Raw genomic sequence first — 107,854 nt, forward strand, 5'->3', positions numbered from 1 at the left:
GACCCAGACTATGGTGCCCAGCTTCTCCCCCTAGAGGAAAGATGTGGCATTCCATGAACCCCAGGCCCTCAACCACCCACTCTAGTGGGTGCAGAGCTGCAGACCAATGGGCAAATGGCCACTACAATGCCACCACCTCCCCCCTGCCCTCATGGCTAGGACCAGCTCCATCCACCTGGAAGTGATGGCAAGGTGGGGAGGCTGTCCTGTCCTTCCTGGGAAGGGGGTCCCTGTATGGCAGAGGAGTGGGAATCAGGAGAGGATGGAGGGAGGTGGTGGAGACTGGTTTGGGGCACAAGGAGGAGTGGCCCACAGGAGAAGGGAGATGGCTCCCATATCCTCATACCCTGTGTGGGGACTTACCAGGCTGTGTTGACAGGCAGGCACCTTGGCCAAGAGACTAGTTCCTGGGCCCTGTGCTGGCAGGGGAGCCAGAGCTGGACCTTGCCACAGACTGGGGTGCGGCCTGGTGGCAAGGTCACCGAGGTGTGGCCTCCACCAACATGTGGGACACCCCAGCCTGCTCCTCAGCCTCCTCCCCTCTCCCACTGGTGTCACACAGGAGCCAGGAGACCTGCTGCTCTGGCATCACCTCAGGCCTGGCTATGGCAGCAGGCATGAATGACTGGTGCCTCCCGTGACTGGGGGGGGGAGGGGGACACACAACATGGCACTGAGTGGCGAGCAGGGACTACCCACAGCTGCCACCAGCAGTGTCGGTGGTGGGGCGGGGGGGGTGGCGAGTGGCAATCGGGGACTGCCCACAGCCGCTGCTGGCCATGTTGGCAGTGGTCAATCTCAGGGGGGCACGTGCCTATGGTACGAGTCCCTCCTCACTATCACTCCTGGCATGGCTGGGTGGTGATGGTAGTGCTGTTGCAGGCATGGAGGAGGGCCCTGCCTCTGGGGACTCTGGCTGGGTCACAAGGCTGGTTGCTATAGACTGTGCTTCTCTCCTGGTGGCAAAGAACTAGCTGGTGGGGGAGGGGCACATGGCTGTAGGGCCAATGATTCTCACCAGCTCTTCAAAGTGGGCCATAGTGGATTGCCCCACCCCCAAACATTGGTTGGCATCACTCACCACATGAAATTGCCTGGGTAATGCCTTGGCCTTGCTCCTGCACTGCTGGCTCCACTTGGCCATCTGTGCAGCAATCACCTGCTAAATATGTTCATTCTGCTGTCCCTGAGGGAATTGCTGCAATGTAGCCTCCTGGCCCTAAATGGCCAGGAGGTCAGTAACCTCCCCAGGCCATCAGCTGGATCCCCGATGTCTGGCCTAGGCAGACTCCTGAGGCTGGGTCCCCCCACCTGCCTCACCACAGTTGCTTATATTACCCACAGCAGACTCCATTGCCTCTTGCCGTTCAGTGACACCTGCAGCTGTGGCCTGCGTGGCCCTCAAGCAGAGGTCCTGGGACTGCTTGCCAGGGTCCAGGCCTCAGTGGCTGGGCCTCTGGTGCAGTGGTATGGCTGCCCCATGTGCCCGGTTCTAAGGCAGCCAAACTGGTCCTAGGGGTCTCTGTGGGGCCAGGACAGGCCCTGGTTGCCTGGCAGACTCAGCAGCAGGCAGCCATGAGCCTTGCCATGCTTTTGGTTGCTCCCAGCATACCACACAGTGTGCTGAAGCAGCAGGAGTACAAACAGAGCACTAGAGACACATGGTCAGAAGCCAGAATGTTGCCTGGAGGACCAGACCTCTGTGGCCACGTCCACATGAGCGTGGCTGTGTGGTATATGGTGTGGCAGACATCTGCAGCACCACATACCACATGTTCAGCTCCCTGTGCTGCAAGGGAGCAGTGAGGAGGGTTTATTTGACCCCTGGATATCCAGGGGTGAAAAAAACCCGCAGAAAAAAAAAGTGGTGTGGCGCAGCGCATGCACAGGCAGCACACGCCACTCAAGAAGTGGAGCCTGGCCATTCAGACCCGCACTACGGCTGCCAGCCAGGCTCCTCATGGCAGAATCACTACTGCTGCAGCCTTGGGAGGCCCCCAGGACCCCAGGTAAGGCTGCTGGGGCCAGAGCTGTTCTGGCCATTGCCTCCCCTACTGCCCCCAGGTAACTTGCCGCATGCCAGAGTGTGCGTGGCATGGTCATTCCCCTGGGACAACTAGCAGTGGTACAAGACACACAGCTACTAGTTGTCCCCCGGGAACCAAACATCCCCACCACATGTGGATGTGGCCTGTTTGTCCAGGTGCACACTTTTTTCGCATGCTTTGTGTCACTTTATTCTGGTGCTTTTTTTTTTGCTCCCAGGAAATCCTTACAAATGAACACTGAACTATATCACATCATCTTCCAGGTGTAGACTAACTGAGAAGTAATTACAACCAATCTAAATTATGGCCCAGAAAATGGTTCTTTTATATGCAGTTGGCTGCTGATTTCAACAATTTTCAACCAACACAAATGGCAGTTATTTAAATGTTCCAAACCATGTGGAATATTTTCAGTTCTAAATGTGGCTTTTATTTTAGAGTCTAATTGATAGCTCAGGTGGTCATATTTGGGTTTTAATTTCACACTTCCTTGCTCATCATAGTTTGGTTTTGCAAAACTAAATCCAAAAAATGGCTTTAGAATCTAGGTTCCACTTTATCTGAAATAAAAGGATTCAAATACTTTGGTTTCTTTACTTGTTTGGAAAACCCGAATCCCCTCACCCCACCCATCCACACAGAAAAAGAGAGTCAACCATGGACTCTCACTTACAGGTCCTAATTAGGAATCGAAATGTTATAATAGTAATCATATTACACACCTGTGATTAAAGTACTGTTCTTGGAGGGTTTTTTCAGAGACAGGATGAGTCTATACATGACACTTTAATGCACATTAACCTAAGTTAATGGACATTAAGGGCATATGTCTACACATGTGCACCCTTAGGGTGCATCCACACATGCAAGCATATGCGCTTGCAGCAGCTTAAATAGAAGCAGTGCAAGTTTGATCCGGGGCTTTTTGCTTCAGCATATGTGCCCAGACATGCACTTTGTTGTGGAGCAAATTGTGCCACTTACGGCAAAATAAAACCTGCCCGATTCCTCCCGGATCTGCAGCCAGGGGGGGATAGAGCCGAGGGCCAGCACCTGTGCTGTCCCCAGCAATATAAAAAGCTGCCCTGTCCTGGCCCTATCAGTACAAAAAGTTGTCCTGGCAAGTAGCTCAAGGCTACTCGCTGTCAGGAGGTTCTGGGGCCCAGCCAACTGGTACCTGGTGGGGAAGGGATGGGGGGCCTGAGGAAGTGAGCGGGACCAGTGGGGTCCCTCTCATAGTCCACTCCCACCTCCTCCAGCCCCCCTGGCCCCTTACTTACTGGCACTGGAGCCCTGCTGCTGGCACACTTCCTGTCCTGCATGGACAGAAAGCGTGCATCAGCACGAGGGCAAGGGCCAACCACAGAGACACTCTGGCAGCCGGAGCATCTCTGTGGAGGACCCAGCCTCTGGATGCCTCAGGGCACAGTCCAGGACCATGCCCTGCCCCACTTTTTTTGCTCCATTATTTTTTACCTTTGGATATCCAAGGGTCTAATTTTGCCCCCGCGCTGCAAACTTGCAGGAACAAGAAAAGGTTCCTCCTGCTGCATGTGCCTCTTGCAGCACCTCAAAAGGGTTTGAGGCGCTGCAAGAGGCACGTGCGGGCTTGTCTGGACATGCCCTTTATGTGCATTAAAAATGGTGAATTTAAGCTATTTGTGCCTAAATTTGATACCTGCAAATACAGACATCAAAATACTGGTATCAAATGTAGGCGTGAATATTTAAAGCGCATTAATGAATGTGTAAATGCATTAAAGTGTATTAACACTGTGTGTCAACTAACTTGGGACTAACTTTAGTTCCAAATCAGCCCACACACAGCATTAATGTGCTTTAATGCCTACACAAATACCTGCCTAAACCTGTTTAATACGCATTAAGCTAATAACATTAAATTTTGATGCACTTAAATGCACGTGTAGATATGCCCAGAATGTCCTGATAACAAGAAGAAATCTACTGGACCTTTTTCCATTAAAGAAAATTGAGATTCTCAGTATTTACCATCCCTAGTATCCAGCCAATACATGATTTTTTTCCCACGTGACTGTAACAAAAGTTTAGACTTTCTGCATCCACTCCAGTAAATATGAAGGATAGGTTAATAGGCATTCTTTATCTTACAAGGCATTGGTACAGATAAAGAGCTGGTTAAAATAACTATCTATATCACTCCTCCTATTTATTAATTAGAATTAAAAAAGAGCATCAAATATTAACTTCTCTGAAAAATCATGGTCAAGAATATAAAAGATTGACTATGAGGTTAACTTTACCCTCTCTTATGTAAGAAAGGATTTTCACTTGGCCTCCTCTCTTGTTTTGTGGTTATGGATGTTGCTAGTAGTCCAGCCTTGTTCATATATTCTTGCCTTTTAAGGGTTTGGGGTTTTTTTGGACAGAGCTACATATATGTGTTTTATGTATTTTATCTAAAAGTTCCACATTCATACTCTTCCCTAAGTAGAAGTATCTGCCATTTCTCTTTTAAAAAATCCTTTCATCATTTGAAAAATCTGAAGTTCTTTACTAGCACTTAATTTAAGATGAGGTTAGGTACAGCCCTGATTCTGTGGGGGGAGGGGGGGAACCAACAGTGGCTCAAAATAGCTTGAAACTTTCACAAAACATTTTTCTTTCCCCAGAGTGCCCACACTGACATGTGTCTCTCCATTTTAATTCTGTCTTTTCTTACCCCATTCCTTCACACCTTTTTTTCCTTTTAACATTCGTGATAGGTTGTATTGGCTAAATGTTGTGTTGTGCTACTCCTGATGTACAAAAAGGATTAAAACTGCATTAAGGAATTGGTCAGTGATTCTCAATCTTTTTAGCCTCATGCCAGCTTGGTTAGACTGAAGGCAACCTTCAGAAAATGCGAGCTATTAGCTTTCACTCATTTTTTGACTATGAAAAAGTAATAGGGCAATATTTCATTTGCATAGAACTCAGAAGACCACAACAGCACAGAATGCTTTTAATGTTATGGATTTCTATTTGAAATCTCTGGGTTATCTAATGAATCGTGTTTGCACACCTAAGAGGAAAGCCAAGGCTGCAACTGAACTCCAACTAGCTTTTGTCATAACCCAATGATTTTAGTGCCTCGGCACAGTGGAATTTTCCTGCCACATTAGAGCTTCTTTACACGGTAAAATTTCCTGCTGCAAAGAGGAAACTCCAATGCAAAAAGGTTCCCGCCATTTGTATGTAAATTCGCACCCCATTATTGGCTGATACTAAATTATTCCTACTTGACGGCTAGTAACTGGCTCACTAGCCGTATAAAAATCCACGCGACTTCCGCCCAAGTCGGAGAACTTTGAGCACGCTGCAGAGTGACTTAAAAGAATTCCTGACTCATGGCAGAGCGAATCGATAGCCTGATCAACTATCGATTTTTCTCCCCATCGCCGAACGCTTATCCCCGACGTACCCTTTCCCTGCATGCCTGGTTCGTTTGTGGACTCACTGGCTCGGGTTTTTGCCAGTTGGAGCAACTCATTGCAACTACGCAAACAGCCTTTACAGCCTGCGTCGTGGCCACCAGCGGCGTAAGTAAAAGCTATTTTTTCCAACCAATACGCTGTCTTGCCTCTCCATCCACCAGCCCGCCTGACGTTCGCTTAATTAACCAGCATTTCCCTCGGTCGGTTCTTCCCAGCTGAGACAGCTTTGAGCATCAAGGACAATAAAAAGTCCTTTTTCAGATATGTGGGGAGCCGGAGGAAAAGCAGGGGCAATGTTGGACCCCTGCTGAACCAGATGGGGCAACTGACAACTGACGCTCAGGAAAAAGCCAACCTATTAAATAGGTACTTTGTGTCGGTCTTTCATCAGTCCCATGGGACGCCCATGCCCGCTACAGAGCCGGGAAGTCCGGGTGAGGGTGATCCCCTGCCCTCCATTAATGCTGACTTCGTGAAGGAACATCTTGAGAAGCTGGATACCTTCAAGTCAGCCGGCCCTGACAATCTTCACCCCAGGGTACTCAAGGAGCTGGCGAGCATCATAGCCCAGCCTCTAGCACGGATCTTTGAAAACTCTTGGCGCTCTGGTGTAGTGCCCGAAGACTGGAAGAAGGCCAATGTGGTGCCTATCTTCAAGAAAGGGAGGAAAGTGGATCCGACTAACTATAGGCCCATTAGCCTGACTTCTATCCCGGGGAAGATCTTAGAAATTTTATTAAAGAGGCCATCCTTAATGGACTGGCCGATGCCAACATCTTAAGGGATAGCCAGCACGGGTTTGTTGCGGGTAGGTCTTGCTTGACTAATCTCATTTCCTTCTACAACTAGGTGACCTATCACCTGGACAAAGGAGAAGAGATTGATGTCATATATCTTGACTTCAAAAAAGCCTTCGATCTGGTATCCCACGATCGCCTCTTGGAGAAACTGGCCAATTGTCGCCTTGGGTCCTCCACAATCCTCTGGCTGGAAAATTGGCTCCGGGGTTGGACCCAGAGGGTAGTAATTGATGGAAGTCACTCATCGTGGTGTCCTGTGACCAGTGGGGTCCCCCAAGGCTCTGTCCTCGGACCCATACTGTTCAACATCTTCATTAATGATGTGGACACTGGAGTCAGAAGCGGACTGGCCAAGTTCACCGATGACACCAAACTTTGGGGCAAAGCATCCACACCAGAAGACAGGCGGATGATCCAGGCTGACCTGGACAGGCTCAGCAAGTGGGCGGATGAGAATCTGATGGTGTTCAATGCCAATAAATGCAAGGTTCTCCACCTTGGGAAGAAAAACCCACAGCATCCTTATAGGCTCGGCAGTGCTATGTTGGCTAGCACTATGGAAGAAAGAGACTTGGGGGTCATCATTGACCACAAGATGAACATGAGCCTGCAGTGCGATGCTGCGGCTAGTAAAGCGACCAAAATGCTGGCTTGCATCCATAGATGCTTCTCAAGCAAATCCCGGGACGTCATTCTCCCCTTGTACTCGGCCTTGGTGAGGCCGCAGCTGGAGTACTGAGTCCAGTTTTGGGCTCCACAATTCAAAAAGGATGTGGAGAAGCTTGAGAGAGTCCAGAGAAGAGCCACGCGCATGATCAGAGGTCAGGGAAGCAGACCTTACGATGACAGGCTGAGAGCCCTGGGGCTCTTTAGCCTGGAAAAGCGCAGGCTCAGGGGTGATCTGGTGGCCACGTATAAGTTTATTAGTGGTGACCTCCAGTATCTGGGGGAACGTTTGTTCACCAGAGTGCCCCAAGGGATGATGACTAGGTTGAATGGTCATAAACTACTACAAGACCGTTTCAGGCTGGACATAAGGAAGAATTTCTTTACTGTCCAAGCCCCCAAGGTCTGGAACAGCCTGCCACCGAAGGTGGTTCAAGCGCCTACATTGAACACCTTCAAGAGCAAACTGGATGCTTATCTTGCTGGGATCCTATGACCCCACCTGACTTCCTGCCCTTTGGGAAGGGGGCTGGACTCAATGATCTTCTGAGGTCCCTTCCAGCCCTAATGTCTATGAAATCTATGAGTCTAAAAAGGTTGAGAACCACAGGTCTACACTGTGCAAGGCAGCACCATACTGAGACTGCAGTGCCTGAAAATTACACTTTGTATTTACTTTACACTTGCTAGCTTCTGAACTTAAAGTATCATGTTTATATAATATTGTATGAATGCTAGCTGATAAGTTCTACCTCTCTGCTCCAGATTTCTTTCATATGGTTTCATGGGAAATTTCAGCCTAAATTTTTCTTTGTGCTGAGTTAGACCATTCTTTTTCCTCTCAAGAAACTGATTGAAAATTTGCACTAAAGCTGTTTCATGACTGAATGTCTCTTGCACTATGCTGTCATATTAAAATCTTCTTTTCTATCTTCCTTCACATCCCAGCTGACACCAAATCCTACGCAAGATTTCTAAAACACTTTTCATTCCCTCCCCAATGCTCACTCATTTGTTTTTGAATATTCCTTCTCTACTGCAACACCCTTCTCCCTGGACTTCTTGCCTTTCATTTCATACTTTCCCAGGAATTCCCAAAGTCTTCCTCCCCTCCTGTAATTAGACATTTTACTCCCCCCTTTAAATCCTTTTTCTAGTTTCTTGTCTCTTTCTATATTTAATTTAAGCTTTAACTTAGCCTTTAAAATTCTCCATAAAACTTACCAATCTTACTATTTTCCTACATAAATCCTGTAGTTTACCACATACATTTCCTTCATTCAATTTTCCCAGTAATTCCTTTGTTCAGTTTCCTTTGCTTGAGACACTATTAATCATGAAAAGTGACTTCATTCTTCTCTTCCAAATCCTTCCTCAAAAATCCAGAGCAAGAAGTGTGGATCAACAGCTGGATCAAGTCAGCTAAGGCAAGGTAATTTACTCCAGCTGAGAATCTAACCTGTTGTCGAATTTTCCATTACTCAGCTCTGCTCAAGACTAAAACTCTGTGTTTTGGTTCTCCTCCATACCCCCCGCCCCGCCAAAAAAAAAAAAAAAAAAAAAAGAATATATTTTCGGACAGCAAGGACTATTAGCCAAATGCTATAGCCCCCTGTCCCTCCAAGCCCCGCCCCCCCCAAACTAGACACTTTGACATTTCTGAAAGGTGCTTTATTTTTCCAAAAATGGCATATGTTTATTTTTCAGCCTAGATTAAAAATGGGACTAGACACTAGTTACAAACTGTGAAGGGAAGAAAGTAGTGATTCCCTTTACCCACCAGTCCAATAGTATTCTCTGCCCAATCCACCAGAGTAGGGAGAGGCTAGAACCCAGGTGTCACTCCTCCCTGGTAAGCACTTGGAGTTCCAGGCTTAGAGGCTGTCAGTCATTTAGTCTCTCTTCCCATCCAGTAAGTGTTTGCTGTAAGTACTATGTTAGCAAATATACATATTTATATTTACAAAGTGTACCAGCTTCAACAGAAAGAGATCAAGAAAACCCCACCTTTGAATACATTAGAAACACTGTTTAGAAAGGTAGTTAGCTCTGTTGTTCTGAAGTCAGAAGGCCAGGCAGGGTGGCACCTTAGAGACTAACTGGTCCAAAGAGACATACACTTTCTTAGGTGACAGCTTACTTCATTTTATAGGCTGTTACCTATGAAAAATTATACCTCTGTGAAGTAAACAGTGTTTAAGGTACTTTGGTTGGAAATGAAGGATGAAATTTAAAGCCTTCATTTGCTTTCATTTAAAAAAAAAATCAAGCTGACCTGGTTTTTAGTTTTGTGGTTAATCTGATGAACTTTTTTTTACATTTATTACTCACACAGCTCTCCTCAAAAGAGTTCCCTTATCACTCTGACACTTCACCATGATTGGCTGATCACAACTGTAAATAAAAAACCCAGCTTTGCAAGCTTAATGGTCTTTCCCCCAGTACTTTCCTCTGTTTTGCAGACTGTTACACATTCTGTTTTTCATCATGGAATCCTTTTCAAGTACTGCTTCCAGGCTCCCATCTGCCATAATTGCAGATTGCATTCATTTTGTACTGTGGTAACCAAAGCACTATAGATAATGTAGTATGACAGGGGGCAGCTCTTGGGGCCAGGTCTCATGCCGATCCGCCCACCTGTCTATGGGGCAGTCCACCCAGTCTCGCCTGCCATGACTTTGCTGTTCTATAAACTGTTGGTATAATGCAGGAGACTGCTCCAATGCCAGGGGGAGCTATCTGTGGCTCCGAACCTTCCCTACAGCACAGCCCATGCCTCACAGGTGGCATCCAGATTAGTACTGCTCCCTGGTCTGAGACTAGAGTAAACCCAGTCTAAAGTTGGGCTCCTCTCACCCACACATTCACACCACCTCCCCTTTCACAGGAGACCTCTTAAACTCTGTCCCCCTATCACCAGGGCCTCTGGCATACCTCCCATTACTGGGCCACACTCCACTGACCTTGCTCTTCCTTGAGCAGCCCCTCTTGGGCCATCAGGCTTTGCTACTCACATAGTGGTCTCACCATGCAGTCCTTCGATTCCTGCGAGTTCCCCTACTCTACATGGTCCAGCCTTGTGCCAAATCCTGGGCTAATTCTGCCCCAAGTCCCTCACCGGGCAACTCTACACTCTGACCCTCCCTGGGGTCTCTGTCTTAAGCTTACAACCAACTTCTCATGGGGGGGCTGGCCTTTGTGTTGGCCTTCAGGCTTACTCCCATTTGGCCCTACTCAGCATGCCCCTGGGATTGTCCTTCAGGCCTACTTGCACTTCAGCCCTACTCTGTGCAAGGCCTCTCAACGCTCCACTCACTACCCCGCTTCAGGTGTCTGGGATCTGCATCCCTGCTGGGCTCAGGCACCTGCACGTGGGCATACCTGGCCCCAACTACTGCCCCAGCTCTCAAAATTACCCACCAGATAGTGGGGGCTAGTGTTAAGGCACTCCTACCCACCTTTCACCTGGGAGGTAACTGGCCTGGCATTTCCTGGGGGTTTCCATGCTACCAGGAGCCCTACCAGGCCACACATCCCTGGCAGGGTGCAGTTTTAGGTCATTCCCAGGACCAAGAGCCTCCTACTCTCACCTATGGATGTTCCATGCTGCTCAGCCAGGCAATGTTTCTGCCTGGGCTGGCATCAGCAAACTACAGCCTTTATATCCATTGTTCTAAAAATGGCTGCTGCCATCAGGCACCAGGTAGCTGCTGGACTCCACCGTTAAAGTGGCAGGCACCCAAAGGTGCCCTGCCACAGTAGTAATTCAGTTGATGCCTAGATAAGAATCTCCATGATTTGGGTGTTCCAAGCACCTTTTTCTAGCTGCTAAAAGCATCTTCCCCACTACAGCTATGAGCAATGGTAGACCCATGTAGGGAAGCCTCAGGAGGCTAACATGATACTGGTTTTGGTAAAACACATGGAGGAAATTCAGTTAGGATACAACATGTACTATGAGTGCTCCTGAGATCAGTGCTGAACCAGCACGCACTACATTTTACCTTAAAAGAGTCATTGGCAAAAATACATAAACAGTACTGGGAGTAAGTCTAGAAGTATTAGGCATGCTCCAAGAATACCTACTGGATCAGGCCACTCAAACTAGGACAGGCCCCTTTTAGATGAAGATGTCTAATACTGGATCCTGTTCTCACTTAGGCAGGATATAGGTTCTAAGCTACTCAGATGGGTTAGCTCTGAGCATGTACAGGACTAGATCACAAAGCAAAAGCACTTGGAGAATTTAAAGTCAAACAGGAAGGTGCCTCCAGGGCCTGGTGGCAACTGAACAATCATTTTTCTAAATTGGTGTCACAGGGACACAGGGTCAGGCAAGGGGGAAGCCTCAGTCAGAGGCAGATCCCAGATCAAAGAAAAAAAACCAAACACCATATCTGCTGCAGGGGCCTGGGGCAATGAGGAGGTGCACCACGGAAAACTGCCCAAGCGGTTTATCGGCCGCGCCCATCTCCAGCTGGGGCTGGGTGACACAATGAGGAGGCATCACCCAGTCAAGATAAAAATCAGCCTGGAAAGCGCGGGAGAGGGGACGCTGAGGGCCAGAGGACCGGTGGGGGACCGCTGGATGGAGAGTGTCTAGCCGCTGCAGTTGGCAGTGGCAGCAGCTGCAGAAGCTGTAAAGGATCCCCGAGCCAGGGAAGACTGATGGGGATTGAAGACACCAGCAGGGAGGCCAGCAGCAGCAGTGGCAGCTGCAGTGACAGAGGCAGCAGGAGCTGCAAGGGATCCCCGAGCTGGGGAAGACAAGTGGGGTTTGAAGACGCCGGCAGGGAAGCCAGCAGTAGCTGCAGCAGTGGCGGCGGCAGGAGCTGCGGGGAATCCCTGTGCTGGAGAAACTCGGTGGGGATCAAAAGAGCTGACAGGGAGAGCTGGCGTGCGAGTGCTTACGAGAGGCAAGGGGGCTATAGCCACAAGGCAGAGGCGGGTCCCGAAGGGGAAGAAGGATACCCCAGCTGGGGTGGAGGCATGGACTCCAACCCTGAGCGTGTGCTTGCTTAGGGGTGTTAGGAGACTAAGGGAGTATGGGACACTTCCTGTGATTCCCCTTGTCTGTTTTGTCCTTCCCTGTCTCGTTGTTCTTGTAGTCGGGGTATCAGTTTTGTTTTTCATGTCAGGTTGCTCCTGGGGCCCAGGGCTTTATGTTGGTGAAGGTATTCAATTGTGGTTTCCTTTTTCAGGCTGTTCTATTTTAGTTTCCTGTCTAGTGCAGGTTAGTGTAGCCCTCTGTCCCAGGCTGGGGTAGCAGTGACCCTGGTCAAAGGTGGGGAAGAGACCACGAGAGAGCACATAGAAGAACAGCGGCATCTCCCGTAGATAGCGCGGGGCATCGGAAGGGACATCTCCAAAGGCTGTGTGTCACCAGACCCTCTGGGTCCAGTCAGAGCCCAAGGCGCCCATTAGCGAGGAAGGACATGGGGACCAGAAAGATATCAATGGGGAATAGCTGCTAAAGATCGTGAGGTTCATCTAGAAGGTTGGCATATGGCTGGGGTGTAGGGGAGGTTGGAGCCCCAGAGACATCCGCCAGGATGTGTGACCACTCTGGAGGCATCCTCAAAGGGGACCCCCTTCACTGAAAGACCATCCAAAGTTGTGGCAGGAAAGTTTGGGGGACACCCCGAAGGTAATTGAGGTACCCTCTGGGGTCTACACAAGGTTCCCTAGTGAACAAGGTCAGCTGCCCGGGCAAAGGCAGCTCGAGAGCAAGCCTTCAAGCAGAGACAGGCACAATTGGAAATTTGGACTCAATATCACCCGAGTTCTCTCTAAGTCCTACTTTAAGTATATAAGACTATTATTAGACTAAGTCCTTGACTTCCTCCAGGCTAGGTGACTTCCAACTTTACAAATATTTTCAATCATGTTAAAGGAACTGGGTCTAACCAACATCCTCAATAACAGATCTCTTTTATCCTGTCCAAGAGGACCATGTCTTCTTAAGGTTTAGTATGTGAGCATGAGCACATAGGAGCAGCGCCTGAGATTCTAAGCTCTTCAGCACAATGAACATCTTTCTGTGAAGTATCAGGTATACTTTGGCACCCCAAAATTATTAATAGTTATCACTTTCCATAGCATCCAGACAAGTATCTCTTACAAATATTAAACTGACACATCATTTGGGGGAGATATAAAACCATTGCTAATGGCTTTGTTTCTAATGAAGAGCTTCAGAGACAGCAAATGATTCAGCAGTGCTATCCATCTTGCCAGAAAAGTAGGTTCAGACCCAGACTTAGGGTAACCCAAATAGATTGGTTAAGGATTTTAGAACAGTGGCACTTCACTGAAGGCAAAAAGTTTGATGTTGATGAAGTTCCACTGATAGTGGAGCTACATGGGACTGCAGGGATTGATTAGGCAGGATTAACAACACATGTCATTCACCTCCTAATTCTCCCTAGAGATGAGGTGTACTGGATATATTCCGTGTAGTAATCTAGCATTCCTAACTCTCATAATAGAAGTCACAGATTTCTTAATATTTGTTCTGCCTTTTAAAATCTCCTGCTCCTGAGATCATGGTATTATGTAAGGATCTCAGCTTCTATTAAAAGGAGTAACTTTCTCCTGTCAGTGAAATCCCTGAATACACCATCTCCAAAGACTCATGAAAATAGCAGATGGAAATTTTAAAAATCCTAAATTTGTTGGTTTAAAGAATGTGATTTTAAATAAACTGCATTTTTGGGGAGGACTGGCTCATGGATTTCCAAAAGTAAAAGCAAGAACCAGTTTTCCTACCTTCAACCTGTCCCCATCCTAGGATTCTGTAAGATTATGGAAGGAATTATAATATGTTAATAGTAGCCTGAAACCATACTTGTCTAAGCTTAGACTTTGTGCTGCAGCATCAAAGCATTAAGGATTTATTAAGCCCCCACAAATATCACAGGGACTTTTGAAGCATGAAAGAAATGAAATAATCCAGAATGATGGCAAACAATGACATTCTAAAATTCATGAGCTACATTATTGTCAAATAATATACAATTAAAGAAAGTGACCGTTTTCTTAATACTCAAAATTTTGCAAATTTGTCTTCCTTCCTGCCCAAATATCAGAAAAACAAATCCAGGAATGCTGGTGAGGGGAGGGGAGGAAACTGATGGTCGATTAACAGAAAGAAAAAAAAAAACTTAGGGGAGGGAAAATAATCTGTTATGCTTTTATTTTTCTTTAATACTCTTTTCTAGGTAGTTGCAGCCAACACTAAGGCACAGTATCACAGTTGGCAAGTGAGGTATTAATTCCCTGCTGGAAGGGCCTCTCCCTATGCTCTGCAAGTAAAAAGTAAAATTAATTACACAATTTTACAAAATTTTCAGGGGGTTGTAACTGAAAAAGGTATTCATTTAAATGCAAATAATTGAGGGCTAATTATTATTCACATAGAACAGGCCTCCTTGCTTTCTGTATCATATGATGAGAGAGAGAGAGAGACTGGGGAAAAGATTCTGATAGGTGATAGAAAAGTTCTGACTATACTTAAAACAAACTAAAAAAAATTGAAATCTAGGACATCACTTTTTTTCAAAAATACCCATGAGCCTCAGTTAGCAGACAGAGTTGCAATCAATAAACCAAAATCTAGTCATGACTTGTTTTTGAAAAAAACCCTTTTGGTATTTTACTTTTAAGGTATATCTTTTCATAAGGAGAATAAGCAAAGTGGAATGGGTTCTTTGGGACCACATTGGCTTCCTTGTATTTCATTTGTCTGGCACTAGTTAACCATGATCCTTTACTACCTTTCAGACTTAATACTATTTCAGGAGGGTTTTGTTGGGTTTTTTTGTTTTCCTTAGGGAACAAATGCATAGCTAGCACTGCTCTCAGAGATGGAACAGTAATGGCTCTGAAACAGTGTTTTCCGAGGTTGCTGTCTTCCTGTCTTTGAAGCAAGTCAATTTGTCAGATTTTACATGTTAAGGCTAAGTACAAACACTCAGGGAGGTTAGATCACATTAAAAATAGCCACCCAAGCTAACTTAGTTCACCCAAGTGCACACCTTACACTAGTGAGGTTGATCTAAATGCAAACTGTACTGAAGTTCCAGGAAGGTTAGATCAGTCTAAATATGGCCGACCCAATCTAAGTTAACTCTGCCTCTAAGGTTCACTTAACTTAGATTGGGTTGGCCATTTTTAGATTAATCTAACTGTCCCAAACTTCAGTACAGTTCTTAGTGAAGCCTGAGGGCTGGGAAAGCCAAGCCATTGGTCCCAGCCCTGGAGCTGCGCTGTTCCTGCCCCCTCCCTTGTGCCGGGCCATTTTTAGCCCCCCTAGCCTCTCCTCCAATCCTCAGATGGACAATGCCCTCCCTCCAAACCCCCCCATCCTGCAAGCCAATCCTGGTGCCATTTTTACTAGTATGTACCAGGAGCAAAGGAAGTAAGTCAGGGTGGGGAAGGGGAAGGTGGGCTGGGGTGGGGGGGGGGGGGTGATTCGTTGTGCCTTCATAGATGTAACTATGAAAATGTAAGCTATAATGCACACTTTAATTATGGTTTGTAAACTTTCATCACACAGTTATAGCACCTCATTAAAATATTCTCAATTATATAAACAAACACATGTAAACACACTTTATAAAACTCTTTAGTTAAATAGATGGCCAAGATCTAAAACTTCGTATGTACTTAAGCAAGAACCCCTTCTTTATAAGCTCCATCTATAAGATACAGCCTTTACAAAGTCATGAAGTATTAACAGTTTGGATGAAGCTAAAACAATGAGTACAGCTACAAAGAAAGGATGATTAAAAGAAAAATGTGATGCATCTGTTAAGTTTGCAGAAAAAAATTAGCAAGCTTCTATTTTAGAGGCTCAATATGAACTTTGGGCTGGTACATGTTAGTGTATAACCGATTCTGTATTCAAGAATGCATTTTCTTTAGTACCCACTTTTAAATCTACTTTATGGTTTTATCAACAGTAGTGACATAAAAAACATTGGGTGATTTTATCTAACTACCTTGCTACAGAAATAGATCTTCTAATCCCCAAAGAAAAATTAAGCTGTAAAATTCAGAAACTTGCATCTGGAAACATATGTAGTTTCATGCTTTTCATAATTCTTTGAAATTTTGCTTACATTTAAATGTACTGTTGCATTTTGCAGGTTCTCATTCAGCTAAGCATCTTTTAAATTCAGGCAATACACACAAGCTCAAAAGAAAGGCAGAATCTCTGGTGATCAATTAATATTGGAAGTTTATATGTAAAGAAAGATAATTATAAAATTACAGACAAATAAAAATAAATCCCTTACGACTACATGGATCCTAAGCATTTTGAGAGGCAAAGGATAAGACATCTGTGTTGCATCCATTAGAATACAAACTTATGACTAGCAGTAGCTCCCTCAGACATGGCACACTGCTCCATGAAGAGCTCCCTCTGAACCAGAAGTAGGGTAGCTGCTTTTGCACAATTGGGTAATTAGCATTGATATTGTCACTCAGCAGTTCTAATTAGATCATGTGTAGCATTGTGGGAAGCAGAAACATTGTTTCCAGGATAGAAGTCAGTCGGCCTGGAGCAGCACTATATATTTGATGCTGTTGAAGCTAATTTTACAACCTCTCTTGCAATAAAAATAACATTTGTGCGAGTGTAAGTATAACTGATGTCCAGTAGAAGGCTGTGTTACAGTGCTGGAGTCAATACCATGGCAAGGAAGTTTGGTGCCCAGGGCAAAACCTGCAGCAGCAGCCTGCCCTCATCCCATGCACAGATCCAGGGGGCAAACACCCTCCCCCCTGCGCTTGCCCAGGAGTGGACGCAGCGGCAGGAGCTGCCCTACCCCTGTCGCTGCACCACCCCCAATGAGCTGCTCGGGCTCCTTCCTGTGCTCTGCCCCGGCTGGGCAGTGCCTGTTGGCACCTCTTCGCTTTGACACCCAGGGCAGTCACTCCACTCGCCCCTCCCTCTCCCTCTCCCCCTTGCTATGGCACTGGGTGGAATAGTATAAAGAAAACATGGTGTAAAGGAATTATCAGGCCCTATGTATCAACTATTCATATTTTTGTAATCCATGGGACTTTTGATTAAATTTAATAAACTAGAACTTTTCTTTAACTGCATGGGCCACTGCACACAAATCTGAAATGCAGCTAATCCTCCTAGTGGAAAGGCAGTAGCAGCCACTCAGTTCCTAATCATATTTCCTAGCCACTTTTCAGATAAGAAGGAAAGAAAAACTTCTCCAAATGAAGCTGAAAGAAGAATGTAAATGAGGAGAAAGTGATTTCTGTCCAGGGAGAAATATGGCCAGGAATCTTGTGTTAACACTTGGAGAAAGAGTCACAGTAATTGTAAATGGTCAGGACCTTGATTTTGCCTTATCTGGATTTGGCACCTTTATCAACACAGTGCTCTTCAACTCAATTACCTGTTACTTTCCTTCAGTTACAGCCTGGGCTATGTACTGCTAAGGACTTGGGAAAATTGTGCACTTTGTACTTTCTCTTAGTTTACTGTTCTCCCTGAGGGATCTTATTGACCAGTTTAACTCCAGAAATTGGCAGTTTCTTTTTTTCCTTTCTTCTGTATTTTCTGCCTGTGGTCTGAGAAGGCTAAAATATACTCAGTCCTTTCAGACTTTCCTTTTTCCTGTTTCTTACCAATACTTGTTGTATTCAAAAATAACTCTTCCTTTCTGTAACATACTTTAATCTTTCATCCAGGTTTAAATGGCATTGGAATGACAAGTCTCTCCATCTGCAGTGGTAAACACATTCATCTCCTCCATCTCGTCTCTATCTACTTCCCTGTAGGATCAAACAGAACTCCTTCCCACTTACTTTGAACAAATGACACCTTCTGGCATCCACTTAGTCCTGCCACACATTTCTGGACTGTGCTTTTTCACTTTGATTGTAAGCTAATTGATAGGGAAAGTTGCTTAGTTTGTGTCATAAAGTACCATATACATTTATGAGAATATAAAAATTATTGATAAATGTGGAATGCTATGACCCAAGGGTAAAAGAGAGCCATCAAAAAGATTTTGAAGTTCTTTAAGCATCCAGGTTTGTATCCTCAGACCTATTTGCAATAAAGACCAAACAATCAGAATCTGTCAGGGGCACACAGGTTCATGGATATTACTCACCAAGGGGCCTGATTGTTAGAGGAATGGAACCCCTGCACCTCCCATTGACTTACGTTATTTTTTTCCAAACCACTCGTGTTCACAGCATCTGTATGTTCTTTCCTGACCTACATCTAGTTTGCTCCACATGCCAGAATGGTGCGAATGAGGCAGAAAATACATCCACTATTTAGTCGTTTTATGAATTATACTTAATTTTGGAACTAGGATCCTCTGAGAACCTCAGCTGGATGATTGCTGGTGGCTGCTTTTATCTGCTGCTTTAACACCAACGTAAGAAATAAAATCAGACCATTTAATCTGATAGGAACCTAGGACAGGATCTAAATCATTCTTATAAGTCCCTATCAAGACTTGGTGGAATTTGTGCCACCAAAAATACCCAGTTTTGACCATATTTCAGTTAGGCACCTCTGGTTTGACTGAAAAGGATCCATTGACATCTCTTTTTAAGCTTCTAAAACAAATCTTAAAATAATCAGAAATAATGTTGTGTGCCAATTCACGGCATACCAAACTGTAGTAAATACAGTACATGCAAATGTTCAGGCATTCAGAACAGTTCTAGCCAAACAAATCAAGAAACATCATGTACATTCTTATTTATTTTTCACAAGAATCCCCCATGACATCAATGCCTTTGGTCCAGCAGAGCTTCAGCTTAGCCAGGCCCATCTTTCAAAAACCTTTTCCTGCATGTCCAGAGGTTCTTCAACCTCTGCAATCACCTTATTAGCATTACTGAAGCTTCTCACATGAAAATCTTCCTTTAGCTTGGGGAACAGGTAGAAAGGGAAATTTGGCTGGATAGGGAATCCCTACGAAGTCATATTTGGTTACTGGAACCTGGAATATATGGTGTGATGCTTTGTCCTAGAAAAGCAGCACTTGGCTGTTTATACGCATGCTCCAGGAGTGTGTTTGTGTGGGGGGTAGGGTGGGGAGGGGGTTGCACTTTAATAAGAGTAGCTCTGAGAGCCATTCTTATTAAAGCACCTGGAGTGTCTCATGTATCAGCATCCCTGTGCTTAAAAACAGTGGCAGGAGTGCTTTTAACTAAAGCTCATTCAATGAGCTTTAGTTAAACTGCCCCCACTGCCATTTTTAAGTGCGGAGATACTGATACATGAGACGCTGGAGTTTGCTAGAGCATGGTAATTACCATGCTCTAGCAGACTCAGGTAATCAAGTGTGCTTTGACATGCTGTAATTACAGTGTTGGAGCAGTCCTGCTGCTTGTACAGAGGTGCCCTTTGTGACTTAGCTTGGCAGAGCATTTGTTCTTTATGTCTTCTAATAAACCAAGGCCCAGCTGGAGCTGTCCAGGCTCCTGCTAGAGGAAATCAGACAATCAGGCTGAATTATCCTTCAGGGAAAGGCCCCAGCCACAGAAGAGATGTCTGTGCCTCTGCTTGGAACTCCTGACTCTGTGCCCTGAACCTCTGGTTTAGACCCTCATGTTTATTCCTGATTGCTTCTGTTCCCGATTGTTTCTGTTCTCCTCTCAAACCTCCTGACCTGGATCAAGTACTTGCCCTGACAATGACTGTGTCTCCAACCTTCAGCTTGATATCTTGGACTGATACCTGCTTGACCTTGTCTTACATTTTGGTATCTTCCCAATTTAGTATGCTCCATCTATGACTTGGACACCGCTTCATGTTTCTTGCAAGCTTAACAGTTCACGAAGCATAGTACTTGCCACTGAGGTTCTTTCTTGATGAGTAGTCAATCGTGCCCACCCTTCATTATCCCAAAAAATTGTTGGTATGACCTTACCAACTGATGCCACCTTCTAGAATTCTTAAGAGGTGGAAACTGGATGTATTTCAATTGTAAGTTCCACTGTTTGACCTTAGGTTCAAAATGATAAACTCAGCTGTCATCCTGAGTCATAATTCTGATCATGAATTTGTTCTGAGTTTGCTTGAAACCACCCCAAAATTTCCCTGAAAATATTAAGATACACTTTCTTCTGATCAATACCAAGACATCGTTATTAAATTTGGTGCCCTGGGCAAAACGCCCCTGCAGGGGATGGGGGTGGAGGGGTAGGACAAGCATCAAAGAGCAGGGGGAAGAGGAGAGGGAAGAAGCATGGTCATTCTCGCCTTCCTTGGGAACTTAACGACCTCCACTGTTCCAGCCATATTCCTGAACTCAATTCCAGCAGCCAGGTGGCACAAGGCTTCCCCTGTTGTGTCTCTGCACCCAGCTTCTACTGTGAAGTGGCATGGGGTTTTTCCTGCTGTAGTAAAGTTTCTGAGGGAGGACACCGTTCCAGTGGCCCCTCTAAGTCAACACCTCGGTCTAGTGCAGGGGTGGGCAATTATTTTGGGCAGAGGGCCGCTTACTAAGTTTTGGCAAGCCATTGAGGGCTGCATGACAGGCAGCCAGGGGCAGATAAATATTACTTTTCTAAATTTTTTAGGGGCCCCACGAGGTGGATAGAATGGCCTGGCGGGCCGCATCTGGCCCCCAAGCTGCATTTTGTCCACCCCTGGTCTAGTGCCTCTCACACAACTCCATCTCCTGGTTTCTCTACTGGATCAATGTCCAGCATTCTGGCTACCCATCTTACTGATGGTTGGTCTTCTGTCATTCAGCAGTTTGTGGACTGCATCAACACCCTGACCTTGGTTCTTCTTCATTGCTGATTCTCTCTTGCTTAAACTCAACAGTGCCATTTTTTTATTGTGGCATATCATCCCTCATTATTTCTACCATGTCCTCATGAATTTCCTGTGAAGTCAAATCTCTCTTATGAGGGCATTTGCTCACTGCTCTGATTTCATTCTCTATTTTTCAAACTTTCAGTGACCAACTCACATTGGCATGTTCTAGCACAAGTCCTGCCCTGAGCAATAAGCAGCTGCTAAGAAAGACATCATACTATCAGATCTGAGAAATTTGTTGGGCCTTGGCATACCACTGAATAGGTCAATCTATATACTTTGTGAAAGCTTCTAGTACTCAGTAACAGGATTTGCTAATTTTCATTAGATACATTTACAAATTAGACTTAAAGTATCAAAAACTCCATTTTCTCTTTAGGTCTGTTTACTTCCTACACTGATATAGTAACAGCTAAATCATAATAGCTTAAGCAGTTGTGGTATCTCATCTAGGAAAACTGTCATGTACACTAATATGACTAATTTTATTCTATGTTCTTTGTTTCAGTCTAGATTTCTTAAATGTTTTTTCTTTGCCCTTTTTAAATATACAAGTAAATTTGACTGACATTCTTCTGAAGTAAAATTGATTCACAGCTGCTATAAAATCTTCAGGATAACGTTTATTCTACAAATTGCCCCTAATCTGCTCTACTATGTCTGTAATTCTATTTGGAACAACTTTTGATTCCATTTTGAATACCTTGTGCAATACAAATCAACATCATGTAAAATGGAATGATCCCAAAAGCTCAGAAATTTCTGACGACTGCCCGTTAGGAAGATTGTCCGACAGCAACTTTCTAAAAAATGTAAAAGCCATTACTTATACAACTGACTTTATCTTTTCAGACACACAGCTAGAATTTATTTAGGAATTACTCTATTATTCTTCATCAGTGTCTCAGTTGCTGATTGTAACATTGATTAGTTACAACTCAAAAACCCGTCTATTTTCTGAAAAAGTGACTTCCAATTAACTTATGCTGACATTAATGTATACCATCTATTTATTTCAGTCCATACAGCATGCATCTATAATTCCCTTCTTAAATATTATACAGTGAGGAAGGTAGGGCAGGGTGGCACCTTAGGGGCAAGCATTCAAATTGACCAGCTGAAATTTGGCAACCTAGTTTCAGCCACTTGAAACCCAACCAGATGAAAGCTGCACAAGCATGCAAAGAGCTGTCTACATGCTCTGCAGACCACTGAAAGCATCCAAGCAGAGGGTCCCAGACCATGCACCCCATCATGCTTTGAAGGGTCCCCAGTCTGCCTGGAAACAGATAACAGTAGCCCAGAGCACCAGTTCTTTTAGATTTCCAAAAAAGATTTTCTCTTTCTTTCCTCAAACTTCGTACTGCATATTCTGGGAATCTGATTGCAATCAATCCAAATAGATTGCTATATGGAAGGCATGTTACGAAACTACCTTTTTGACTTTTCAGATATTTTACCAAATAGTCTGGCCATATGCCAAAAGCAGCTCCTGATAACAAGACTAAACAAGCAGCTGGTTGAAAATTAATGTTTAATTTTTGAATCCCAATCATCCAAAAAACATACATCAGGTTTGTTATAAAAGTTATTAAATTAGTTTTAAAATCATAAGATTTTTTAAGATATAAATGTGGACTCTTTTTTCATCTACTTATGTCTGAGCCTTTTGGGTACGTCAGCCATGTTTTTTAAGCTTTGTCTGCAACCATGAGGGATAGAAATTTCCTTTTTATTTTATTTTTTAAATACAAGGAGTGACTCCAACCTAATCCTACAAATCCAGCAACCTAGGCTTTAACAAAAACATCAACTATAATAAATTTCAAGTAAGATTGAGTTACTTATGCTGTCTACATATACTGGAAAACAATATAAACTATGTTACATTACCATTTGATAGACATATATCACTGAAGATGCAGATTTACATACAAAAGATGAGGCACACTATGTGCATGTATGAGATGAGTGTGTCCATTAAACAGTTTGAAAACTGAGTCATTTCTTCTTTGTTTTTTTAATTTATGTATTATGATAGTTCACAGGCACTAACTGAGTGCACAGTAGGCTATGAAGTCTTTTCTTTTGGCTGTTCTCTTCATGACTGACAGTACAAAAACCATCTTGAGATGGTTTTCTGTCTTCTGCTTGGATGCCTCAGTCCCCAACGTGAATCTGTTATTCAGACACTCATCTACATGCATATATCACATTTAACCTGAATCCTTCCTTTCTACCATTCATTTCCTTTGTTCATTCTCTTTTGGTTATTTGCCTTCTTCACTGTTTAACATTGAATGGAATTTAAAATTGAATTGAATTTTTAAACAAACAAAATTAAAAAATGGCAAGTGTGTCCAAATATACAATGCTGCTGGCTAAAACAAGTCAACAAAATGAATAAGCTAAGGAATGACTACTAAAAAAGTGAAGTTTCCTTGTACTGATGATACTTCAAGTTTGAATAGTGATGTATATCTAAGCTTGGCAGAATTCATTTATTATTTCTTTCATAATTTTGATGGATAAAATCAATGTTTATTTTAAGCATGTATTTTGCTATTTATCAATTTAAAATTTGCAGGATTGCATAAAATTAGGGGTGTGGGTGGCAGAGGATTTTTTAATGACAAATGTAACTACTGTAGGACTGCCACCAGCAGAGTGGCAGAGCTGCCATCAGTCCTGGCTCCACTTGTCTATAGCTCCCCTCATCTGCATTCTCACTTCCTCTTCCTTTGTTCCCAGTCCCTTGGGGGTTTGGGGAGTAGTAATCCATACTACTGCTCCCCCTGTCATCACACACGCTCTATCAGCCATTATTTTTTTTACATCCCTTTTCTAAAATTTCTATTGTTAATGATGGAAATATTTTTAATTGGTCTGAGTGTGACGTAAAACTGACATTTATCAATGTTTAGTGATAAAAATCAAATCATGTCAAACCTACTTATATTTAAAGTAAAATATACTTATATCATATATCTTTGTTATCTATCTTTTATCTATCATATTATTGATGTTCATATTACAAGCAGTCTTCAACTTCTGACTATTTGACTTATGACCAACAGCACTCACAACCTTTGTAAATTACAACAACTATTTCAAGGTTCTGATGGAGCTTCAAAGCTGGACACAGCTGCCTCCAGCTGGTAAGTCTGTTGTGGTGATCAATGCCCCCACAGTGAGGGAGGGATTGGAGCTGGTTCTAGGAGAGGGGCTGCCCAGCGGGTGGGGGAGTGCAGGGAGGGGGTGGGGCAGCTTCTGCTGCTGTACACTGCTGGTCCAGGAAGGCATGGGGGGGGCATGTGCCCCCAGATCTGTGGGAGGTGGGTGGGGCCAGGGCTGCACCAAGCTGCACTTTGGGCCGGTGGCAGAAGGTGCTGGGAACATGGGCTATGCCCTCCTGTCACTTGCCCAGCCGCCCCAGCCTCCCCATGCCTCCTGGCCCCACCCCACCCTGGTTGGGTGAGCAGCAGCAGGGCATGTGGGGTGGGGGGTGTGCTCCCAGATTTGCATGGGGCAGGTGGGGCCAGGACTGCACTGGAGTGCACTGTGGGTGGGCAGCAGGGGCTGCAGTGAATTTTGGGTGGTTGCAGCCCCCTATAACCCCTGCTTTGCCGCCGACCCCAATCAAGAGTCACACTCCCCCCCCATGCCCTGCTGCTGCTGCTGCTCACCCAGCCAGGGTGTGGTGGGGCCACAGTTCATCTGAGAGGTGCAGGGAGGCTGGGGCAGCTCTGGCCTCTGCGTGCCACTTGTCTGTAGGAAACACAGTGGCTCCACCCTGCCCTGGCTAGGCAAGCAGCAGGAGGACACAGCCCCCATTTCCAGTGCCTTTTGCTGCCCACCCAAAGTGCAGCCTGGTGCAGCCCCAACCCCACCTGCCTCATGCAGATCCAGGGGTACATGCCCCCCCCCTTCCAGACTGGTGGCAGGAGCAGCAGTGAGAGCTGCTGGACAAGCTGCCAGACGAGCAGCCCTCAGTGGTGGGAGCTGCCCAACCCCCACCCCCACACCTTTCCACCCTGGCTAGGCAGCCCCTGCTCCTGTCCTAGCCCCAGCCCCAATCCCTCCCTCACTGTGGGGGTATTGATCTGCCAGCCCTTCCCAGACTTATCAGCTGGAGGCAGCTATGTCAAGCATGGTAAAGGAACCAATCCTCCATTTATAACATTGTTCCTATGGGAAAAGTGATTCTGAGTGACACCATTTGGACTTAAGATGTGGTTTTCAGGAATCAATTGCATCATAAGCCTGAGGACTGCAGGTACTGAAAAAGTTATCCTACTGTTTGAATCATCTACTTCATCAGTCCACAAATTCCTACTAAAATTTTTCAGCATCTGCTCTGAATGTTACCAACCACACTGAGTGCACCTCTATTTTGAAACACTGAGGTATCAGGAGGATCATAGAATCATAGAAAATTAGCGTTGGGAGGAACCTCAGGAGGTCATCTCATCCAATCTCTTGCTCAAGGCAGGACCACCCGCAACTAGATCATCCCAGCCAAGGCTTTGTTTAGCCAGGTCTTAAAAACCTCCAAGAATGGAGATTCTACAAGCTGTCTGTTCCAGTGCTTTCCTACCCTCCTAGTGAAAAAGCTTTTCTTCATATCTAACCTAACATTCCTTTGCTGTAACTTGAGACCATTGTTCTTTGTTCTATCATCTGCTACCACTGAGAACAGTTTAGCTTCATACACTTTGGAACCACCCTTCAGGTAGTTGAAGGCTACTATTAAGAGTTGCAACATATTTAGCTTCTCAACATGGAGCAGGGAAATGACAGAAAGAACGTTATTCTTGTGGTGTTTTCAAACTTTTTCAAATTTGTATTGTGATGTTATTTTTGATTCTGACTAGGACTAATTCCAATTAGTTTCATGTCTAATACACATAGAATCATAAATAGGACGTTATACAAAATGTTTACCAGGTAAAGAAGCTCCATCTCAAATATTCTTCTGCTTCCTAAATGTTAGTAACGTGGAGTGAACTGGAGTGTTTATCATTACAGCTACCAAAACAAAGAAGAGACTTATGATGTAATCAGGTTTCTAACACAGAGGTTTGTTTTTTCTTTAAGTTTTATATGCATATGTCACTGGCTGTAATGTTTCAGCAACAGGAAGGAAATAAGAAAGCTAAATAAATTTGTTTCAGTTGAAAGATTTAAAGAATTTTACTTGCCATTAGGGATATAGAAGAACTACTTTTATCAGGCTACCCAACTACTTCCTCCAGCTCCAGATAATCGTTACTGTTATTATATAATGAATTGAATTGGCAATATTCAAACTTCCCGATTTGTGCTTTAAAAAACTTTCTATAAAACAGGTCTAAAGATACTTTAAGCCTATTCACAGTATTCACATAGCTAATTGTTTCTGCAGATATCTACTGTTTAATTATATATTCCAAATTTTAATAATTTTACTACAAACAATACTTGCAACATTAACAATTCCTAGATTCCCATGCTTGCAGAAAAACAGATTTTTAATTGTTATACTGTATGTAAATTATAGTTAATCCAGTTAGTTATTTAATGGAAATAGTGATAAATCCCTAGAGGGATCCAGCAGTCTTCATGGTGTTGCAGCTCAACTTCACAGCGTATCAGTGCTAGGTACAGACAATCAAAAAGCCTGAGTCTGAATCAATTCAGCCTTTGCAGGTTAGTCTAAGGTGCACAAATTAAATTGACACAGAAGTGACAGACATTTACCTTTGATTCAGGAAATGCAGCCACATGCCTGCAGTGGCTCAGACCAGAAGCCATGAGGTGCTAGAGCACAGCTCTCTGGCTGTGCTCACTTCCTCTTCCTGCTGCCCCCAAGGTCTCTGGGATTTGCAGTCCAGAATCACAGCAGCAAGACCGCAGGGTTCCTCATCACTTCCTCTTCCTGCTTCCAGGTGCCTCTGGGATTTGTAGTTCACAGTTGCAGCCAGCAGTAAGTTTGAGTGGGGGAAGGGGTTTTTAACCCCCTCCCTGGCCCCAGACTCCAGCTGGGGTTTGCCTGGGGGGCATTCCCACCCCCCACCCTGCATACTAGGCTGCATCCCCAGCTGGGCTTGCCAGCCCCCACCTCCTTGTCAGCCAGCCCTCACTGCTCCAGCTAGGGAGCAGAGGGGCGGGGCCAGCCCTACTCTCTGGAGCAGACAGCACTGCCTAGGGCTGCAAAGCATGCTGTGGGGGCTGTGATGTAACTTGAACCAGGAAGGGGTCTGGGACAGAAGTTTCATTAACCAGTTTGACCCAAGTCAGTTAAGTCTGATACTACATTCAACCAGGTTTATCTTAAATCAGTTTCAGCTTATTTTGAAACTGGTTTATGTGCACTGAACTTCTGTTCTGTTACAGATTTAAACCACTTTCTGATCACTTAAACCAGTTCATGTGTAACTTCTGTCCCTAGCCCAAGGAGTAGGGAGGTCTACCCCTCTGAAGGGCAGCCTAAGATGGCTGCTGAAGCTGCCCCTGCCCCTTAAGAAAAGGATGCCTGCTGTACAGCCCTGCGTCCCATTGGCATCAAGGGGCAGGGCCACATGATGGACAGCCCTTGCAACCAGTTATCAGTGAGAGGTAGGGGCATATGACAGACACCCCACAGAGCCAATCAGCACCTAGGGGCAGGACCACTAGGGCCCCTTGGCCAATCAGAAGTGTGGTGGTGGGTCCTGACACAATCAGCCCATGAATATGGCAGCCAGCCCCACAATCTCCCTGTGAAATCAGCTGGCCAGCTCCTTGACTTAGGTCGACCTCTATTTATAAGGCACAAAGCAAATTAATTCAGTTTCACAGAAATATGATGTTTTTATTTTTTGTTGATGAAAACAAGGCAAATACCAGTACGCATGCATCTTCTAGACCAGTGCTTCTCAAACTGTGGTTCATGGATCACTGGTGGTCCACATGACCCTAGTAGGATGTCATCTGATTACATTGCACTCCCCTCCTACCACCCACGAATAAAAATGTTATTTACCAATAAAAATGTTAAGTATTATCAATTACTGTTATTTCTCTATTATAGATATAGGTATGAAAATGTCATCTTTTCAAATCTATGCAGGATGTTTACTATTATCATTTGCTAAAACTGCATATAGCCCCAGAAGAAGGTGAAAATAACTTACACATTTTCTCACTGCATTTGTTAAATGCAAGAGAAAATAGAGCAAAAGCGCCACCTAGTGAAAAATGGCTGAAAGCAAGTTTTATGGAAATTAGTTTATGGAAATGTATGAAAAAGTCTTCCTTTTCTCTGTAACTGTATTGAGCACAGACTCAATGTTGACAAGAAAACAAACAAATTTCCAAATGGCCCAAGTTCCCAGCTGAAAATTCCCATACTGTCACTGTAACCTGGGGATAGTCTGGAGATGGCTCAAATAACCTTCAAAATCACCAGAGCTTCAGATAAATGGAGGGATGTTAGGGAGCTTAGTATGAAGCGTCTTGCTACAAGGCATCATTTAGAACAGCCTGGTCCCTCTAAGGATGAGGGGAACATTCAGGTAACATATCATGTGCCACTTGCCTGATTTTGCTCCTTCCTTTATTGCTCATCTATGCAGACAAAACCTTATTCCAGAGCTCAGATGTGGAATAATGCTTCAAAAATATTGTATCAGTTGAAAATACTTTTGGGGGGTCAAGCAACATACCAGGTAGGTGCACCTATTTTCTCTTTTTGTCTCATTACCACAACAGATTTACAGAGCATCCCCCATATTTCAGGTATGCAAAGAGTCTCTAGGGAGAAACTAAAGAGGATCCAGTTAAGGACCCCAGCTGGTATTAAGATAACTTTGTACCCTTTTGACTAGTCTCTTCCTGCTCTTTCCTGAACTGCCTGCTCCATCTCTCTCCCTCCAACAGTCTTTCTCCTTCAGCTTCACTCCATACCTCTCTCCAACTTTGCTCCCCTCTCCCATTTCCCTTCAATGTTCCCTCTACCTTCCCTTTTCTTTCCATTTAGCTTATCCCCTTCTAGCTAAACCTACTAAAGAATTGTGGAACTAGCATGGCATTTGCTACCACTATTGGCTCTGCTTGTGTTATACTACTTTCCTTTCCTGTGTCTGTTTTTGCAAGCAGACACCATCAACTACTGTCAAATCCTGTGTTTCTACTGTGCCAAACCCAATGTACTTATACTCTTGGTTGTTCCCTGGATACTACTGCCATTAACATGTTAATATTAAAAACATGAAGAAAACCTCCAAATAAGTATCACCTCTATCGAGCATAAGCGCTAAAAAACAAATTCTACTTTTTAGTCAGTTTTATCAGAAAATAGTAATAGCTTTTGCAAACAAATATGATCATTTACAACATGAAAATCACAGAAAAAACAGTCAAGTTAGTACTCCAGTAGATGATGGAGCATGAATTTTTATTATCTTATTTCTTATATTATTATTCCAAAAAAGGTCAAGCTCATGTTGGCCCCTGCTTGAAGGGAAGATGGACTTGAAATAGTGATGAATGCATATATTTTACAAAATAAATTGACTTAATATATTTATCCAGTGAGTTCCCCAGATAGACCAGAAGCTAGGAAGAAAAAAAGAGGCATGTTTCAATTTAACTGAGCAAATATTTCTATTGTAAAGATCAGCACTGCAAATGATATTTGTTCTACTCAATCACATATTTTCAGACATCTGATAGACATTGCTTGTTGCAGCAAAATAATCATTCTTCATTGGAAATCGCATATCCAACCCAAAAGATGTCCTTGAAAATCATGAAAATTTTAGTTTTTAAAACGTGGAAATCATGATTATTGCAATTCTAAGTCACATTACGTTTCAGTATCCCAAAGAATCATTCTTGTTTCACACATGTTATTTTTTTAATTTCTCTTCTCTAGACAGAGTTCATTGTTTAAGGCAAGCTCAGATATAAAATTCAAGGGAGTTATGTATACAAGGAAGCAAAGGAAGATATAATTTGTCAAAATGCAAACTCTTATCTTCCTGCACATTGTTTTTTATTATTATTATTGAATAAGTAGGCATCCTCATCAATCTTTCCTGTCTGTAGTTCTGCAGAGAGGGAGATAGTCATTCATTATAGAATGTTTTCTTATAACTACTCCAGGCATTCACAATGTTATGGATCAGCTCTTTCCTTTTCCCAGCACAGGTTAGTTTTTAGTCAGCCCTACACAAGCCCTCTATCAGACAAATTATGAAAGAAATGCAACCTAACTGTAAAGGGAAGTATATTGTCTCTGCTTGGTTACATCTTATTAAATAATTTATACTATATATAGGGGCATATCCAGGAGGTGCACTGATGCACTTGCACCCCCATTGGATTCCTGGTCTTCCTAAAGCAGGAGTGGGCAAAATACGGCCCGCAGGCTGGATCTGGCCCATGAAGCTGTTCTGTCTGGCCCATGGGGCCCCTAAAAAAATTTGGAAAATTAATATTTCTCTGCCCTTGGTTCCTGTCAAAATGACAGGAACCAAGGGCAGTAGGACCCAGGGGAAGCCCAGCGGGCTCCAACAACAGCAGGGCCCACCCGGCCCCACCCCCCAGCCGGAAGCCCCTTCCAGAGTTTGTGGGCTGGGAGCATATTGCTGGCCCAGCGTGGGAAGCTCAGGTAAGTGGGGGGAAGACCCCGGGCAAGGAAGGAGCACAGGGGGAAAGCAGCCCATCCCCACCCATGCCTAGTGCCCTGCACTACAGCTGCTTGCAGGCCACGTGGGGCTGCTCGTGCCCACTCCGGACAACCCCACACAGGCCGTGAGCGCCTGCAGTGTGGGGCACTGGGTGTGGGATGGGGGAGGGGCCACTTCTGCCCCACGCTCAGCTTTTCCCTGGGCTCGTTCTCTGTGCCGAGAAAAGCAGCTCCTTGCCCACCCCACGCCCAGCATCCCACGCTGCAGGCACTCGCAGCCTGCGCAGGGCTGTCTGAAGCAGGCATAGGCAGCCCCAGGCAGTCAGTGAGTGGCTGCAGCATGGGGTGCTGGGCATAGGGCGAGAAGGGGCTGCTTTCTCCAGCCCCCCATGCTCAGCACCACCTTGTAACCCAGCCCCACTGCCAGGCTGGTAGTGGGGCAGGTTACAAGCTGGTGCTAAGCATGGGGAAAAGTGGCCCCTCGCCCAACCTATGGCCAGCGCCCTGCTGACTCATCATGACTCATTATAATCTACCTGATCCTTTCTAAACTCTTCATTCCACAGACGTTAACAACCCTCTCTTCTTAATGGTCTTGGTGTTCCTCAATCAAGCTCTCCTTCTGAGACAGCCAGTCAGAGTGCGAATAAAGTGTTATGGTCAGACAGACAGACATACAAACTAAGGCGTTTATATTATTAGAATTCAGTAGTCTATAGAAGTATAGAGTGTAGTAATGCCCTAGAGCAGTGATGCTCAACCATATGATAAACCCAAAGATATTAAATAGGAATCCATAGCGTCACAAAAATTGTGATGTGTTGTGGTCTTTCTGAGTTCTCTACAACAGAAGAATTGCTCATTTTTTTGACTATGGAAAAGGAATAGAGTAAAAGCTAAGAGCTACCTTTCAGGCAAGGAGTGCCTTCAGTCTAAAGAAGGGTGCCTTGAAACCAAAAAGTTTGGGAACCACTGCCCTAGGGCTTGTACATCTTAGAGATGTCACCTTACCATGAGAATGAGTAGATTTACGATTAAACAAGCTTCACCAGTGTGGTAAAAATGTAGGCTTTAATCACATGAGTTTCCATAAAAATTGAAAATGCTAAATAAGTAACTGCAGGCAGGAATCATGGACTTCTAAGAATATTTTTAGGAAGTTTGTATAAGTACCAGGCACAAGTCTTAAAACACAAGGTTTGTTAATTTAAAACATTTATAAGCTGAAGATGGAATTCATCTATGAAAAATGGAGTTAACTGATGGAAATTCATAGCTCAAAGGATCCCTAATAGAAAGGTTAGAGACTTAAGCAACTTAAGGCATCTTTATTATTCTAACATTATAAAAGCCTAAGTCTATCTGTCTGTATGTCTGTGTAATGCTTTATTCATGCTCTGATTGGCTGACAAACAGCCAATCAGAGTGCGAAGAAGCATTTGGACATGTGGTAGCCTGCTGCCATGATGGTGGGGACACAGGGGATGGAGTAGAGGGGCAAGACCAGCACAGCTGGCCTCATCCCCCCCGCCCTGCTCCCTGCAGGTGGTGACAAGGGAGCAGGGGGAGGGCAAGGCCACCAGAGCTGCCCCTCCCCCCCACTCTTTGGAGATAACGGCGGTGGCTCAGGGGCAGGCGTGGGCCAGGATGCTGCGGGGGGGCCAGGCTACTGGCACTGGCCTTGGCCTGCCCCTCCCTCCTTCCATTGTCACCACCTTCAGGGCCAGCCACAGTGGTGGGAAAGGGAGGAACGGGCCTGCACATGCTCTTGCCTTCCCCCTGCTGCCATGGTGGAGAACACGGGAGCGGGTCCAGACCCCAAAAGAAAGAGGGGGAGTGGGCCCAGGCCTGGCATGAGGGGTGGGGGGAGGAGTGGGCCCACCATGGCAGGGGGGGCATAAGCTGGCCTGGGCTGATGCAGCAGTGGTGGGGGGAGGGTAGGAGCAGGCCCAGGCCTAGGTCTGCTGCAGGGAGTAGGGGGGAGGACTGGGCTCGAGGAGAGTGGAGAAGCTGGCCTGCTGTGGCGGTGAGGAGGGAACAGCAGGCCTCCTCCCCCCCTTGGACCTGGGCCCACTCCTCCCCCACCCCATCTCCCCCCTGTCAGCTCCAAGCCCACTCCTCCTCTTCCCCCACTGTGGCTGGGTCGACCCAGGCCCACTGCTCCCCCCCCCCCACTGCAGCAGGCCAGCTTCTCTCCACCCTCGGGCCCCGTTCTCCCCCGCATCAGGCCTGGACCCACTCCTCTCCTCCCCCCACTGCTGTGGCAGGGAGGGTGGGAGTGGGCCTGGACCTCAAGCAGCAGGAGGTAAAGGGGGAGCGGGCCTGGACTGGTTGGGGGCATGGGGTTCTGTCCCTGCCCACTCTCCCTCCTGTCATTCCTGATGGGCCATTTGCTAATGTATTAATAAACACCATGGATATTACAGCACCCCACTTCTATGCTCTGCAGCACCTCCCCTCTCCTCTTCCCCAACCCTGCTTTCCATCAGCAGTGCCCAGGGTGCAAACCCAGCTAGTTATGCCTCTGACCATTATTTTGCTCATTTTTTTATCAAAAAAAGTTGGATTTTGTTGTTCTGCTGGCTAAATTTTTTTGCTCTCATTAATATTCTCCACTCTGCTTCCCATATACCAAGCAAGTTCCTCACCTTTAAAAAGGATTAGCACAGAAATCCCTCCATCTCTGCAATATAAACTTCATTTTCAGAGAAATCGCAACTTGTATTCTAAATTTGTCTGAAGCGTCTCATTCCTGATTGAACTTGTTAGAACTCTTATTCCTTCTATATACTGACCCTTATGCATTTCTGATTCTTTTCCCATGGTACCACTGCTATTATTTGAAAAAAGTATTATTTTCTGAAAAGAGAATTTTCAAAGACTTTCCTTTTGATGGGAAAAATGTCTCCAACTCTGGTTATCTTATAAGAATGCCCATAAATAATAACAGCTACTCCTTTTCTGTGTAATCTTCATCATATCTTAGCCATGTTATCTATATTCTCAACCTGAGGAAGAGACATTCTCTGTTATAGCCAGGGCAAAAGAAAATGTAATACAACTACATTGGCATCCAGAACAAGTATCTTGCCTTTCCTGGTGGTAAATAGCATCTATGAAACCTTAAGCTGGGCCATTCTAGGCCAGGGGTAGGCAAAATGGTAGATCCAGCCAGCAGCATCACTGTGGCCAGTTTCCATGGAGACCCCAACAGTGGTGGGGCCGTGAGAGTGCAATGTGAGAGTCCATGGAGACCGACCCCAGTAGCACTGGTAGGGCATGTGGCTGGGCAGAGAGCTGCTGGGATCTTCTGTGGCAGTGACAGTGGGGTCCAGAGCTGGGGCAGAGCCATGATCCACTGCCTGCTCAGAGAGTGGAGAAAGTGAGAATAAAGCCTCCTCTTCAATCTTCTGTTTGATCTTGTTCATATTGTGACTTGCCACAGTGAAAGGAGGGCAGAGGTTTTTTCCCCACACAATACTTCCCATTTTGCATGGCTGAATACTCTAAGTCTTAATCTAGTGAAAGTGGCTTTCAACTGGGGACCTCAAGGCACTAGGAAAACACAAACTGATGACCAGATCCTAAAACCTCTCATTAGCTCCATATTTTATGAGTGTTTTCATTGATTTCAACAAGGCTACTTGCCAAATACAAAAAAGGTATCAAACATATGATACAAGATGAAAAAAAATGAGAAAACCTTCTTTTTTTCCACATAGGCAAAGGAGGAAATCAGTAACTTGCCTAAGAAGTTATTCTCTGTAAGAAAATGAGGAGTCTAGTTCCAAGTTTTGTCTTCTAATCACTATGTTTTCAGAGAAGCACCATAATAGCAGTGTTGAGAGAGCACTTCCTCATGGTGGTAATGATGACTCCTATGACAAACTCCCCTCTCATTTATGAAATATCGTCTCTTGGAAAATTGAAAACAACACTTTTCTTGCTGTATATTCTTACCGTAGTTTGCCATGATGTTGACAGTTAAATACATCTGGTATCTGTTGCCTGTGACACAGAACATGTTTGTGCAAAGAGAAAAAAGTAATGCTGATGTGTTTAATCCATTAAGACATAAAGATTCTTCTTTATGTAATGATTAGCTACAGAGCATCTCACTACAATATAGTATGCTAAAAGAAAACAACACTGGATGGCTCTTAATGGAATGGTTCCAATCAACCTTCTAATTATGCCACAACATAGGAGTGCCTGAGTTCTTTTTCTAATCACAAAATTTTCTGTAGAGATCAGAACAATAGATGGGAAAACTATTGGTGGGTTCTGCTATTCAGGATTCAGGTTTTGGCTGATGCCTGTTTGGCTTCTTTTTTACTCTCTAATAATCCCTCATTGCCATGACCCCCAAATAGTCAATATTTATGCCTCCCTCAGATAGATTAAATAATTTCCATTTTTTGCTAACCCCACACCATCCAAAATCATAGAACAGCTACATGTGTTTAGCAACATTTCAGGAAGAGTAACTTAAATACTAGAGACCATATTTTATCTGTTTTATAGCCAGTGAAAAATAATTTAATTATCCAAGACCCCAGTGCCTGCAAGGTGTCACCCTAAATAGTGCTTAACTTGTAAAAGAAATCACCTATGCTAAATAATCCCTTCTCCTACTAACTTTCTCTCATCCACCATTGTTAAACATCTATATCAACAATCCCAATAATACATGAAAGGAGATGAAAATAAATAATACTTTGATGTTTTGAATTCTTTCTGGGGGCTAATGACTGGAGGACACTTGATGAGGTAATATCAGCCAAGAAGGTTTTGAAAATTTTATGCTTTAATTGAATTCATCTTCACTCATTCACCTCTTTCTTACAATAGAGAGTGAGATCGTGTTATCAAGGAAGTCAAAGACAAAGCTCTTGTCAGCTTCAATGAGACAGAAAATCAGGTCCAAAAGAATGTTTATTGACATGTTTGCAGAGATGAAATAAATCAACAGTTTAGACCACATTCTTTATAACTTCACATCAATGTCTATAAAACTGGATTTTACTTGTATTACTCTTTTTAATGCACACAATTGTAGAGTTCATTCTTCCTTTTCTGTTTTCTTAAAAATGTCTGCTGTCCTCTAGGCTAAATGTATGAATGTTCTTGAATGTATTTCACAAAGTTCCTTTAGGATTATCATTTCATGCCATCATGTAAGTATGAAGTGAGTTCCTGGAAGTTTTCTTTTTTATATCACGTGGTTTTTTCTAGAATCCACTCTACATATTCAGCCACTTTTGTATAAACACCTGGTAGTTCTGGGCGAGCACATCCTTCACCCCAGCTGGTAATGCCCACCAAATACCAAATTTGCTCATGTTTGCATGATAATGGCCCACCTGAGTCTCCCTGAATCATATAAGAAAAGGGTGAAAGGGATGGTTCCAGTTAGTATTTCTCTTTCAACGATGCGCCTGATAAATGAAAGCATTCTCATTAGGGACCAGAACCCAGGAGCCCTCCTCTTAGTCGAGTTCTACTTACTCTCTATATTGCTACAGTTGTAGCAATGGATCATTGGGCTAGAGCAGTGGATCTCAACTTTTTTAGATTCAAGGCAACCCTCCAAAACTTTTCAAACTTTAGCAGCACCCACTTAAAAAACTTACATGACTATATTATGTATACTATAATATAAACATTGTGATTGTTATTAATTATGTTAACACTTGATGAGACATTATACTCCCCCCACTGTGCCACACGCCTTCTGCAGAGCCAGATTAGAAAGCAGCGGTGGCAGGACATTTTCTCTTGCCACAGCCCTTCCTGTTCCAACCCTGAACATTGCCTCCCAGAAACTGAGGCACATAGAACAGATGGAACACTCTGGCCTGCCTCTATTTTCAGGAAGCCCATTGGAGCCAAACTGAGAAGCAGGAGAAAATCAGGCCTGTCTCCATTACATTATGCAAAACTGGGGTGCATGGGACAGTTTTGCCTCATGGCAGTGGCACGGTGGAGAGTCTACCAGATAGAACTGCCCCACAGATTTCCATTTGGCATTCTGGATTTTAAGCATGACCAGCACCCATCAGCTTGACAGTTCTTTAGTCCTGCACTCCCAAACTGATTATCTGATCAACAATTATTCATACTCTCCCTTCTGGTTTGCACAGCATAGGCTTTTTAACATGCCTCCACATAATGCTATATACGATACTAATAAGTGGGAAAATTACATTTCAGGGGGATTTCTTTATTACTGGAAAAACATTTTTGGTTCACTTTTTTTTGTTTGTTTTTTTTTTGTTTTTGGATTGGTGATATACTAAGGGGCTACTGCTTTACTCTTTTAATGGCTGACAATGGGTAAATGTGACGAATTTATATTCTCATTGATATCCACCCTACTTGTACTATTCATTTTTTATTTACCTGAAGTATTAGCATTTTTATAAGAGAAAGGGTACCAGTGCTGAGCTGCAGAAAAAAATGTGGTAGATCAATTCTGCAAGAGGTACATGCCTCTTGAATTGAAAAAGGAACTTTCAAGTGCCCACAGTTCCTTTCCATTCTACAGACAGTCATGCCATTTAATCATGGTAACTGCCCATAAATCACTTGGTGACAGAAAAAATAAAATAGGCCTCACAAGTTATCTGGGTGATCATGGCATCTCAGCATGGAAGTCACAGCTTGGGAACTGGGGAAAGAAGATTCTAGTATGTAGGGAAGAAAGTACACACTGCCTTGATTTCTCTGAAGGGTTCTGCAGATGAGTACACTGACTCAACAGACTCAGACCCTCTAGCAGAAAAGTCTAGAGGTAATTGTGGAGATAATTTTCCTTCTTCAGGTCCACTTTCCTGGAATCTTGCACTACTGAGCCCAAAAACATAATGTATTTTTGTCTGGATGTTATCTGAAAAAGATTCCATCTAGACTTCATTTTTTTATATTTTTGACAGATGGAAGTAGGAATTCAGCTAATAGTTATTTTTTACCCATATATTCTTCTTAAAATGTTGATAATGCTTTTAAAGATGATGCAGAATGTATGATCATGTATTTATTACTCCATTACCTTACAAGCATCCTTTCCACCTTCTTTATAGCCAGCACATATAACCTTGTTGTTTATTGTTTGCTCTTGATATCTTGACTGGCATTCTTCTTCTGATACTAGAGGAATATTAGCCTTCTGAAGAATATCTGTTATTTGACCTATAAGTAACAAAAGTACAGAATGAGTATCAAAATAAATACAGCAAGCTATAGGAATCCCAGTGAAGAGTTATTACAAAGACCTAGCAAGATCCCACTCAAACTGAACTGTGGATCAGATTGTGTTCATGGGAGAAATCAAAAGTAATTGTACAGCCAGACAAAGAGGCAATCATAGCAGGTCAAAGTTCAGTGCCCACCCCAGAGGACAAGGGGCAAAAGGAGAAGTCTATCATATGTCATGTCTCACAAATGCCTCTGGTTATGCACCTGAGAATGTATCAGGTGCCCCTGTTACCATCAGTGTGAGCTCTACGGCCTCTGGTAGACATGCAAGTGCAGATGCGTTGGGATCTGATGCAGAATGTGACAGGAGGCTGTCCCAAGGCCGGTCCCTTCATTGGCCCACCCACCTGTCTAATGCAGTCTGCCTACCTAACTCACCTCCCATGCCTTTGTTGGAATTAAATAGTTGTTTGTAGGTGGGAGGCTGCCCATTTTATTGCTCTGATGCCAAAAGTGAAATACACAGCTCTAAGCCTCACCTTACACTGTGTCCCATGCCTCACAGATGGCATCTAGATCCACTATTACTCCCCTGGCTCCTTAGCTGGGCCACACACAGCCTCTGGCCTAAACCTGGCCTCAGGCATCCTCAGACATACCTTGGCCATAAGCCCCCGCAACATGGGCCTCCATTCTGCCCCCAGTGGGGCCTCAACTCTTATCTACAATTAAGCCAATGCTTTTAGGGAAGGTGAAAAACATACTGACACCTGTAGCAAAAGTTAGGGGAAAATGTCCTTCCCAGCCCCACATGGCAACCAGGAAAGCCCAGAAGCATAGGGAAAACCAAGCACCATCCACTCAGCACTATACTATACCCTGTGGACCATAAACAACTCCATACATTACACATCCTAGCTAGAGGGTGAGAACTCCTCTTTCTATTATCCTATCCCCTCTGTAAACTTTTCCCAGCTCCTTTCATCCTTTTTCATGACCAAGCTGGCTTCATTCTCCTGCTGCTGAGCATTATCACTGAATATATTTGGTTATTGTGTGAAACCTCCTTTTTTATAAGACATACGGGTAGAACCAAAGAATCTGAAGCAAAGAAGGGGTTATACTATTGTAGCTACATGTTAACCATAAGTATAGCAAAATGAATATCAGAATTGTCTTTAAAAACATCCTTCTAACCCTGCATTTTATCATATATACATAAATGTGAAACAGGAATGTTTAAATAAATCAAAAGAGGCACACATTTAAAACTAAAATAGGCGTATCAGACTCACACATTCATATCATATGTCCATAGCTTGCAGATATCACAAACCCATATCTTTCTGCATACTGCCATGAATACTTTTCATATCTGATTTTATACAAATGTGACTACTGTTGAAAAGAAAATAGTCCATTTTTGAGTTGTGCATAGGTAAAGAAACATAAATAACCTAAGTGCTTGATTTTCAATGAGATCTCACATATACTATATCCTGAAACCTATTTATTTAATATATCACCACTCTCTATTGCCTGCAGAACATGCACTGAAGTTAAGTTTCACTCACTTTTGTAATAGTAGTAAGGTTTCTAGAAGAAATTGTGCAGTATAAATCTACAAGAACAGTTGTATTCATGCTGGGTTTTTGGTTGTAGTCATGTTGGTCTAAGGATATAGGCAGGTAAGGCTCTTTGAGTAGATGTGATATATATTATTAGACCAGCTGAGTAGTTGGAAAAAGGTTCTTGGCAAGCTTTCAAATGCAGACACCCTTCTTCAGGCATAGGGAGTCTCTGCTGGTCTTAGTAAATTATTTAATAATTTAAATAAATAACCAGCAGAGATTCCCTATGCCTGAAGAAGGGTGACTGCACCCGAAAGCTTGCCAAGAACCTTTTCCCAACAACTCAGTTGGTCTAATAAAAGATATCACATCTACTCAAAGAACCTTTCCTGCCAGTTGTATTCATGCACACTCATTGTTGGTGTTTGCTGTATATTGGGCACAATGAGATCCACTGTCAATATGTAGTCAGACACAATAACCATTCACAGGGACAAATTTTACCAAGCCAGATGATCTTTGCAAACATAGGTTTCCATAGTTTAAATATTAGTCTGTACCTCTTTCTTTTGCATAACCCCATCCAATCACCCAACAGCTGGTATAAACTATATTTGCTTCCTCTTTTGATGGCAAGCATATGGGCTGCTGGAAATCTAAAATGAAATTTAAAATATTAGTTTGGCCAGAAGAAAGATCTTTAACCACAAGTTTCTTTGTATTCCTATTGTATTTTCTCATCTTATACTAACATTGTCCTATCCCTTAAGACAAGTAAAAGTCATTACACTCCTGAACAAGGTAAATTGGGTGGGTCTTTCCTGGGGTGATTTATGTATATTTGAGTAAACTATTCAAGTTTCATGTACATTAGTAAAGATTAAGCACTAGATCATCCCCACACATTTTCAAAATGAATTCATTATAATGTTTTACACACCAGTAAAGTTCATAGGTTTATCAAGTTTCATTAAAGCAATGTCATATCCAGTCTCTGCAATCACATACTGAGGGTGAATAACAATGTCTTGGACTCTGAAGAAAGGTGTATCCTCATTTATTTCTGATTGTTTTAAAATGCCAGTATAAACACGCCAAATGTTGGGACTCTCATATCTAAGGGAAAAAGAGAAACAAGAAGTCCTAGGTTAAAAAATTTGCTTTAGTAAATAGCCCATGTGCATATGCCAATGTTTTCTATTACCCCTGGGTGTGTTGTCAGAATGTCAGACTAAAAAGATATTCTTGTCCCTCAGTTTTGCTTTTTCTTTTCTCCTGTTTTCCTTCTCATTTGTATTCCCACCTTCCCATCAGCTTTCCCTCTTCTTAATGTTCCCATTCTCTTTCCTTCTGATCCTTTCTCATCTTTCTTTTACCTTTGCCTTCTGATTTTTCTCTATTCTCTCCTTTCCTTATTTTTGTCTCTGAGGGTTTCATCCAAGTACTACAAAAGTCAATGAGGTTATTTCCACTGACATTCATGGGCTACATTTTTTATTAGCTAAAATAGAATTGGAAATGTAAATTGAAGTAATAATTTAATAGGAACACAAATCTGGCATTAAAAATTATAAAAAATGTCAAAGAAAAAAGTTATTATTTGGAGGCATAGATTCAACCTAAAAGGCCCCATTCTAATTACTTTTTCTGAGATTTTTTTCATTTCCTTTAATAGATTAGTGCAAACCCACAGACTTTCATCCTGCTTCTGTTAAACACCATGCATTTATTTAATAATTTATTTATACACAAACTTATCTTCATAATGCAAAAACACTCATCTTCATTGATGTCTATTTATCTATGGTAAATTTGAAGTCTTAAACAAATGCCTTTGGAAAATAGAGAACTCTGAGAAATGTGTAGTTTGGAGAAAACTACTTGTTTTATGCTCACTACGCCAATAACCACACAGAATTTGATTTTTTTTCAGTAAAATTAATCTGTGCACCAAAAATAACCTGAGAAATTTACACTGTATCATTTCCAAGTGCCTGAAAACAGGATATCAGAGGTGTCTTCTCATACCAGACAGTAGCAGTTATATTGCATATTGCAATGAAGTGATACAAAATACTGCATGGTGCTAATTTCCAGTGACTGTGACAATCTTAATTTCATGTCTTTAAAATCATACCATTTGTTTTCATTAAAATAATTTCTTCTACCCATTTATAAGAAGTACTCACCCATCGGTACAGTGGGCAGCTGTTAGAATCCACCGGTCACTAATGATTGAGCCTCCACAGAGATGTTTTTGAGTACTTAACTTGACTTGCAAGCTTACTTGCCATGGCCATTCACCAGGAGAAGAATCTGTCCCTCCAACAATTCTTATACTTTCTTTAGATGGCTGCATACATGCTATGGAAATAGATTTAAAAACTATATAGAGGGATCAATTTGCCCCAGCACTGAAAATGTATCCACTTCTGCCTAGTGCCTGTAGCTACCCACAGGCATGCAGGTATCCTGTGGGTAGCCACAGGTACTAGGCAGCTATTACTATACCTTACTGTTAGGGTAGCTTGTCATATTTAGCTTTACTTGCACCTGCTTGAGTGGTGAATTACAGTGTTATTTGAACTTTTCTTTTATATTCAGCCTTATTTAACCATTGCTTAAGTTGTTGTATAGTCTTATTATTAGTTAAACTTTTCTTTTGCATGTTGTATCTCCACTATCAGCTATAGCCTTGAGCTCGCTTTCAAAGAAGTTTATGTTCTAGCGTTATCAGTGTAGGTGTATAAAACGTAACAACTAAAATTAACTGAATTTAGCACTGATTGACTGAATCAGAGGGATGACATGATTGAACATGTTAATGAAGCATTAGAAGAGACCAATTGGACAGTGCCCAACTGCAGAGCCCTTGGAATTTCCAGTTTTGATGGACAGACCAAATTAAGATGTGTGCATGTGATGGGTTTGTTGGAACATAGGGTTATGCTGACAGGATAAAAATATGAGCAGTATGATAATCACAGGGAAATCAATCAATGGTATCCAGAAATGAAGAGTGATCAGAGGAGTTAAGTTAAAGAAAAGCATAAAGGGGAGGCAACAAGGAAATGTGTGTCGTCATCCAATAACATCTGGACTGAACAACAGCCAAAGGACTTCTGACAGATGACCACCCTCTATTTTCAGAAATGGTGACTAGCCACCAGACCCTGTGGTGAAGTAATATCTGGGATTGGATGAGACCATTAGGCTAAGTGTTTTTCTCTCTCTATAGAAGTTATCAAGATAATATTTAATGTATTAATAAAAGTTAGATTTTAGATAAGTTAAATGGTGTGAGGTGTATTCCACGTTAAACTCTGGGTTGATTATGCTTTAGTGATCCTTTAGCACCAGAGGTGCATAACATTAACAGGTAACAGCCTGCATGCTTTTAACAAATTGTTATCCCAGGAGGAAATAAGCAGATGATGCCTAATCCATAACCTACACTACTGGAGTTTTACTCCTGTCACGGCAGGGTCCTCACAGAGGGCCGTGATCTTTTTGAGGCCCTCTCACTGCGCTACTCCGGCCCGAGGGCACCCTCCATTCTCGTCCGCCACGTCTTGATGGAATATATGTAATAGGGAGGCTGCCTTGTGTTTCCTTGGGCCTGTCAGCTCCTGGACCCCTCGTGGGTCTCCTCGTATAATGGGCGCTACCCAAGCGCCCTAGCCTTATGGGCTATGCGTGGCTCCTACCAGCCCCTAATACCACGCCCCAAGCCTCGCAGATGTAAAGGACGTTGTTCGGTCTATACGTCCGCTTCCCGGGCCTCCTCTCTAATGTGGCCCACTCTGGGCTCCCTCTCTCGTGCCCAGCCTCTTGCTGGGACTCCCGTCTAGCCCACTCTGGGCCTCCCCTGCCGGTGTGGTTCCGCTCCGGGACTCTCCAGCGGGCCACCGGTCCTATGGGGCAACCGCACGGACACCCTCCCTGACTCTGGCTCCCTGCGCTGCTACTCCCTGTCTTCTCAGGGGCAACCGCAGCGCCCTGCCTTGGTCTGGGGGGGGATTGCCGCACTGGCCTGCGGCCGGGCTTGCTATGCCCGTGCGCCCACACTGGGCTACTCAACAAAGCACGATGGCGTTCCCCCTTTCTGGTGCTCGCCGCGCCCACACTGGGCTACTCAATAACATACAAGGGCGTTCCCCCTCTCTGGGGGCTTGCCGCGCCCACACTGGGCTACTCAATAAAACACAATGGTGTTCCCCCTCTCTGGGGGCTCACCGCACCCACGCTGGGCTACTCAATAAAACACAATGGCGTTCCCCCTCTCTGGGGGCTCGCCGCGCCCACACTGGGCTACTCAATAACGTACAAGGGCGTTCCCCCTCTCTGGGGGCTCGCCGCACCCACACTGGGCTACTCAGTAATACCGCCCCTTTCCTGGGGCCGGGGGGCTGTGTTCCCCCCACACGCAATCTGGGGTCTCAGTCCCCGTCCGCAACCTACGGGTTGCGCCCGCGACCCACCGGCCGCGCTCCTCGCCGCCAGCTGCTCGCGCAGTGGCGTGCGAGCTGCGCCTTCGGGGTCTATGTTCCCCCACACGCAATCCGGGGTCTAGGTCCCCGTCTGCAACTTACGGGTTGCGCCCGCGACCCACTGGCCGCGCTCCTCGCCACCAGTTGCTCACGCACTGGCGTGCGAGTAATTGAGGCCTCCTCCAACCCCTACAGCCTCACCCAAGCCTCCGGGTGTAATAACACAACGCAAAACCACAAGCCCCTAGGCTGTAACACAAATGCAAGCCGCCTGGCCATAACTCCTCATCATAGCTCAAGCCTCCAGGGCTATCCTGAGCTGTACTTGCAACTTAGGCTCCTTCCCATATCTCGGCCGAGGGAGCTCCTGCCTCTCCGGCTGCTGGCAGAGAACTTCCAGCCTGGCCTCAGCCCTGGGCTTTATAAGGGCCAGGCCCTGCCCCCTACAGGCAGCTGGCTCCGCTTGGTTGCTCCGGCAACCCACAGCTGCGCTCACTTGGTTCTGCCAGGGCTCTCTCCCTGGCAGTTTCACCTCTCTTAGGAGCAGGCACTAAGGTGCCCTGCGACAACTCCTCATTCTTTCCAGGGTTGCTTCCAGTTGGGCATAGTTACTTCACTTTAGGAATCCATGTTGCCAGCTCACTACTTTTTTGCACTTGTGTGGAACTGCTTTTACTGGGGTACATGTCTATCTGTCCATGGCCTAATTCTTTTGTTTTAAAATCATACATTTAACTTAGATTCAGATGCTGCTACCTTTATGCTAGCAAAATTGTACCTAACCCCATAAGCAGACTGATCAATGTCATTGGAACAGCTCTTGGAATAAAGAGCATTTGTGTGAGTAATTGTGGTATTCAGGTTTATGTACATTTAAGTTAATGTACTATCACTGTACTATCAATAGATTTTCCTAATTCCACACAGCTTCATTACATGAAACCTTTTACTTACCGGTGTTAGCTTTTCTTTGACATAATCTTAATGAGTAGCCAGAGATCTTTCCTTTCTCATGCACTATTCTGTTTGGAGATCCATTTGAGGACATTCTTAAGTGGCATTTGCATTTTCTGTAGATGAAGTTAATTTAAGGATTAAGTTGTAATGTTTATACAATGCTACATGTTTCCTTCAGGCAACCCTTAAGATGTTAATAAAATGATCTTACCCCTCTTGAGTGCATTCCTGAAGTGGAAAATAAGTAAAAAATTGGCAACGGACCATGTCTGTGCAAACAAGCTGACAAGCTTTGTGCCCCTTAACATAAGTAACGTTCAGTTCATCTCCCAAAAAGTTTGTATCATTATAAGTGTGGGAATGGCAGGCTGTAAGGCATTAATATTGCAAATATCAATACAACACATTGTTACGTGCACTAGTGTTCCATTATTAGATTCATACTTAAAAATAAATAAAATTTCTCATTAGAAACTGGGGAGGGGTTATATTGTAATGCAATATTTACCAGGAAACAATCTTCTACAATTTAGGAGACTAAAGCCTGACATAGCATTTTCTCGTTCTACATATGCACTTGGTATACCACTTCTTGATGTCTTAAGAAGGCACAGGTTTCTAAAAACAAACAAACAAGTAAATAAATGTATTAAAACATGATTAAAGCATTGAACATGTCATAAATCTGACATAACAAACTAAATCACACCAAACTAAATCACAACTAAATCAGACACTAAATTATACAATGTAACTATAAGGAATTTAGAGATTATGTAAACTGGCATAGTGCTGAATTCTACTGGGTGACCCTCTAACCTGCTTTCATGAATATTTACAAAAAAACAGCCAAGCTTCTAAGTACTGGGAAGCCAGTCTTATTTTTCCAACAAAAAATAATTCCATATACTTAATCTTATGAAAATGTAAGATTCTATGGCTCAATACCTAAGGTTGTACATACTGTACATTTCCTGAAATAGCATGCAATTGTGCTGTTAAAACCACTGGGCAAAATGCACAAATAAGTGACTTTAGGTTGTGTATGACATCTTTTTTATTTTCATTTCCAGAGTGTGGCGGCGAAGTGCCCCCACAGACTTATGAGGGAGAGAAGGGAGGACCTACAGACCGCAGACCCCGAGAGCAAGCCCCCAGAGGGGCATACGTACCGGCTGAAGAGCAGCGGGAGGAGGAGCCGCATCCGCAGCTGCAGCCGCGCAAACCGCCATTATGCCGGTTCTGGCAACAGCTGTTCCTGGCGCGGCAAACAGCTGAGCCAATCCCAGCGACCGTAGCAGCCGCTGCGGGAAGGTTTAAAAACGCCAGCAGGACAGGGAGAGCGGGAGAGCCAGGGAGAGAGAGTACGGGTGGGCTGCCCGTGCTGCGGGCTCACGCACAGAGCGGAGAGGACCCAGCCTGCGGGTCTCAAGCAGGCAGCTTAGCAGAGAGCTGTAAGCCTTTCACGAGCAGCAGAGTAGAAGGCAGTCAGAGAGTGCAAGCCGAGGCACTCTCTCAGTATCCTGAAGCGGCTGACGCTCAGGAGGCAGGGGAGCGCTCTGCTGCTGGTAGGAGAGGGGAGACAGCGGAGGCTCCAGGAGGGAGCTGGAACCAGGGGGAGCACCCAACAGCTCCTCCCGATTCGGAGGAGTATTTTCTGTAAGAGAGGAGAAAGGAGGAATCACTCCCCAGAAGGAGGGAGAACGACCGGGAACCGGGGAACCGGTCTGAGGCCGTCATACAGGGCCTGGAAACATCTGGAACGCATCGCCCAGCGGTTGGTGTGTGGACGGGGTGTAGGGGAGGTGGAGCCCCGTGGACTACCGCGTCAGACAACCGTAACACCGTCTATCGGGAGGTCCCACCCAGGATAAAGATCTCCACTGTAGACCCCTCTGAAGGTAATTGATTACATCCAAGTCGTGGCAGGAGAGTTGAGGGGAGGGGCAACACCCCAATAGGCCAGGCGGAGCTAGGCACAGGCTCCACAGTGGTGCATTGGCCGGGAACCAACCGCGTCATTCTCGTACGGTGTTAACGGGACAGTGTCCCGACCCGGGACTCGATAGCGATGCAGCAGCCAGCCCTTGCGCCCACAGAGCTGCTTATGCAGGCAATCCAGGCCATAGGGAAGGTGCTGGCAGTGCAGCAACAACAGGGCGCACACCAGCAGGAGTGGATACAGCGAAATGCTGCTTTATTTAAAATGCCCCGGATGACTAGGGAGGATGACCCAGAAGCTTATATCGAGGCATTCGAGAGGACAGCCATCCAGACAAGGTTGGACCGTGGTCAGTGGGGCCACCACCTGGGGGCGCTGGTGATAGAACAGGCCCAAGCTGCCTACCGAGCGCTATCAAGGGACGAAGCTCATGATTACGAGGCAGTGAAGGCAGCAATCCTCTACAGGCTTGAGATTTCACCGGAAAGTTACCGGCAGGCCTTTAGAGCCTGAAAGTCCAAGGAGGCCAGGCGACCCCGGGGGTTGTTGCAAGCTTTAAGGGACTCACTCAACAAATGGTTGCCAGCCGGCAAGTTCGACCGTGCGGGTGTGATGGACCAGATCCTGTTAGAACAATTCATATGGGATTTGGAGGAGGATGCCCAGAGATGGGCACGCAGACATCAGCCGCAAACTAGTGGAGAGGCACTTTGCTTGGCTGAGGCCTTTGCGAATTCGGAAAGGGAACGGGGATATGGACGAGGCTCCCAAGTCCCGAAAGAGGGACCCACAAGCGAAGGAGAAAGGCGAATGGTCGCGAGACGAGGGCCACCGAAAGGGGTGGTGTGTTACCGCTGTGGGCAAACCGGACACATCTCCCGCGAATATGGGGTAGGCCTGAGCAAGCTGAGTCGCACCCCAACAGGATATCCGCCCTCCCGGGATAGAGGCAAAGAGGCGGAGAGAGGGGAACCTATGGATTGCAGTTTTGGGTCGGCAACCCAGAACGAGGGATGGAACCGGCCCGTAGTAACCGCATGGGTTGGAGACAGGGCGGTTAAGGCCACATTGGACACGGGGTGTTCTCACTCCCTACTTCGGGCAGACCTCGCTCCGCAGATGGAACGGAAGAGTGAGGGGTCCCTGACGATGACCTGCATACTAGGGGGGGAGATGCGGTTCCAGACTTGCTATGTTCTGCTTAGGGTGACGGAGTTTAGCGGAGAGTTACGAGTTGGAATTGCCCCGACCCTAGCGTGTGAGATGATCCTAGGCCGAGAATGGGGGCCATTCTATACAGTCCTCGAGCGAGTGAGGGCTACGGAAGAGGAGAGGAACCGGATCAAGAGGGGAGACGGATGGGCCGGCGAGGGTCCAGCCTGTCGCAATGAAATAATGTCAGACGGCATCGACCTAGAACAGTTCGTGAGTGCAGCCCAATTTCGTAGGGCACAACATGAGGACCTGGAACTGCAGCGGATGTGGGACGCCGACCCCGGGGAAGGACCCTCACAGAGGCGTCCCGGCTTCGAGGTAACAGGGGGGCTATTATATCGGGTCCAACGGGGTGAGGAGGGTACCATACGGGGGAGACAGTTAGTGGTCCCGTCCTCACTTCGCCAAGTGGTGTGGAGATTGGCCCATGACTCACCCCTGGGTGGCCATCTGGGATGTGACAAGACCCGGGTGAGGCTGGCCCAAGAATTTTTTTGGTCTCGTCTCCAAGAGGACGTGGAAAGGTGGGGGGCCGCATGCCCAGAGTGTCAGAGGGCCCAGGAATGGAAGCCCCCAAGGGCACCCCTGAAGCCCATGCCAATAGTAGAGACACCGTTCTCGCGGGTCGCCCTGGATATAGTAGGACCCCTCCCCAGGTCTCATAACGGATACCAATATATCCTGGTGATGGTAGATTATGCCACCCATTTCCCAGATGCTGTGCCCCTAAGGTCCATAACAGCCACTCGAGTAGTGGAAGAACTTCTCAAGTGGATAGCACGGGTGGGCATACCTCGGGAGATACTCACAGACCAGGGAACAAACTTTATGTCTGGGGTAATGAAAGCTTTATGTAAAACCCTCAGCATCACCCAGCTAAAGACCTCAGTCTACCATCCCCAAACTAACGGTTTGGTAGAAAGGTTAAATGGGACCATCAAGCGGATGCTCAGGCGGTGTGCCCAGGAAGACCCACGGAGGTGGGATACTATCTTGACACCCTTGTTGTTCGCCATAAGGGACGCTCCGCAAGAGTCAACCCAGTACTCTCCGTTTCAATTGGTGTATAACCATAGCCCTCGGGGACTGCTACAAATCGTAAGGGAAGAATGGGAGAAGCCAATAGGCTTGGGGGTGTCGGCGGAGAGGTACCGGGAAGAGCTACAAGACCGAATCTCCACAGCCCAACGGATCGCCAGGCGAAACCTGAGGGATGCCCAAGGGATACAGGAAAGGCGTTACAATCAGAAGGTGAAAACACGGACGTTCCAGTCGGGGGACAAAGTTTTGGTATCACTGCCAACCTCCTCCAGCAAACAGCTGGCCATGTGGCAGGGGCCATTTACCGTGGTGAGACAAGTAGGGCCCTTGGATTACGAATTACTTAAACCGGGCCACCGCCGGGAACGACAGATTTACCACGTGAATCTGCTCAAGGAGTGGAAAACTCCTCAGGGCTGGTTGGCCCTAGACGAGGATACAAAGGAGGACCTGGGACCGCCGTGTCCCGGGTTAGAGAGACCCAGGAAGGAGGGGTCAGTACAAATGGGCAAGGAGTTGGGCAATCATCAACAGCAAGAATTATTAGCTCTGATAGAGGAATTTAGGGCAGTGTTCCAAGGAATCCTGGGACGAGTAACAGGAGTAGAACATGAAATCAGGACACCTCAGGGAGCACTGGTGAGGGAGAGATGGAGGCCGATACCTCAGCGGTGGCAACAGGAAATACGGCAAGAGATCATGAGAATGCAAGAACAAGGGATTATACGACCGTCCCGCAGTCCATGGCGAAGCCCCATAGTCCCTGTCGTCAAGCCGGATGGGTCATTGCGCATATGTATAGACTACAGGAAGCTCAATGCCCTGACTACGTTTGATGCCTTTCTGATGCCCCATGTCACTCACCTCGTTGAGAAAATCGGTGAAGCACAGTATATAACCACGCTTGATTTGGCAAAGGGATATTGGCAGATCCCGATGCGCCCCACGGATTGTGCCAAAACAGCCTTCGGGACCCCGTGGGGCCTATTCGAATTCACGCGGATGCCCTTTGGCCTCAGCGGAGCAGCTGCGACATTCCAGAGGTTGATGGACAACCTATTGGCACCCCACGCAGCATACACGGCGGCGTACATTGATGACATCATTATATTTTCCGCCAGCTGGCAACAACACCTTCAAGACCTCAGAGCAGTCCTGGGAGAACTCCGAGCAGCAGGGCTGACCGCCAACCCGAAGAAATGTAAACTAGCGGGGAAAGAAACAGCATACCTGGGATTTCGAGTAGGCCGAGGGACAGTTCGGCCACTCACAGATAAGATTAAGGCTATAAGGCAGTTCCAGGAACCGCGAACCTGCAAACAACTGCGTTCCTTCTTGGGACTCGTTAACTATTATCGGCGATTTATACCCTGCTTCACAACGCTCGCCACACCACTTACAGACGCGTTAGCTGGGAGATCCGTAACGCCACTGAAATGGACACCTGAGATGCGAAAGAGCTTCCAGAATTTGAAAGAAGCAATGCGCCATGACGTTATCGTGAACACGCCTAACTTTAACGCCCCTTTCGTTTTACAGATGGATGCATCAGGACGGGCTCTGGGAGCAGTGTTACTCCAGAAACACGGGCAGGAGGAGCGCCCAATTGCCTTTGCCAGCAGGAAACTCAGCCGTGCAGAAACCAGGTATGCCACCATCGAGAGGAAGTGCCTGGCAATACGCTGGGCAATAGAATACTTTAAGTACTACCTGATGGGGAGGGAATTCGTGGTAGTAACAGACCACGCACCACTACAGTGGTTGACACAGAAACAGAGCATGAACACCAGGATCACCCGCTGGGCTTTGCCTTTACAGGCATTCAAGTTCACGGTGATACACCGTCCGGGTAGAGATAACTTTGTGGCTGACTTCTTGTCCAGGTGGGGAGGCGCAGACAACGCAGAGGAAGGTGTGGGCCACATCCATAGGGAGGAGCAGCAGGTGACACATGCTGTCATGAGAGAAAACCAGCCGCCACAAGGCAACTTAAGGGGGGAGGTCTGTGGCGGCGAAGTGCCCCCATAAGCTCATGAGGGAGAGAAGGGAGGACCTACAGACCCCAGACCCTGAGAGCAAGCCCCCAGAGGGGCATACGTACAGGCTGAAGAGCAGCGGGAGGAGGAGCCGCATTCGCGGCTGGACCCGCGCGAAACGCCATTACGCCGGTTCTGGCAACAGCTGTTCCTGGCGCGGCGAACAGCTGAGCCAATCCCAGTGACTGTAGCGGCCGCTGCGGGAAGGTTTAAAAACACCGGCAGGACAGGGAGAGCCAGGGAGAGAGAGTACGGGTGGGCTGCCCATGCTGCGGGCTCATGCACGGAGCGGAGAGGACCCAGCCTGCAGGTCTCAAGCAGGCAGCTTAGCAGAGAGCTGTAAGCCTTTCACGAGCAGCAGAGTAGAAGGCAGTCAGAGAGTGCAAGCCGAGGCACTCTCTCAGTATCCTGAAGCGGCTGACGTTCAGGAGGCAGGGGAGCGCTCTGCTGCTGGTAGGAGAGGGGAGACAGCGGAGGCTCCAGGAGGGAGCTGGAACCAGGGGGAGCACCCAACAGCTCCTCCTGATTCGGAGGAGTATTTTCTGTAAGAGAGGAGAAAGGAGGAATCACTCCAGAAGGAGGGAGAACGACCGGGAACCGGGGAACCGGTCTGAGGCTGTCATACAGGGCCTGGAAACATCTGGAACGCATCACCCAGCGGTTGGCGTGTGGACGGGGTGTAGGGGAGGCGGAGCCCTGTGGACCACCGCGTCAGACAACCGTGAGTAACACCGTCTATCGGGAGGCCCCACCCAGGATAAAGATCTCCACTGTAGACCCCTCTGAAGGTAATTGATTACTTCCAAGTCGTGGCAGGTGAGTTGAGGGGAGGGGCAACACCCCGATAGGTCAGGCGGAGCTAGGCACAGGCTCCACACAGAGATAAAAATAAAGGTGCATTTCCTTGCACCTTTAATTTGCCCAGAAAGTTTCAATGGCATGTAGTTATTTTTTAATTCCTCACTGCTAAAATATTAAAAGTAGAATTTAAATTTAAACAAAGAAATAATGTAATTTTAAACATATTGTTCAGTTTTGTGTAAAGTACATTCATGTAAATCATATCATAGTTCTGGGTCTCAAAACTCCATTTTGACACTTTTGTAGGGATTCAAATATCAGTTATTTAAAAGAGTAAGACATATATTCCCTTTTGATGCACATTTCTGTTGTGAAATTTCATAGATTTCATAGACATTAGGGCTGGAAGGGACCTCGGAAGATCGAGTCCAGCCCACTGCCCGAGGGGCAGGAAGTCAGCTGGGGTGATAGGATCCCAGCAAGATAAGCATCCAAATTTCTCTTGAAGGTGTTCAATGTAGGTGCTTGAACCACCTCTGATGGCAGGCTATTTCAGACCTTGGGGGCTCAGACAGTAAAGAAATTCTTCCTTACGTCTAGCCTGAAACGGTCTTGCAGTAGTTTTTTACTGTTCGACCTCATCATCCCTTGGGGCGCTCTGGTGAACAAATGTTCCCCCAGACACTGGTGGTCACCGCTGATAAACTTATAGGTGGCCATCAGATCACCCCTGAGCCTGCACTTTTCCAGGCTTAAGAGCCCCATAGCTCTGTCACCCTATCATTGTAAGGTCATTTTCCTGACCTCTGATCATGCCTGTGCCTCTTCTCTGGACTCTCTCAAGCTTCTCCACATCCTTTTTGAATTGTGGTGCCCAAGACTGGACTCAGTACTCCAGCTGTGGCCTCACCAAGGCCAAGTACAACAGGAGAATGACGTCCTGGGATTTGCTTGAGAAGCATCTATGGATGCAAGCCAGTGTTTTGCTCACTTTACTAGCAAATTATACACACATGGACAAAACATACCAGAATCTGTACTTTGAGAATTGCACTGCACTGAGAATTCTGATAACTATATAAAATTAACACCTTTTAATGTGTTATTTAAAACTAACATAAGCATTTCTAATATCTGTAATTACTAGAATATAAAATATTAGTTGTCATATTCACCTTTGTGTTTCTACTTCCCATTCACTTGTAAAAAATGTAAAGAACAGGCAATTTGGATGATAAGTACAAATAGTTCGACACACAAAAGTATCAGGAGTGAAAACACTCATAATATTATTTCCTGAAAATTCTTTATCTTGAAAAATGTCCAAACGACAATCTGTATAAAAAGAGAAAAAAATATATCGAGTCCAGTGAATTTTTTGATGGCAACAGAATATTTATATGTATTTATATATATATCCTTTTTCACAGTTGTCCTTTGTGTTCTATGCTTTTGAGAGATGTAAACAAGAAACCATTTTCATGAACATCTTTAAAAACAAATCTCACATTTAAAATTTTTGTGGCTCTTGATGAATCTTTCATTTATTTCCTGCAATACATAGAAAGCACGGGTGTGGTGGCTGAGTGGCCCCATACAGGCATAAATTCAAACCCTGCTACGGATTTGTGCAAAAGGTCACTCCCAAGTAATCCATCTGTAAATGGGTACCTGAAAACTTGGGCTGGGAAGTCAAAGACAGCCAAGAGAGTAAAGCTAGTCCCATGTGTGCTAGCCCAATAGGCTGCTATGTTCAGAAGGACTTTTAACCTTTTGAATAGTCAGAAACCTTTTGAAATGTCAGGGAAATCTCTCCTACATCGGTATATGTGTGTATGCCTAGACTAAACACTCAGAAAGATTTCCCTTAACTGTTCCTGCTGCATTTCTGGGAAGGAAACTTTTTTCCTTATTCACTTGCGCACTTTGATTTATTATTCCTTTATTTTCTCTATCCAGTAGGTGACATTATAGCTAAGGTCAATGCTGTTTAGTACTGAAGTAATGTTGCTGGTATTTTTTGCCTCAAGAGTGTTTAAACTGTTTTCTAAAATAATTTCCAGAGATGATTCCTATCATGGGACTGGGACAATCTGAAAAAGTAATGCAATACTAAGAAGACCAATAACAAACGGATTAACAAAAGCAACATGTGGTTTAAAGACATTACTTGTGAACTAAGATAAGGCTGCATGAAGGCAGAACAATATCACCAACATGAAAGAATAATCTCAGGTAACATGATGAAGAGAAATAATCTAAACAAAAGTATAAACCTGGATGTTGTAACCGAGGACAAGAAGGAATAATACCTAGAGTCTGACCCTGCAGTTTAGAGCAGGAGTCAGCCACACTTTAGAGCAGAGGATGTTTTAACGGAGTTTAGCTCTGAGGGTGGGCCACTTCCAACCCAGCCCATGCTGTCACTGCTGTAGCTGCAGTCACCATTCCCCCTACAAAGCCACCACCATGGTTCTTTCCTGCTACTTAGCCACCATAGAAGCCCCCACAAAAAGCTCTCTGTCACAGAAGTCCCCCAGCTCTGCAGGTTGAATCAAGTAGCTCCATCGGTCATAGGTTGCTAATTTAGAGAGTTTTGCCTTAGAGAACTGCAAGAACAACCTCAAAGAGGACACTAGATTTAGTCACAGGATGCCCACAGCATACAGAAAACTTGCCTTTAGATTAGTCAAAGCCATGGGCAGATCTAGGGGAGGTGCGTGAGGTGCAGTTGCACCCCCATTGGCTATGCAGCACATGCACAGTAAACTCATCAGTTTGTCAATGTAGCTCCAGAAACTAGAGGGTGAATATTCCCCTTAACCCCCTCCTGCCCACTGCTGAGTTCAGTGGCAGAGGAAAAGGAGGAGGAAGCTGCAGTGGATTCAGCCACTGGGTTCCAGCAGGACCCCAAGATGGCAGCTCCAGCCAAGAGCTACATGGACAAGCTGGTGAACTCAGCTCACTACACAAGCCATACAGTCAATGGGAAAGTTAGCTGCACCCCCTCCCTTCTTCAATCTGCCCATGGTCAAAGCATAATTTAGATCTATAAAAATACACTGATATTAAAGAAATTTCAGTGGCATTTGGTGAAATGATACATGTTTTGTTTCTCACAATGTGAAGGCTTATAATACAGGGGCATAATGATTTTAAGTATAAAGAAAAAAGTCAAGACCAACTTGAAACCTTATAAAAGGAGAGCAACCACTGATGGAAGCTGTAAAACCACAACAAGGGGCCATCATAACTAAATATCGAACTACTGTGTATTTTGGGGGAAAAAAGTGCAGTTTTCCCTTTACTTCCTGACTGCAAAAGGTCAAGGGCTAATTTGAGCGTAATAGCCCATTTTTACGCACAATCATTTTAAAGCTTGCATTACAAGTTTCCAGTGGAATATACTGCTCACTACTTGAAACAGCATCTTTTTTTTTTGAGTCCTGATATATACTGCCTTTGATGGGATTTTCTTATTCAATGTTTCTATTTGTGATATAAATGTAAACTGCAATTTCACCAAAGTAAATTTAGGAGAGAACTCACTAGATCTTCAAACCACAAGACAGTTTTTGTATCACACAATGATAAAAGAGGAAAGTTAAAATGATTAACAATACATTATTTGAATTTTAGTACCAAAAACTATTTAAAAAAAAACAACCCAGAAAGATTTTATATTATTGCTTATTTACATGCTGCATATAATATTCATACACATTGAAACATACTGTATCATCATGTTTCCTTTATATCTAACTTCAATTAATAGAGATTTAAATAGTTACCTGTTTGAGAAAGTTGGCAGAGTTTTAATGAGAATCCAGATACAGCATTATTAAGTATTCTTATGCTTGCTGGAGTTCCTGTTTTGGTGTACTTCAAGAAGCACTTGTTACTGAATGACAAAAGTAAAACTTTTTTTTTCAGTAAGAAACAGGCCAGATTCCTTCCTCCACAAAGTTGTCTTTACACCAGACAAGCTTAACTTAATTTTGACTTCATCTTGCCAGAAATGGTCAGTGGATAATTCCCCCTGCACATAGCAGCTTCGTGCTTGCAAAGGCAGGTGAACCAAGTCCTGCACATGCCATGTGCCACTAGCAGGGAATGGGGTAAGAGCAGTGAGCAGTTTGCCCAGGCAAAGTTATCCAAGAACTGATCTCACTGAGCCCTGCCAGCTTCACATACCAAAAACTGTACAGCTACTAATTACGCAGTTTCTAATGTCTCAGTACATGACATCTTTCTACTCATTATCTGGATCTTCTTCCAACATATGGCACACATTAGTCTGTAAATATAAAATCCAATGGAAAATTGTGTTGGGGTACTTATTAAAATGTTCAGAAGTTAGGGGGTACTTGGTACTTAAAAGGTTGAGAAGCACTGTTCCAGAGCACCCACTAAAGCTGGACTCAACATTTTGAAGTAGCCCTATGAAATAACAAAAGGGACAATAGACCTGATAGGTTAAGAGCTAAAAACTTACAGCCACAGGTTAGGATTTTCTCTACATTCTAGTGAAGCTTAGCACTTTATATAATAGCATTTTACAAATAGCAATTAATCAACATAGTATTCCTTTGAGGTAAATAGTGATTTTTGTCATTGTTATTCATCATCACTTGATATATTACTACCATAAAAATGTCCGTTTGCAAATGGACACACCCAAGTATTACCGTATACTGTTTGATAAATGAAAGCAATAAAATGTTATATATTAACAAATTTCATGCAATTTTTCCAAATAATGCACAAGAAGAGAAGTGAAACAGAAAATCTGTGTTCATGGAATTGGGTAATTATTTCTTTCTTTATTAACATATTAACTAAGGAGACACTTGTGGTGGGCACTGAAACTACAGAGCTATAAAAGAAGAATAGAATGTTTGCTGAAATTGCCCATGAATAATCATCCTCATCACCACATCTATTGTCTTTGTTATTGATTTGTTGTTAGTGCTATTATTGTTATTATTTAACAATACATCTATAAATATTCCAGCAAAGATGTAATGGACTTTTAGAATTATGCCAAAGATTCAATAATAACTTTAAATCTCATGATTTTTTTTTTACCTTGGACTCCAATAATCATACTGAATAACACTGAAGAAAAGGTGGGGGGAAAGGGGTGTGCTCTGTGCAAATGTCTGGATCCATTCATACAGAGAGTGCAGCAGGAACAAGCACAGTTTTCTTAATTCCTTTTTCTATTATATACAGTAAAATAACCTAATAATGAAATATTTCAACATAAAAGTATCTGTTTCTAACAATAACAGTACCAAGGTATGGTTCTAATCTTATGCTTCTCATTCATAGATTTCTAGGAAATTCACAAAGGAATAGCTTTATCCTATTTTACAGATGGGCAAAAGATGAGCGGCAACTCCTGTTTAACTCCAGTATGACAGCTAGTATCAGTTGCATTCTTTACATCCTCACTGTATTTTAGACTTTCCAGCACTATAACAAAAAAATTTGTCTTTCTACCAAAGGATAAATCCAAGTCAAACTATTATAGACCTTTTCATGCCAGTACCTCTAGATTTGAATATAACACAAAAAGATAACTGAGATTAAAATCTACATTTCACGTAGAACAATGCCATGTGAAAAATATCTCTTTAAATAATTTCCCTTTCCTTTAATTTTGCTTATGAATTACTGTATTACTAACTGTGCTGCTAACCAGTAAGGAGGATCAAGACTTACCGAAAGCCTGCACTGTGAAATGCTCCTGTGGCATATGTAAAAAATTGACAGTGGTTGTCATTGGTGCATCTTTTTTGACATTCTTGATAGCTATATTCAGTAGTCACATTATAATTTATCCCTTGCATATCCAGTCCTGTGTGGATGTCCCTGCTGCAACCTGGGTAGGGAAAAAGAGGAGAAAAAAAAAGCATGCTGGAACATTCTTGTTTTGGAAGTTCCAGAAGTAACCTGGCAGACTAGCCAGATTCTGCATCCCTCCCTCACTTTCAGTAGTGCCTTATTTTGTATATAGTTCCATTAAGAAAATTGAAGCTACAGAGTAAGGTGTTATGTAATATGAGTCAGAGTGGTAGAACCTGGCTCTAAAGAAGCGTCTCTATCATTTCAAGACAAGGGAGTGGAGGAGAATGAGAGCCCTGAGTCGCCTTGATGAGGTGTCAGCCCTGTAGTTTTTTAGATTAATGGCTGAAAAATGTTAACGTTCAAAAAAATCACAAAGCACAAACCAGCATTTTAACAGCAAATGCTACCCTATGATGCAGTAACCAAGTCCTGTTAGAGTCATAGGATTTATTTATATACATTACAAGAAAGAATTTGGACCAGAGTTTGAAACAAATATCTTCCCCAAAGTAGGTTTATTTTTTCCTATTGAACACTAGTTGTGTTCATCTAGCATGTTTGTCAGCCAGCCATAGCTGTTCCTTTATCATGAATGCATAGGGTCATATTTAGATTCTGGCTGCTTTAATCAGATACTAATTAGAGTGAATAACATGAAAAGTAACCACAAAATAAGATCTAGTAGGCTTGCTGGAGACCATTACAACTATGAATATGAGTTAAATAACTCCAACAAGGGCATTATAAAAGCAGTGAATACTCTGAGAGGTGTAAACGGTAAGATGGTGAATATTGAATATGTTGCTTGTCTTTTTACCTAGTGGTTTATAATAGGGTATCATTAACATGATATAAAGAGGTAATTCTCCAATAAATGTGATTTGTTATGCTCATATCTATCAGGCTGTTCGATTCAATATAACAGGGTTTTTATAGAAGAAGAAGAGATGTAATAAATGCATTCTCATATATGTGCCAAATGTGTTGTACTTAAATTGACATCTTGATGATGTAACCAGTTAATTTTAGTGATGCCTTTATCCACTAACTAGTCTGAAATATAGTACACTGAAAGCTTTTATATATTTTTAAAGAGATGCATATACTTGAATAAGTATATCTTACCACTAATTTGGGCATGGCATTGTTTTAAGGAATGTCCAGAAATTGCACCATCCATGTGCACCTTTGGCAATATTTCAGTCTTACTGTCTTTCAAGTAGCAGGTAAACCTGTGTTCAAAAGTTAGCAGTACACAGTTAACATTAGCACCAAAAGCCCAACCTCATGAGAAAACAGATTGTTTGTAGTTATATTTTCAAGCATAAGGGGCAAAACATGCTTTCAGAGCCAAATCCTCAGCTTCCTTTGCACTATTGAAGTGGTGCAAGAATTACAACTGGCTTATAGCAGCAATTAGTTTCATAGCATAGACTTTCTGACACTTTTCCAGGAAAGAAGGTGTTCTTGGATAAGGAAATGTGGGCTTAATGCAGTTCCACAGCATTGAAATGCCTAACTAAAGATCTGTCTTGGGAATAAATTGTGCTTTGTAGATAACAGAGTTCACATTGTGCCAACCATGCAACCCCAGAAACTGGCACAAGAAGCAAGGGGGAGTTCCCACTTTCATACAGAAAATCATAGGGGTTGGGGTCATGAGCCAACAGGCCAAAGGAGGGAACAGGTAAAAGGTAAAGAAACATCAACACTGTGGTAACATACACCCAGCACCTTAATCTCCACCCCATCCCTATACCTCTGAAGGTGTCCCCTTTACTCCCTAGAGCTCAAATAGCAGCCTGCAGCTACCCCCAGGTGCGAGTCCAGCTCCTTCAGTCCACAGTCCTGGATGACCGAGCCAGCGAGATCTCCAGATCCACAGTGCACTTCTCTACATAGGGCCGATCAGGTTCCATGTGCACACTGCTCTCTTCCCCTTACTGCAGCCTCAAGCTTCCTCTTCTTTTTTCCCTTGTCCCCCATCCCCTGGGGGTTTGAGGGACTTGAAGTCCACATTAACAGTCAACAGAGCTCTGCAGACTACTCCCTGGCTCCACCTGCTGTTACCCACATTACATTCACATACAACTGGAAGCAGTTCAGAACCATACCACCTCCATTGGAGTTCCAGAAGAAGGTCTTTTGCCCTCTGGGAGGAAAAAATACTCTCAAGGCTCAATAGTTCTGAGGGTACAGTTCTGGCCACAAACCTTACTGGTATGGCTAGTATCACTTCCCAAAGAGTGAGGGAGAGGGTGGATGGGATGGTTTAGATATGGAAAGGAAGTGAAGAGCAGAAGATGTATGAATTAAAATGAACAATCCTTTAAGGACACATGGTAGAGCTGAAGGCATGTGGGTTTCATTTCTCCAAACTAGGAAAGGGACTCTTAGCTTTCCAGGTTTAAGAAATGCAGCTTCATAAATTTCTAAGGAAATGTGAAACTGTAGTAAGACAGCTTCTGACAAAGTAGGTCGTCGCATGCTCATATTTTTCTGAACCACTTAATCTCTAAACTGACATTCTAACCTACCTTCTGCCTGGGGAAACCAGGGTAATACATTATATATTTTTTTGAGACGTTGCATGGATGGAGCAGTGCTGACTGCCTAATGGACATTACACATCATGTGAAACTTAGCTTTTGAAGACGTTACCTTTTTGTAGGGTCGTGAATTCCAGTTGGTGGCAGGTAAGTGAACAACAGACATGTCGGATGGTAAGTACACACAATTTGACAGTAATTGACATTTGGTGTAAAAACTGTCATTACATCGCCTCCTTGGAAGTACGTGTTTTCATAGATCTGAGTCATGCATTCTGACATGGAATAATGAAAGGTATTAGCTTGTGTTATGTCAGGTACTGACTCTCACAGACAAGAAGCTGACCAAAGAAAGGATATAAGGCAGGTCTCCTTCTCACTAAAATCCTGCTGTCTCCTTACTGCTGTACAGCCTCTCCTGAAGCTCTCTCCCACCTTAACCTGTGCTCTCTGCCTTCCCAAATCTAGCGTGAAGTTTCTGTGCAGCATATTGTTTCAAAGAAGGTAGGCCTGGCTGGCAAGGCAGAGAGAGTCTAAAGTTTTTACAGGGAGGATGCTACTGCCTTCCACACTGCAGATGTAGAACTGCTGAGAGGAAAGGAAGAAAATTCTGGCATGCAAAGGTCAAGTTGGATTTCAAGAACGGTAGAGTCATCTTTTGAGAGATCGTAGTGTGGAAAAACATCCAAAGGAATATGTGGATGGAAAAAAATACAGAGTGTAAGAGAGAAAGAAATACAGAGAGAGATAGAGAGTTAGTAACGCTGTAGGCTGCGTCCACACAAGCAATGACATTTGGTTCCCTGGGGACAACTAGCAGTGGCACACCTTGTGTTGCTGCTAGTTGTCCCTGGAGAATGCCTGTGCCATGTGCCTTCTGGCACGCGGCAAATTACCCTGGGTGGGGTAGGGTAGGTTGGGGCCAGCACTGGGCTGGCCACAGCAGCCTTACCTGGGGTCCTCCTGGGGCTGCAGCAGTCGCGATCCTGCTGCTCTGAACCTGGCCAGCAGGCAGTGTGTGGCTCTGGCTGGCCAGGCTCTGGTTTTGTGCACTTCCCTTTTTTTTTTTTTTGTATATCTTTTTTTTTACCCCTGGATATTCCCCCCCCCTTCCCCACCCTGGATGCTCCCTTGCAGTGCAGAGAACAGCTGAATGTGCAGTATGTGGCGCTAAAGACATAGAGCTTCTGAAACATGTTGAGGCTTGAGATCTGCTGGGTCTCAAAGGAGAGGGAGTTCCAGAACTTAGGAGCAACAACTTCCATGTATTTTTGCCAAGTGGAATTGATGCATTGATGGAACTTGCCTGTGATTACTTTCCATTGACCTTAGGGATCATGGTGGGGTATAAGGGAGAAGGCAGGCTGTGGGCATATCTAAAAGTTCATTAATATGCCTTTGTTTCTGGGCATCAGGTTTAGTACCTCTAACATGAGGTACTAGATAAAGGCGCTAGATAAAGGCTCATTAATTGTGATGTTTAATGCACAGTAGACTAATTCTACACTAAACAAGGGGCATAAACAGGTGCTGCCCAGCTGAGGCAGGATGGATGGAGCTGCAAATGGCTCATTTGGGGGGCCATGGGGATGGTGCGAGGGTGGCTCCCACTGCTGTGTGCACTCCCAGGTAAGCATGGGGAGGCGTGTGCCCCCCAGATCTGTGCATGGGATGAGGGCAGGATGCCACTAAGGGCTTTGTCCCAGGAACCAAGCTTCCTTGCCATGGCACTGATGCTGCTTATTTTGCCCTCTAAAATGGTGAGAAGTATGGCTATTTATACATTGGTATATGTAAAGGGTTTTTCTTAGCTAGAAGAACGAAATGGACTAGAGGAATTTTTTTATTCTGTATCAACCGGGAGGAAATTCCAGTGAAATATTTTACTTTCATTGTTTGCTCACTTATTTGATAGTACACACACTAGACATAGTTTCTAATTATTATTTTTTGCATTAACTTTGCATTCATTTTATTAAAAAAATGGTTTATTTGCAAGTTTTTTACAATATGTTGAAAAAAAGACGTGCACCTTATTATTTATGGAAGAGAAGCACTTGTGACTTATTCATGTTATTTACCCGTACTAATTTTCTTTAAGATAGAGATATTTATTATCATCACTAGCACTTACTTTCCTTAACTTTGTCACAAAAAGAAATATTTTCTCTGACATTAAACATTTAATAAGATATATGAAATGAGAACCATGCAAAATTCTTATGAATTAGAGATTCCAAAGATTATTTACCTCCATACAGATAGTTTGAAAACTATTTTTCTGCCTCAAGAATTCTAAATTAGTAGAACACATTGATTCCATGGCCTTTAGATAAAGGTAAGGCTTCTGTGTTATCAACCTTGTTCTCTGAATAATGCATATATAAAAAAATATATATATTAATCCATTAATCTTTTCATGTTAAACTATGTTTTATCCAATTGTATTTTGTGTGAGAAGACTAAGTACATTAAAAAACATAAAACAGCCTTAGGTATTTAGCCTAATTTACTGGCACAGAGGACATCATGGACTTATGGTGGAATGTTTGCAAATTGGTTTTGCAAATCCAACAAAGTAAATCATTAACATATGCTGACACTGAACTATGTACACTGGTTTTACTTCCCCATGATGACTAATTTTTAGTTTTTTAACATAATTCTGCAGAACCTTAACTGACACTTTCAGAGTTATTCACATTTCTAATGATAGACTTTTCTATTTAATAATATGCAAATGTTATAAGTTTGCTTCTGATGGCCTGAACCATTTTCTCAAACATTTCCTAACACTTAGTTGCACACAAATTAGTGTGGAAATAAGACCAAGGCTTTTTAAATGCAAATTGCTGGTGTCTATGCTGAGTTTTTCTTCTTCACTATGGCTGCTTAGCTGTGTAGTACCTATGGGTGCTATATATAAGCAGGAGGGCTGTTCCAATGCCCTGGAATTTCAGCACATCAGAGCAGACTTGATTAATCGAGTCTGCTGGAACATGGCAATTTGTGTGCTCCAGCAGCCTCCCACATCTAATGTATCAGCATTCCCATGCTTCAAAATTGCGGCAGGGGCATTTTATCTAAAGCTCATTGAATGAGCACTTTAATTAGAGTGCTCCAAGAGCCGCTCTGATTAAAGTACCTCCCACCCACTCTCAGAGCTCGTGTATAAATGCCCTATGTCCCTGCTGATCCCCCTCACTCCTGACCCACAGCCCCGTTCCCCCCAGCCCTGCAGCATCTCCTGGCTGCCCCACCCCTGTGAGCAAGGCCACCAGCCCCGGTGCCGCCAGCCTGGCCACGCAGCTCCCCACTGCCCCCGAAGGGCCCTCCCACCTCCTTCCCCACCGGAGGGGCAGGGAAAACTCAGACAGAGTAATAAATAGGGTTATCATATGTGTATACAGTATAGAAAATATGCATAAACTTACCACTGTAAACTGAAGTGATTAAGAAAATGAAATTAAAGGTCTGATAAATCCAAACCATCCTAAAAAATGAATACATGAAAGTTTCCTTTAGGACATGTTTAATAAATTTGGTACAATTAGTCATAAAGAAAAGTACAGATGCATCACTGGGCAATTTACTTATGATTTCTCTGTCATAAAGCCCATTAATTACATGTACAGGTATACAAAACAGTTGAAAACCTAGAGGTTCCAGACATACAGTATCATGCATTAACAGAAGAGGGTTTATCCTGTACTCATGACTGCAAAAATGATTTTAATTTACAAATACTAAGAAAATTCTTCTCTAACATCCACTAGAGTTATTCTCGATTTATGCTTCATTAAACTAACAGTTAAATCTGGATCACTTCTAAATTTCAATATTTTCAAAGTCACTGTCTCCCACTAGTAATTTATTTCCTATATAAAATTTGTCTATCTAATAAAGTATGCAATCCCAGCATTACTAATAAAATACACATACAAAATAAGTTTTAAATTTGTCACTTCTAAAAACATTTTGTTGAAAGTTTTAGGAGTATCCATAGAATCTTTACATTAACTGCATAATGCAGTCTGTAAAGAGATTGGACATTGCATACTAAAAGTCTCTGATTTGATAGCTATTAAAATATTGAAACTTACCTGAAAGTACAATAACCACACTTGTGCGACTAATTCTGCCTAGGTACAGTCCGCACTAAACAATATAAAGCCCCTCTCAAATTGTGTCAAATGTGACTGCCTGCAATGTTTGCTTCACTTTAATATTTACTTTCAGTGGGTCTTCACTCTATCAATATTTGTTTCTGTTCTCAGCTGGCATAAATCTATAAAAGCCAATAGGAATAAACTTTTGTGGGAGAGAACATGGCTCATGGGACAAATTGCTCAGTGAATTAAACAGAATAATCCAAATATGAGGGTTATAGGACAAAAAATGACTAAATACACTGGGGACGTGCTTAACTCCTATAGCTCTAATGAAGTCAGTAGAACTAAGCTGATAGCGAGATGAGATCTAGAACATTCATTTCAGGCGTTTCCAAATTCTCAAAATCTCCTGAATTTGGCTTGTCAAGGTTATGTAAGATATATAGTCATTAGGAGACTGAAAACTTCTGAAATTCTGATTTGCAGTTTGATTCAGGACAGAACTAAATTTTGAAATCCCCAAATTTTTCACTGAATACAAATTCTGCTTTCAGCCAGTTCTACTCAAAAGACCACCTCAGTATCCTTCACAAAAAAACAACTGAACTAGAGCACAAAACACATGAGAAGTCAGTCAGCTGAATATCCCACAGAGCAATATAAATAGTACTCTCATAAAAGGTGATGTAAGATGCCAGGACAGTGCTAAGCAAGATGTTTAAATGTCAATATAACTTTTCAAATCTTGCCATCTGAATGGGGGTGATATGATCATATCATGAGCGTTGCTTTGAATATTTTAAGAAGACCTAGAGTGGTGGTTCTCAACCTTTTTAGACTCAACCCACCCCTGGAAAGACTTGAGGTACTCCTGGATAGACTCAATGCACCTGTCAGAAAAAGCCAGCTCTTAGCTTTCACTCTTTTTTGGCTGCATAGTAAAGTAGTTTTTCTGATGCAAAGAACTTGGAAAGATCATAACTCTTGATTTCTATTTGAAATTTCTGGGTTTATCTAGTGAATCTGGTAAACGTAACAGTGCTAACATCATGGCACCCCATCGCACCCTTAAAAGGATCTTGAAGCACTTCAGGGTGCCATGGCACCCTGATTGAGAATGGCTGATCTAGAAGTTTTGAAATATTTTGCTGTATTTGTAGTTTTCTAAAATCCTTTGTGTAAATGTGCATGTGATCAAAAGTAGAAAGCGAAATAAGGGTGCTGCTAGTATACTTGAAGATCTAAACTCTTGAAACTTTCTTCTCATGACATGTGAGCAGTTCTCCTCTTCAGCTGGATCCAGATTCCATTATTTGGACGAAGAATCAGTTCTCCCACCATACCAAGTTCTTCTCTGTTTTGATTTGCTTCCACCCAAAAGTGGCGCAGGACAGTAGCCAAAACAGCTTTTTCTTCCATCTGTGCAAAGCGTTGGCCTTCACATCAAAATGAAACAAAACAGCCAAAGGGTAGTATTAACAGTCCCCATAATTGCATTTCAACATAGCTTTTTCAATAAATACAGCACAGGAATCGATTCCTGGAACAAAAATCAGGGAGCTATAGTTTATAGAACTTGACTCTAGAAAAAGTCTCTTCCCTTCAAGGTTTGCCTTTGAAGTATGCATAGTTCCCAACCAAGAGGACCTTAAAGGTGACTTGTATGGTGGAGAAAACACCTGACACAAGATGGGACTTTGTTTTCTCTCTCAGACTAAGTGGAAGGAGATGAATTGGGGTGGCAGAAAGAAGGGCTCAGCTTCACACCCACAGCACATGTACAGCAGTAGTAGTACTTGATTTGGTAGTAGTTTGCTTATTGATCTTCAGTCCTAACAGAGTGTGGTGGTGAGCAAGAAAGGGAAAAATGAGGAGATAAAGATTCAAAGCAAAGAGGTGCAGAAAAAATGGTTAGAAATAAAACAAAAAGAAATAAAAAGAAAACTAAGCAAAAGATTAGAAACCAGGCTGCTAACTACAAATTTAGTACCCAAAAGGGTGCGTCCAGATGAGTGCGCACATGCCTCTTGCCCCGTCTGAAACCCCTTTGAGATGGCACAAGGCACATGCGGGAACGAAAAAAAGTTTCCCGCTTTGCAAGTTTGCAGTGCAGGGAGAAAATTAGACCCCTGAATACCCAGGAGTCTAAAACAACCCATGTTTAAAAAAGCAGGTCAGGACTGGGCCCCAGAACCTCCTGAGAGCGAGTAGCCCTGAGCTAGTTGCCAGGGCAGCTTTTTGTACTGATGGGGCCAGGATAGAGCAGCTTACTGCCAGGGACAGCACAGGTGCTGGCCCCAGGCTCTAGCTTCCCCTGGCTACAGATCCAGGAGGAGCCAGGCAGGGTTATTTTGCCCCAAGTGGCACAATTTGATCCACAACGAAGTGCATGTCCAAGCATATGCGCTGGGACACCCCATGTTCCCAGCATACCCATAGCCGCAAGACGGCAGATGAGGCTGGGTGCCCAAGTCAGCTGATGGAGATTGTGTAGATTGAGCATCAGATCCCAACATCTTTACCTACATTTATAGAGGAGCCCTTAAACTTCCATAAATATTTACTATTATTTTGTAGTGAAGACAGAATACCTTCTCCAGTGTCCCTGGGAGCACTGCCAGCAGTGGTCCTTCTGTCACTGAGAGGCCCCATTCAGAATAAAATAAAATCTTGAAACATCACTGTTATTTTGGGCCACAGATTCTTGAAGGAACAGCTATCTGAATGCATACTGACTACATAAACAGTAATACACAGTGTTTCATAGTTGCTATGTACTTTTTAGCATCCACCAAAATGTTAGGTCTCTCAGAAAATCGCATGAAGATAAAGTTCTAGTCCTGAGGAGTCGGCAAGTGTTACTGAGAATACTCAAGCAGAAGAATAAAAGGAGGGATGTTTAAATGTTGCCCCTTACCTGCAGGCCATGAGAGATTGGGACCATTACATAAATAACTGACATGCCATAAGGAAAGGGGAAAAGAGATTGTCTCTTGGTGTTCCCTAGTGAATGATCTTGCTGACTGAAGGATTCAGATCCTCAAGAAAACCCTGTTGGTCCTCCTGACTTAGAAGGGAAGTTAGCTTTATGCAGAGCTACCAGTGAAACAAATACCAGTAAGGATGAAACAACAATATGAGGCTCCCTTGAGTCTAAGAAACCTCACAACAAGAAAGAAAATGTTGTGACTTTATCAATCTGATGCGTAAGATACAAATGAGAATTGCTGTGTTGTGGTTATCAAACACATGAGAACTGCAATCTCCATTACCATACAGAGGCTCTGCAATGGATACTGCAGCAAGGAACCTTTGCTGAAGTAGCCTTGATGGTAAGACTGTAAGTAAGGAGGCTAACCTAGTGCACTTGGCTTTTATCATCAGTTACGCACCAATGCAATTTCTGGGTCCAGCAGAGAAGGGTATATATGCATATGGATGCCTTCCACTAGAATTCTCAGGAAAGAATCGCTCAGGTCTGAATTCTTCAGGGTCTGGGAAAACACCTGGATCTCTGTGCAGCGCATAAGAAACAATAATTGCATTTGTGCCTTTTGGTACCTTAAATCCTCCTGCAAGAAAAAGAACCAACAAGTCATGAAGTAATTGATTTTCAGCACACATACACTGGGCACACAAAATATTCTTTAATTATGAAACAACTTTCTAGAGCAGATATTTTCATTACTTAATATAAGGAACATAACATAAGGCATAACAACTTACTAATATAGCAATCTTGACTCAAGGTCCGGGCAAAGAATGGCACTGAAGGGAAGAGACGAAGGGCTTCCTTAACAACACACTCAAGATATCGTAGTTTCTTTAAATCATGCACAGTGACGGGACAGTCAGAGTCACCTACAAAGAATTGTAAAAGTGGGGTGAGAAATACAACTGCCCTAAATTAAATTAAATACATTCACCTTCTAAAGAGGCTCCAAGCTCCTTTAAACTACAGCCATTAAACTTAACTGTTTGATTTATGGGGTGAAGCATTTCTCTAAATGTTTACTTTTTCAGTGTTTTTAGATGTTAGGTTACAACACACCACAACACAGGCATAAACGAGGCCTTAACCATGGATCAGGCCCACATTCTATCAGGCACAGTGCAAAAGGGCAATCCCCCCCCCCTCCCAAAAAAAAGAAAAACCTCCCAGATATTCTCTGCCCCAAAGAACCTACTGTTTAGGTAATAGTATCTTAAATATCTCTCATGAGCAGGGATCCTGGTTTTCTGTGTTTAAAAGGCACACACTCTTTGATAAAAACTGCAAATTCTCTGGTTTAAACACGCAAAATTCTATATTTTTCCATGATGAAAATGAAATGACACTATATTACACTGTTTTACTGATATATTTACAATTTTAAAGCAATTTGGAAGCCTACTATAATAAAATTAATTCTAAATACCTATTAATTTTGGCATTTGATTTTGGGTGTTTTATCATAGAAAATCAGAGCTCCCTCCCCTCACTTTGCTCACCAGGATGTGGGTCCAGCTGTGGCTGCCCCCTCCTCCCCCATGTTGTGGGGCTAAGCAGCTCTGATATGCTGGTGCCCTGCCAATGCCATTGCCTCTCACTCCCAATAAAAAGCCTCCCAGCCCTGCCAGTGCCCCTCACTCCTGACTCACTGCCCCCCACCCCAGCTCCCCGCATGGCCTGTGCTCCCACTCCCGATGTGGCCTGTGCCCCTTCCCCCCTCTGCCCAATATGTGGCCTGTGCCCCTTCCTCCTCCACACAGATGTACCTGGAGGGAGCTGTAGGAGCTGCTCTCCACTGCTGCCTTGCTGCCACATGCATGTGCATATGCACATGCATGTAGCACCTCCTACCTTGATTGTCCTCCTCCCACTCCCTGCAACCCCAAACAGCCCCTTGCAGCCTGGAATTCAGCAGAGGGAAACCCACCATTTCCTGTGTCCTTCTCCTTTAAAGGGAAAAATCTGTGGTTTTCCCCTTTAAAAGAGAAAATACGAATTCTTCTCCGCTAAGGAAGAAAACCCACATTTTTTCCCCACAGCAAGCAGAAAACCCAGATCCCTGCTCATGAGTTCCTTAGTACCCATTCCAACTGGTTCTGAAGTCTTTGTATCCACAGAACAGTGAGAGTTATATACAGTGAAAGAACAAGTTCAAACCATCACCTGATGCTGACTTGCTAGCTAGCTAGCTATCACTCCATTTCCAAACCTCCCATTTTTTGGAGTAGGTCATTGAACAAGTGGGCTTCCACCATCTCCAGGTGTATCTGGATACTATCAGTTTCCTGGACCTCTGCCAGCAAGCTTTTGTCTTAGGTATAGCACTGAGACTGCACTTATGGCCTTGGTTGACAATTTCTGTCTGGCGATTAACAACAGAAACTGTACCTTGCTGACCTTATTAGAGATCCCAGGGGTGATGATCATAAGAAAGTAGGGCTGGAAGGGAACTCACAAGATCATGTAGTCCAGCTTACTACTCAGGGAAGGATCATCCCCAACTAAACCACTGCAGCCAAATCTCTGTCTAACCTTCTCTTGAAAACATCCAAGGATAACGATTCCAGTTTCTCTAGGTGGCCTATTCTAGTGCTTAACCACCTTCATAGTCAGAAAGTTCTGCCTAATCTCCAACCTACATTTTCCCTGCTGAAATTTAAAGCCATTGCTCCTAGTCCTGTCCCCTACAGTGACAGAAAAAGCACATCTTGTTCCTCTCTGTAATCCCCCTTCATGTATTTGAAAACTGTTATCAAATATGCACTCAGACTTCTCTTCTTCAGATTAAATAACCCTAGCTCGTTCAGCTTTTCCTCATAAATCTTGTCTCCCAGGCCCCTAATCATTTTTTATTGCTCTGCTCTGAACTGTTTCCAAACTGTCCACATCCTTCTTGAAATGTGGGGCACAGAACTGGACACAGTTCTCCATGTTAGGACTCACCAGTGCTGAATGGAATGGAAAGATCACTTCCCTTGATTTGCAAGTGACTGCTAGTTCGTACAATCCATTATACTCTTGGCTTTTTTTGTAACAAGAGTAAACTGTTGGCTCATGTTCATTTTATGGTCCACTGTAATCTCCAGGTCCCTCTCTGTGGTACTACAGCTTAGCCCATTCCCCCATCTGTATTTGTGCACGTAATTATTCTGTGCAAGTGGAGGACTCTGTACTAGTCCTTGCTGAATCTCATATAATTGACTATGGACCATTTCTCCAGTCTATCTAGGTCATTCTGGATCCTTGACCCACTCTCTGGAGTATCTGTAGCTCCACCCAAATCGATGTCGTCTGTAAATTTGCTAAGCATGCACTCAGTCCTATCATCCAAATCTTTAATGAAGATATTATATAATATCAGATTCAAAACAGACCCTTGGGGAACCCCACTGAATACCTCCTCCCAAATAAACATTGAGCCAATGATGACTACTCATAGAGAAGGATGATCCAACCTATCCAACTTACAGTACTGTCATCTCATTTGTATTTCATTTCTAGTCCATGATGGGCGAGTGTTCATTCTACCCTCACTACCTTTACTGTGGTGTCCTCCAGGATTCCATATGGCTGTCTCTCCTGAGATTTGGAGTGGAGCCCTTAGTATGAGGAGGACACCCAGCTCTATCCCTTTTTCTCATCTGATTCAGGCTCTGTTGTCTTGGTCCTTAACCAGTGCTTGGCTTCAGTTGGAAATGAAGCTAAATCCAAACAAGACAGAGGAGATTGTTGTTGGCAGATCTCAGGACTTGGTGGGAAAAGAACCACCTATCATCAATGGGGTTCAGCCTCCCCTTGTCACTTACATTCCTTGATGTGCTCCCAGATTCTTTGCAGTATTTAGATTTGCAAGTTGCAGCAATGGCTAGGACTCCATCTTAGCCGTTGCCATCTTTCACCAACTCTATCTGGTGAGAAGGCTGCAACCTTTTCTTTCAGGTTTGGATCTGGTCACCATCATCCATGCTTTTGTAACCCCAAGGCTAGACTATTGCAGTGCACCCTACATGGGGCTTCTCCTGAGGAATGTCCATAAGTTGCAACTGTTGCAGACTACGGTGCCCTGCCTTGACAGGGATGGGTCACCAGGAGCATGTCATTCCAGTACTGTACTCCAGAGTTTGCATTGACTTTGAATAGTTTTTCAGGCACCATTCAAGGTGCTGGCTTTTACCTGTAAGGCCCTAATTGGCCTGGACCATACATACCTAAGGGATCTCCTCCTCTTTTATGTTCCATCACAGTTCCTAAAGTCAGCCAAGAACAACCTCCTGCAAGTAGCATCTGTGTACCAAGTTCATTTAGAGAAAAAATGTGGGAGGTCATTCTTGGTAGTAACTCCTCAGTTCTGGAACTTTCTGCCCCTTCTGATCCATCAGAGCCCAAGTCTGGACCACTTCTAGAGGTTTTGTAAAACTTTTTAATTTGGACAGGCCTTCAGTCGTTGGAGTTAAGTTTTAGGACAGTGTCTGGGGATTTTGTTCCATTTCATTTTAATATTTTTATCTGTTTTTTAATGTAAGCTTCCATGAGCCATTTTTGAAAGGCAGCACATAACTTTAATAAATAAATAATCAAGTAAAGTGTTTTTTTCTTTATAATGTATGATTCTCATAAGGAAGATGCCTGTGTGTGACTTCTTTTAGCAACAGGATGTCGCATGCCAACAAAAACACACGGTCCTTGACAGATAGGGTTCTAAGTCCAATGGCATGGAATCCAAGACAATTGGAGACCCTTGGTCTGCTGCAGCCTTCATCTGCCTTCACAGCCGCTGAAAAGGGGGTTACACTTTTCTTCTTCCTGATCTGCTGTTGAGGTCTTCTTGGATCACTCTTAGTCAGGAACCTCCCCCTCGACCTTGCCATCATGGGTGACCCTACCAGGAACATGAAGCTCCCGATGCCTTGCTCTCAGAATCATTGGAACATGCAAGCCTCTCCACCACTACAAGGTGGTGATCCCTGGAGAGGTGTTTATAATGAATCCGTACTCAGAAAGGAATAAGTATACCATACACTGAACCTTGCGTGCTTATGCCTACGTCTCAGGGAGCACTAAAACTTACCAAACACTTCATCCAATTCTTGGTGAACTTTCTTCTGGGCCTCAGGATGACAACCAAGTAAATAGATGGCCCAGTTCATAGCAGCAGCTGTTGTGTCATGCCCCTACACACAGAGTTTTATGTTGATATTCTGTATTATCATTATATATACATAAACAAGTATCTATACTTGCAGCTCTGAGGGGAGAGGCATAGACTAACTACAAAAGCAAAGGAGAAAAGCTAACAATATATTAATCCACCTAATAATTTGGTACCCAAAACTAACAACAGAAAATAGCCAATTACACAATAAGATGGCTAGAGGCTGACTAAGATTTTTGAAAGTAAAATTGATCAGAACATTAAACTAGCAAAAATCCTTCCTTCGTCCATCTTCAGTTATTTAATTAACTGTTTTAAATATGTTCCTCTACAATCAATCTCTGAGGAAGAAATTGTGGACAAATTGGAAAGGGTCCAGCAGAGGGCAACAAAAATGTTGAGTGTTGAGGGGGTTGGGGGACATGACTTATAAGGAAAGACTGAGGGAACTGATCTTATTTCGTCTAGAGAAGAGCAGACTGAAGGGATGTAATAGCAGCCTTCAACTACCTGAAGGGGGTTCAAAAGAGGATGGAGCTAGACTGTTCTCAGTGATGGCAGATGACAGAAAAAGGGGCAACAGTCTCAATTTACAACAAGGGAAGTTTAGGTTAGATATTAGGAATAATTTTCTTATTAGGAGGGTAGTAAAACAGTGAACAGGTTACCCAGAGAGGTGGTGGAAGCTCCATGCTAGGAGGTTTTTAAGACCCGGCTAAACAAAGCTTTGGCTGGGATGATCTAGTTGGGGGTGGTCCTGCCTTGTACAGGGGGTTGGACTAGATAACCTCCTGAGGTCCCTTCCAACCCTAATTTTCTATGATTCAAAGAATCTTGTTCTTGCTGCTTTTTCTATATGTTGTGGTTAATTCTGCAGAGAAGACCTACATACCAATCTTGAAGCTTGCACCAAACCTGAAATCTACCTGGGTTACATCAGTGATATTTTCATCATTTGGACTGAACACCTGAACTCATTTACTGATTTCTACCACAAATTTAACATTGCCCCTTGATCAAACGTTCTTAGTGTTATTTCTACACTAACATCAGCTTTTTAGATACAAGAATCCACATGTGGGATGGCACCCTACAGACTATACAAATAACCCATGGACCATCGTACTTATGGCCACAAAACAAGCAATCATTCCAAACACACCAAACAAACTGTAATCTACAGTCAGGCACTCAGATACCACCACATATGCTCTAAGGAGATTACTAGTGATACCCACCTTGCCAACCTAAAATTTGCCTTTATACAACAAAGACACAGAGAATAAAACATATCTTTGAAAGAGTCACTCAGATACCCCATGGTAACTTGCTCCAATACATAAAGAAGCCCTCCTGTGACTTCACACCCCAGCTACTACCCCATACTGAAACCAATTCGAGGAATCACCTAGCAATTATAGCCTATACTCAAAAAAGATCAGACCTGGAGAGAAATACTCTAAGCCCTGCTGCTCCTGGCTTTCAAACAGTCTCCTAACCTTGCCTAACTCATCATCAGAAGCAAACTCTTCATTGTTTAACAGATATCAAATAGGACACAGGCTTGCCTTAACAATAAGTGCAAAAACTGTCAACACATCTCCATTGCTATAACAATCAATTAGCCTCCACAATGAACCCATCAGAATCCACTGATCCTACACATCTTTCCCAAAATGTGATAGCTCTGATTCAATGTATCAAATGCCATCATGGCAACTATGTAAGTAAAACTAGACAAACTACTCACCCGAATAAACTCTCACAGAAAAAAAGAGAAATGCAAACACTAGTAAGAGCACATTTCTCACAAAACAACTGTTGTTTCTGACCTCATTATCCTCATGCTCAAAGGAAGTTTACAAAAAAGCTTCAAAAGGCAAGCCTGGGTATGACAATTCTTAAGTTGGTTGGATACTAAGAACCCAGGATTGAACACTCATATTGAATTTGTGATATACTATAATCTACCTGTTTTCTGAAATTCTTTCTTCATACTATAGGCAATAGTGACCCTCTTCCCTTTTGAAAGGTCTTGATCTCCCACCAATCAAGCTATGTTTTCTTCTGTTAATCGTTTGTCTGATACCCCTAGGAATTTCTCTGTTCTCCAGTTTCACAGCCTTCCATGTTTTTTTAATCATTGTTGTAGATGCTTCTTTCCTCAGACTCAATGAAGAATGCAATACTTTGAAAGTGTGTTTAAGTCTAATCTCAACCACATAGGTGGTCCAATAAAAGATATTACCAACAACAACACTTGTTTCTCATAAAATTAAAGGTGTTAATTTGTGCCATAAGTCAGTGTCGGAAGGGCATTTATTTATAGCTTAAGGATTCCTGAGGTTTAGTTAGTAGCATTCTCTACCCTCTCTTGGAAAATATAAAACATTTTATCATCAATTATCACATAACAGCAGAAGTATATAATTTTGTTAAGCTTGTACATTTTAAAAATGAAACTATGCATGTAGTGTATGTAAAGGATGCAAGGGAACGTCCAACAAAAGATTTTGATATTAAAAGATTTTAGCTAATTTAATAAAAGTAATGTTAATAAAAAATGTACTGCAACAGAGTATAGCTTCAGGGTGAATGTTAGATCACTTTCAAGCTGGATGGCTGTGGCAAATCAGACCCACTCTGACCACTTCTGACCACTCTGTGTTACAAACAGCGTAACAGTAATAGGAATGCTTTATGGGCAACTGAAAGTGATTAGAAGCATAAGGGGTGTACTTGGTAGCCGTGTTGGTCTGAGACAAGAAGACATACAAAAAACTAGAATTCTTGGTTCCAAAATGAAGCCTTTTATTAAAACAACTGGGAAATCCCAAGAAAATTGTCCTTTTCTGCTGATTTTCTTGGGATTTCCCAGTTGGTCTAATAAAATGTATCATTTTGGAACCGAGAGTTCTAGTTTTTTGTATGTCTTCTTGTCTCAGACCAACATGGCTACCAAGTACATCCCTGAAACATGGAAGATGCCAAATTGTAGCCGATTTTGCATTTTAAACTTCATTGCAGAACAAGAAGAAAGATTTTTTACCTCCCTGCCTGCCATCTGACACCTCCAGGGAAGGAATTCTACCTTCAAAAAGCTACTCAGCACAGCTCACAAAGACACCTCTCATGGACCCAGCAGCACAGCCTTTCATTTTCAGCTCCCTTTGTGCAAAAATGAAGTTTATTTCCTTCCTATGAGGACTTTTTACCATCTACACTTTTCCCAGAGCTTGATGAAGGGACTTTGATCCCAAAAGCTTGTAGAAAAGGACAATCTCCTTGCAATTTCCCAGTTGGTCTAATAAAAGGATCATTTTGAAACCAAGAGTTCTAGTTTTTTGTATGTCTTAGAGGCATAAGTACATTTTAATATGAGGAAAAATTAGGTCTTGCTACCTTTAGACAGGATATTGATGAGAAGAGATTTGATTGATTAATGAACAATGAGGGGGAATGACTGCTCCTAGCCTGCCAACCCCTTTTCATAATAAAAGAAAAGGAAGAGCTTCGATAAAATGTGATTACCATAACATTTAAACTGTTAAAAGGTAACAGTCGTTGACACAGTACACAACTACCCTGTGGAACTTACAGCCCAAGATGTCAGGAGTGCCAAGGCCAATTAATATTTTAAAAGAGGATTAGGTCTTTGTGTCAGTAATTGGAGCATCAACAGGTAGGATAACTAAACAATTAAAGGTTACAACCCAGAGACAAGTCAATCACTAACTGAGAAGATAAGAAAGACATTTTTCCTTCCTGCACAGCTAAGTTCTGACAGAATAATCTGTCTCCTGGTTTCTCACAGCTTCCAGTGTGGTATGCATGTGGTACTGACCATTGGTAGACCATGTCTATACTGTGTCTCTTACCACTTTGTGTGCTCAGGTCCCCTATAAGTTGTCTACTCTGCCTAACTGTTAAGCTTGGCTGCATGTGGATTGAAAGGGTAGGAACATAACTTGTTTCTCAATGTGGGTCCTTGGTTTAGAAGGGAGACAGTATAGACATTGTCCTGGACCGGGGGTGTCAAACTCATTTGGCCTCATGGGCCAAATGAGTGGCTCAAAACTGGTCCACAAGCTGGATAAATGGTATCCTGTAGTCTCTGCAGACTAGATTCGACCTCTCCTCCTGCGTGCTGGATCCAGCATCCATGGCACCTACTCTGGGACTATGCCACACACAGTACCTACCCTTGACCAGCCAGAACAAGTTCCACATGCAGCACAGATCCCAGACCGACTGAAGCCAGCAGTGTGTCCTGGACCAACCAGGGTGGGCATTCTATGCACCTTGCATCCCAGGCCCTGTACACAGGTCTGATCTGGTGCACACCATGTGGGTCAATTTGAGACCATAGGGCAGCACCAGGGGGGGCCAGATGATGGTGTTCTGTGGGACAAATCTTGTCCCAGGCGATGTATCTTTGACACCTGTGCCTTGGACATTAGGACTCACAGATCAATGATCTGGTACAGCAGTTGCTACATTTCCATGTATTTCTATGTCATTTATATCATTAGGAGCGTGATCCAATATCTATTAAGTCAACATGAAGACTTGAATGGGCTTTGGATCAGGCCCAACAGACCACTGCCAGTACTTTATGTGACTAAGACCAGCTCAAATATATCAGGGTCTTAACAAATGAGTAGTTACCACTAGACTGTATTTGTGGCTTGAAATTTTCCATGTCTGTTTCAGCTCTGCAATTCAAAATAAGAACAAATTCTTGCCCTGTAGAGAGGTGTATGCATGTGTGTGCACATGCACACCTCTCTCCACAACAAGAAAGAGCTTGTTTTGAAGAAAGAGATTCTGTGCTATATTGTGTGCATCAGCACCATCTTCATTTTCTCCTAGCTGTTTATTGCTATAGTGATTTAAAAGAAAAAGCAAAGCGTCTCTTCTACAAGGAAAGCTACATTTTGTACATAGAATATCTCAAGGCCTGAAAGTCCCCAAGTCATCAGGATACCTCAAACATGAAAGTGTCCACTTCCTCTCGAATATCCAAGTAGCTCAGTTTGTTCCCTTCGTTATCCATTGCATTGAGAAGCATGTCAAGGAAAGCTCTTCTCTTTTTTGACCCACTTGGTTCACAGTTGCTGTCAAAGTCACATTTTCTTTCATCATGCTTCTTTTTTTCACTAGCTTTTTCTGTAATAACCTTAGGTAAGAAATATATATGATTCAGTGCTTATGTTCTCCAATCTACCAATATGTGTTCAAACTAATCTCTACCCCACATACTTAAAAACTGATTTAATCCCCGACACCATATTCTGCACAGCTCAGTGGCAGACAGGGACAAATATATCCATCCCTTAATATCTGGCTCCCCATACTGTGCACTGTTTGAACGCAGCATTGTTGTGAATCATATGGAATTTGAGTATTTAAGTCCTACTTTTTCACAAAGCACCATTAACAGAAACATAGTTTTGACTCCTCATTTTGACTGCCCTTCGTTTCTGAACTTTTAGCACCAATCAGGTGGTGTTGCATAGTATTATTGCATGTTACAGAATATAAAAATCAACATCAACAGGATAAATAATCCCATCTTGTAGTAAGTTTTGACTGAGTCTCCTTTCTGATTTTCACAGCTTTATTTAAATCTATTTACCCATATGGAGTTACATTTTTTTCATCAGGGAGTTCCTTTAGAGACTAAAAATTGTATAAAGTAGCTAGCTTACCAACACAAGAGGACTCACTGCCATGCCCATATCTCTTTCAAGGCTCTTTGGTTTTCTAACATAACATTTAAGGTGCATGCAGATGTCACATTTGAAACATTTTCAAGCATAACAGGCTAAGACAGTGGTTATCAACCTCTTTAGACTCAAAGAACCCTTGATACACTCAAGGCACCCCTCAGAAAATGCCAGCTCTTAGTTTTCACACTTTTTTTTACTACAAAAAAAATAAAGCATTCCGTCTGTTACAAAGAATTCAGAAAGACCACAACAGGTCAGGACCTATGGATTCCTATTTGAGTGCCTATAGAATGTGACTTTTCATGTTCTAATTAGAACCCATCGGAGCAGACTCAATTCACTGAATCTACTCCATGGTCTAATTAGAATGTTCCTGCATCTAATTAAAATGCTCCAGCATCACTCCAGTATTACATGTATTAAGGCCATAAGCATTTCAAAATGGCTCCAGGAGCACTTTATCTAAGCCTCGTCAAATGAGTTTTAGATAAAGCATTGCGTGGCCATTTTGAAATGTGCAAGGGCTTAATACACATGACAGTGAGCCATTTTAATAAGAGCAGCTATATGGGAACCATCTAATTAAAATGCTCCCCCTCCCCCAAGAGTGTGTATAGGCAACCTCTGCATTTATCTTGTGAATCATGTTTGTATACATAACAGTACTAACACAGTGTGACACCCCTCACCACCCCTGAAAGGCTCTCAAGGCCCCCCAGCGTGCTGTAGCACCTTGCTTGAGATTCACAGGGCTAGGAAATGTTTTAAAAAGGTAGTGTTTCAGCCTCCAGATAGACATATAGCTCCTGTTCTGACTAGGGTGGCCATCATAGAGGACAGTCCAATTGTCCTCTGTCCTCTATTGATACAAAGCCAGATGCCTTTATGTCCTCTATTTTTCTCTTGAAGAGAAAATTAAAATGGCTCATTAAAATGGCTTGAAGAGAAAAATAGAGGACAAAAGGCACTGGGTTTCATATCAATAGAGGACAGAGGACAGAGTAGCAGAAAACTGGAATGTCCCTGGCAACCCTAGTTCTGACCCCTGGCTAGAGCACAAAGTTTCCTCAGGTGCATGCAGTGGTATATCCCCCAGCAAGAGAGAAGTTTGGGGAACTGAGGCTTTATTCCCCACCACCCAAGGCAGGGGGAGTGGAGGGGACTCAGTGCCAAAGTGTGAGGAAGGTTGTGGGGGGATTCCAGCTCCAGAAGTGCTCCGAGTGCCCAGAGCAAGAGCGGCCCTGGTGCCCTATACAGCCAGGGTGCTGGGAGTCCCCCTGGTACCCTGAGTGCTAGGAGTCTCTGAGCAGAGTACTGGGGGCCCTGGCACACTAGACACTGCCAGCACCACTGCTCCTGACATTCTGAGATCCTGGGAGACAGTCAAGGAGTGTGCTGCATTTGGGATGTTGGAGGACCGTTTGACTCATACAGATGCAAGGTGGAACAAAATGGTACAAAACAGTATCTGCTCCCTGCAGGTGCATGTTTGTCACCCTTTGGAATGTTTTACCCCACTTACACACCTGTACAGTAGCCTTATAAAAACGTCAGAAGTTTTTAAAAGCCATTTGAAAGGTTTCAAATGTTACATCTGTCCACGCCCCTAGTTAGACAAACAATACAGTTCCTCCATCCAAGCTAGGAGACCATTCCCAGAGACTCTTTCCTAACAGTCCCACTGCTTCAAAGACTGCCTCTCTCCTGTGGCCCTCTCCTTTTGCATTCTCAGCCCAAGTAACTTCCAGCTGGGTTTTATAACTGGGAATTGGTTAGTCCTATCTTCTTAAACCCACAGGTTCATTTATCATGTACCTCTCTCAGATAAAGGTGATATTCTCAAGGACTAAACTCCAGGCCACTGTAATCACATTTTGATCTTTCTTCCATTGATCTACTTCTTTTCATTAACTGGAACACAATGAAAAGAAGAATAACAGATTACCTTGTCAGTAAAACTGTGGAGGATTTTGAGACTTCTATTATGTTCCCTTCCTTCTTGAAAGAGAAGGTATGTAAGGTCAGGCCATAACCAAGGAGCCTTTTGTCTATGATGAATCAAATCACTCATTCTAGGATAGGAAAAATAGCACTAATTAATATTTATTGCCAAAAACACAATCACAACGCATCCTTAAGAGCCTAAGGCAATCAAAATATCCCAAAACTGATGTAAAATACCATTTTATGGTGCAGACACAATCATTTTGTCTTTAGGGGTACAAACTGCTTTTATTATTATTTTCTATTTATTAAGTCAAAAGCATCTACTGTAATTTAAGCAGCGTTTGAGAGAGTGAATGAAATCTATTCCCATGTCAAAGTAATATTAAACTAGGATATTTGGCAATAGAAAGAAAGGAAACTCAGAACCAGGTTATTTCAGCATTGCTGTGGTATAAACCTGATTTAACTTTACTGATGCTAGGTCTTTTCATTTGTATTTGTATTGGTGAAGTGGTATGGAAAGCTGAACTTTTTATTTATCTGCTTTCTAATTATTCATCTAACAATTCACGTGATGTTTCCTCTGATTTTAACATCATTGTAACTGTCATCTAATGAACAAACCCCAGCAACACAAAGAACTTCTGCCAGAATAATTTTGTAGTGAGAAAAACATGCAATTAAAATTCAAGAGAAATGAACTCATCCATACTGTTGCTTCTCCAGTGATAGCTGCACCACTTTCTGCACAGATTTCCAATGTTGTCAAGTTCAAAGTTACCTCTATGATCTAGAATGGGGGAATGACCCTTCTATACCCTGGGAGGGAGTTTCAAATAATTCTCCCTCTCCCATCCCTGCACTCTCCAGCAGGGTTTGCACCCTAGTTATGCCTCTGGTGACATAGGAAACACATGTTTCCCCTAAAGTTAATTAATCAAATTCATGTTGTGACATCCTGTGTTTAGTCAGCAGTGCAAAACACTGCATTCTAATTTGGTTTGCAACAATACTGGTGATCTATGCTCAATTTGCTATGTGGATTTGGTGTTCCACTCCTTCCTTTCCCAAAAGGAGTCACATAGGCAGTGGTGACTATTTCAACCTATGTTAGCCAGAGATGGGCTGAATTTAAACTGTCAGGAATCATCGGGATTTTTATTTTAAAAAAAACAAACAAAAAAAACACTGTTTTTGTCACAATCAAACTTTTGAAAAGTATGTCAACATTTGCTAAAGTTTAGTTTAAAAAAACAAACAGAAGATTTCTGATATTAAGACATCTTGTTTTTATTTTTAATTTTGAAATGACACAAAAATATCATATAACATTTTAAGAGTTCAGCACTGAAATTACGTTTTTTGGTTTTATGGGTATTATAAGTTTTGACTGACCCACCCTTTAGCAGAATGTTATTTACATGGGAATTGTTTGTTTTGTTCTGATTTGGAATAGAAATTCTGAACTTACAGAATCTCTCCTGTCCCTAAGGCAACTTTCGGAGACCATAAAAGCTAAAGAGGCGGTAGTCATGGGGGACCTAAACTACCCGGACATCTGCTGGGAGACGCAGACAGCAAAGTCCCACCGCTCACGCAGGTTTCTAACCTGTGTACAGGACCTCCACCTGACACAGGAGGTACATGGTCCCACTAGGGGGAATGCCATACTGGATCTACTATTGGCAACAGGGGATGACATGGTAGGGGACCTCCAGATCGGTAGCCATTTGGGAGACAGTGATCACCTAATAATAGAATTCAACATAAGACGTCGAGTGGGTAAGGTAACTAGTAGGGTGAAAGTTCTAGACTTTAGGAAAGCTGATCTCAATGAACTCAGGCGATTAGTCAAGGACGCACTGCAGAGTAGGAGTTTTGAAGGGATGGGAGCCCAAGAAGGGTGGCTGTGACTTAAGGAAACGATCCTTCGGGCACAAAGCAAGACAATCCCCGAGCGAGGCAAAAGAGGGAAAGGGGCCAGGAGGCTTCCATGGCTGACCAGAGAAATCCAGGGCAGCCTAAGGGCCAAAAGGGGAGCACATAAAAAGTGGAAATAAGGTGAGATCACTAAAGATGAATATACCTCCTCTGCTCATGCTTGTAGGGAGGTAGTTAGATGGGCCAAAGCTACCATGGAGCTGAGGATGGCATCCCAAGTAAAAGACAACAAGAAATTGTTTTTTAGATATATTGGGAGTAAAAGGAAGGCCCAGGGAGGAATAGGACCCCTGCTAAATGGGCAGAAACATTTGGTGACAGACAGGGGGGACAAGGCTAAACTCCTCAACGAGTTCTTTGCCTCAGTGTTCCTAAGTGAGGGGCACGACAAGTCTCTGGGGTTGTAGAGAGGCAGCAGCAAGGCGCCAGACTTCCATATGTAGATCCTGAGATGGAGCAGAGTCACTTGGAAGAACTGGATGCCTTTAAGTCGGCAGGCCCAGATGAGCTCCATCCGAGGGTGCTGAAGGCACTGGCCGACATCATTGCAGAGCCACTAGCAGGAATATTCGAACGCTCGTGGCGCACAGGCCAAGTCCCAGAGGACTGGAAAAGGGCTAACGTGGATCCCATTTTCAAAAAGGGGAGGAAGGAGGACCCGGGCAACTATAGGCCAGTCAGTCTCACCTCCATCCTAGGCAAAGTCTTTGAAAAAATTATCAAGGCTCACATTTGAGAGAGCCCAGCAGGGCAAATTATGCTGAGGGGAAACCAGCACGGGTTTGTGGCGGGCAGATCGTGCCTGACCAATCTAGTCTCTTTCTATGACCAGGTTACGAAACGCCTGGACACAGGAGGAGGGGTGGATGTTGTATACTTAGACTTCAGGAAGGCCTTCGATATGGTATCCCACCCCATACTGGTGAACAAATTAAGAGGCTGTGACATGGATGACTACACAGTCCGGTGGGTGGCGAATTGGCTAGAGGGCCGCACCCAGAGGGTCGTGGTGGATGGGTCGGTCTCGACCTGGAAGGGTGTGGGCAGTGGGGTCCCGCAGGGCTTGGTCCTTGGACCGATACTCTTTAATGTCTTCATCAGTGACTTGGACGAGGGAGTCAAATGTACTCTGTCCAAGTTTGCAGATGATACAAAGCTATGGGGAGAAGTGGACATGCTGGAGGGCAGGGAACAGCTGCAGGCAGACCTGGATAGATTGGACAAGTGGGCAAAAAACAACAGGATGCAATTCAACAAGGAGAAATGCAAAGTGCTGCACCTAGGGAGGAAAAATGTCCAGCATACCTACTGCCTAGAAAATGACCTGCTTGGTGGAATGGAAGCGGAAAGGGATCTTGGAGTCCTAGTGGACTCCAAAATGAACGTGAGACGGCAGTGTGACGAAGACATCAAAAAAGGCAATGGCACTTTATCGTGCATCAGCAGATGCATGACGAATAGGTCCAAGGAGGTGATACTTCCCCTCTATCGGGCGCTGGTCAGACCGCAGTTGGAGTACTGCGTGCAATTCTGGGCGCCACACTTCAAGAAGGATGCGGATAACCTGGAGAGGGTCCAGAGAAGGGCAACTCGTATGGTCAAGGGCCTGCAGACCAAGCCCTACAAGAAGAGACTAGAGAAACTGGACCTTTTCAGCCTCCGCAAGAGAAGGTTGAGAGGCGACCTTGTGACTGCCTTTAAGTTTATCACGGGAGCACAGAAGGGAATTGGTGAGTAGTTATTCACCAAGGCGCTCCCGGGGGTTACAAGAAACAATGGCCACAAGCTAGCAGAGAGCAGATTTAGATTGGACATTAGGAAGAACTTCTTCACAGTGCGAGTGGCCAAGGTCTGGAACGGGCTCCCAAGGGAGGTGGTGCTCTCCCCTACCCTGGGGGTCTTCAAGAGGAGGTTAGATGAGTATCTAGCTGGGGTCATCTAGACCCAGCACTCTTTCCTGCTTATGCAGGGGGTCGGACTCGATGATCTATTGAGGTCCCTTCCGACCCTAACATCTATGAATCTATGAATCTAAGCAGCTCTGGCTAAATTGCAACTGCAGCCTGTTCATCTGCTGGCATAGATCTTATTCATTCATCACATATCTCTCCTGCATACGTGGAAGATGTATATGTTTTCCTATACCCTTATATAATAGGGAACCCTAACCCTGTTACAGGGAAAAGAGGACCAGGGAGGAAGAATTAGCAAGGCCCCTTTAAAACCAGAAATTTTGTAGCCCGAAGGGGGAAAGGTTACTTGCATAAAGGAGATGGCTTGTCCAGTTGTAGAGGCCCCAGCTGCCAGGAGGGATCCCGACTTGAGAAGGAGGGGCAAGCTGCCTGCAGCAAAGACCAACTGAAGAGGAACAACTGGACCTGGGCTATGGACTCACACTCTACAGAACCTAGCCCAGGGGTGGGCAAAATACAGTATGTGGGCCATTTTATCTGGTCTGCAGGTAGATATCTATCTACCAGTTCTTTGTACCTGGCCTGGCTGCCCCTGCTGTGCTCACATTGGGAAGTGGTGGCAGCAGCAGCGGCAGGCAGGTGGGCAGGCGGAGGGTGGGAAGCAAATGCTGGGAGTGGGCAAAGCAGCAGCTGGGTGGGAGTGCAGGGCCTGCTCCAGTGTGCTGGGGCTAGGGCCAGCAGGGGCCCAGGGTGGGGCAGCAGGAGGGTGGAGCCCAGGCCGGTGGGGGTGTGGAGTCTGCCTGGCTCCATCATGCTGGGCTCCCCAGGGCTCACATGCAGTACCCAGGTTCTCTGCCTGAACTGCGCACCTCCAGTGGGGAGTAATAGCTGGTGGCCCAACCCTGCTCACTGCTACGTGCAGGTCATGGGGAATGGCAGGGAGCTCCACGCTATGGAACTGGGCTCTGCCCTTCTCCCTACCACTCCAGCTGAGCCCTATGACCTGCACCACCAGCTTCCTTGCACAGGGCTCCCTCCAGCAGCATGGGGTTCAGATGGAGAACCTGGGAACTGTATGTGAGCCCTGAACGATAGAGCCAGCAGCCTGGCCATGTGCAGTCCTGGGGCTTGCTGGGACCCTATGCTGCCAGGAAGCTCCACCTGCCATGAGCCATTACCACTGTGAGGCCCTGCTGCATGATGCTGCTGCTGGTAACAGGGGCTATGCATAATGGCGGGGCATGTGTTGGGGGGGCTTGTAGGGGGGCCCCACATGCACATCCCATCACACACATGCACCCCCACACCCACCAGCTCCCACATACCCACCCACCCCCATACTCCCCACACCTAGCCACCCCTCCCCACAAATCCCAAACATGCATCCACACACACAACCACACGCTCCCCCACACTCCTCAAACCCACACCCCCCCCACAGCCCTACACAAATCCCATACCCAGCCACCCATATCCTCCCACAATACACAAGAGTGAGACTTCATTTTGAGCTATTATGCAATTGCCTCTATATACACTCCACAAACGCACACAAATCAGGACAAAAATATATATTTTTTTTAAATAAAATGTAAATGTTATAGTAGATGTTTGATTTTTAGTATATAATTTGTTTTTATCCAGTTCCAAGACAGCAAAACCCACTCCCAAAAGGAGTCCTTCTGGGGGAAAAGGGATGGACTTCCAGTGGCAAAGGTCAGGGATTAGGGGGTGGGACTTCTGGTCCCAAGATGGTGACCAGGGGGCAGGGCACCTATCAAGGAGTGGGACTACTCTTGCAGTCCTCAACAACTCACCAAAACTCATTAAGCGAACCTCCAGCCAAAACAATTGCCCACCCTAGCCTGTAAACAGCCAGCAGCAAACCACAGCAGTGAGATGGGAAGGGGAAATTAGCAGCATCTGGGTCAGGTCAGCTGGAAACCTGGTCACCTGACCAAGGGAGGAGGGGCTGATGGAATATAAGCTCCCATCCAGGACAGAAGAGGGGGCCTGGTCCTAGCAGTAGAGAAGGACAGAGCTCTCCAGAGGGACATAAATGAATGCAAGACCAGCAGCTGGGGCTGCAGACTGAGAAAAGGAGCCTCTGTTAGTGACAAGAAAGTGAGTGCATGGGAAGCACTGAGGAAGACCTACACCCTTGGGAAGCATTGAAGACTTTTTATGTTAACTCAGGAGAGATCCTGGGGAGACAGAGCATGCAATGGACTGAGAACTGTTTATGGTAACTCAGCACAGTCCTGGGGGACTGACTGTGCCCAGAGGATGGAGAACTGTTTATATAAACTTTTTAGGAGTCTGCTTTTCTTTTTCCTTTTACTCTGCTCATTTGTTAGCAACAGCCAGTGGACATGGAGGCTGCAGAGCAGAGTGCTCATTGTCTAGTGACTTCTTTTCTGCTTGTTTTTTCTTCAGTTGACCCATTTCTTGTATTTTGTGGGTGTTTCTGGGAGGGAAGAGGCAAAAGCTTCAGCTGGGCTGAGGCCCAGATAGGAGCCAAAGCCCAGATGGACCAGGGGCCTAGGATGAAGCAAGGCAGGCAGGAGCCCAATCAGGGACCCAAGTCCCAGTCAAAGACAGAGAAGGTAAGTGTAACAGGGGGCCTTCCCACCCACCTGTTTCTGGGCTAGCCACCTGCATCTCTATCCTGCCATGCCTTGATGATACATAATTATGGTGTTAATTAGGTGGAAGGCTGCCCATTACTGCACCCCAATGCTAGGAGGCGCTATCTGCAGCTCTGAACCTCCCCTGCACTGCAGCCTATGCACCTTGCAGATGGCATCTAAGCTCTTAATGTCTACAACACCACACTGGGCCCCATAACCCTCTGGTCTGGACCCCAACTAGATCCCTCCTAATCAGGCAGCCTACTCCATCCTCATTTTGGGCTGCCAAGCTCCTTGCACTCTTCCTCCTCTTGGGTGTGGTCCCCCCAGGACCTTTGGCCATACAGGCCCTGGCCTCACATCCAAGGCCAGTCAGAACCTCAGGCCCTCAGCTCTGGGCATCCCTCACAGTGGGCCCCTGGCCCTCTTCACCCTTCTGGTCCTGGCCCCAGTACTGACCAGTCAAGGGTGCCTCAATTCAGGCTTCTGAGCAACTAGACCACACTCTCCAACATGGGTCCACCTTCTTGGACCTTGCTATGGGATTACCCACCCAGTTGTGGGGGCTGGGGTTATTAAGACACCCTGACCTGCCTTTCCGTGGGGAGGTAACTGCCCTGGCACTTCCTGGGGGTTTCAACACCACTAGGAGCCCCACCAGGCCATCCATCCCCAGCAGGGTGCAGTTTAAGGCCATGCCCAGGACCATTCCCATAAGCTGCTGCCCTTACCTCCAAGGTCTTCCTGGAGCAACAGAGCTCAGGAAGGAGATGTTTCAGTCAGTCTCACCTCCATCCTTGGTAAAATCTTTGAAAAGATTATTAAGGCTCATATATGTGAGAGCCAAGCAAGAAAAATTATGCTGAGGGGAAACCAGCATGGGTTCGTAGTGGGTTCGTAGCAGGTAGATCATGCCTGACTAATCTAGTCTCTTTTTATGACCAGGTTACAAAACACCTGGCTGCAGGAGTAAGGGTAGATATCATTTACTTAGACTTCAGGAAGGCCTTCAATACAGTATCCCACCCCATACTGGTGAACAAATTAAGAGGTTGTGACTTGGATGATTACACAGTCCAGTGGGTGGCAAATTGGCTAGAGGGTCGTACCCAGAGAGTGGTGACGGACGGGTCGGTATTGACCTGGAAGGACGTGGGCAGTGGGGTCCCGCAGGGCTCGGTCCTTGGACCGATACTCTTCAATGTCTTCCTCAGTGACTTGGACGAGGGAGTGAAGTGTACTCTGTCCAAGTCTGCGGATGATACAAAACTGTGGGGAGAAGTGGACACACTGGAGGGCAGGGAACAACTACAGGCAGACCTGGACAGGTTGGACAAATGGGCAAAAAACAATAGAATGTGATTAAACAAGGAGAAATGAAAAGTGCTGCACCTAGGGAGGAAAAATGTCCAGCACACCTACTGCCTAGGAAATTACCTGCTCTGCAGCACGGAAGCGGAACGGGATCTTGGAGTCCTAGTGGACTCCAGGATGAACATGAGTCGTCAGTGTGACAAAGTCATCAGCAAAGCTAACTGCACTTTATCATGACAAACAAAACCAAGGAGGTGATACTTCCCCTCTATCAGGCACTGGTCAGACCGCAGTTGGAATACTGCATGCAGTTTTGGGCACCACACTTCAAGAGGGATGTGGATAACCTGGAGAGGGTCCAGAGAAGGGCCACTCGTATGGTTAAGGGCTTGCAGGCCAAGCCCAACGAGGAGAGACTAGGGCACCTGGACCTCTTCAGCCTCCGCAAGTGAAGGTTGAGAGGCGACCTTGTGGCTGCCTATAAATTCATCAGGGGGGCGCAGAAGGGAATTGGTGAGGCTCTACTCACCAAGGTGCCCCTGAGAGTTACAAGAAATAATGGCCATAAGCTAGCAGAGAGCAGATTTAGACTGGACATTAGGAAGAACTTCTTCACAGTTTAAGTGGCCAAAATATGGAATGGGCTCCCAAGGGAGGTGGTGCTCTCCCCTACCCTGGGGGTCTTCAAGAGGAGGTTAGATAGGTATCTGGCTGGGATCATCTGAACCCAGCACACTTTCCTGCCTATGCAGGGGGTCGGACTCGATGATCTACTAAGGTCCCTTCCGACCCTAACATCTATGAATCTATGCTGGCTGGTCATAAGCTGCTCCCCCTCAGCACAGAGAGCTGGGCATTAATGGCTGCCCTGACCTAACCCTTAGATAGGCAGGCACCAACAGTGCCCTGACATAGTAAGGAAAAAAGAAGGATGGATCCTGATGTACGCTAGCCATACTAGCACCCTGAGGATGAGGGAGGAGGCAAGGCATCAAGGCAGGGCCCCAATTACCCCAAAGGCAACCTCCTAAACAGCATATTAAGCCTAACATCAAGGCATGGCAGGTGGGAAACAGAAGCTACATTAGGGGGTCAGGGTAGGTAGACAGATGTAGTACAGCCACCAGGGGGTGTCATGACCACCCCTGGAGGTGCACCCCATTACACCTTGCTACCTTTCCTTCCATCATCTGTTTCCATACATGGGTACAATATAATACTTAAGACACTGTACCTAGGTAAACTGATCTTGTTCAGGTGCCTTACAGCTCTGGATTTTGCTTTTGTAAGACCTAGGTGTTACTGTTGGCTTGGGCCAATCTTAATCAACACAATTATAAAGCAGACCTGAAAAAGCTACCCTTACTTGTAAATAGCCTGGACATATTCAGAATCATTATTCTTCTGTGCACCAATATTCTTGCCCATTGCAGTTTCTAGAAAAAGAAATTTAGCCAGGTAGATAATCATAAATAAATTAACACAGTCAGGCAGTACTTGCAAACACTTACATTCCCTTGGCAGGGCATTATTTTGTAGATGTACTCTTTTTTCTGATTCTAGTCCTAATATCCATCTTCCCTTAGTTCTTTTTCATTTCATATTCCATATTGATCTCCAATAGCACTACAACAGCTGTACTTGGAAGTTTCTTTATTATTGTATTGCTGTCATTTACTACATTTTCCTAGCAATTGTTGAATCATACCCAGGACTTACCACAAATGATATCCAGGGCACACAGAGTGATGTCTAGAAAACAATCAAATGGTTCTTTGTCAACATGTTTTTCAAGCTTCCGAACTAAAATATTGGCTTGTTCATTCATAACTTCTAGAAAATCAGCCAAGATTGTGAAGTGAAAAGTGGGTGTTATCATTTTTCTCCTGGAACGCCACTTATCTCCGGTGCTACAAAATACAGTTAGATATTACAACATAAGGGGAAAAAATATATCACAAAGGAAACAAAGTGTTTGTTGAGGTGTTCAGTAGATTATACATTTCCTAGCATGTAAGCATTTACAATTAGTACCATTATTAGTAAAGCTAAAGTTTACTTGCCAATAGCCTCTGTAGTCTGTGTCAGCACATCTAAATAAATGATAACCAAGAGCACTCCATTGACTTATGGCAGTGTTAGAGTTATGCTGTATCTGTGATGGTCTAGGAAACATGTAAGAGGCAAGATTTTTGTGGGTGATTATCTTTTATTAGACCAACTGCATGTTTGGGGTAGATTTAGATGAGCTTTTGAGTGCAAGGCACACTTCTAAATTTCTGAATACATGGAGCAACATCAACAGGGCAAGAATGAATGAAATTAAATGAAACAGATGTCATAATACTGCTTCCTGAAGAAATGCAAACAATACTGCTGCACTGAGCTAGCTCATCCTCCAGAATTCCCTACATCACTCCTGTGATCCCACCCAGCTCTATAGCCATGTGCCCTCTGGCAAACAAACTGCAGGAATGAGCCAGACCAAGACTAAAGCTGGCAGAAGCAATTTATGCCAGGAACAACTCACACACATTGTATTCTCTACAGCAGGAATGTCAAAGTTATGGACTGCAGAACCATGCCATCCTGCCTGCAGGGCTGGAAATTTGGCAGTGGGACAAGTGGTGGCAGCATTAATTGCCAAGGCTCCCAAAACAATGGCAATTACTATTTGTCTCACTGCCAAGTTTCTGACTCCAGACAGCCCTGTAGGCCAGATAAGGAGTGTGGAGTTGTGTCAACTGCCCCACAGGACTGCCCATTGGTCAGAAATTTGGCAGTGAAATAAGCAGCAATTGACAGCTACAGGAACCGCAGAAATTAATGTCACCACTGCTCATCCTGCTGCCAAATTTCCACCTCTTTAGGTAGCCCCACAGGCTAGTTAACACTGCTCCATGCTCTGGATCCAGCCCTCAGGGGTAGGAAATGTGGTGGCAAGACAAGTGAAAATTGACTTAGACTTTTTTTTTCCCCCTTACGGGCAGGAAGTGGAAGCAGGGGGGATAAGGTACTCACCTTTACTTAATATCCTACTGGGTAAAGAACTTACCTAAGAACAAGGAAATCTAGGTTCTAGACCACCTATACCTCAGAAGAATAACCTAATCACCAGACTACAGGCAGGATAATTAGGGACACCATCTCCTCCCCATGGAAACTGGACCACTAGACAGTCAAGAGCTCAAATTTCACTGGGCCACAGATAAAGCAAGTGAGAAGAAGCATGTTGTGTAGACTTCTGATGACTATGCAGCTTGTGATCAGGCTGGGGAAAGGAACTGAGTCTGATCGCTCAGTTCCCATCCCCAGCCCAATGATTGGGCTGGGGATGGGAAGTCAGCCCAAGTCTAGCAGCTGGGCTGACTTCCCATCCCCAGCCAGATCTAGCGCGGGGGATGGGGACTGAGCAATTGGGCTCAATTCCCTTCCCCAGTCCCAGGCGGCAGTACTGGCTTCCCTCCCTCATCTGGCAGGCACATAGGGGGCCTGCAGCCCCGATGTGTCTACCAAATGAGAGAGGCTGTTTCGAGCTTTCCCATTATAGCTAATGGGCCAAATGTCAAAACAGCATCGAACCAGCCTCACTGTTTTGACGAAGCAAAATGGAACAGCTGTTTCAAATTTAAATGAAATTCAAAACGAAACACTGTTCTGTCGTAACCTCGAAACTCAAGTTGAAACGGAACAGTGCCGTTTCACACAGCCCTAATAATTACCATATTTATTCAAGTACAAGATGAGGTGTGTCCCCCCCCATCAGCATGGGCAGGGAAAAGTCACTCGTCTTACATTCGATTACAAGGAAACCTCATTAAATACACTATCATTAAACTGCTGCCAAAAGCAGCATGTGCTCAGTAATGTAGATCAACTATGAACCTGATTAAACGCAGCCAACACTGAGTACAACTATAAAACACATTGCCCATATTGGGCAAAGATGCTGATGGAAACCTTTTATTTTTTGTGCGCAGCCCTTAAAAAAAAAAAAAAAAAAGGGCGGCTGTTCCCCCAGGAAGGAACTGTCACAACCCAAAGTTGTGATTTTTTGTTTGTGTGTGCTTCAGCATTGCTAAATTATTTTCCCACTAAATTGCAGCTTCCTTGCATGGTGGACTTTTCTGATGCAGAAGAGAACCCCGGTGCAATGGAGTATTCCCGCCAAATTTGTAGCTTTCTTTGCATAGTGCATTTCTTTTGCATCTCAGAAATGCACGGTGCAAAGGAGTTCTCGCCATTTGTATGAAGATTCGTGCCACATTATTGGTCAATTCTAATACATGCACACGTGGCGGCTAGCGATTGGCTTGCTAGCCGTATAAAGAGCTTGGGTGGTTTCCGCCCAAGTTGGAGGACTCCACGAACACCAGGAGGAGGAGACTTCGCGCTGTGTGAAGATCTCTAAGCGCTGCGGATCCTTACGGACCCAACGCATTTCTTAAGAAGGCAACAGAGGTCTATACAGCCTCTAGCCTCTCCCCATCGCCGATAAATTCCTAGACGTATCCCTTCCTGCATATTGAAGATACGAACCCACGGAGATTTAACAACTCCAGGGGCCAGAGAACCGAACTGAACCCACGGAGCTTCGACAACTCCGTGGGAAAGAAATTACCGAACCCGCGGAGCCTTAACAGCTCCGGGGCCAGAGAACTGAATTTGTCGTAGTCCTCCAACAAGGATTTAAGCGGAGCTGCACCTGGAAACTGTCCAGCCTACACCGCGACCATCTTGGGTGTAAGTAAATAATCTTTAAATCAACCATTACGCCTCCGTGACTAATTCTAGCTCGCCCCCGGTCTTCTCCGACCCCGCGTGCCCGGGCTGCTGGCCACAGCCCGCATGCGCAAAGATGGGCCCAGCTCGCCCCCGGCCCGCACAGGAACAAGCACTGGATTTGGAAGTACAATACTAGGCCAGCACTTAGAAAGACCAGAACAAGTTCTGACATCCTTCCCTAGTGCCAGAAATGTACAAACCTACTTTTTTGGGGGTGGCATCCTACATACAAGCCTCAGGCCTGATGAAAGACTTTGAGTTCAGATGCCCCCCCAGTCTTACTTGCTCTTAGCCGAAAGGCTGAGGAGCAACTAAGGGAAAGGTGTGAAAGCAGTCCCTCATTGCCACAAAAGTATTGGCACCTAGAATAGATTAATGTAGCCCATCTAAATTAGCCAAATGGTAGCGACTCCTCAGAGAGTAGTAATCAATGGCTTGATATCTAGTTGACAGCTGGTATCAAGTTGAGTGCCCCAGGGGTCGGTCCTGGGGCTGGTTTTGTTCAATGTTTTTATCAACAACTTGGAAGATGACAGAGAGTGCACCCTCAGAAAATCTGCAGATGACTCTAAGCTGTGGGAAGTAATAGATACGCTGGAAGGTAGAGCTAGGATTCAGCGTGACCTAGACAAATTGAAGGATTGGGCCAAAAGGAATCTCATGAGGTTCAACAAGGACAAGTGCAAAGTCCTGCACTTAGGATGGAACAATCCCATGCACCAGTACAGGCTGGGGGCTGACTGGCTGGGCAGCAGCTCTGCAGAAAAGGACCTGGGGGTTACAGTGGACAATAAGCTGAATATGAGCCAGTAGTGTGTCCTTGTTGCCAAGAAGGCTAATGGCATACTGGGCTGCATTGGTAGGTGTGTTGGCAGTAGGTTCAGGGAACTGATTATTCCCCTCTATTCAGCATAGGTGAGGCCACATCTGGGGTACAGTGTTCAGTTTTGGGCCCCCACTACAGAAAGGACATGGACAAATTGGAGAGAGTCCAGTGGAGGGTGACAAAAACAGTGAGGGGGCTGGGGGACATGACCATGGGTGACTGGTACCATCTGAGTTGGGGGGGGCACATGCCTCCCTGGTGACCAGTCGGCTACTGGGGAGGGGGGTGGGGTCCCCTGCAACTGATCGCACACACCTGAAAGTGGCTGCGGAGCTCCCAGAAGCGGCTGCAGCTGCTTCAATCACTGCTTCATTCCAGCTGATGCTCACAGGGGGGGCACCAGTGCTCCCGCCTGTCCCCCTGCCCATCGCCTAAGCGGGGAGTGCAGTCTGACACGTGCACCCCCTATACACTGCCACTGGACATGACTTATGAGGAAAGACTGAGGTAACTGGGCTTATTTAGTTTAATGAAGAAGAGACTGAAAGGGGACTTAATAGTAGCCTTCAACTACCTGAAGGGGGTTCAAAAGAAAATGGAGCTAGGCTGTTCTCAGGGGTGGCAGATGACAGAACAAGAAGCAACAGTCTCAACTTGCAACAAGGGATGGTTACGTTAGGTTATATATTAGGAATAATTTTCTCACTAGGAGGGTAGTAAAACACTGGAACTGGAACAGGTTACCCAGAGAGGTGGTGGAAGCTCCATCCATGGAGGTTTTCAAAACCCGGCTAGACAAAGCTTTGGCTGGAATGATCTACTTGAGGAGGGTCCTGCTTTGTGCAAGGAGTTGGACTAGATGAGGTCCCTTTCACCCCTAACTTTCTATGATTCTATAAGTGGGCAGCTAATTAGCATGTGGATCCTGGGGAGGGGGGTAGCAGCTGGTATCTAGAGTACATACACATACAGGTCAGCACTGCTCAATGGCGTCACCATGGTTTCAAACACTGTTCAATCTGGTGAGGCCCAGCTCAATGAACTGTGCAGCACTTCAATAAAGGTAATATTCATCAATTCTGGATGAACTAAGTCTATGGGTACTATGTTCAAATTACTATAGCTATGTTTAGTTTTCAAGGTCAGTGTTTTCAAATTTGCTTCTCATTTCCATGTTCTCAGGGAGGGCAGGGTTTGACAGTAAGGAGGTTAGGCAAGTACAAAACTGGGTGCAAGCAGAGTCCTCCAAGTTTATTTTCCCTTCTGTACCAGTGGAAGAGGGCAAATTCAAGGCAAACTGACATAATTAGCTTCTATTCCTGGAAAATTCTTAAGTTCCCAAATATAAAATCTAGTCATTGGGACTCATCTTGTAATCAGGGTTGTCTTACATTTGAATCAATATGGTACTTTTAAATACCTTGCAAGTACCTGCTGTAGGTAAGGTTCATTTATGCCGCATATGGACAAATATACCTAAATATACCTCATTGAGCTAAATACACCGAATTTGATGGAAATAAGTGAATTTGTCTCACAGTTATAAGTGAATAAGCTTATTTATGAAATAGAATGTGTTAATGTTAGAACATACTGGCCCATCACAGTCTATGAATGTATGCACTTTTCAGAAACTGGTGTTTTTCCTATGTACTGGTGTTAGCTACCTAGTGGTAGGAGGCATGCCTCATGCTGCACTGCAAGCCATATGTGGGCCTGGTCCTGTTCTTTGCACAGATGTACTTTGCACTCTGCTTTGTAGTAATTATAAACCAGTCTCTTCCTATTGATTTGCAATACTCAATGCGCATAGACTATATTCAGTCTGGCTATGAACTCTCACTGATAAAATATATTAAAATGTGTGGTTTGGAAGTCTGTCTAGTGCTTTTCAGTGGTATCTGTCCTAGGAGTATAGTTGTGAATTACTTCCACTGTTCAAGGCAGAAGTGTGTATACAAACTGTGCAGAATGCCAAGTTTTGCTCTTTGAGGTACATGGAGTTGGGGATGATCATAGCTGATGTCTAGATCAATAAGACTGTAAGTGCCATTTGGATTTGTATTACATTTTGAAGAGCTATACTTGGAAGATAGTCTTCTTTGAATAGTTAAAAGTAGTTGATATCTGTGAAAACTTGAGTTCTGTACTTGCAAGCATGGCCTCAAAGTCCTACCTGTATCCCTTGCAAAGCATGAACTCATATTCTTTTCCATGTCCTGAGAAGAGCTATACTGAAGGAAATGTGAGTTAATACCTGCACAGGTTATAATATAGATACTCAAAATTAGTCTATTATGCTCCTCATTTGCAAAGAAAAAGATCTAAGATATTATAGTTTACATTAACAGTATAAGATGTATTATAAACTTAAGTATCAAACTACACATAACTTTGGAATACCTTGTTAGAAGTCCTGTGCCAAGCCATGGATGTAGAAATTTGTAAGTATAGGATTTGTCTATATTCTTCAAACTGTTCAAAATAACCTGCCAGTAGAGAAAAAGATTGGGGGAGGAATATCTTTTAGAAGATGTAGGATTACTGCCTATCACCTCAACTAATATTGTCTTGTTATATTCTTGCTTATTTGTCTATCTGTGTCTAATAAAAAATCATGTGTTTTCTGGGGGATGAGCCATCTTTTTATTCTGTGCTTGTACATTTCCTAACACAGTGGGGCTTGATCCATAACTTGGTGCCTAAAAACAGAGAATCAAGATTTACATTTATCCCCAAAGAAACAAAAACCATTTAGGACTACCCTGCATGCTCCATCAACCTGTAAATCCTACAGGACACTGTTCCTCAGTTTTACTGGATGTGTCTACACATTGCCAGCGACATAGCGATGCGCTACATTGCCATACAGCAAGCTATGGTGATGTAATGATCACATGTGTCTACGTGATCACTAGCTATGTTTCTGTAATGGCAAGCTGCCCATTTATAGTGCACAGCTATGGCAACATAGCGGGGAAATCTAAGCATGTGCTGCCCGTACGGTGTAGAATGGGGGGGCACAAGAATAAACTCCAGTTTATTGCTCCCAGGCACACCATTTGAATGTAAGCCTGGGAGCAATAAACTCCGGTGCAAAAGCTGCAGAGTTTATCCATGTATAGCATGGTGAGATGGGTTGGAACAGCACCTGCTGGCAGGGGGCCCTGGGGGTCAGCCTGCTAGCCCAGGGCTGTTCCCCCCAGCTCAATATGCTGTGGAGGGGTGGCTAGGACACAAGGGAGTTTCAGTGTGGGGCTAGCTGGCAGGCAGCCCCACAATGAAGCACCATCATGCCCCAGCCAGCCCTTCCTTCCAGCACCTACACGTGCACTACTACAGTTTTTTACTCCATAAATTTGTTTATTCCAGCCTAATAGGGGTACATGTGTAGACGCCGAGATGTTGACTGTGCAGCTAATTAGTCAACCGCGCAATAGTCCTGTAGACGTGCCCACTGGATAGTTTTTCAATACACCTGAACACAGGGAGTGACCAGCATGAAGTGTAAAATCTCACCCCAACTAGCAGGTTTAGTCACTGGTAACAGTGCTGTCATTGTAAACACACGCAGCAAACTTTAGGACAAGTCAGCAGAAGCTTGGTTTATTAGAGAATGCATTCTGGACAGACTCATATGCAATTGGAGAATTGTGAAGAGGTCTGACCTCGTACAACAGGTGAGGTGAGTTCATATAGAAAATATGACATCATAAGCATAGCTGTGATATAACCAATCAGCATTTGCCATGACTTTGTTAGTAAAGCGTATGTCTTATTTTATGATTATGTTAGCAAAAATTTTTCTATCTCTTGTCTAGCTAGCAACCTTAGGGTTCACAGCAACCATTTTGGGCTGACTCAGCAGGCTGGTTTGTGGTTATTTTTGTGCTAAGCTTTTGTTTTTTATTAGACCAGGGCAGGATGGTCCCAGTCTTGTGTTAGTCTTGTGGTTCTGGGTCATGCCCTTTTGACTTCCTCATAGCCAAGCTGGGTATATGTTTTTTTTATTTATTCTTACATATAATGGAGATTCAACTCCATTTTTCCCGTCTTCCACAGTGCTATCTAACCAGATTTTTTCAATGTTAACTATGCACTCTACAGATTAAACAACATAAATTTCCAATTTCCAAACTTCCAATTATGGACTGACTCATGTTTAGTAACATCACCAGATATGCCCACAATCACAGATTCAAAGAGGAGTAAGCAAACTCACCTCCACAGTATCAGGATGATATAAGAGCACACAAGGCAGTGGTCCTATCCAAAGTTTTAACAGTGGTTGATTTCTGTTTTCTTCACAGCATTGCATCATCTTTTCAAAGAAAACTGGAAAGTAACAGAAATAGAACTTCTGTCATTACTGCAGCTGGAGCTTTGGTATTGTATCAAAGCACACATCTTTTAAACTTTTATTAGCAAGGAACTTAGTCATCCCAACCAAATTGATGACTTTCCTATAATAGGCTTTCTACAGATACATCTGAGCTCCTGACCCCCAACAGATACATCAGAGCTTCTGGAGGGGCTGGATGTGTTCAAATCAGCAGATCCAGATGCTCTCCAACCCAGGGTGTTGAGGGAATTGGCAGGGGTTATTGTGGGGCCCCTGGCACAGCTTTATGAGCACTCGTGGTGCTCTGGCCAGGTGCCAGATGACTGGAAGAAAGCCAATGTGGTCCCCATCTTCAAAAAAGGGAAGAGGGAGGACCCAGGCAACTATAGGTCCATTAGTCTTACTTCAATCCTGGGGAAACTCTTTGAGAAGATCATCAAGGAGTACATCTGTGATGGGCCAGCAGCAGGGATGATGCTCAAGGGCAACCAGCACGGTTTCATTAGGGGCAGGTCCTGCCAGACCAACCTGATTGCCTTCTACAATCAGATTACAAAAGCATTGGACACAGGTGTCGCGGTAGATGAAGTCTTTCTGAACTTCAGCAAGGCCTTTGACACTGTCTCCCACCATTCTCATCAAAAAACTAGATGACTATGACATTGATGCCTACACAGTCAGATGGACTGCTAATTGGCTGAAGGGTGGTACTCAGAGGGTAGTGGTGGATGGGTTTTTTTCGACCTGGAGGGAAGTGGGTAGTGGAGTCCCTCAGGACGGTCCTTGGGCCCTCACTGTTCAATTTCTTTATTAGTGACCTGGGCAACGGGTTAAAAAGCAGCCTGTTTAAATTTGCTGATGATACCAAGATTTGGGGTGAGGTGGGCACGCTAGTAGGGAAGGACAGATTACAGCAGGACCTGGACAGGTTACAGGGGTAGGCTAACAAAAATAGGATGGGTTTCAATACTGACAAGTGCAGGGTGCTGCACTTGGGCAGTAGAAACCAGCAGCACGCTTACAAGCTGAAAAACTCCCTTCTCAAGAGCACGGTGGCAGAAAGAGATCTTGGCGTCATTACTGACTCCAAGATGAACATGGGCTGACAATGAGAGAACAAGGTCAGTAGGGCTAACTGTACCTTGTCCTGCATCCACAGATGCATCTCAACCAGGGCCAAGGAGGTGATCCTCCTCCTCTAAGCGGCACTGGTCAGGCCACAGTTGGAGTACTGTGTTCAGTTCTGGGCGCCGCACTTCAGGAGGGATGTGGACAGCATTGAGAGGGTCCAGAGGAGGGCCACCCGCATGATCCAGGGACAGCAGGGCAGACCCTACGAGGAGAGGCTACAGGACCTTAACCCATTCAGCCTTCACAAGAGAAGGCTGAGGGTGGACCTGGTGGCCGTTTATAAACTCACTAGGGGGGACCTAGCAGGGTTTGGGGGAGACCCTGTTCCCCCTCGCGCCCCCCACGGTAACAAGGAATAATGGGCACAAATTGTTAGAGAGTAGGTTTAGACTAGACATCTGAAGACACTACTTCACAGTCAGGGCGGCTAGGATCTGGAACCAACTTCCAAGGGAAGTGATGATGGCTCCTACCCTGGGGGTCTTTAAGAGGATGCTTGACGTCTACCTGGCTGGGGTAATTTGAGCCCGATTTTCTTTCCTGCCCAGGGCAGGGGGTCGGACTTGATGATCTACAAGGTCCCTTCTGACCCTGCTTCTATGAATCTACAGACAAAGAGACAGCACTCAACTTCCAACAGAAATAGATGGGACAAGTAATAAAATAAAATAAAGGAAGAATATTTATCCATATTTTATCTATGGGTAACACAGGAACACAGAGATTATGTGACTAATCAATATACTTAATCAAGGATGTATTCAGCAAAACTACCGGCTGCATTGACCATGTCTCCATCCTCATAGTAATGACTTTTCTGACCAACACCACTGATAACAGATGGAAGGAAAACCTTAGGTGGTAAAGGATCATCTACTAAGCACTAAATATTCCATGTTAGTTACAAGACCTTAATTGAGTCCATTTGAGAGAGCAAGTGGAAAGTCTGAGATAAAAGCTTAAGCACCTTTGTTACAAAAAAAATTCCATGGCAATATTAGAACATAAGAATAGCTAAAGGACTCATATTAGTCTCTATAAACAGCACTCAGAGCGGAATATTTGTGTTCTCCCAGTCATAATTTGTACTGTGCTCACATCTTGGTCCAGATCTTGCTCTCACTAAAGTTAATGAAAGGTTTCTGACACACTGTTTTTCTCAGATTAGTTCTGAGTCACAACACATGATAGCATAATGATGCTTGTCTTGAGAATGCTTGTGTGTTTCCATTTGGGGACACAAACGGGTGCCATGTCTGTATGTAAGTCAATGATAGAATCTGATCTTTTGTCTTTATAGTATTGTCTTCCTCATTACAACCACCTTTATACTCTGCATCAAACTAAAAGAAACTTTTTTCTGACTTCCACTAATCATGGATAACTTACCAAAGAGAGAAATTAGGTTTAGGGCTCAAAAATAAAACACAAACAACAATGGTGTTTGCACAAGTATTCACAAACATCATGAGCATATTGACAGTTTCATTTTATCATCAGAGATTAAAATTGCAGAAACTCATGACCTTGTGTGTAGGAATGTTCCAGTTCTGAGCTAATATTGCACACTCTCATACAGTTTCTTCTGAAACAACTCTTGGGCACATAAGCAGCTCAGCCAATCATGCAATACCCAAAACAGTGTACACAGCTCCTTCGTCATAGAATCTTTTGGGAAAACAGCTATCTAGACAATTATTTTCAAGTGCACTGCCTAGGAGGGTGGACCCTGGAGGTCTAATTTTACTTGTTGTGCTGTCTTGTAAATGCACATCTTTACTGATATGTATGGCAACAAAGCCTGTGAACAGTTAACAATGCAACTGTACCACTTTGGAGCTATAATAATAACCGCTAACAGTTTTTTTCTGCTTATAAAATGCCAAAAAGTAAAGATGAAAGTATACTTTATTTGTCCAAGGTCAAGAGGTTATATACACAAAATAAGCAGCTGTATTCCAACTGGTAACAGAAGAACAGAGAGTTGATATGCGACCAGCTGCTGCATAGGAAGTGTATAGCAGAACTGCCTGGTGCATTCCCACTCCTCTGATAACACTCCAGTCCACCAAAGGGGCTGAGAACCAGGGTTTAAATTACAAGGAAGCTAGAGGGGGATGCCCGCCCCCCGATATGAGATGAAATCTCCCCTGTAAGATTTGAAAATCCTAACCGGGGGGGGGGGTCTCCCATTTTATTACGGCATCATGACAGGCAGCCCAAATTTTTTGCAGAAAGCCCCCCGCCCACCCAGCAAGAGTCAACGTGTAATTTGAACCCTGCTGAGAACCACTGACCTAGAATAACAGAGGGGCAATCTGCTGTTGTAAAGGATTATTTTTCAAGAGGACAAAGCTTGGGTATTGTGCAGCACACTGGGGCACTTCAGTAGAGAGCAAAATCCAGCCAGGCAGTATGACCTTGACCTCACTGTTTAAACAGACAGAACATCCACAACCACTGGCTGACAGTTGTGGCTCAGAGAGTTGGGCTCATGTAGTCTGGAGAAGAGAAGACTGAGCAGAGGGGGGATTTAATAGCAGCCTTCAGGTACCTGAACGGTGGTTACAGAGAAGATGGAGCTACACTGTTCTCAGTGGTGGCAGATGAGAGAACAAGGAGCAATGTTTCAAGTTCCAGCAAGGGTAGGTTAGATATTAGGAAAAAAACTCTCGCTAGGAAGATAGTAAAGAACAGGTTACTCAAAGAAGTTGTGGACTCTCCATCCTTGGAGGCTTTTAAGACCCCAGTAGACAAAGCCCTGGCTGAGACGATCTAGTTGGGGCAGGGGTAGGCAAAATACAGCCTGTGGGCCGGATGCAGCCTGCCAGGCCATTCTATCCAGCCCACGGGGCCCCTAAAAAATTTAGAAAATTAATATTTATCTGCCCCTGGCTGCCTGTCATGCCGCCCTCAATGGCTTGCCAAAACTCAGTAAGTGTCCCTCTGCCCAAAATAATTGCCCGCCCCTGAGTTGGGGACTAGATGTCCCTCCCAACCCTCACTTTCTGTGAGTCTATGACTGGGAGCCAGACTGTTATCCTATGCAGGCCCAATGGCTAGAAAGAGGGTAAGCAGCCATGAATCTGCCTTAGTTGGAAACTCTGGCAGACCCAGGAGGGAGCGCACAGTAAGCAAGGATGGATCATGGGTTTTGAAGAGGAGGTGCTGTCATGAGCTGGCCCTTTGGCCTCAGGGGTTGGCACGGTGTGGCAGGCAGGACGAGCTGCCCACCCACTCTGGCAGAGGAGCCAGGCAGCTCGGCCGGACCCTCAGCCCCATGGGGTGGCAGGAGCGGAGGAGGAATGGAAGTGCGGGCAACACTCGCTATGCCCCCTCCTCCTCCCCACCTGCCTGGGCCAGTGCATCTATTAAAGACCTTGGGTCCTGGCAGAGGGACCAGGCAGGGACAAGCCGGACCCTGCTCTTACCGCTTATCTCCTCCCACCTGCCTCATCAGCTCCCACCCCGCCCCCTTCACAGGATGCGGGGGCCGGGGCAGCCTGCTCCAGCATCGTGATGGGGCCCGATCCGCGGCGCCGGCTCCAGCCGCCTCCACCCCGGTGCGCTGTGCCCACGGCTCCTACCTACCTTCCCCCTTGGGCTCGAAGAGCAGCGCGTTGCCCAGCAGCGGGTAGCAGGGGCTGATCCCCGGCACCGCCCGCAGCTGCCGCCACCTGCCCAGGGCCGCGGCCAGCGGGCGCAGGACAGAGGCTGCCCCCAGCGCCACGAGCAGGGCGCCCGCCGCCGCCGCCGCCCAGTACAGCAGCCGCGCGCCCCCTGCCGCCTCCGCCACCGCCAGCCCCGAGCCCATGGCCGCTGCCATCTGCCCCCCCGACCCGACAGCCCGCTGTTGTGCGCCGGGCTGTGCCCGGGGGCGGGGCGGGGCGGGGCGGGGGCCCACAAGCCCGGCAGCGCCGCTCCGCCCGCAGCAGGCCCGCCCTCCGCTGGGGACGCACAAGCAGGGGCGGTGGCTCCTCTCGGTGCAGGTGCCTGCGCTGTCGCACGGCAGGAGCGAGGTCGGGGTTAGTCAAGCAACTTTCTTCACCCAGAGCATTGGTTCTACAAACACTGAGCGAATACAGCGTCCCAGCCTCCAGAGCTTATGAGCCACCCATCTTGCCCCATCCACCTCCTGCTTGGAGACCCTGGCATGTCTCAAATCCTTTTTAGTAGGGTAAACAAAGAAGGGTAAAGCTAGCACCCCAGAGGCAACTCATTGCCACAAGCAGCAGCAGTGTGCTTCAGGTAGCAATGGTCTACCTCAGCTGGGGCCAGGGGTACTTGGGAAGGCCCTAAGGGGTAGGCGGGGCGGGCAGGGAGGACCACGGCTGCCTCCCAGGGGCTGGGCCGGGCCGGGCCAGGGTGAGGGCAGCGGTGCTGGTCCGCAGGCTGTGCAGGAGACGCCCAGCCGGTCGGACACAGGGCGAGGGAAGGTTGCAGGCGGTGGCAGCCACTGCTGCCGTCCACCACCCAATGCCAGCACTCCACGTCCCGCCTTCTGCTCCGTGTCCAGCCTCAAGGGCTACATTTATTTTAAAAGGTTGAAAACCCCTGGTCTGCCTCTGTCAGAAAAGGCACGTTGCCAATCTGTCAAGGAGTGTGTGTAGCTGTCATTGGAGTCCAAGAGAGCTGCTGTGAATTCACATTTTGGCCAATATTTCAGCCCCCTCTAGGTTTAGAAAATTAAACCCAATTTTGTATGAACTGAGGAAATCAATCATAACATTTCTGTTGTAGCCATATTGGATTCCAAGATGGCTGCCAAAAATTTACAGTTTTGTTCATTATTAGATACCCAAAAGGTTTGCACAAATGGTATGTCAACTCGGTTTTGTTTCAGATTACCGTGACATGGAAAACTCCACTGGACATGGTTGACAAGAGACTCATCCTTAAACAAATTGAATGTTATTAGTAGATGTTTAGGATTGTGAATCCAAAAAGAGGACAAAGCCAGTAGGGAAATACAAATCTCCCAAGCAAAGGACTAACATTAGAGGGATGGGGGTGAGGAGGGGAACGCAACTAGGTTACAGAAAATACAACGTTAGCCAACTAAGCCCAGGGTTGGGGGAGGGGGAGTGAGGGAAAGGGAGGGAGGGGGTTCACAATGCTGAGAGAGAAAGAAGATAGATGCACACAAACCTGTACAATGGTCCGCAATGGTGGAGGAAGTAGGTCGAAGAAAGTGTCTCAGTCCATATAGAGTCTCATCGCGGGGGTCCTCTTTGGGTGGAAGGGGGTGGTCCGTTGCTGAAGATTTCTCTTGAAGTGAAGTCCATCAGGTGCAGAGGGGGGTTCAGGCGGTCTCCTCTGGGTCTGGCCCAGTGCCGGTCGGCCTGGTGGGGTTGGAGTACTGGCAGTGGCCCACGATGTGCTCCACATAGACGTTGCCGGACCAGCAGATTGTGTCAGACACCATGAGGCAGCATATCAGCTTGGCGTAGAAATGGGAGACGTGGATGGAGATGATAGCATCACTGTGTCCAGCGAAGCACAGGAGGTATGAATTGGAATCTACAAGATGTCTCATATGTCTCAAAGTAGGTTTGCAGTCAGCAATTAGCCAAAGTACACCTGCTGGAATTGCACGAATAAATGAGGCATTCATTCAATTTCAAGCAGGTGCTAAATTCAACACTTGTTATGACAGTATTCTTTACAGGCTAACACATTGTGTTGATCCTGTGATGCAACATTTCAAAAGCCTCATCTGGCACTATTCTTGCTACAGTCCTTTTCCACACAAAGGACAAATTTAGGGACTGTTAAGAAAGTCCTACAAGGTAGAAGATGAAAAGGAAGCCCTACCAACAATATCAAGTGAAGAATACAGTAGGACATCAAGAAGATCGTCTACTCGGCCAGTTTACTGAAGGATGTGCACGTTTGATCAGGCATTGTATTGCAAAGCAAATGAACTTCTGTGGATTTGGCCAGAAGACACTGAAAGAGTAATCATTTAACTAAGAGGCTTCTATATCGTCATGGTTTACCTAATGGCAATTGGTCATCATTTTGCCACTTCAAGACTTGGAAATGAATTATTTTCAAAAAACACTGCCACCAACATAATGAAAGGAAAATTGTAGAACCATACTGTCAAAGAGCACAAGATAACATTAGAAGCAACATAGCATATTTTGATAATTATGTGGTTGTCCAGTTCAAACAAAGGATTAGATTATGATGTCATTGACCAACTTTCCAGTAGCATAGCTGTTGCATTCAGAAGCAATGACTGTGAAGCAGGAATAAATGCAGAACTGTTAGTGCATCTGTCAACAATTGTCAGTTCAGGAATTTGTGGAAGAACACTCCCAACAAGGTATGTTTAAGTATTGGATGAACTATTTGGAAGTAGTCAATACTCTCTTGTGCTGCAGCAGGGCTGAACATGACGAAAACTGACATAAGCATTTACATTTCTTTAAAGAAATGCTTTCACTGATAGCTGTGCATGATCATACCAATTACACAAGATGGGTGTGATGCCAGAACCAGAAGGGTTAATGAGCAAGTTATAACAAAGAGAAAATGCTTTTTGGAAGTATCTGAAGTAGAGCCTATGAAACTGTTTCCCGTCTGCCTGAAGTATAACCCACAAGAATGCATATAGCTGTTTACATTAGTCTTCAGACAGCATAAGCCTTAGAAAGCAGAAGAATAAAGCTGAACTGAAGAATAAAGCTGAAAACCAAGCTGATTTATTAATTTTCGCTTAGAGTCAGTAAAAATTAACAGACCTAATCACGAAGTATAATTAACATAGTGGGTTGAACTTAGGTGGAGACATGTTAATCTCAGACCCCAAAGTGATGTGGTGTAATTTGCTTATTGAGTAAACCCAAGCTTGGGCAGTAACTTATTGTAATAATTTCTAACACCTGTTAACCCCATAGGATAACAGCTATAGAATAAGATTATAAATAGCTATATAACCAAAAAATCAGCATAAACAGGATATAAAAGAACACGCACGCTAAGTAACCCTAGGGAAGGACGGAACAGAAGGGTCATTGCTGTCCCATGCCCCCACAGATCTCTCTCACTCCCTGTGAGAGCAAAAACCAGATCCTGACTGAGAGATCTCCCCTGGTTCTCCCTCCAAAAGCATGGATCAGAGACGCCTAACTTCGCTGAATCAACTTGACATGTATCTAACTGAGAGACTATCGATAAGTTACTAACCAAGTGAGAATTCTTGGTTAATTTTCTTTGTTTGTTTTATTATCACTGCCAATTTTAACATGTATTATGATGTTGTCTGTTTATCAGCTTAGCCTTTTTACTAACTGTTATATGTTCAAACTATATTTGTTCTTGTTTTAAGTAAAATTCATTCTTTTTCATAAGTAAAACTTGTCATTGCTTTCCTCTCCAACATCACCTCCTCGATCCCAAACCAAAAAGCCCAGTGGCTAATAAAGTTGCAGTGCTCGGTCAGTCTGCAACTAAACTGATATACTCACAGTGCCCAGCTGGCCTGTGACAGATGGGGTCCAGTATATCTTGAATGTATGAAGGACTTAGCGAAGTTTTCTCCTTTGGTGTATGCTGAGTTTGTGAAAGGAGGATTCGGGGTCAAGATAACTACTCTCCCATTTGTAAACATTTCAACTGACTAGACAGTAGAGTTAACAAAGTTTGTAAAATTGCCAGTGACGTAGTAAACATAACATGCAACAAATCAGCTAGACAATGATAGGAATTGAACTACAATGAAAGAGGTCACCTAACCAAAACGGTAGATCAAATGTTTGGGATCAATAGATCTTTCAATCATAATGAAAGGCAAAGGACATGACTGAAATGAGATTACAACAATGTCAAGTTGCTACAAGAGCAGTTTGAAAGGTTCCACTTGTTTAAGGTTTCCAACGATGAGCTGTTATTTATTGTTACAGGAGATGTTGTGCCAGAACATATTGCATTAGACCTTCTGAATTCATGTGACAAAGGAAGAGAAATTGTGAAAACCATTATCCAGAAATGTCTTATCACAGATGCTACTGAAAGCTTCTATGTAAACATACCCCAATCAAAATGTAAAACCTTCAAGGAAGTCAAGTCAACTATGGGGCAGCACATCAAAATGAAACAGATGCAGAACGCAAAGGAGATCCAGCAAAGGCTACTCACAGCAGTTGCAGCAGATAGAAGGTTCGACATGCACTCTCTCCTACAGTACAAACTGTCTGAATACCCTCTATCACTTTTTAAACCCAACAAATCACTCAACATGGCCAGAAAAGAAGCCTCGTCATGGACCTTGATAGAAGTTAAAGCAGTAACTGTTCTGCCAGATGCTACTTCTTAGAAATCAGCTGTTACTGTTGACAACATGGCCAGGGGTGACACTTAGGGGGTGCGCAGGTGCATGTGCGCCCCCCGTGCATGGCAGTGCCCCCCTGCAAAAAGGCGCTTTCAACACTGTCAGCAGTGCCGGCAGGCGGTCACCGCTCACCACCTTGCTGCCAGCAATGCCAGTGGCATCTGCGGGCAGTCCCTGATCGCCCCCGGCCACCACCAACACTGCTGGCAGTGGCTGCGGGTGGTCACCAATCTGTGGTTGGCGCTCGCCACCACCACCCCTGCCGACAGTGCCAGCGATGTCTGTAGGAGCACCCCACTCACCACCACTGGGCTCCTGCCGCCACCGCCATGCTTCCGCCGCCGGCGGCACAGCTGTGCCCCCCCAGCCGCAGGGGGCACACACCATTCATGAACTATTCCAACCTGTGCAATTGAGTCAATGCTGCCTTTGATTGACACATATCACCATCCATAAGGGCAGGCACAGGAATATTAAGGACTTAAACTACTAGGCCAATCTGCAAAATCATTAGCAGCAGATCTCTTCTGTTACCAGCCTCATGGAGTAATTTTATATCCTTACCAGCAAACACAGAAAACCTAGTTTATTTGTTCAGTGACATGCT

General features: G+C 44.5%; 2 protein-coding genes across 8 annotated transcripts; both read right to left on the bottom strand.

The window, feature by feature from the left end:
* Positions 1–29,218: 29,218 nt before the first annotated feature.
* KLKB1 (kallikrein B1) lies at positions 29,219–67,680 on the bottom strand. Of its 7 annotated transcripts, none has more exons than XM_059721807.1 (15): positions 64,196–64,282; positions 63,527–63,585; positions 60,205–60,367; positions 58,669–58,775; positions 57,418–57,577; positions 55,482–55,591; positions 52,866–53,025; positions 45,164–45,273; positions 44,867–45,023; positions 44,653–44,768; positions 41,398–41,593; positions 40,149–40,324; positions 39,769–39,864; positions 37,492–37,631; positions 29,219–29,365 (listed from the first exon to the last, which is right to left on the bottom strand). In XM_059721807.1, exons 2-15 carry the CDS (start codon positions 63,582–63,584, stop codon positions 29,249–29,251), a joined length of 1,866 nt encoding a protein of 621 aa, XP_059577790.1. In that variant the 5' UTR covers position 63,585; positions 64,196–64,282; the 3' UTR covers positions 29,219–29,248. The 7 variants fall into 7 exon arrangements, with proteins under 7 accessions (XP_059577790.1, XP_059577789.1, XP_006258422.1 ...); XM_059721806.1 differs by lacking the exons at positions 29,219–29,365; positions 64,196–64,282 and adding exons at positions 35,358–35,813; positions 67,597–67,680; XM_006258360.2 differs by lacking the exon at positions 29,219–29,365 and adding an exon at positions 35,358–35,813 and having other exon boundaries at positions 41,398–41,572.
* On the bottom strand, positions 63,608–102,753 carry LOC102570586 (cytochrome P450 4V2). Its single transcript, XM_059721810.1, has 11 exons — positions 102,501–102,753; positions 97,659–97,771; positions 95,840–95,925; positions 89,545–89,735; positions 89,192–89,261; positions 80,026–80,152; positions 77,336–77,527; positions 72,265–72,367; positions 67,931–68,065; positions 67,597–67,776; positions 63,608–65,640 (listed from the first exon to the last, which is right to left on the bottom strand). The coding sequence occupies exons 1-11, from the start codon at positions 102,733–102,735 to the stop codon at positions 65,468–65,470; spliced, it is 1,605 nt and encodes a 534-aa protein (XP_059577793.1). The 5' UTR covers positions 102,736–102,753; the 3' UTR covers positions 63,608–65,467.
* Positions 102,754–107,854: the final 5,101 nt, after the last annotated feature.

This window comes from Alligator mississippiensis, chromosome 2, assembly GCF_030867095.1.
Source record: "Alligator mississippiensis isolate rAllMis1 chromosome 2, rAllMis1, whole genome shotgun sequence".
Lineage (NCBI taxonomy): Eukaryota > Metazoa > Chordata > Crocodylia > Alligatoridae > Alligator > Alligator mississippiensis.

Coding starts and splice junctions, on each gene's coding strand:
- KLKB1 (XM_059721806.1), bottom strand. CDS start 63,584: ATGGTTTGGATTTATCAGACCTTTAATTTCATTTTCTTAATCACTTCA. Junction 55,592..57,417: donor TTTCACAGTGCAGGCTTTCG/GTAAGTCTTGAT, acceptor TTTGTCATTCAG/TAACAAGTGCTTCTTGAAGT. Junction 41,594..44,652: donor TCAAAGAAAAGCTAACACCG/GTAAGTAAAAGG, acceptor CCCTCTATATAG/TTTTTAAATCTATTTCCATA.
- LOC102570586 (XM_059721810.1), bottom strand. CDS start 102,735: ATGGCAGCGGCCATGGGCTCGGGGCTGGCGGTGGCGGAGGCGGCAGGG. Junction 97,772..102,500: donor CTTCGAGCCCAAGGGGGAAG/GTAGGTAGGAGC, acceptor GTTACTTTCCAG/TTTTCTTTGAAAAGATGATG. Junction 89,262..89,544: donor TGCCCTGGATATCATTTGTG/GTAAGTCCTGGG, acceptor TTCTTTTTCTAG/AAACTGCAATGGGCAAGAAT.